Source organism: Epinephelus lanceolatus, chromosome 19 (genome assembly GCF_041903045.1).
Source record: "Epinephelus lanceolatus isolate andai-2023 chromosome 19, ASM4190304v1, whole genome shotgun sequence".
NCBI lineage: Eukaryota > Metazoa > Chordata > Actinopteri > Perciformes > Serranidae > Epinephelus > Epinephelus lanceolatus.
The window spans coordinates 5,961,946-6,086,208 of NC_135752.1; the positions used below are offsets into that span (position 1 = coordinate 5,961,946).

At 40.5% G+C, this 124,263-nt stretch overlaps 1 protein-coding gene and 1 long non-coding RNA gene across 8 annotated transcripts; both read right to left on the reverse strand.

Moving 5' to 3' along the window:
* Positions 1–256: 256 nt before the first annotated feature.
* On the reverse strand, positions 257–84,511 carry tnca (tenascin Ca). 7 transcript variants are annotated; one of them, XM_033646807.2, is made up of 30 exons: positions 84,389–84,511; positions 49,945–50,182; positions 36,952–37,516; positions 34,330–35,643; positions 33,683–33,946; positions 31,318–31,433; positions 29,536–29,689; positions 21,969–22,238; positions 20,721–20,906; positions 20,538–20,627; positions 20,069–20,332; positions 19,295–19,696; positions 17,230–17,652; positions 15,965–16,240; positions 14,264–14,536; positions 13,825–14,097; positions 13,449–13,721; positions 11,215–11,523; positions 9,914–10,186; positions 9,517–9,639; positions 8,253–8,396; positions 7,988–8,107; positions 6,302–6,445; positions 6,073–6,203; positions 4,866–4,998; positions 4,341–4,492; positions 4,084–4,180; positions 3,830–3,991; positions 2,739–2,902; positions 257–1,030 (listed from the first exon to the last, which is right to left on the reverse strand). In XM_033646807.2, exons 3-30 carry the CDS (start codon positions 37,430–37,432, stop codon positions 920–922), a joined length of 7,122 nt encoding a protein of 2,373 aa, XP_033502698.2. In that variant the 5' UTR covers positions 37,433–37,516; positions 49,945–50,182; positions 84,389–84,511; the 3' UTR covers positions 257–919. The 7 variants fall into 7 exon arrangements, with proteins under 7 accessions (XP_033502698.2, XP_033502697.2, XP_033502699.2 ...); XM_033646806.2 differs by lacking the exon at positions 84,389–84,511 and having other exon boundaries at positions 49,945–50,280; XM_033646808.2 differs by lacking the exons at positions 19,295–19,696; positions 84,389–84,511 and having other exon boundaries at positions 49,945–50,279.
* Positions 84,512–107,315: 22,804 nt separating this feature from the next.
* LOC144458776 (uncharacterized) lies at positions 107,316–117,237 on the reverse strand. The gene is made up of 2 exons (XR_013488160.1): positions 116,585–117,237; positions 107,316–110,858 (listed from the first exon to the last, which is right to left on the reverse strand). It is a non-coding gene; the product is annotated as an uncharacterized LOC144458776 (long non-coding RNA).
* Between the last annotated feature and the right edge of the window lie 7,026 nt (positions 117,238–124,263).

Sequence of the window (124,263 nt, forward strand, 5' to 3'; positions counted from 1 at the left end):
TAACATTCCTACTATAGCTCATCAATTAACATGACCTGGGGACAGATAAGTCTATAAATAGGGAACTGAATCTGATGCTTTTCAAGAACAAAAATAATGAATATTTTTTGATACTTAGAGTCATTTGCTCTGTAACAGCACACATACAGTACAGCATACATGCCTGAGCAGTACTGTATGGATTGTAAACACTCCCATCTGCTGGACTGGAGGTGGAAGTCATTTAAATGTCTTAAAAAAAAGAGCTCACACACACTTTTATCAAACTAATATTTTTATTTGTATTGAAGGTTACAGAGCATCTTTCTATCAAAATAAGCAAACCAAAATTTAAATATGAATTCAGTGGTTTTAGTGGTTTCCAAATGGTCTTTTGGTTGTACAGTAATTACATGACATTTCATAGAGTTCATTTTATTCATTAAGATTTATCACTTTCTTAATTTATCCTGCTCAGTAACTCAGTTGAAGATGAAGGAATTGAACTATTTCAAAACTGAATTAACTTCCCGTTGCTTGAGGGGATGTGACGCCTTCTGACTATGTGCCCATGACATGTTACTGATTCAGTGGATCCATCTACACACAATTCTTCATATGATGTTTACAGATGTTTGGTCCCAATAACACATGTACTGTATGTCTATTCACGTTCCTTAAACTCACCACTGCTTTCGAATATATATACTCACACATACACAACAGTGCCAACTTGGGATGGCTACACAAAAACTGTTTGATTCTTTGGTGTAAATGTTACCATGTTCATTTTTCTCACAACCAGAATTTGACTTAAATTCAGTGTGATTGTCTTTTGTTTGTGTGTTTTTTAAGAGAATGAAGTTCATGACTGCCGACAAGGCCCGGGGGTGGGAGGGTGGTGAATGTAGATGAGGTGATGAGGACGGGGTTCATGGATCTACGATCGCTTTTTCCTGCTCTCAAAATTTCTGAAGTTGGCCGGCCTGATCTTCATCTCTGCAAATTCAATTGAGTGTTCGTGGCCCTTCCAGTGGAACCAGTTGATTCCCTGCAGAAATACAGAAGACAAACCATGGGAAAGAGCCTCACAATAGAGAGATCTCTAACACATCATCATGTCTCTCTAAACCACACACCATACCATGTGTGGACATGGAGGGGATTCTCCAGGAAAAAAATCTGGTTTGTGTCTTTATTACAACAAAAGAATGAGATGTAAACAGTTGCTTACACATCAGAAACATTGGACAGTGTGGAACATTTAATGTAGAGCACTCATTTTTGCATGAAAATGTAAAAAAAAAGCTGTGTTTTGGGAAATAGTGTGTAAAATGTTAGAGCAAGTACTAAAATATATACTCCCATCAGTTGTGTGGCACTTTATTTGTGTTATTTGTAATGATTCTATTAAAATATTGTTAATAACAGTAAAAATGCTATAATGAGACACTGGGGGAAGAGAGCACCATGGCTAATATTACCGCACTGTAATTTAAAAATACTTGTTACACTGACATTGCACATACTGTACATACTCTCCGTGTATATACACACATAGGTTTGTATGAATGTTCTATGTCTGTCAAGGGGCAACACCTCACATTTAAAAGGGAACTCCCCCCATTTTCAAAACTCATAGATATCATTCCTGTGATCTAAGACAGTCCTAATATGTTAGTAAACATAAACAACTATTTCCCAAATCCAAAAATTAGATTGTTAAAACTTAAGTATGTGATGTCATCAAGTATAAAGTCTGGGCTCTCTCCATAGACAGTGAATTTGGAAAGATGGTCTAGATGGCACTTAGGGCACCCAGGGGAACATTCTGAGTATATGGATATGTTTTCTGTTTCAAAACTGAGAACACTACAACAGAAAAAAGCTCCTTTGGGTATAAAAAATAAAACACATATTCTGTGGGTCCACAAAATCAGGCTCCCATTCACTGTCTATGGAGAAGCTCCAGACTTGACAACCTACATCACAAGTTTGAGACCTGAGAAAGAGTAGGTCATGATCACAAATATCCATTAAATTTTTGGCCATAAAATAATAAAATGGAATTCTTAATTTAAGCATTTTAGACATTTATGACAGCTACATGCACTATTTTTCAGTGCCTAAAAATCTGTACATCTTTGGGAAAAACATGATAATTGCCAAGGAAAAAGGCTCCTTTAGTGCCTTCACCCTAATTTGTATCTAAATGTTTTCCATTGTGTCTTCATCATTCTGAAACCAAAACACAACAAATGCTGAAGACGGATAATTTTTACTCCTGCCACCTACAAAGAGGCAAAAGTTGTCTGATGTTACTTTTTTTTAAGTTACATAACATGGGTAGGGTAGGAATTTGCGTACACAGCATTAATAATATGAAACCTTTTTGTTATTCTGTGCTGGAGTAGAGTTCACAGAATGAAGGTTTATCTGACAAACCTGTTACAGTCCATGCCATAATAATCTGAGCTGCTCTGATTGCAAATCAAGGATCCCCAACAATGCCAGGTAAATGTGGTCTTCAATACTCTGAATTGAAAATTAGGCACTCAATTATATTAGACTTCTTTATGCAGTAGCATAGGTTTGGGGCTTTTGAGAAGCATTCAGGGCTGAAGTCCCAGAAGCCACCCTGCCCCCATCCACCCACTCTGCCCCTGAATTTATTTCCCAGAGTGTTTCTCTGTTTGTTTTCTTATTTGTGTTACTTTAATAATCAGAGAATTTATGAAACGTGTGTAAACTGTACGTACCTTACTGTGACTGTTGTCACCGTATTTGCCCATGAGGTTGACACGATGACAGTTTTTATACCAAAAAGCACCTTTGTAGGACAAGGCGCAGTTGGTGACAGCAATATCGTTATCATTGTCGTAGGTAGAGAAGGGTCGACCCTGGTGGTATGTCATGGAGTCACCTGGTGATGATATTGACAAATGAAGCTCAGAAAACAAAGCTCTTGTGAACGCATAAGTTCATTTAATTAAAGACAGTCAGATTAGAGTAAGTAATGTCACAGTGTTTTTTTCTTAAGGAACTGATCAAGGAATATGTTGATTCATCTTCTTGCAGAGAGCTGGACCAGAACACTGATACCACTTTCATATCTGACATCAGCTTGTCAGTTTGGCTTAGCATAAAGACTGTAAACAGAGGGAAACAGCTGGCCTTGCTCTGTCCAAAGGTAATTAAATCCATCTTCTAAGGCAATACAACATTATATCTCATTTATTTAATCTGTGCAAAAGTTGAGGTGTAAAAGAGTTCTGTGTCAGACTGTAGACTGAATCACAATGTTTAATTACACTAACTTCCACAAAAAAAATCCCCAGATCACAAACGTAAAATCGAACAGTGCTGAGCAAATGCTGCCTCAATTAGTTAGTTTATAGCCACCAGAAAAGGCCCACCAAAGAAAAAAAAATATTATTGAGTTTAAGAGTGCGCTATATTTAGAATATTTTCACCGCTTTGGATCCTCTGCTGGTTTGCTGGCAACCTCACAGCGACAACAACAGCCCTAAAAGTTACTGCGCCCAGCCAAGAAACTCCAACTTGCCGTTATCACACTCTGAGTCTTCGTACAGATTAAACAAACTAGATATTAAGTGTTAATCAGTGAGCTTTAAAGCTGTTATTAGGTGGATTTTCTTAGTTTTAGGTGGAGCCAGGCGAGCTGTTTCTCCCCATTTCTATTCTTAATGCTAAGCCAAGCTAACTGGCTCCTAATATTTACTCAACAGATGTGAGAGTGGTATCATTTTGCTCATCTTACTGTCAGCAAAAAAAAGTAAATAAGTGTTGTCCCCAAAATGTCAAACTGATCCTTTAAAGTATTACCTACCTGCTGTTCCACTATACGCTCCTATGTAGATTTTATAGCGTGTTCTTGGCTCTGCAATCGTGAGCTTGTCATACTGAGCGTAGGCTAATTCCCCGTTGTCCCTCAAGTCTACTCGCAACTCATAATGGCCCGAATTTGTGATTTTATGGAGGTTGGAGAGACCTGTAATAATTTAATATGTGTTAGTTGGGAAGGGACTGAGAAGGAGAGAGAGAGAGGTGAGGTGTATATGACGAGATGAAGAGAGCTCTTACCCAGCCAGAACTCATCATTCATGTTACCAAAGCCAGCAGTGTAGTTCTTCCAGTTCCTGAAGAATTCCAGCTTTCCATTCTGGCGTCTGAGGAAAACCTGGAGAGGGCAGAGTGTCACAACAGCTTAACAATAATCATAACAAACAGCAGAGGTCACCGTGGTTGCTGTCTATCATTAGAGAAACAATGTGAAATCAATGTGAATTACAGCTTCAAAACTGCCTTTAAATCTGACTTCAGCAGGTTAATTCACTCACCAGCCACCCTCCACCATCTGTGGTCATGTCACAGTAAACCTGGATGGGCTGGCTCTCCTCTCCGCCCACGTAGATGGTGTACAGACCAGAGGTTGTCTCTCCATTCAGTAAAATCTGAGCACAGTCCTTAGGGCGTCTGTACAACTGTCCGACTAGAAGCACATATTAAAAAGACATCACGTTAGAGACTTCAGCCGACACAGCTGCTTTATCTTCAAGACAGAATACAGTATCATGTGAGAGTAAGGACTTTGGAAAGAAAAGGGAAGAAAGGAAAAACAAAGGGTTTTTCCATCGGAGCAGCTCAGACGGAATGAAAAATAAGCACAGGTGGAGTATCAGATTAAAGGAAAGGAATGTGCTTTAAAAAAATATCTTTCTACTGTGCATCTGGACTGTTGCATAACAAGTCACCACCTCTTTAAATGCTTAAAAAAAGTACCAGCACTTCATTTCCAGGTAATACACACAGGATTAAAAAACAAAAAAAAAAAGGTGTGTGCTTGCACATGTGTCCGTCCTTACTGGTGGTGAAGACAGTGGTCACATGACGGCTCCTCTTGGCTCCAGCAATGGCCTGCAGTTTGACATTGTACTCTGTGGAGCCGGTTAACTGAGCCATGCTGTAAGAGGATGCTGTCGGGCTCAGCACCACTTCCTGAATCCATGCACACACACATATATAGATATAGACAACGAAGGATTTACAAAGAGCAAGGCCACACTGGGGATACAACTACAGAGTGTGCACATTTTGCATTACTGCGAATAGGGCTGTATGGAATGTCATGTCTTTTATACACTGCTACCTATTATTACCTAGGTTTACAAATGAAGCTTCAAGTGTCTGTCATAATTTTTATGATGTATTCACCCTAAAAAATGTACTTACAAATTCTTCCACTTAAATAAAGTGATTTATCCACTTAAATGAGTCAGTCAGGAGCAAGACACACAGACTTTGTTGTTTTGCATCTCTTTGTGGTTTTCATGCATCCTTTTGTGGGTTTTTTGTCTTTTGGGGACTTTTTTGGTTATTTTTTGTCTCTTTGCAGTGCCTTTGCATCTCTTTGTGGTCATTTTGAGTCTCTTCCTGGTCTGTTCGTGTTACAGTAATTTAAGGGACATTTTGCAGATGAAGGCCAGGGGGTCCCTGGCACTTTGGGTCCCTGGGCCTGTGCCTGGTAGGCCTGTTCAGTAATCCATCCGTGGTGACTGCACTGAAAATGTTGTTTCTGGTTCATATAAATTTCACTTTAGTATGGACAACAACCAGAAGAGACTCCAAAACATGCTTGACACAGGTCATTCATCACTGTAAAATATATTTTGCTTTTCTTTATGAATTTGGTAATAATATTAAGATATGAGATGGGGGTAAAAAAAAAAAAAAAAGACTGGATTCATGAGCTATGGTGACAGAAAATCAAACCTTTAAGACAAACAATAACATTAACAATGTAAGATTTATGATGTGATTTGGTAGTGTCTGGCATTGAAGAGTAACAGGTTGGATGCAAGAGAAATAAAGTTTATAATTGATTGTCATTCCCTCAAAATAAAAAACAATGGCTGCCAGGAAGTTAGGAAGTCAGTCCAAACCCTGATGGCATGCTTTGGAAAGTGGTCGTCAGTGATGATGAGCTTACGCATTCTGTGGTTTTTGGGTTTAAACAAAATAATAAAACATCAGTATTGTCAGTGATTGAACTAATGATGGGGATGTACATACCCTGATTACACCATCAGCAGAGGAGAAGGTGAGTGTGTAACCCGTCACAGCAGCCTGCGGAGGTTTCCATGTGAGAGTCGCACTCTCAGTTTGAATGTTCACAGCTGTCAGATCACGAGGAGGATCCACACCTGAAAATACAACATCACAGTGCAGATTTATCATTCATTAAAATAAACAATAGTCAGTATAAGATTTAGCTTCAGGTCTTCTCTCTCTACGAGCCTACCGGTGGTGAATTCAGTCACAGCAGAGTCACTCTTCTGAGAGTCTTTCACAGCATGTACTCCAACTGTGTAGTGGGTTCCTGGAACCAGGGAGCCCATCTCAAACTCCACCGTGTTCCCAGAAACAGTCTCCACCACTGGGGACACTGAAAGGCAGGACACATCAATAAATCAAACCACACAACCAAAGTAAAGCAAAATGTATCTTACACACACTTCAGTACTTTGTGGAAAGAAAGCAGGGAGGCTAAAAGAAATCCTACTTTTCTACTGGTGAGATTTTACTACATACAGCTACAGTAGGTAAACTTTATGTTAGAAAAAAAAATATTTTTGTTATATTGCTGAAACTGTAACCATATCCTCACAGTACTACATGAGACAGATCATCTATTAAAAAATCTGGTTTCTCTGGCTCCTCCTAGTGCTCCTAATGGCATTTGCAAGACTCCCGAGCTATGATTAGTCGTTTTCATTCGGCTGCTGTGGATTCTTGCAAATGCCATTAGGAGCACCAGGAGGAGACAGAGAAACAGGATTGTTTTTACAGCTTATCTGTCTCCAACGTATTCTCACTCCCACTTCCTCATATGTCACTGCTTGTTAATGCGCTAGGTATCCTGGGTACATCTGTTGTTGACGTTCTGGGAGGCCATGTCAATTTACGCCTGTTACATGCATTGTGTATTTTCAAAATACACTTCTATTTTCACAGGAAATGCACAGTTTCTGATCATTAAATGCCTACAGTCTGTTTCAAATAAACTAAGGTTGGTAAAACACCTCGTGTTTATGTTTATTTACTTGTGCAAAAAAAGCATGTGGTTAGGTTTGGGCAAAAAACATCATGGTTTGGCTCAACATTCATATGGGACGTCATCACAGGGCTCTTGGGTGAAAGTCTGGTGTTTGCTGGACCCATCCACCACCCCTCCCGCCTGCCCTATGGGGACTCTCCAGCTCCTTAAGTTACATTGTTTTGTTGCCATCCAGCAGCGTTATAAACTGATGTCGCTGAGTGGTGTAATCATATCGCTATGATAGGAGGGTTTTTTCTCATCAGTGTCTGACGATTTAGGAATGAGAACGGGTTGCTGTCTCCTGTACTACTGTCAGGATATCAAAAAAGTCAAAAAGTTGTTTTTATAAGAGTTAGTTACTGTAGCTTTAATGCTACTACAATACTTGTACTATGGTTTTGTACATACATATTCTACTGCATTGATTCCACCTGCGTACTTACTGTTTACAACCTGTTTACATCTCAGTATATTTATTTTTCACTACATGTTTTTAAGATATTTATCCATTCCAGCATATATGTTTATTGCTACCTGTCTATACCTGTACACATTACAATATATATATAATAGTTTTATCCATCACAGTATATATATTTAGATGTATACTTCTTTACAACCTGTTCTCATTAGGTATACATACTTCATTATTGCACCCAGTTTACATTACAGTTCATGTGTTTCACTATCTCTCACCAGGCTTCAACAGTATTATAATTTACTTTTGAATTTTATTTCCTATTACATTATATTCCTATATTTTAGCTGCTGTACTATTTTTAGATCGTAAATACACTCTGTTCAACTTGTGTGACTGATTTGATGAATTAAGTGCCTCAATGTAGGGCTTATGCAGGTAAATAAAATGAGAAATGAACAGAAGCACACCTGAATCACCACTGTAAGTAATGGTGTAGCCTTCTACAGTGGCCACAGATGGTTGCCACAGCAACAGGGCTGAAGTGTCAGTGACATTAACTGCAGTGAGACCCTGAGGCCTGTCCAGAGCTGGAGGACACAAAAAACAAGAACACAGTCTTCAAGAGAGGAACAGCCTCAATTCAATTTTCTACGAACTGAATCCAACGTCGGTACAAGTCAGGAGGACTGGCTCAGAGGGGCTGTATATGAGAAGAAGAATAAAAAAGCCAACCTGTGATCACAGTGTCAGTGCTGGGGTCACTTTCCTCCAGACCCTTCACAGCACTCACAGTCACTTGGTACAGTTTGCCAGGGAACATATTGGGAAGGATAGCCTCAAACATGCTGCCATCCACAGTCAGTGTCATTGGGCTTCCTGTGGAGGGAGAAAACATATTTTACAAATAAAACATGAGAAAGGTGCCTGTAGTGACAAGTTTCATCTACCAGTGCAATGTCCACACACAAAAGTGTTTATCCTTTAGTTTCTCTATTTATGTATTCTTGTTTCTGTCTTTGTGCTGCTGCAACAACCAAATTGGGGATCATTAAACAACTAGCCTGGACAAAATTTGACTTTGATGGTGGTGCTAGATGAATGTCAAAAAACTACAATTACCACCTCGCAGTGGTATGCCTCCGCCAGCCAGTCAAATTATAGTTTACACCCATGTCTGCCCAGACTCTTATGGATGTTTCTGCAAAGAAACTATGAATTCTAAAAAACTAAGCTAAACTAAACCAAGCAGCACAGAAGATCTATACAAACAGCAAAGTCTTAACATAGACACCCACCATGTGTGTCACTAAGTCAGTATCCGACCAAATGTCTTCCCCTCTGTTTCTGAAATACGTAGAATAATGGCAAGAAATGTGTTTTTGTAGAACATTATGATGTCACAGGGAAGCTGACCTTTGACCTTTTGGACATGAAAAGTCATCACCTCATCATTTTATTCTATTAGACATCTGATCAGCTGAAATGCTGTCTTAATTTGTGTAGAATTTTTTGCGTTATGGCCTAAAACATGTTTTGTGAGTCCAAGTGGATATTTGTGCCAAATTTAAAAAAAATTCCTCAAGGCTCTTTTTAGATATCACATTCATGGGAATGGGTGGGACGGACAGACAGACAACACGAAAACATAATGCTGCCAGCCATGGCTGCTGCCAGCAACGAGGCATAAAAATAAGAATGTCAACCTCATGGTGGTACTAGAGGGAATGTAAGAAGACCAACAAAGTCAGTAGGATTTATCCTCTGGGGATCATGAATGTTTGTACACAATTTCATGACAATCCATTTGATAGTTGTTGAGATTTTTTAGTCTGGATCAAAATGGCGGAATGACTGACCGCCATCCCTAGTCACAACTCTACGCTCAACTCAAGGTAAACCATGATTGAAATACTTATCAAATAATTAAAACTAAACTAAGCAACTGAATTCAGGTTGAAAATGATATTTAAACCTAACAAACCAATTTGCCACTCACCTCCTTCAAAGGGTACATAGGTGATTCGGTAGCCATCCACTGGAGAGCGAGGCATGGACCAGTGAACTATGGCTGAGGAGTCAGTCACGTCAGAGAAGCTGAGTCCTCTTGGAGTGCTCAGGCCTAGTAAAGCACACAAGGATATGCGCAGACAGGAAAGCAGAATAAAAGGTGAATTAAAGTGAAGAAAATGTGGCCCATAACATCACAAGAATACAAGAAATCTGTGAGTTTGGAGGATCCCAAAAGACCATTTCCCATTAGACACAGAGTTAAGCCTGAACCAGAGGAATAAAGATGATTAGTGGGATTGTGGATTCAGTTCTCAGACTGAACACCAAAAAGTTTAATAGTTAGTAAAATTGAACACTTGGCTGTATTTTTTTAATACATATACCTGTCTGAGCAACCCCAGTAACAGGCTGGGAGCGTTGGTCCAATGTGACACCATAAAGCTCAATTTCATACTCGCTGCCACTCATGAGTCCAGTGAAAACCTTGGTTCGTTCATCGCCACGGACGCTGTACTCCTGAGGGTGGGCTAATCTTTTGCTGTCTCTTATTTTGATCATATATCTATCAAACAAGTCTTCATCAGCCGTCCACGACAAACGGAAACCATCAGCTGTGATGTCCGAGACAAAGAGATGCTCCACCTCTGGCTCAGCCTCTGATTAGACAAGGAAACAGAACGTTGCTGTAGGTTTGGTGTTTTCCCAGAAATATTCATCAACTTCTGAAGAAGTATGGAAGAAGTCAGCCATCAGGCAAGAAGGTTCCCTGGTGGCAGGCAGGGTTATACTCCGGCCACCTCTGACCGGCCATGCTCAGGCGTCCGTTAGTGTACAGTAAATCAGTTAAGATCACAGCACACGGGCTACAAAGCTTTGGGTGAATTAAAAAGACAAGAGGCTTTTTGTAAATGTTTATTTATGCCAGTTAACAGGGTCACATTCCTTAAAACGGGTCTGTTGGGACGGATTCCAGCAGACACCGGTTGAGACGAGGTCCCCATGCGTCTTCAAGGCCAGCCTTGATGCAGTCAGTGCATTCAAAGAAAATGAAACAAATGAGATTAGGAGTTAAATCAACTGACATTTCATGCTCAGAATGTCTTGTTGATTCTTCAGTGTTTTCCCACGTCTGAGTATTGTTTTATTCAGTGCCCTTTCAGCCTGATTGATAAAGGTAGCAGCATGGTGAGAGTAACTTTAAAAAAGACGTCCACGGACATCTGTGTGATGCCAATCAGAAATCTGAAGGAAAACACATTTTAAAATATGAAAACAAACAAATATGCTTGCTCATATTTTGGAGGTACAGAAGAAACAGATGGGGAGTTCCACATCTCTTCCTCCCAGTGACGAAGCGAATGCTTAAAATGAAAAGAAAAGTGAGATCATTCTGGAAAAGAGTTGTGTTATAAATCTGAGTTAGGGTTAGGTAACTGAAGCTTCACCATCAAAACATGGCAGTAAATGTACAAATGCTCAAGTGAATTTTGTGAAATTATGTCTTGTATTATTTTAAATTTCCATACAAAAGCAAGAATATCAGATAATTATGCCATTTATAGAGCTGCCAGGTTGTGATGGTCAAACTACAGAGCTGAATCATGAAGTTTAATGTTCATCCATGTACAGTAGTTTATGCTCTTTAGTCAGACAAGGGGACCTTGCAGCGCACTGTAAGTGGTACCTGTCACAGCCACTGTAGTCAGAGGCCGAGAGAGAAGCCCTGACTCTGATACCCCGGTCAGCCTGACCTCATAGCCTATGCCGGTGATGAGGCCCCAGATGTCCAGGTGACTTTGGTTTCCTGGTACAGTGAACTCCTGAGGCTCCAGCAGCCAGCCAGAGTCTGTCACCACTATGTGGAAATATCTGAAGCCTCCACTAGAGGGGGCTAATGCCTCCTGCTGCTGCTGCCTCTTCACCTCCCACGACACACGGAAGCCATAGGGGGTTATGTTGGAAATGGTCAAGTTTTCCACTTTGGGCAAAGGAGCTGAAGGGGGAGTGGGTTTGGATTTGTGTGTGTGTGTGTGTGTGTGTGTGTGTGTGTGTGTGTGTGTGTGTGTGTGAGAGAAGGGAACACATGTGGGAGGGGGAACAAGATTCCATTAGATAATGTGTGCAATGGTTGCAAAACCAAATAGAAAATCTGTTCTTCCTGTGAGCTTATCAGTTTTAAATGTTTGAGAAGGGAACATCTGATCTGAACATCGCCTACATTTAAAGGCCAAAACACATTAAGGGCAAATTTTGCATGCATCACAGTGCATCACAGTGCAATCAATGCACTTGGACTTGAAGCTTGGATTTGGGCTGAGAATGAGCGATGACACGACAAACCATCTCCACCAGAAATCATGTCAGTAAGGCAAGGATGTTATCCAAGGCAATTAAGATGTACATCACAAGATGTGAAGACAAAGATCTTCTTAAAGAAAAATGATATGGCAAAAGTCAACAGACATCTAGCGGCCATTAGTGGTACTGCATCTTATTGTGGCTTTAGAGTTAAGCCCTGATTACTGCATGACTTGCTGATGTTTTTACAAGTGCACTATAAAATCAAAGTATAATCAATGCCAGCTCTTTATCCAGTGGTGGAAAGTACCTAAATACAGATTAAAGATAAAGATTATTAAGACAAAATATTATTATTATTAGTTACATTATTAAAATGATGTAATCATGACTACATATAAAATTATTATCCAGTAATGTAATATATACCGTATTGTTCTGGAATGGGCTATTCTGCATAATGATTAGTATTACTTTCGGTACTTAAAGTACAATTTTATGCCAATACTTTGATACATTTATTTTACTTGTAAGAGAGCACTTCCACACTCCAGTATTATCACTTTTACTTAAAGGTCTGGTGTATTTGATTTTGTGGCATCTATCGGTGAGGTTGCAGAGCTGAAACTTCTCCCACATGCCAAGTGTATAGGAGAATTACACTGGCCGATGCAATAACGTTGAAAACACGAATGGCCCTACCTAGAGCTAGTGTTTGATTTGTCCGTTTTGGGCTGCTGTAGAAACAACATGGCAGACTCCATTAAAGAGGACCTGCTCTGTATGTAGATATAAACTGCTTATTCAAAGTATCACTTCATTATTGTATTTTATAAGATATTCATGTGATTCCTTGTCACAATTTGCATATGCATTCTTGAGTTATGGCCAAAAACATGTTTTGTGAGGTCCCAGTGACCTTTGACCACCAAATCTTAATCAGTTCATCAATGAGTCCAAGTGGACATTTGTGCCAAATTTGAATAAACTACCTTGAGGTGCTTGAGATATCACATTCACAGGAATAAGACGGACACAAGGTCACAGTGACCATGACCTTTGACCACCAAAATCTGATCAGTTCATCAACAAGTCCAAGTGGACGTGTATGCCAACTTTGAAGAAATTCCCTCAAAGTATTCTAAGATATCGCCTTTCCAAGAACAAGACAAATAAGGTTACAGTGACCTTTGACTACGAAAATCTAATCAGTTTACTGTAAGTCCAAGTGGACATTTCTGCCAAATCTGAAGAAATTCCCTTGAGGCCTTCCTGAGATATCGTATTCACAAAAATGGGATGGGTGGATGTATGGATGGATAAACGGACAACCCGAATCTATAATTCCTCCAGCCACAGCTCTCATTGGCGAGGAGGCATAAAAATGCTACCAGACTATGAAAACAGAAGGTGCTAATGATGCGTGCCAAATTTGCTCTTAATGCATTTCAGGCTTAGACCTACAGATAACACATATTCTTTCAAGTTGCAACAAGAGAGAGAGACTACAGTAATCTAAAGGTACTTTAGTCCATTAAAAGTATTGATGCAAAACCTCTTTACAAACCATTTACAGCTACAAGTGATGAGAGTGTAAGATATGGGTAAAATGCGCAGTACCTGTAATGGCATGGGCTAACACAGAGGGAGTGTGGCGCCCATGAGAGATACCGTACAGTTCAATATCATAGCCTGTGGCATCCATCAGGTTAGAGACTGTAATGTTACGGGCTTCACCAGGCAGTGTGAACTCCAGCGTATCAGACTGCTGCTCAGGGTCACTGACCCGGATAACGAAGCCATCAAAGTGGCCTGACACAGTGCTCCAGGACAAGCTGAGGTTATGTGGGCTCACAGATGAAGCAGCTATGGGTCCCAACTGTGGGACATCCTCTGAACAAAAAAAGAAAACGACTTCTCAGTTATTGTTGTGCTGTTAAATATTACAATGTGTTTGCTACATGCAGTGTAAAAAGATGTGCATGTAATGTGATACCTGTTGTAGCTACATCAAACAGGGGCGGCGTGCTCTGGTCGCCAGTGCTGGCGTACAGCTTTATGTTGTAGCGTGTGCTCGCTTTAAGCCCAGCCATGACTGTGGAGCGCACATCTCCTGGCAGAGCGCGCCCCATTGCCTGCGAGGGCAAAGCAGACTCTCTGACTTCTACTATAAAGTTATCAAAAGCCTTCTTTCCTGTCCGCCATGACAGAGAAAATCTGTCTGAGGTAATGTTAGAAACAACTAGCCTGGACAAATCAGGCTCTTCAGCTACAGGGGGGGAGAGAAACATATAAAATATATTCATTTACCAAAATAGAAAGCATGTATTTGTCTCTATGTATACAGGTCCAAGGAAACTTGACAGTGCAGATAAGAAGATTTAAAAGCTCATAACAAAAATGCCTATTCTTTGTAATACACAAAATCAAAATACCTGTTGATGCAACAATGCTGAGAGCACTTGTTCGGGATCCCTTGTATGTCCCATATAAGTAGGCTACATAGTCAGTGCTGGGCCTGAGCCCTGTGACATCATGGGACTGTACAGTGTGGGATATGTTATATTCCTTTGGCTCCATCAGCCAATCAGAATCAATTATCTCCAGGATAAAACCATCAAATTCTCCTTCAGTGCCATTCCAGTAGATTGAAAAGCTCTCTGATGTTAAGTTTGAGATATACAGTTTGCCAAGCACTGGTTGATTCACTAGAGAAAGAAATCATTATTAGACTTTAATTTAAAAAAAAATGAAAAGAAAAAACATACTGATCGAGTTAATAAATTACTGGTAGCTGGTTGTTTTGATTTGTCGTGTAAAAACGTGTAAAGTGTTACAGGAAACTCACCACCACCAACTTGCAATTCCTGATAGTCTGAGTGACTTAAAAGATTAAATGCATGCATGTTTTTAACTTGGCAGCTTTAATTTTAAACCAATTATGCTTACCTAATAAAAAAATATGATAATAAATAGATAGAAAAAATGTAATGCCAAGGGGAAAAACACAAAAGCCCTCATAGTAAATAGCTGAAGAATTCTGGGCTGCAAGTTGAAATGGATGAAGTGCTGATTTTAATGTGAAAATGTGGCAGAGGAGGAAATGAAATAGGATTAAAAGTGTCTTTCATGCATGAGGAGAAAGATCTGATCATGCATTTGATGTGTTAATACTGAGGACAAGATCAACTCTGCATAATGTTGCACCAGAGCAATTCAAATCAGAACAGGACAGCTACAGAGAAAGCTTAACATATAAAACCTTTTCTTTTTTACATGAAATGAGAAATATGCATGCAAACATGCAGCAGATAAATTAGTCGTCATTCAGGTGTAAAACAAGGTGGCGATACTGTTAACCTCAGATTATATTATTAGCTTTTTACCTTGATAATGACAAGTAGATTTAATCATTTGCCACCTAGTAGTTCAAAAGGAAATGAGGATATTTACTTTGATGCTATGAATAAGAATCGACAAAACTATCTCACACAAACTCGCAGAGCTCAAATGTTGCTAAAACTCACATGTGAGCAGATCCATGAGCAAATGATCCCTCAAGGTTAATCAATTATACACTGAATGAGTGTTGATGGGATGAAATGAGATGGTCACGCTGTCATGGTGTGACAGGCGTGAGGATGAAAGTTATTGGTTTTGCTTTCGCAATCATTGCAGCACATCAGCATCAAACCTCACCACGATGCAGGGGATGGTAGAGAAGGGGGGAGGGGGGCTTCATGCACTTTGGTAACTGGGACGAAGGGAGCAGATCGAGGGGCATTTGAGGGGCGTTTGCTTTGCTCAGTGATGCGGCACAGGTCCCCATCACCCTGCCCTCTCTCAGCTAGACAGAAACAGTGGCTGGAGGGTAAAGAATGGTTCATGGCATGTTGGTTAAGATGAAGCAGTGCCCTGTAGTCAGGGGATTGGACAGTGATGACAAAACAGAAATCAGGTTATGCTGTTCTTGATTCATGCAGCGAGGTGTGGACACTCCACTGTGAGTGGGACAACAGAGGGTCTGTGTATGCTTCACAGACACCGACTGAAACAGAAAGTTAAAAATCAAAAGGAAGGAAAGAACATTAAGAGTTAGAGGACAAAAACGCTGCAACGCTGCAAGTTGCAGGTACCTGTGGTGGCGTCAGCATACACGGGTTCAAGGAAGGAGCCCTCATACATCCCAAACAGGCCAACCATGTAGCTGGTGTTGGGATTCAGCCCAGAGATGCCCAGGCTGAAAGCGTCTCCAGACAGACTGAGGTTTTGGCTCTCTTCGAAATTGTCCAAGTTTGTTACCTCTATGACAAAGCTGTCAAATTCCCCACCAGTGGGGCTCCAGGACGCAGTGAAGCCGTCCCATGTAATGTCAGAGATGGTGAGGTTCACCACCGTGGGCCTCAGCTCCTCTGGTAGATAGACAGATCAGAGTTGGGTCAACTGAATGGCAAGATGGATTGTAAAACTTACTCTCACATAGCTTTTTGATTTTTCACATAATTCATCACAAAAGTACGGTGGAGTATTTGGGCCAGGGTCAGTGAAAAAAAAAAAACAGATTTCAGGATAAACATAAAAAAACAACTACAAAAACTACATAAAAAAATTAGGAGGAAAAAAGGTAGATTTGGGAGGGAAAAAAAGATGACTTTAAATCCTTTTTTCAAAATTCACTATCCTGAAACTTAGAATACTACGACTTTATTCTCAAAATTGTCTTTAACTTATCTAATTAATTATTTAATTAAATTATTATGACTTCAATCTTGAAATAATGTCTGGTTTCTCATAAACTTACAACTTAATTCTTGAAATAATTTTTTCTTGAAATATTACGAGTTTTATCTTGAAAAAATATGACTTTAATTCTGAAATATTCAAACTTTTTCTGGAAAAATTATAACTTTAATCTTGAAACAACATGACTGTTTTCTCAAATTATGAGAATTTGAATCCTGAAATATTACGATGTCAATCTTCTCAAATTTAACCATGAAACATTGTGATTTTAATCTTAAAATAGTACCTCTTAAATCTTTCAGTGTTGTGAATTTAATCTTGAAATTTTACAATTTTAATTTTGAAATATTATGACTTTAATCTTCAAATAACATGACCACTTTTCTCAAATTATTAAGACCTTAATCTTGAAATAATACACTGTTTTTGAGCGTACAAGACTAATCTTGAAATGTTACGATTATCATCTTGAAATAATATTTCTAGAAATATAATTTAAATGTCTTTTCACAGTTTTGTGGTCCAAATACTCCACAGTAAATCAGAGTCACAGTCTGTGCTGCAATCCTGAGATATTTAGTGCTTAAAAAATAAGTGGGTGTGATGATGATTTGTTGTGATGAATGCCTACAAAAGAAGAAATATTTGCTCCATGTACCTGTAGTAGCAAACACTTTGAGAGGTAATGATCTCTTTCCTTCCACCAGCCCTTGCAATGTAATTTCATAGTGTGTGGAGGGGGACAAACCCTCTATTTCAGCCCTCCTCACACCTCCTGGTACTCTGGTCACATGAGTTTGTGTCACCCCTGACGGAGCACTGAGCTCCACCAAAAAGCTCTCAAATGCTTTGTCAGGCGCCGACCAAGCCAGGCTCACACCGGTGGAGGTGACATTAACCGTGAGGTCCCCCAGTACATCCAGACTCGAGGTTTCAGAGCTCACCGCACCAGTATCAGAAGTGTTTATATGACGGAAGGGATCTGGGGTTTGAACTACTTTAATATCCAGGGCAGTTGTTGGGGTAGTTGGGGCATCTTTGATGCTCAGTGAAAGAACATCTGGAGAGGTAGGCTTGGGTGCTACAATGAATAAAAGCAGGTTAAACAATGAATTTGTTACCGGCTCTGCTGATGACTGAAACATTACCTGTGAAGAAAAAACTGGGTTAAAATACAAGATACTGTATTCAGATCAAATCATTCTTTCCTTGATATACCTTACTCTCTTATTTTCTCGCCTCTTATCATCCCAGTTTTCCAGGACCGCGGTTCATGTCACCAAGCAACAGCTAACACATTAATGGCACTCGAGTCAGTGCCATTAATTTTTGAAGCATCCGAGTAGTCCACCAGAGTGGAAGTACACAGTTGTCTTCAAATAGATGATGAAGCCATGCACAGCCGTTTTTGTTGCTGCTGTCTTAAAGACAGATTGTTCTGAGTCACTTGTTTGACATGCCAGTGACATACGTTGTAATTTTCTACTGACTGCTGGAGAATCATTTAATTGTGTAAATAGGACTGAAGATGATGAAAATTGTGGATGAAATTAGTGGAGCAGGCTTTCAGGGAGCAGAATAGTTGCATTTAAAAGCTCAAATGCAGGAAGAAATCGTGACAGCCAGTGTACTGTAACCAGTTGTATCTGAACATATCAATGTATCCCTGTTGATTTTAAATGTCAGTGAAAAGCTGAAGGATGAAACATTTCTTTAGGTGCTGAGAAAATTCTCCTGTTTCTTAAGCTAAATACATTTTTAAAAACCCTCTTGGATCAGCTGGAGAGAAAATGGTTCCTTCATGAAACTGCTCACAACAAGGTCTGTGGATTATATTGAGTATATGGGTTATTACTTCTGGAAAGAGACATTGATGTTGAGTTTTTCAAATGTATTTTTTTGGTGCTCTGTGCAACACAACTGAGTGAGACAGCTCTACAGGTACAAACAATATATATAGTGCTATAGTGCTATGCTTATACTTAAGTAAAGGATCTAAATACTCGAATATTATGACTTTAATTTTGAAATAATATGACTGTTTTCTTAAAATATTATAAAACAATATAGACTTAAATCGAGAAACATTACAACTTTAATCTTTATATGTCACGACTGTAATCTTGAAGTTTTTTGACTTTACTTCTGGAAATATTACGACTTTAATCTTGAAATAATATTACTTTAATATTGAAATGTTATGACTTTAAACTTAGAATACTACAACTTTAATTTTAAAATAATGCATTTTTTTTCAAAATATTATTCCACCTTTTTTTCTTGGAATTTAAGGATCTGACAAATTCTCCCACCACTGGGGGGGATAGAGTTTCCACGTTAAATTTCTTCTTGTCTTTGAATTTTGTGAAGCAACATTCTGCCGCGATACTGAAGCCACATGAGATGACAAATGGGATGAGATGAAAATGAGAGTTTTTTGTTTTTCTTTGTTTGGTTCTTTATGAAAATATAATCATGTCTGATGGGGTCTGCCTTCACACTGTGTCATGCCAAAAGTTATGCAGATGACGGATGCAGTAAAAAAAAAAACAAAAAAACATTTCTTTGCTGGGGAATCTCAGTGAGTAAAACACCAGCATGCAAGTCATATTGTTTCTCTGATCTAACTCTATAAATCAGAACTTTTCCACTGAGGAGAGAAGCTGTTAAAAAAAAAACAACGGGATAAAGTGTCTCTAATAAACTAAAAGAGAATCTTATACCTGTGACTGCAACAGCTTCAAGTAGCGCAGATCTCTGGCTACCGGCAATTCCATAAAGTTTTATTTGATATTCTGTCGATGCATTCAGGCCCTGGATTCTAGAGCCATTGGCATCTCCAGGAAGTTGGAACTTTCTCACATCCCATAAACGCTGAGTGTCTTTACATTCTACTGCCAAACTATCATAGACACTGTGAGCGTTTAGCTTCCACGAGAGGTCAAATCCATCAGGCGTGATGCCTGAGATAGTCAGTTTCTCAAGCTCATCCTCGGGCTCCGTCCCAACTGGGAACTGGGACTCTAAGGGGTCTAAATACACAAAGCTAATGACATTGTCCTCCGAGCCTGTAGGAGTCGTTAGCTCACGGTCATCTGAGTCAGCTAAATAAAATGTGAAAGAGGCTACAAGAAAAACAAAAAGGCACAAATCAAGAAAGCATCATGTAGGTGTAAGTGCATCTCATTTTCTTGGTGTTTGTTGGCTGCAGATTTAATTCCCAAGTCATTACAGCTTTACAAGTAATTCTAAATTTAAGTTTAGTTGCATTCGTTTAAAATACACCAGCTGAATACTGATGGACTTTGATGTAGAACACAAACAACTGCTGAACTCTAAACTCCAAAATCTAAACAACTGAACAGAAAAAGGAACTGAAGAAGTTCTGAGAGACATAGCAGCATATTTTGCATGACAAATCAGTGTTCATCCTCCTTTAAAGGCATGTGTTATCATTATTCTACGATCATACTGTGGTAAAATTGTCCCCCACCCACCTGTAGATGCAGATAAGGTGACAGGTGTGCTCCTCTTGAGCCCCCTCTCCGCAGCCAAAGTGATGGTGTAGGTCATTCCAGGAGTCAGGTTGGACAGGACATAGCTAGTTGCTGTGGCTGGGACCTCCACCACTTCGGCCTGGCCATCTCTGGGGACGTACACCAGCTTGTAGGCGCCGACCTTGGCCCGAGGTTTCTGCCACCTCAGGGTGAGGGAGGTCTCTGTAGATTCCAGCTCTTCAAAATTTCTGGGAGGGTCGATATCTAAAAGAAATATTAAGCGTGTAAAATTGCCTGGCGGTAAATCTCTCTTCACCTCTACTGCATGCTCAACACACATCATAAATCAATCACTAACATTAGTTTCATTTCATCAACCAATTTGTATCAATAAACATGGTTGTCTATGTATTTATGAAGGGGTGTGAGGGACGACTGTTTGGACAGCTGCTCAGGCAGCGTCTCTCACCAGTTGCTGCATTTGTAGTAGCAGGAAGGCTCTCTCTCTCATTCTTCACAGCAGTCACACCGATCCCATACTCTGTCCCTGGCTTTAGCCCTGCCACACACAGGGATAGAGGGAAAATACACCACATAATATGACTAATACAAGTTGTGTGTGGTCATACTTTAATAAATGACTGACCCTTACCAGTGATGGTAGCTTCTGTGGTGTCTCCTGGTCCTCGTGGGAACACTTCCTCACCATGAGTCGCACCAGATATGGGACTGTATTTCACCCGATAGCTGCTAACATCAGCTTGACTGTTAGTCCACTCCAGAGTGATACTGTTGTCTGTCTGGGATACAGCTTGCAGGTTCGTGGGTGCATCCAGGGCTAATAAAGTTCAATAAATTTATTAAATGTCATGTCAGGAGAATTTTTTCTGCTCAAAACCTTAGACTGATACAAAGACATTTAATTTATTATTTTGGCCATTATTTGGAATATGGCCGCTCCAATTTGCAGTTTGCAAACACATGTATGCACAACAACAAGTGGAGTGGCAACAAAAAGCAGACACAATTTAATACACTAAATTCAAAATGACACAACATGTTTGTCAATCAACAAAAAAACCCCAAAAAAAACAGAATTAGCACCCCATGGTTATGTGCCTTCGCGAACCAGTCAAGTTGCAATTACAGTTTACATCTATATCTGTCCAGACTCATATGTAGCCATGACAGTTGACTTTGCTTTATGCTTTAAATAGGATATGGATGTTGCTGCACAGAAGCTACAAATTTGAAAACATGGATGCTTTAACCACATCTTCAACTGAGCAGAACAGAAGATCTACACAATCAGCACAGTTTCAAGGTGGACACCCGAGATTAGTGACACTAACTCAGTATCTGACCAGATGTCTCCCCTTCTGCGCCTGATGTTGAATGAAGGCCAAGTGTTTCTGCAGAACATTTTGATGAAATGTCATCACTTCATCATTTTATTCTATTAGACATTTTTGTGATATTTTTTCATAATTAGCATATGGATGCTTGAGTTTGTCAGCTTGTCAGGCGGGGATAAATGGTGCATTTGTTGACTATTTTCAGCAGTGGATTCATCCACATTTGGTGCTCTTTGTGGAAGCAGGGTGGTGTATGTGGGGTTAAGTCAAAATAAACTACAGTGTGTTTGTGGTAATAAAGGAACATGTCACCCCGTGCAACAGTGCAGCTCACTGACATGCTTTTGACAACAATGGAGCTGTAGGTCACAGAGGAGGCTTTGATTCACAGAAAATACTTGTAAGTTGATATATTTATGGTTTTGGTCTTTTCATGGGATTTGTCGACAATATGGGAAAACAGAATATGCAATACAAACATACACTACATGCACCTTTAAAATAAATAAAATATGAATTGGCAGTTCCTGCCATTGTAGGCCTACCTGTAGTGAATGTGGAGGTGGCAGGGTCACTGGTGAGCTCTCCGCTCCTGGAGATAAGCGACACCTTGTACTCAGTGTCTGGCCTCAGACCATCGATGCTGTACTGCTTGTCTTGGGGGGGAATCTCCACGCTGGTTTCATCCGAGGGGTCAGAGCTGGGCCCATAAATCATAGTGAGTCTGTCCATAGGAACCACGGGCTGAGACCAGCTAACCAAGGCTGAGGAGTCGGTCACGTCCTTCACCTCCGGCTGCCGAGGGCCATCAATCTCTGGGGTGATGTGAGAGAGGCAACAGTGAGGGAGGGAAAAGATGCATGAGAAATTACTTCCTCTTCACTGTGATCTAATTATTCAGACCAAAGGCCTGACTCTCTATAAGAACTAGAATTACCACGTAGCAGTTGTCTGCCTCCACAAACCAGTCAAGTTGCAGTTAAAGTTGCATCCATGTCTGTCCAGACTCAATGCTTCATGTATGGATGTTGTTGCAAAGAAGCTACAAATGCTAAAACATGGACGCTTCACACACATCTTTAACCTGGCAGCACGGGAGATCTATACAGTTTGCATAGTTTCAAGGTGGACACCCATGATAAGTTTCATCTATTGTATTTGACCAAATGTCTCCCCTTCTGTTCCTGAGTTATGGCAATGAATAATGGCCAGAAAAGTGTTTATGTAGGACATTATGACATCATCATGAAGTTGACCTTTGACCTTTTAAATATAAAAGGTCAACACTTCATCATTTTATCCTATTAGACATTTGTGTGAAATTGTCATAATTAACACATGAAATCTTGAATTATGGCCAAAAACATAGTTAGTGAGGTCACAGTGACCTTGACCTTTGACCAACAAAATCTAATCAGTTCATCATTGAGTCCAAATTGACATTTTTACCAAATTTGGGGAAATTCTCTCAAGGCGTTCTTGAGATATTGCGTTCACAAAAATGAAACGATAGTAAGGTCACAGTGATCTTGACCATTGACCTACAAAATCTGATCAGTTCGTTATTGAGTCCAACAGGATGATTGCGCCAAATCTGAAGAAACTCGTACTCATACTTGTCGTTCTCCGCTTATCCGGGTCGCAGGGGCAGCAGCTTCAGCAAAGAAGCCCAGACAGTCCTCTCCCCAGCCACTTCCGTCAGCTCTTCCAAGAGAACCCCGAGGCGTTCCCAGGCCAGCCAGGCGATGTAATCCCTCCAGCGTGTCCTGGGGCGGCCCCGAGGTCTCCTCCCGGTTGGACATGCCCGAAACACCTCCCAGGCGAGGCATCCGGAAGGCATCCTTACCAGATGCTCGAACCACCTTAACTGGCTCCTCTTGATGTGGAGGAGCAGCGGCTCTACTCCGAGTCCCTCCCGGATATCCGAGCTCCTCACCCTATCTCTAAGGCTGAGCCCAGCCACCCTGCGGAGGAAACTCATTTCGGCCGCTTGTACTCGCGCTCTCGTTCTTTTGGTCACTACCCAGAGCTCGTGACCATAGGTGAGGGTTGGAACGTAGATCGACCGGTAAATCGAGAGCTTCACTTTCTGGCTAAGCTCCCTTTTCACCACAATGGACCGGTTAAGCGCCTGCATCACTGCTGGCGCCGCCCCAATCCGCCTGTCAATCTCCCGCTCCATCCTACCCTCACTTGTGAACAAGATCCCGAGATACTTAAACTCCTCCACCTGAGGCAGGACCCCCCCCTCGACCTGGAGTGGGCAATCCACCCGTTTCCAGCTGAGGACCATGGCCTCAGACTTGGAGGTGCTGATTTTCATCCCAGCCGCTTCACACTCGGCTGCGAACCGTCCCAGCAAGAGTTGGAGGTCCCTGTTCGATGGGGCTAGGAGGACCATGTTATCCGCAAAAAGCAGGGACGAGATCCTCCCATCACCGAACCTGACACCCTCCACCACTCGGCTGCGCCTAGAAATTCTGTCCATGAAAGTTATGAACAGAACCGGTGACAAAGGGCAGCTCTGGTGGAGTCCAACTGTCACCGGGAACAGGTCCGACTTACTGCTGGCCACGTGAACCAGACTCGCGCTCCTTCAGTACAGGGACTGGATGGCCCTTAGCAAGGGGCCACCAACCCCATACTCCCAGAGCACCCCCCACAGGATGCCCCTGGGGACATGGTCATAAGCCTTCTCCAAATCCACAAAACACATGTGGACTGGTTGGGCGAACTCCCATGCCCCTTCCAGCACCCTGGTGAGGGTAAAGAGCTGGTCCACGGTTCCGCGTCCGGGATGAAAACCACATTGCTCCTCCTCAATCTGAGCTTCAACTATTGACCGGACCCTCTTCTCCAGCACCCTAGAGTAGACCTTACCGGGTAGACTGAGGAGTGTGTTCCCCCTGTAGTTGGAACACACCCTCTGGTCCCCTTTCTTGGAGATGGGGACCACTACCCCGGTCTGCCACTCCAGAGGCACTGCCCCCGATGTCCACGCAATGTTGCAGAGGCATGTCAACCAGGACAACCCTACAATATCCAGAGCCTTGAGATATCCAGGGCGAATCTCATCCACCCCCGGGGCTCCGCCGCCGCAGAGTTGCTTCACTACCTCGGTGACTTCTGCCCCAGAAATTGGATGACCCGCCCCCAAGACCTCCGGCTCTGTTTCCTCACTGGAATACGTGTTGGTGGGATTGAGGAGCTCCTCAAAGTATTCCTTCCACTGCCTGACAATGTCCCCAGTTGACGTCAGCAGGTCCCCACCCCCACTGTAAACAGTGTGAGCAAGTTGCCGCCTTCCCCCCCCTGAGGCACCGGACGGTTTGATCATTAGTCTTTCTCCATGGCCTAACCGAACTCCTTCCATGCCCCAGTTTTTGCCTCCGCGACTGCCGCTGCTGCACTCCGCTTGGCCCACTGGTACCCGCCAGCTGCTTCTGGAGACCCACAGACCAACCATGCCCTGTAGACCTCCTTCTTCAGCCTGACAGCTCCCCTAACCTCTGGTGTCCACCAGCGGGTTCGGGGATTACCGCCGTGACTGGCCCCAGCGGCCTTGCGGCCACAGCTCGCAACCGCCACCTCGACAATGGCAGAGCGGAACAAGGCCCATTCGGACTCAGTGTCCCCCTCTGCCCTCGGGACGTGGTCGAAGCTCTCCTGGAGGTGAGAGTTGAAGATCATCTTGACAGGTTCTTCCGCCAGGCGTTCCCAGCAGACCCTCACTGCTCGTTTGGGCCTGCCAGGTCTGCGCAGCGTCCTCCCCTGCCACCTGATCCAACTAACCACCAGGTGGTGATCAGTTGACAGCTCTGCTCCTCTCTTCACCCGAGTGTCCAGAACATATGGCCGCAGGTCGATACGACTACAAAGTCAATCATTGACCTGTGACCTAGGCTATCCTGGTGCCACGTGCACTGATGGACATCCTTATGTCCGAACATGGTGTTAGTTATGGCCAAACTGCGACCCGCACAAAAGTCCAATAACTGAACACCACTCGAGTTCAGATCAGGCAGGCTGTTCCTCCCAGTCACGCCCCTCCAGGTCCTGCTGTCATTGCCCATGTGAGTGTTGAAGTCCCCCAGCAGAACAATGGAGTCCCCGGTCGGGGCACTGTCCAGCACCTGTCCCAGGGACTCCAAAAAGGGCGGGTACTCTGAACTGCTGTTCGGCGCATAAGCGCAGACAATAGTCAGGACCTGTTCCCCGACCCGAAGGCGTAGGGAAGCAACCCCTTCGTCTACTGGGGTGAACCCCAACATACAGGCAGAGAGTCTGGGGGCTATCAGAAAGCCCACCCCAGCCCTCCGCCTCTCACCCCGAGCAACTCCAGCAAAGGAGAGAGTCCAACCCCTCTCAAGGACTTGGGTTCCAGAGCCGGAACTATGTGTCGAGGTGAGGCTGACTACATCTAGCTGGTAACGCTAAACCTCTTCCACAAGCTCCGGCTCCTTCCCCGCCAGAGAGGTGACATTCCATGTCCCAAGAGCCAACTTCCGTAGCCGAGGATCGGACCACCAAGGTCCCCGCCTTGGTCTGCTGCCCGATCCACAATGCACCACTCCCTTCTGGATCCCTCTGCGGGTGGTGGGCCTGCAGGGGGACGAGCCCATGTAGACCCCATGGGCAAAGGCCCGGCCACCAGGCGCTCGCCCACAGGCCCCAACCCCAGGCCTGGCTCCAGGGCGGGGCCCCGGTAACCTTCCGGGATGGGTACACGTTCTCCTGTTGTTTCTTCCATCATGAAGGGTCTTCTGAACCGTTCTTTATCTGACCCTTCGCCCAGAACCAATCTGCCATGGGAAACCCTACTGTTGGGATTCACAGGACCACAGATGTTTTGTCATTTGGTAAGACTCTAAACTGGAGATTTAAAGGCTTTTTCCTCTGCATGCTCTTTGTCTTCAAACAAAGAGAGCTAGGTGACACCCATCTCCACAGAAGGTCTCACCTCACACCTCAGTGAGACACAAGTCTCACAACTTGATTGGACAGGACTTTTACAGTGACATGTGACTCTGTGATGTCACAGGCCTGCAAAGATCTGCTCCCTTCCAACAGATCTCTCTCTCTTGCTCCAGCTGTTCAACAGCTGCACACCTCTTTCTGGCTGGGCCTGGAACAGCACAGAGGCCCAGACCCTTGCTCCATTGCCCCAAACCACTAAAGGGAGGGCAATGGATCATAGACTCTCTTGCAAACACAAGGTTTGCAACTAGCTTTCCAGCAACAAGGAACTAAGTGAATTAGCACCCAGTGTCTAACTCTGCTAAACCCTGAGCGACCAGCTTCCTCTGAGTTTCACCTTTGGAAAAAAGGACCCAACAAAGGACCCAGAAGAACCATCTTCCCAGCCTTCTTTTGCCGGCTAACAAAGCAGCACACCACCAAGTGACTCTCCCATCCAGTCAAGGATCGGTAATGTAACAACTGGGTATAGCTTATCACAGCTTTAAGGCTAAGCAAGACTGTTTAACTTGTTGTATGTGATTTGATGCTGTTTACTGAGTTATTGTTGTGATTGTTTGCAGTTAGGTCATTGATTAGTTGGCTTCGCCAAAGCTAAGTGTTTAGTTTGCTAATACTGCTCACAAACAGATTCTTGCACACAACTAAACAACCTCTGCACTAATCCAGACCGTTTGCAACACAAATCACAGTCACATAGACTCATTAACAAATAGGCTTTCAACAGAGCTACACCCAAACAGGCATCTCAAAGTTCCCGCTTCTTTTCCTTGGTCTTTGTCCTGACCACACAGTCAGACAAACACCTCCCCCGACCTAAAGCTAGCCTTGATTCGGCCATTTTGGTAGTTCTCTGTTGTCAGCCATCTTGTTTTGTAGACCAAACAGCTCCTTCATCACCACACCCGCCTTTGTCTTTCTCTTTTCTCTCTCTCTCTCTCACACACACACACACACACACACACACACACACACAGCAAGATTGTATATAGTTAGTTAGTTAGAATTTGTGTGTTTTGGTTTGCTTTGCTAGTTTGTGAATAAATATAATTCTTTGGAATCATACCTGCCGTCTGTTTAATGTTGCACAAGAGTGAATGTCAACCTCTGCTGCGTCGAGAACTCCGAAATCCTTCAGGCATTACCGTTAATTTTGGTTGTTGTCATTAATTTAATTATTAATCAAACTCCAAATTAATAGTTTAGCCTATTTTATGAGACTGATATCTTTAACTGGCTATCATTTTTCCCTTTACGGGAATGGTGCACCACGAGGTGATTTAATGTTAATTAAGTCACATTATTTAACATAATTATTAATTATTAATAATAATTATTAATTATTTCCGATAGCCAATTAAATCCCAACATTTTGGTGCCTCCGTGTGAAGCCCGAATTTATGTTCCCAACGTTTTTGGTGCCTCCGTGTGAAGCCTAATGTGTTGACCCCAACTCTACCAGGGGCAAAATGCCCCTGACAGCATAGCTCCTAGGGTCATTAGGGCACTCAAACTCCTCCACCACGATAAGGTGACGGTTGACGGTGACGGAAGAAACTCCTTCAAGGTATTCTTAAGATTTCTCCTTTAGGGGTGGCAGTAGCTCAGTCCATAGGGACCTGGGTTGGGAATCGGAGGGTCGCCTGTTCAAGTCCCCATCTGGACCAAAATATGGAGCGTGGACTGGTAGCTGGAGAGGTGCCAGTTCATCATCACCCCCCAACCACTCGGAGCGCCTCGGAGCCCCACTCTGACATCTCTCCACTTAGTGCATGTATAGGTCCTGTTTGTGCATGTGTGTGTTTGGACCTGTGTGTAATTGACAACAGAGTAAAAAAATTGAATTTCCCCTCGGGGATTAATAAAGTATATAAAATTAAAAAAATTAAATTAAAATTTACAAGAATAGGACGGACAGCCCATCTACAGCCTCACAGAGCTCTCAGTCTTATTCCTTAAAAATTATTCATGGAATGGAAACTGAATTAAAATGAATTGAATTTCCAAGCAAGCTGTTTCTCCCTGCTTCCAGTCTTTATGCTCTGCTAAGCTTATCTGCTCCTGGCGTCATATTTAGCCCACAGATATAAGTGAACCATCGATGCAATTCTCCTTATGCAATTAGTGTATTTCCTTAAATGTTGCACTATTCCTTTAAGTTTTTAAACAGCAAAGTTATTCTCAACTATATCAATGATTTAATGTGTCTCAGTAGGAATGATTTAGTTTCTAATACAACACATAGTCTGAGTCTACATTGGTTTGGGACCAATATGTTTTTTAGCCTTTCTACATAAAACAGCATGTAAGTTTCAACTTGGCTCTCTTATAAGACAAAGCAATACTTGGATCAACACAGGAAAGGCTTTTATTAAATGTAATGTGATTCCCTTTCACTCAGATGTTATGTTTACAATCTGATCATTCTCCTGTGTTTACATGTGGAGGAAATATCTCTTCTCCGTGTTTGGGAGCCGTGCTGAAAGGACCTCTGGGGGTAAAAAGGGTACGAAAGGTTTAACTTCTCTTCTATCATTCATGTCTGTGAGCTGCCTCTAGTTTCAGCCTACACAAATAAATGACATCAGGAATAAAACTGCGCAATACCCAGGGAAGCCATCGACACCCACTTGTAAACTAAATGGCTTTTCCATGCACAATGAAAGTTGTTTAGCCTGGCATTCCAGATCGATTGCATAAGCAACTGGACGTTTTTCAACAACATAATGTATGGAGTAAAACTGCAATAAAAGTTTCAGTAAGCAGAGGACAAGAGCTAAGAGTAAGATTTAGTGAAAGTTAAAAAAAACTATTACATGGCCATGCTAGGATGAGATGCCATGTGTTTGAGTTATTAGTCTTTAGGTTAAAATCTGTTAGATGGAACTATGGAGAGCCAGCAGGGATTTCCTGTTATTACTCTTCTTTTCATTATGGAATTTCACTCTTTGACATTAATGCATTTTTTTTTACTCTGTGCTCAAGTGAAGTAAAAATACCAAATTGCTAATAGCTGCCAGATGGAGCAGGAAATGACACAATCGTACCATCTGAACTCTTCTTTGGTACAAAGTGGATGATTTGAAACATCTGAGTTTACTCTAAATAAATGTTTGTTTACAGCCTGAGACTTACTGGTAGTGACTTTTTTGGTTGTTTGGGGTCCTCTGGTGTTGTTCTTGATGATGTTAAGAGAGACTTCATACTCCTGTCCTGGACCAAGGCCTGACTGGAGAAACTGGTGTTGAGATGGTGGAAGCATGCTCACGACTTTTCCATTTTCTTCTTTCTGTAAGGACACAAAACACACAATCTAATGTAGAATACCACTGTGAAAAATTCAGATTAACACACACTGACTGCAGTTGCCTTAATCACTCCACAAAGCCAAGTTTATATCCAACTGGTCAGTATTTAGATTCCTCTGGTGCCAGAATATTTTAACGAGTTCAAGCTAATTTTATTTGAACTTAAAGGGACAGTTGACCTCAAAATCAAAAATACATATTTTTCCTCTTACCTGTAGTGCTATTTATCAGTCTAGATTGTTTTGGTGTGAGTTGCCAAGTGTTGGAGATATCAGCTGTAGAGATGTCTGCCTTCTCTCCACTTTAATGGAACTAGATGGCACCCAGCTTGTGGTGCTCAAAGTGCCAAGTAAGTACATTTGAAAAACTTAACAGTAATGTCTCTTTTTCCAGAAATCATGATCTGGTTACTCAAGATAACTCTGACCTGGATGACCCAAGATCAACAGTAGGAACTTCTTTCTAACAAACTACACCCACCAGTCATATCACACCAAACTCCAAGAAAAAAACTAAATTGATAAATAGCACTTACAGGTAAGAGAGAAAATATGTATTTTTGATTTTGTGGTAAACTTTCCCTTTCAAGAAATAGTTCAACATTTTGGGAAAAACACTTATTTGCTTGCTTGTCAAGAGTTAGAGGAGAAGATCAATACCACTGACATATCCATATGTAAATAATCATTAATTCAATCATTCAAACCAACTGCAGCATGACTACAGTGAAAAGCAGTCGGCTAGCCAGCAGGATACACACATGTACTCATGTACATGCAGCCGGACCGGCTTACCAAAACAAAGTACAGAGTAGCTCATTTTACAACACACACAGATGGAGCCTGACTTCATTCTCTGTTCAGGATGCCATTATTCCACTATCTTTTCATAGCAAATAGTGTTTTGCTGCTATATTAATGCGCTAAATGTCACACACAGCTCTTTCAAAGTTACATAAAAATATTGTTTTATTAGAGTAAAGGCTTGGTAATGGGAATAAAGACAGTATCTTCTCACTGTGTTGGCATATGGTTGAATTTTAGATGATCTCTCCAGCTGTGAGATGTGTAACATTTCAGTTAAAAACAGGAAAATAATTACAGTTTCATTCAGTGCTGCATACAATAAAGTGAGCACTGACGTTGATCTGATCTATGTATGCAAGACACAGCTGCTGTCAGTTTACACAGCATAGGGAAATGTTAAGAGATGCAGTAAACTAAATCACACAGCCAAATATCAAAACTAACATGATGGTCAGGAAATGACATTCATATTTAGAAATGGGTCAAAACTTTGCAGAAAGTGCAAAATTTAAAAGAGGCCTCCCCTCCGACTTATCAGCTGGCACAGTTATTTCTTCTGAAAGACTTACTGGCTGGGATTGGAAGCAGCAGATTTACCCGCAGTTCTATGACATCCAGACTTGCCCTCACTGAGGTTTTTTTTTCCATATGTCAAAGCAATTTTAATGGTGAGCACTAAAATAAATCCATGTTTTGCTGAGACTCCCAATAAGCTGGCATAGCTTTTATCACCTCTCACTTTTTCCCCGTCACTTATATAATAAAATCCTGGGCAAGCCTTCAAAAGCGATGGGCAGACTGACCGTGTTGCGGAAATAGATCTCCCAGCCATCAAAGGCGATGTCCAGCTGGTCCCACACCACCTCCACTGAGGTCTCTCTCACTGATTTGAACCTTAAACCCTCTGGCTGTGGAAGCTCTGCAGGGATGGAAACAAAAATAATCACTGACAGCATGGCCACATAAACTTTTTTCTTTGGGCATTCAGAGTGGTGGCATGTAACTAAGTACATTCCCTCAGGTACTTCACTAAAGTACAATTTTGAGGTAGTCTAGGCACTCCAAAATATAAGGCACACTATCAACGGGGAAGGAAATGTCACAAAGGCCTTTATTGTAGTGGCTAAATCATTAAAAAAGCCAGCATGTTACGACCACTTTAGGTCTTCTTTAGGGACCTTTTAAATATTTCCATCCTCATTGATATTTTATTTTCGAGTGCTTGGATTGAATTCCGGTTCATCCTGTTTTTTTCCCCATTTTCCAAGAGCACCTGACACAGTTTTGATCTACATATGAATATACAGAGCAACTAGTCATCTCTTTTTCCTACAATTTTGAGTATCTTGGACTTCAGTATTTCAATTTTCTGCAAGGCTAAACTTCACTCCACTACATTTTGGGAAATTTTAGGGAAATACTGCATTTTTGCATTTATTTGACAACTTTAGTTACAAGTTACTTTGCAGATTCAGATTAAAGTTGTAGTTGGTAACTTATATTTATATTTACTGAAACTGTCACTACTTTCATATGTCTCTGCCTACTCTGTTGCCTTGTAGTGATTGTAATGGCCTTACTGCACATGGCCAAAAACAACCAAACAGGGCCGAGGAGTCTTGTTGAGCGGCTGTCAATCACGTCAGTCACTGCTCATGAACTGGGAATCATGAATCAGGATTGTGTCATTGCACTGCCTATATCTGACCTCAGATGTTCTCAGAAATATTTTAGTGCACTGTTTAGCTGTAAAATGAGAAATTTGTGATCCGACTGCCGTTTTGGAAAGAGTTGACCAAAGTAACAAACACGGCTCTCCATCCAGGGCAAACTTTCTCATTTTACAGCAAAACAGTGCACTAAAATATAAAAACATTTAAGGCAAGAAATAGGCAATGCAGTAACACAATCTTGATTCATATTTGATCAGCGCTGCCCAGTTTGACAGCGGTTCATTAGAAACCCCTTCACTGTGATTGGTTGTTTTCTGTGTGTGCTGCAGTCTGATTCTAGCGAATGCCATTAGAAGTGGTAGGAAAAAGAAGGACATGATTTTTTTATAAGCCTTTTTTGCACAAAAATTGCACCATAGGGCCACTACGAAGTCCCCCCGTATGCCGTGTTTGCATTTTTACACACAGCCAAATGATGTCGCCATTATTTCACTCCATTGTGTGATTTTAGACAGCTGCCAGCATCACTGAAGCAAAAGAGACATGAAAGGTGTCACATGTAAAACAACAGCATCAGCCTTTAATGTTACATATAATATACACGTCAGCAGCACTTTCTAAACAATACCAATGGCAATAACAATCATTTACTGTCTCAGTTACACAGTGGTTGATCTTGTCCTCTGCTCAGAAGGTAAGGAGCGCCTGGACCTCATTGTTTTCCCAATTTGCGGACATTTTCAGACGCTGTACTTCTTATTTGAATTAGCTGCTAACTGCTATCAGCTACTTTATAAATCTCTGTGTGATGAGTGGCACACATAACACATTGTCAAAACGTCACACCAGTCCTGTCCATGGTGCCATCCTGGCCACTGTCCCTTTTACATGAAGATTGTTTTGGTACTGTTATTACCTCCTCTGTTGGCTTAAAGGTGAGACAACTCTGTCCCCTCGTTCTGTGATTGTACCTTTTATACAGGATGTCGAGGCGGAAAAATAGCGTGAATTTCCTACCTTAAACAGGCCATGTGAAGGGAGCAACAGACTATCGGTCAAATGTATTTCATTAAGAATATAGTGACAATTTTACCAAATATGACAAGATTATGTTTAGAGAAGTTACCAACTTTAGCTTCAATAATACAAAAATAATGCGCAAATAAATGATGACGAATACCAAGCAGTATAAAAAGTACTTGAAATGAGCTCTACCTTGATAAGCTGCAAAATTAAAGTGATAAACACATTAAAGCATCAATAATTATAATCCAATAATATAATGAACACTGTAAGAAAATGGGACATTCTGCAAAATGAATACTTTTGCATTTGGTACATTTTAGTTTATCTGGAAGCCAATACTTTTGTCTTTTTACTTGTAAAAGAGTATTTTCACACTGGTATTGTTACATTTACTCAAGTAAAAGTTTTGAGCACTTTTTCCATCACTGGGTATTCACAACAAAATAGCAAGCAGATGTCTGTATTGTACCTGTAGCCACCCTTGCGCTGACAGGGACACTCCTCTTGTTGCTCAGAACAGCGTAGACATTGATGAAGTACTCAATGCCAGGCTCAAGCTCTTTGACGGTAGCTGAAGTTTTGTCTCCTGTCACTGTGAACTCCATCTGAAGACCACCTGGTTTGGTGGGTACGTACGTCACAAGGTACTCTGTCACCAACATCTCATTGTTCCAGCTCAGGTCCACCGTGTCACCAGTGACTTCGCCAACGGTAAGGTCCTTTGGAGGAGACACTGGGGAAAAAACGGATGCAAAAAAGCAGTTCTGAGGATGCTGTCTTAAAGAGTTTCTCATTCCCTCAATCACAGAGAATCCACCACACAGACAGAGCTAATGCAAACTCCAGAGCCACATCTGGCTGTGGTGTGAAGAAGTGCCAAAAAAAGTGCAAACACAGTGCAGACAACGGCAACACACAAACCTAAAACCTCTTTTATATTCACTGAAATATTTTCTCTCAAGATGGTGGTGAGTGAATTTTGAGAATAGGAGGAAATTACATCATCCTGGATTTGATTTCACAGTACAGCTAGTTAACACATGGAAAATTTCAGGATGTGTGAACTGCCAAATCCTTCTTTTGTGTGTTTCTACCCTGAACTGAGCAGCTACTTACCTTCTGAGCAGTCTTCTCCAATGTATCCCTCATCACAGACGCACTGACCGTTCACACAGCGGCCTTTCTCCTGGCAGTTGTTGAGGCAGCTTAGCTCTGCACAGCTTTCCCCTTCATATCCACTCTCACATGAGCACCTTCCATTGATGCAGCGCCCCCTGTTGTTGCAGTTACCTGGACAGGCGTGCACAGAGCAGTCATCTCCTGAGTAGCCTTCCTGACAGATGCACTTGCCGTTGACACAGTAACCACGGGCCAAGCAATCATTTGGACACGCTTTCTGACTGCAGTCCTCCCCAGAGAAGCCTTCGTCACAAACACACTGCCCATCAATGCACCGGCCACGGTTTCTGCAGTTGTTGGGGCAGCTCAGTTGGGCGCAGTCCTCACCGGTGAAGCCTGCATGACACACACAACGTCCCTCAATGCACTCGCCGCGGCCATAGCAGTTTGAGGGGCAGGTCCTGATGCTACAGTCCTCACCAGCGAAGCCTTCCTCACACACACACTGGCCGTTAACACAGCGCCCTCTGTGCTGGCAGCTGTTTGGACAGGAAAGCTCAGAGCAATCATCTCCTTGGAAACCAACATCGCAGTCACACTGTCCATTTATGCACTGGCCTCTGTTGTTACAGTTGTTCAGACAAGCTAACTGGCTGCAGTCTGCGCCTTGGTAGCCTGGATCGCAGATACACATCCCATTGAAGCACGTCCCTCTGCCGTTACAGTCGTTGAGGCAGGTGAGCCGTGAGCAGTCTTCTCCACTGAAGCCGGCAGCGCAGACACACTTGCCATCCACGCAGAAACCATTACCATGGCAGTTGTTGGTGCAGGTGCGTTGTCCACAGTCCTCTCCGGTGTAGCCCTCATCGCAATAGCAGGTGCCATTCATGCAGCGTCCACGGTCGTAGCAGTCTTTGGGGCAGATGAGTTCAGAGCAGTCTGAGCCAGTCCAGGGTTCATCACACACACAGTCTCCATCATCACAGTGACCGCGGCCTTGGCAGTTGTTGAGGCACTTGGTTTGAGAGCAGTCTTCGCCGAAGAAACCATCTGAGCAGATGCAAACACCACCCACACACTGGCCGTACGCTCCGCAGTCCACAGGGCAGACCTCGAGTGTGCAGTCTTCTCCGGTGAAGCCTTTGAAGCACACACACTTTCCGTCAACGCAGCGGCCCCGGTTCTGGCACTTATTGGGACACTCAGGTTCAGAGCAGTTGGGTCCCTTCCAGCCAGGCTCGCACACGCAGCCACAGGTTTCAGTGCTGTAGTTTCCATGACCATTGCAGTAAGGTTTGGTTCCCACCGCACCTTTAATAAGAAAGTAAAGACACTGTTTTACCAATTTAATTAGAAAGTTTTGTTGAATATGATCTATGTGGTATTAAATTATTTTTGTAATACAGTAATGTCAGTTTTGGTTTTTTTCAAATACGTCATCTTGAAAATTTCCGCCACTAAAGCAACAGCTTATTCGTGGTATTGGGAGTTAACAGAGAAAATTGATATTACTTTCAAGTCTTGAGAGTGATATCAAAATAAGCGAAAAAGCTTATTTCCCTTAATGTCAGTCTCTTCCTTTGAAGGTCCAGTGTGTAAGATTTAGGGGAATTTAGAGGAATCTAGCAGTCAGGATTACAGATTGCGACTAGAATTCCTTCAGCGTTCATTGTTTAGGAGGTTTTCACCAGGACCTGAAGTATGCACAGAGGTCTCTTCCTCTCTAAAACAAATGCGCCCAGTGATTAAAACCCATAAAACACTTAACAGAGGCAGTTTCACATTGTAAATCAGCGTTTCTCCTTCCCTGTTTGGCACATTGCAGATGGCCCAATGCTGTTTGGCATGCAGAACACAGGCCGCTAACCTAGCACCTGCTAATCTGTGCTCACCTTTTTACACTGATAACTTAAGATCCAGATGTTCAGGATGGTATTTACTGGGAGCCAAATTATTTGCAGAGGCCTCTCCCTCTCCAAAAGAAATGGACCAGCTGATGAAAAAAAGCATTTTTTTTCGTCAAATAAATTAGTGTTTTTTTGATGCTGCTCGTCACTGATTGGCGGCTAACTATGCTGACCAATGCAAAAATGCAAATGGAATCTAGAGTCAGTATTTGGTTTGTCCAATCTAGGCTACTGTGGAAACAGTGCCATATGGCCATCTCCGTAGATGACAACCCGCTCCCTGTGTAGATATAAATGGTGCATTTTAAGGTAACAAAAACACTTCAGGTAATATTACACTAAAGAAAACATACGTATTATATTATATCCCATTTCTGTCAATATATCCCCCTAAATCCTACACACTGGAGCTTTAAGAGTGCATCATTCAGCTTATTTTAGCAACTACTAGAGAAAAAGACTTCCTACGTTCATTGATATTCAGCGACTATATGTCATGGCATTTGAGCCATATAAAGCCCCATTCAAACTGGAGAGTTGTTGGGAGTATTACACACCCACACTGAATTCCTTCACTCCTCAACAGATGAATGGAACAGATGTGCTATGTGATATTCTTAGTGCAACACTTCACAATGCAATTTTAGAGAAATATTTAACTGTACTGGCTGTAATCTACATACCAGACACAGCATGACAAAAAGACGCCTACCTGTGACCTGTGCACTGCAGCAGGGTCCGTCACCATTGCACTGATCTCTCAATGCTGAAACTTCTCCCTCAAGCATCTCCAGCCGGCTCATGAGGTCTTTCAGGCCGGGCAGGTTGTCACTACACCCACAGGCCTGCCGAGGTATGTTGATGCGGTGGGTAAAGAGGATCTGGTTCTCCCCATCCAGGGTGTGCTCGGTGGTGTGATGGCCTGAAGAGACTGCTGTATCTTTAGGATGGAGCTGCGTGCTATCTGGAGCATCCAGGTCCACCGAGCACAGGGAACTGGCAGGAACATTGATGTTATAGACGTGGTTGAAAACTACAGGACGGTCCGCGCTCGGGAAGGTGATGTTATTTTCTTTAGGAGACTCCAGAGTCTGTCGCCGATGCCGTAGGATTTCCTTCACAAAGCCAGCATTTGATAAGCTGAGCAAAGCAGTCAGGAGGAGGCAGCAGCTCAGAACCCCTCGTCTACCCATGCTAGATGTGGAATGTGGATATAGTGAAATAAATATTTGTTTGAACCTCTGATTACAGGCCAATCCTCAGTAATGGTGAAGGTTCTGGAAAACAGAAAGAAAATGTTTTATCACACAAATGCAGTTTTGTTGTAAGAGATGAAATGAGCAGTCAAATTATTAGTCAATTGAGAGAAAAATAGCAACTATCTGGACCATTGATTAACTGTGTAAGGCATTCATCAATAAAAAATGGCAAACATTTAAGGGTCAAGGTTCTCAAATGTCAGTATGTGTTGCTTTGCTGACATGATAGTAAGCTGAATATTGTAGGGGTTTTGGACTGCAGGTCAGAGAAAAAAACATTCATTTTTTAAAAAGACATTTATTGGTGTAACCCTGTGCTCTAGGATATCAGATATCAACCGGCATATTTCCCTACTTTCTGATGTTTTATAGACCAAATTATTAATCGGCTAAAGCTGATATCATATATGATATCATTGAGCAAAATCACTTTGAGCATATTGTAAGTTGACTGAAAGAAATCTAGACCTTTACACCTCCTTGGTGTAAAGGTCTAGAATGTAACCTGTGACCGGAGACTTTGGCCAATCACAGGTCATTTCAGAGAGAGGGTGTTCCTATTGGCCTTTCCACAAATAAAGATGCACATCCCTTTGGTGAAAGTCTGATTCAGTAGTGGACAAAGTTGCTATTCCTTGAAAACAACTGCCGAACTGCAAAGCAACCCAAAAAAAGGAAGACGGACTTATCAAAAAGAGAATCTGACAATAAACAAAATGTGTCATTATCGGTGAAGCATTTCAGAGATGAAGAGAAAATGTTGCTAACAGTTTAGCCTTCTGCTAACCGGAGTTAAAGGCTCATAGCTGCTGATTCTTGTTCTTGTTTTTGGTTATGTAGCTAATGTTAAAAGAGTTTCAAATCACAGTTTGTCCTCTGCCTCACTCCCCACTGCTACAAACCACCTACTGAGAGGACAGCAGGCAGCAGCTCTGGAGATGGACCCTTCCAGAAGAATTGGGGAAGAATTGGGGCAGAAGGACCTTGGGGTGGCTAGCAACTAATTCTTGTCTTATTTGTGGTCTAAAACACAGATTTTTGCATAGCCCAGCTTTAATGGCTCATCACAATCCAGAAAGGTTGTGAAATGTTGTAGACAACAAACCAACTACAGCTTTAACACCAGTTATTTGGTGAATAGCTAAGGCAGAATTAATCTTAGTGGCTGAAATGTATCTTTTTCTTTTGGTGTGACAAGAAACTCACAAAAACATATGAAGAGTCTGAGAATCATTTACCTGCAGTGCACCTTACTGAACAATGGGCTACTATGAAGCTATGAAGGTTTTTCCCCCCACACTTTTTGGAAATTTTACTTCATTTTTCCAACTCCCAGTGCAACACTGCAACAATAACATTCAAATGTGTTCAATGGAACAAACAGCAGAGATCAGTCAGAGGTACCAGGATCCCTTCACACAAGTCTTTCTTATGAGTCACACTGATTATTTACTGTCTGTGCCACATTAGTACCTGAGTCACTGACTACCACAAACCACTGTGGGTACTGGGATCCAAACATGTAGTTAGTGTGGCGATGTAATTCATCTCTATGTGATATAGCTACAGTAAACAAACCACTGCTACTTTGCTAACTGTCTTTACATTTACAGAACTTTTAAAAGGTCAACAAAGGGAAAAAAAAGCCAGTCTTAAAAGCCCAGACTGATCACCACATCAGATTGAATTTACACTTGCTTCCTGTAGAGTTAACCAAATAAGAAGAGTGTAACAGGTATTTGAAAGAAATTATACAGTTTTACATGAAACAGAAATAATTGTCAGAGTATATCAATATACAAGGGTATACAGGGGGAAAACCCACGTCTTTTTCTGGCCATTTACAGTATACCCACCTATCAGCCAAAAAACCATTGGAATATTATATATGACAGTATACCCAGTTCTTCCTCAGTAACTTACCCATCTACCTAGAAGTACACCCACCTCATCAACTACCACTACACCACTGCACACACAAGACTCCTTTTCACCCACGATGACTTCATCAGCTGGACACTATGAACACTATAATTTGTGGGAACTAAACTAGAACTAATGACAAGCTTCTTCCTCTGCGTGGGAAAGCCTACTTGGATTGCACTGTGTTGAGTTTCCAAAGGAGCTGAGTAAGCAGCATACTGAAAATCAATAGAAAGACCCACAGAATAACTGACATACTGTATGTGTGCAATGGTCTGTTCCTCGCAGGGTGTTCATCCTCAGTTTCATGTGCACATCTGCTGCTATGTCTGGGAGGCCTGCAAACTTCTATAAAAGAGGGCTGCATCTCTGTAAGTGATGCAGGATTTTGTCCAGACTTTTTGATTGGTAGCAGCTGGCAGAAGCTTGCACATGCAAACCAATGAAAAATTATTTCCAGAGGGGCATCGTTCATGTAGTGATAGCTATGATAAACATGTGGTGCACCTGGATTCAGGTTCTCATGAAGACTTCTGGTAAGTTTTTATTGAGACAATGCTGTTACTTGGCTATCAGGTAATGAAAGTAGATGTTCAACAACGGTTCAGCTTTAGTGTTTGTTGCATCTTAATATAACCATGACTGCATCCACTTGATTTATGAATAAGACATTTAATACTCCAGATGTTCCACTCTCCACTCCACTCTGCACATAAATTAAAATTTACATTGCAGTCCACACCTATTAAAATGCAAAAAAAAAAGTGTGAGACACAAAGAAGCCTACATACTACTAGCTCCAGAACAAGACAAGAAGCACAAAGAAAAGAGCAGTAATGAAAAACAAGAATAAACAAAAACATGGAGAGAAACAGAGAAAAAATATATTAGGGTTGTGACATGAAGAAAGAAAAAAAAACATTCTTTATCCTAAAACAAAATCTGCTCAATCATTCAGCAACCAATCCAGATTTAGACCAATGTTTGCAAAGGGAAATGTTCCAAATATAAAAGGAAATTTCTCAATAGTATACCCACAGCTTTGCCTCATATTGCATTCCCAATATTAAAACTCTTCCTTGACCCCATACCACATGACTAATGTGGCGTTCATGGCATATCAGAGTTATCGTAATTATGTGTTACTGACTCGTAAATAGCATTTACGTCAACATCCCAGCTGTAATTACAACTGGGAAACTCTTACATAGTTGATTTGACACTCACTAAAGACGTGCCGGGAAAATAAACAAATATGATCACCTCACATGAGCCATACAGTGACGTACAATGTTATTAAACCCAAATTTAATATATTGTCAATCCACAGTATTTCACAGCAATCACGCTTCTGTTTTTAAACCTGGTATTAACATGTAACAGTGATCTGATCACAAGTGGACAGCTGAGACATATCGTTGTCCACACCTGTATCTATCATGCATCTTCAGTTGACCACTTATGTTCAGATTTGTTACCTCTAGGCTGGATTACTGTAACTCTCTATTATCAGGTAGCTCTAGTAAGTCCTTAAAAACTCTCCAGTTAATTCAGAATGCAGCAGCACGTGTACTAACAGGAACTAAGAAACGAGATCATATTTCCTGTTTTAGCTTCGCTGCACTGGCTCCCTGTAAAATCCAGCATTCAATTTAAAATCCTACTGTTAACTTATAAAGCTCTAAATGGTCAAGCTCCGTCATATCTTAGAGAGCTCATAGTGCCATATTATCCCACCAGAACACTGCGCTCTGAGAACGCAGGGTTACTCGTGGTCCCTAAAGTCTCCAAAAGTAGAACAGGAGCCAGAGCCTTCAGCTATCAGGCTCCTCTCCTGTGGAATCATCTTTCTGTTACGGTCCAGGAGGCAGACACCGTCTCCACATTTAAGACTAGACTTAAGACTTTCCTCTTTGATAAAGCTTATAGTTAGGGCTGGCTCAGGCTTGCCCTGTACCAGCCCCTAGTTAGGCTGACTTAGGCCTAGTCTGCCGGAGAACCCCCCTATAATACACCGGGCACCTTCTCTCCTTCTCTCTCTCTCTCTCTCGTATTCTATTACTGCATCTTGCTAACTCGGCCATTCTGGATGTCACTAACTTGGCTTCTTCTCCAGAGCCTTTGTGCTCCACTGTCTCTCAGATTAACTCATATCGCAGCGGTGCCTGGATAGTGTGACGTGTGTGGTTGTGCTGCTGCCGTGGTCCTGCCAGATGCCTCCTGCTGCTGCTGCCATCATTAGTCATTAGTCATACTTCTACTGTTATTATACACATAGGACTATTGTCACACATGTATACTGCCAGATATTAATACATACTTTCAACATATTGTACCACAGTAGCCAGAACTATAACTATAATATTATTACTTTCAATAATGTTGTTGTAAGCTACTGTCATTACCTGCATCTCTCTCTCTCTCTCTCTCTCTCTCTCTCTCTCTCTCTCTCTGTCTCATTGTGTCATGCGGATTACTGTTAATTTATTATGCTGATCTGTTCTGTACGACATCTATTGCACGTCTGTCCGTCCTGGAAGAGGGATCCCTCCTCAGTTGCTCTTCCTGAGGTTTCTACCGTTTTTTTTCCCCGTTAAAGGGTTTTTTTTGGGGAGTTTTTCCTTATCCGCTGCGAGGGTCCTAAGGACAGAGGGATGTTGTATGCTGTAAAGCCCTGTGAGGCAAATTGTGATTTGTGATATTGGGCTTTATAAATAAAATTGATTGACTGATTGATTGATCACTGCCTATGTCACTTAAACTAGTAGTTCAAAGGGCCCTACGCATAGCTATTATGTCCACACTTTCTGTACTTGCTCACCAAGTGTCACCCAAAGAACCACCATGTCCTTCATTAATGGCATATTTTTCTGTTACAAGCTTGTATTGTATTGGAAATATCATTACCTGGCTCTCCTCCTATTTAACTGGCAGGACATTCTCCGTCTCCCTTGGCAACCACAAATCTGGCAATTTTGACATCTATTGTGGGGTCCCACAAGGCTCAGTCCTGGGTCCATTACTATTTAACATCTATATGCTGCCACTTGGTTCCATCATACAGAAACACAATGTATCTTACCATTCATATGCAGATGATACAGAATTATATATTTCACTTTCTCATAATAACGTCGGCCCAATAAATGACCTGGTTAACTGCATCAGTGACATTAACATCATTAACATGGATGACCAAAAACTTTCTAAAATGAAACAAAGACAAAACTGAGATTCTTGTGGTGGGCGCAAAACATCAGAGGGAAGAGATCAGTCCTAAACTGATATCACTGTCTCTAAAACCCAAAGAGCAGGTCAGAAATCTAGGTGTTGTCATGGATCCAGACCTCAACTTCGTTCATTCTAACCGCTTCATCCTCTTGAGGGTCGCGGGGGCCTATCCCAGCTGACATTGGACAGGTCGCCAGACTATCGCAGGGCTGACACATAGAGACAGACAACCATTCACACTCACATTCACACGTACGGACAATTTAGAGTTATCAATTAACCTAGTCCCCAATCCGCATGTCTTTGGACTGTGGGAGGAAGCCGGAGTGCCTGGAGAGAACCCACGCTGACACGGGGAGAACATGCAAACTCCGCACAGAAGGGCTCCCACACCCGGGATTGAACCAGCAACCCTCTTGCTGTGAGGCAACAGTGCTAACCACTACACCACCGTGGCGCCCGACCTCAACTTTACAAGCCATATTACAAGTATAACAAGGACAGCATTTTACCACCTATAAAACATTTCCAAATGATCCATCCTGTCTCAGTCAGATGCTGAAAAACTGGTTCATGCTCTCATCTCCAGACTAGATTACTGTAACGCCCTTCTTACTGGACTCTCCAAAAAGGCTGTGGGACGGCTCCAACTTAATCAAAATGCTGCTGCCAGAGTACTCACTGGGACTAGAAAAACAGAACATATTACTCCCATACTCAAAACACTACACTGGCTTCGGATAAAATACAGAATTGATTTCAAAATACTCCTCACTATTTACAAAGCACTTAATGGTCTGGCTCCTCGATACATCTACATCTACACCTGCTCACAGCCTACATACCCCCCAGAACCTTCAGATCATCAGACACTGGTCTCCTGGTGCCCATGATCCAAAATAAATTTGTTGAAGGTGCATTCAGTCATTATGGCCCCACTCTCAGGAACAAAATGCCTGATGATCTGAGATTCTCTGCAACTGTGTCATCCTTTAGAGTCAAGCTTAGGACCTACCTGTTCTCCCAGGCCTATGAATAATGTGTGCCTCTGTCTGTCAACTTTATTATCTTGGTTAGTGGCAAAGACCAGCAGAACTGCAGTAAACATGTGTTAATGTGCGTCAACTCACTGTAGGAGAGATGAGAGAGCAAGTAATAGAATTGATAGTATCAATAGTGAGTAAAATGAGTATTGAAATCAAATATTCAGAAACGATATGTATAAATAAATCGATATTTTTGGCAATTTGCCTTTATGTACACTTCATAAGATATGTAGATAAATGCATCCAAGACCACCTCAGCAAGTGGTTAGAGTGATCACATCACAGTGCATCTTGGTGGTGGTTTACACCTGTATTTAGGCGTTGTGCATCTGTGATCAGATCACCCAAGACTCATGTTAATACCAGGTATAAAAAGGCTCTGAATATCATCCAGAATATCAGAGTCTCAGTAGACTTTTAAGTGACAAATTACAGTCACTTGTCCACTGTTCCACATGACTTGTTTTTGCTGTAAAGCTTATAGACAGGCAGGTTTGGGATTAATGGGCAGGTTGAGCCTGTGTGTATTCATCTTTGGTCCAAAATATGAGGGAGCTCTACACAGGTTGTGATGAATTTTCCTGTGAGGAATGCTTAAGATTTATATTTGAGGAAAAATCACTAAAACAGAAGCAGGAATCAAGAGACCACAGTGTGACAAGTCGCAGGCGTTTGGCCAACAGTCTTTGAATACAGCAAGTAAAATCAGATCAGAGGAGGTCTCTATGACGACTGGATGTTGTCCTCCACTTTTATTATATCCCCCTTTTTTGTTATCTCCGCCAGGCCTAAGCCTGGAGTGGATGATGTATTGACAGTGTGTTTGTGTGTGTATGCATGTGCATCTGTCTTCCTGTCTGCAGCTAATCTTACATAGTACCGGACCAATCAGCCTGATATTTCTCAAGCCCATTTATGACTGTATGCTCAACGATCTCTTGTGGTTTTGGTGATTCGCAATTTAGTGACAGTTCTATACCGTCATTGACTGCAGACTCCTCACTCCATTCAACTGGCTGTTAGAGGCTGAAAATGATCAAATCACATAGCAAACAACGACACATAACATCTATAGAAAAGTTTGGTCTCATTTTGAAATAGAGCATCTGCAGATTAATTCCATACCTAATAGGTATTGGGCGGTATCACAGTATTATGGTATACCAGGGTATTAAGAAATACAGACGGTGTGATTTTCAATACCGTTAAGTACAATTTAAGACCCTCCTCTTTCTATGAAACTCATACACAGATGCTGTATTAATGATGTATTATGTAGTGTAGCCTACATTATGTGCCACCAGAGGTCAGTCTCTGCTGGTGGAACAGGCAGCTAAGCTGGGCAACATAGCAGCTGCGAGAGGTGGGGATAACGTTAAACTGCTGGCTAGCAACGGCAGAGAGAGAGAGACAGCAGGGAAAAGCATCATATTTTCAAATCTACCTCAGTGAACTATGGGATTATTTCTACCAAACCAGAGCTGGTGATTGTTGGAACAGTGGACTAACTAACTAGATGACTAAAAAGGCTAAATAAGGCAGCTTTGGAGAGTTTTATTTTATTTCTGTCAAGTCTGAATGAAGTGTGTTTTACGATGAGTTAACAAGGCAATTAAGCTAACGTTAGTCTTAGTTCAGTGAAAGAAATAAACTTGAACTTAGAGGGTGTTCAGTTGTATTTCTCTGTTTAATAAGGACAATAAGTGTAGGAACATTACCTTAGCAAAGAGAGCTTGCAGAACATGCATGTAGCAATCTTGCTAACCTTTATTGTTTCCTTATCAAGTTTAAACAGTTAGGCGAACCCAGGACAATTGGTTACCATTACACTATTGCATGCATATTAAGTGGAAATCTGCCCTTTACTAGTTTGTTCTTGATTTAGTTATATTTGGATAACAAGCTACATGATGTGTTCTCTTAGTTGAATTGATGGGTATGGCACATATTTTCCATTACTGTCACCACAGTGCCTTTAAACCCCTCTCATCAATCCTCTTTTCTTTCCTCTACTGTCCTGACCTCTGATCCGACCTCTCTCTTTCTTCATGTCGCCCCCACACCAGCATTTTTTGCACCCCTTCACCTTCACATAGATATAAAACTGAGTTTGAGTTCCACAAGTCCTTGCACATCTGGTGTGTGGTAGGATAAAGGCAGGTTATGAGTGCTGTTGTAAATCTGAAAACTAGGTCTGTCAATATGTTTTTTTTTACCTCCTTCTAGAAGACTTTACAAGACACAAAGACTGATAATTTGCAGTCTCTGAGGTGAAGAATGAATCTATTAAAAATCCTAGGCACATGTTTCAGGTGAAGATTCTCGCGGTAGCTTCAAAAAGTGGTGCAATGTTGCTAGTCTGTATTTCCAAAATACCTCAAATATGATTTTTATACAAAATGTGATATTGTAGATGTGTGTTTAGTAAAAAGCCATAAATATATCATTCAAAGCAGACCAGGGGTTGACCAAGGACATCTAATTTGACTAGGGGACATGGGAAGACAATTTGGAGAGAAAATTTAAATAAATATAACCTGTTCACTAAGCTATAATCCAGAATTGCTGTAGCTTTAGTTCACTTCCCCCATGTTGGCAGCAAGAAGGGAACTTTCCCGCGTGGAAAAGAGAAACTGGGAATGTTGGCCCTGGACTGAGGACATCTGTTTTGCCTAGTCAAAGAAAGAAAAAAGGCACTGAGGCACTTGTCCTTTACCTTTAACAAAACTGAAAGTACCACTGCATGCATTATTTAATGTTTAATTTGTTGTCCCTGATCATCTCTGTGTGTGTAATCAGTCAGCTTCTGCTGATGAGACACAGACAGCAATGTCCTCATTTCACACTCATGAGAACAATACAAGTGCAGCATGTCTGCACACTTCTCTTATGGAAAACACTCGTGGCTGACAGCAACGTGTCAGAACTCTGGTCAGCATGAATCTGCTTGTTTGTTCGTCTGGGATATTTTTGCATTTTTTATTTGGCAAAGTCTGATTCTAATAGCATCTGGAACAGCTGGAAATCATCTCAAGAAAAAAGTACGCGTAATTTGACTAGTTACTGTAGCTGATACAATAACAGAAACTGCAACACCCCATTAGCAGATTTTAAATTTCCCCACTGTGGCACAGATATCCTGAAGTGGTCCTTTAAGAATAATAAACCTGAGCTTTATGTGTTCCCGCGTGAGTCTCAACAGGATGCAGACTTCAGTTTCAATTTGCAATTATGGGGTCTCTCCTCAATCAAGGAGAAAAAGCTTGAATATTTGTAATAAGATACTTTTTAGATTTTTTTGGAGCAGAAACAATTAATGGATCTATAGAAAATTAAACTATTTTGATAATTGGTGACTCGTTTCAGTCAGTTTTCAAGCAAAACATCTCCTGATTCCAGCTTCTCAGATGTCATGGTCTGCTGCTTGTCTCTGTCATATGTGTTAGTGAACTGAATATCCTCCAGTTTTGACAAATCATTCTACCTAAATATGCCACCTTGGCCTCTGGGAAATTATGAAGTACATTTTTTCAGAAATTATCACATTTCATTGACAGAATGGTTGATTAATAGGTCCCCTGTGGAGTTTTCCTACAAACAAACAAAAGTGTAAAGTGTATTTCCTTCTTCATTAAACATTTGTGAAGCTGGTATTTAAATTACCTAACATTCAGCATCGTTTACAACCATGTTCAGTAGCTTCCAGTCTTCTTTCCTGCTTTTGTCGGCACATTGCAGCACCTCTTGGCGTGTTACTGCCACCTATTGATCAGTAGAATAAAGTGACACCACTGGTGGGACTGTGTATCGCGTTACCTACATGAGATTAACAAAACAAGGACCCCCTCATAGAAATAGTTCCATTATACCACCAGAGGTCTAAACCTCCACAGGGAGCCTCTAACGTGCTGAGAAAATAATCTAATAAATTATGGATACTGACAATAGTTGTTACTTGCAGCCCTTGTCCACAGCTTTGATACTCATTGTAAAGCAGCTAGTTTTTGCTCATCATACATATGTGCATTTAATGCTGTGTAGGATATCAGAAGATAGCCCTCGACTGGTTAATGACCAAGCAAATAAGAGCAGATTTTAATTAGCTGAGAATTCCACTACTTACAAAACAGCCATCTGTGTTCAGTCCCCTTCATAACCGACACACCTGATTCTAGACACTCTGGCAGATTTACAATGTTAAAGAGCAAACGCTGACCCAGTTAGAGCTGACACAGAACCTGCACCCTTACATAACCATATACATATATTCATTTGAGTATTCTGTACAGTACATGATGTAAACAGTGACTTAATTTAGTTTGTCTGATTTAGGAAAAAGAGAGATGAGACACTCAAATGAACGTTGTTTTTTTTTAACAAAGCCACATGAGCTCTCAGTGTCACTCTGGTTACACAAGCTACACCTCTGCAGCTCAAATGACCCTGAAATCTAACACATTTTACATAAAATGCAAAGGCGTGTGATGAGTTATGATCAACCCCTGGCTCTTTGTGTAGAGGTCACACAGAGGAAAACAGTGTGGGATGAGCCCTGGGGGAGCTCCAACCACTAAATCAGCTGTCCCCACGACAGAGGTTTGTTTCACTGGGTTCATCCACATGCACATTAATATTCCACTATTATTCAGAATATGACAATTTTCTGAATTTGATACAGATCTTGTGAACAGAATATTCCGTTTGCATATTTAAAATTAGGCCTTATTCTGAATGTAGCATTGAGATATGTTGGATATGCTGATATTATCCAGGTTTAAGGGGCATTCTTTGGACATGAATAAGGCAGCAGAATATGCGTTTCAACTGGAGTCAGCTAGCCAACACTTTGCAATGCTGGGGTAGAGATGCGTGCCCAAAAGAAAAGCCAACATTTCTGGTCAGAGGGAGAAACATGCCTCCTTCTAAACATTATGAAAGTCTTGTATATCAGCAGGTTTTTGGATATGTGCAAATATCGCAACGCCAACCCTTTCAGGAAGCTGTTTAAAGGAATGAAAGACAGAGGCTCTGTTTGCATGGTCATACAAGTTCCCCACTGGTGAATAAGTTTTAAAAAATCGGATTTGATGCAAAAAAAGCAAAATGACACAAGCGACTCCAACTGTTCCACTTCACCATATTTTGACTTGATACACAACATGTTGGGGCATTGGCCACTGTCAAACACATCCGAGAATGGCGTCAACTTAAGTTATATGCAGCTGCATGGAAAGAGGAATATTAGTAGAATATTAATTTCCATTCGTTGTGTAAACAGTTTAGTAGGCATATCATCTTTTTCAGAATAATGGCAAAAAACTAAATATTTTGTGAGACACCCCTGTCACTCTGCTGCACAGACACATCCCAAGATTCCCAGCACATAAAAAGAGAGGCTGTAAAACATCCTGCACTGAATAGCTGTCGATGGGAAATGATGTGCATTTAGATTCCAGTTGTAAAATAAAACAAAAGGTTTGAGTTCTACAGTACATCAGAGGAACTGAATGATTATAATCTTCATGAGTTGAAACATCCAGAAGTTAAAACAACCGTAAGCCAGACGTTGATTTCAATTAAGCAGAGCTAATGGACTGAATGGATGAGGTAGTTTTCTTTCTCCTTGCCCACACTGGCAAATCCTGCCACTCACTTTTCCCTTTAATTTAATCTCCATGATGGAAAAATGACACACAATGAAAACTGAATTGCATTGCCGAAGGTAACGTGATGAATCATCAGGCTGCAAAGCCTCACCAGACTGAAGGATACTTACACTAACCCTTCATGCACAAACACACACACAGATGGACAGTTTTTATTTTTGGAGTATTGATGTACAACCTGACAAAAAATTGAGAGACTCTTTTTTGGCAAGAAGCATGCTGGCTGCTGGCGCCTTCTCTACTAAGATGATCAAAGCTTCCACATGTTAACTCCCTCAGCCCTCATCACCATCTCTGATCCTGCATTGGCTGCTATGTGTGTCTGACTGAGGAAGAAGTTGCAGCATACACCAAGAATGTAGTTCCAATGAGCTATAATCAATGTCTTCTGGTGTTGGAGTAACCTGCGCTAGAAAGAAATCTGCAGCTAAAGAAAGGCAAAAGAAGAGAAAGCTAACTAATGCTGTAAATGCCTTTATTTTGAAGAAAATTATTCAAAAAAAGCCATAGAAAAGAGAATTGTTTTTTTGTCACAAGATCTAAATTTCTCTCAGAGATACACATGAATAAATCATCTTACCTGTACAGATGCTATCTACTTGTCACAAGCCCATGCAGGTAAGATGAGGCACTCCTCCAAGTCTCCACACTTCATTGAAGCAAAGAAAAATGATGCTTTGCTCTGTTGTGTCACTGTTCCGTCTTGCAGCCTCTCCAGCAAGGTGGCAGCTCTGTCTGTCTGTCTGTCAGCCCTCCCTCAGCCAGCTTCCTTATCTTCCCTCACCGTTCACAGCTCAGGCTGGAGTTCAGCTCCTTCACTGACAGAGAGAGAGTGAGTCAAAATCACACAGAGAGAGGGAGAGAGTGGGAGTAAATGTCTTTTAAAGTGTTGAGGAGTAGTTTAGGTCAGACCCCCATTGCTTAAACTCCAACCCTTAAATAGCCGTCATTTTCCCTCCCTCCACAGCCCTTCTTCCCTCCCTCTGCTGAAACTAATAGATGCAGAGCTGGGCTGCTGCCTTTAAATGAGATGCCAGTGTTACTGGGAGTCATGACAGAGCAAGCGGTGCTTGTGGTTGTGCAGGAAAATTAGAGGGGAAAGCCGGGAATGAGAGGAAAGTGAAGTCACAATGTAGACAGCAGACAGACGCTTCCCCTTCAACCATATTAACTTCGCAATAATGATTTATGATTGTCTCCTAAAGAAATAAAGAATAATCTTTTTGCAATTTACTCAATATAGTATATCTACGGAAATCCCCTTCTCGATCATTCATCATTACCATGCCTTTTTTCCATACTTATTACTTATTTCCCACTCTAATCCCTCACAGTGTGAATGTTTCTGTAGCCCTGTCACAGTGATGGATACCTACAGCAGCTGAAACACATTTTATAATGCATGCAAAGCGCTCTTCATTGAATAAATCTGTGGCATATTTCCTGATTGAAGAGTTCCAGTAATTATCCAGTTGATGATGCATAAATAAAAATGACTAAAAAGTGGATGGTTAACAGTGAAGCCAATCTGTAATTCCTGCAGGAAATGTTTCCTTGCTCAGACACAGTTATTTCTTCTGCAGACACGGTTACATTCTCATACATTTAACAGACGGGATGAGCAGGAAACAGATTTTTAACTGTTAGCGTCCAGCCAGCTTGGATTAAAATGAAAGCAAGCTGCAAAGGAGTACGTGATTTCAGTCATTCCCAAACCTGAATGTTAAACTACAAGACTACTGGGGAAGCAGGCAGCATGTCACCATACGGACGCAGTCGCCACACAGTTTGATCCTATTAATATGATTAGATGAGGATAAGGCTTAAATCTTTAAAGTGAGTCTGTGAGGCTGCTTAAGATGTTTACAACATGCTTGTTTACTGTTTGTTGTGAATGCAAAGTGTCAAACACCTTTAGATTGAGCCAGGATCATGCAGATTTTTATTACTGATTAATTAGCAGATGTTTTTTGTTAAATTGATAAATCATTTGGTTTATAAAATGTCAGAGACTTGTTGAGAATTGTCCATCTCAATTTCGTAAAATACAAAATAGCATTTTCAATCGTTTGTTTTGTCCAACTAACAGTCCCACACCAAAAGATAATCAATGTATTATCACATAAGATAAAAAAAGTAGGAAAAAAATTAGCTTAAAAAAAAAAAGACTTCATCAATTAATCAACCAACTGCTGACCTGGCGACATTTGCAGCGTCAGTTCTTAGATGTGTGATTTGAAGTGTATCCATTCAACTTTTTTGCATTTAAGGAAGTTCAAATAATATCAAAACATGACATATATTAAATGCACCATATGGAGGCTACTGTACATTTACACTTCACTGTTTCATACAACAAATACAAGACTGCTGGAGGTTTTTCCTTCAGCATGGTGGACAGGACAAGCATGGGGAAAAAAATGATAAAAATAAGTACAGGGAAAATAAGCTTAAAAGGGGCCCATGAATTAGGACTGGACAAGATATCATCTTAGATTTTGGATATCCTATTATAAGTGTTGTCTTTTCCTGGTTTTAAAAGCTGCATTACAATAAAGTGATGCAATTTTCTGAACTTACCAGACTGTTCTAGCTGTTCTATTATTTGTCTTTACCCAGTATTGTATCCACCTATTATCCACATCACTGATAATAAAATATCAAAAATCTCATTACATAAATATTTTGTGAAAGCACAAACAGTCAACCATATACAATTGTTGTAATATTGATATCGAGGTATTTGGTTAAAAATGTTGTGATATTTGATTTTCTCCTTATTGCCCTGCCCTACACTGAAAAAGAGATACCCACTCACAACCACCATTCGGAAAGTTAGGGCTGTTTCTTCATTCCTTTCATTTTGATGATTGTCTATTCATAGTTTGGTCCGCTGGCACAGAGGCAACTGGATTGCTTTCAGTTTTCCTCAGAGCCTTGCTACAACCACAGTAGTGGTAGAAGGAGTGGTGGATACTTCCATTATTACACTATCTGGCATTACTGCTACTGGTGATAGTAACCACAAAGAACTAACACTGATACTCCTTATTACTGGGGATAGCTACCGATAGCTATCAGAGAAAACAGAAAGGGCTATCCTCTTCCTGTTTTGGCTGTGCAATGACTGAAGTACTTCCTCTATGCCGTAAATTGAGCCCTCATTTTCCCAGGAAATCATTCCTGGTGGGAACAGTACAGAATTGCAATATAAAAGTGAGGCTTACAGGGAACCAATCTAAATGAAGATGCCATTATTCTATAGCCAATAGTGCAATCAACATTTACTTCATAATGACAAGTTAAAGCAAAAAACGTGTCCATTGCCCCTTTAAAATTTCAGAAATAACTGAGAAAGCATTAAAAGATAAGCTGATTTGACAAATTGCCTGATCTTTCCAACCAACACTCTAAATTAGGGTTGAGCGTTTTGATAATAGATACTGTGTGACAGTAGAAATGTGTTCACTGGTAGAGATTTAGTAATACCATTTCTACTGCTGGAGCTATTCAGGACAGGACAGGCCCCCAGGAAGACCGCCAGACTTTGAAGCCAATTTGATATAGTGGCTTCAAAGTCAAGCGATGTGTAACTACTCTTTCCAGGTCTGTCCCGTGATGCCAAGGGGCCTAACAAGAGTTTTTCCCCATACACTTAAACTGTAAATCAGTGGATACATTTTTTCGAGCTCACAACTCCCACGAAATGACTTGTTTCACTATTAGAATTTGATCCACTCAGTCCGATAATATTTGGAAAGTCTAAAGGAGCTGCACGAATACATCATTTTATTTCCATTCAAGTCAAGAGAGGGCTACCCAGAAGAAGTCAGACTGTCCGGCAGAAGTTAGCCAATGGAATGAATGAATGAATGAATGAATGAATGAATGAATGAATGAATGAATATTTATTTTCGTGTCTGGACATTTACATGACCCATCCCACATGGGATTATACAGACACATTAAATACAACAAAACAAACATTCTGGCTCATTGGACAGCACAACATCTATACATAAGCCTCACACAAATAAATCATACTCCAGGATATATACCAACTTATCAACACAGCCACCTAACCATAAAACAAAACACAGATCCAAAGATACAAAACAAAACAAAAGAAAAGCAGAGTTCTATTAGTACCAGACATAAATAAATACATAATTCTTCCAATTCATAAACTAATAATATATATCCTGTATCCAGACAAATAAACAAAATTTAAATAAATCAAGATAAGATTTGAGACATTTATCTGTTATAGGTTATTTTCTTCTCCTCTCCCATGCTTTGAAAATAAATTCAGCAAAGGCAAAGACATTATCAAAAAGATATTCAATTAAATCTCCATCCTCCATACTAGATGAATCAAAATCAGGAGCAGAAACACTTCTAAACAAAACTTGTTGTAAATCATGGTATAAAGGACAATATAGGATAAAATGAATTTCATTCTCCACCTCACTCAATTCACAATATTAACAGATTCTGTCCTCTTCAGTTACACCTCTGTATCTTCCAGTTTCAATATGTAGTGGTAATATACCACATCTTAACTGTGCACACAGTGACCTCTTACTTTTAGACAAATTATACTTAACATATTTTTCATATTTATAATCTTTTTTAAGTTCTCAGTTTTGGTTTTGCAGGATTTCTACTGCCCATGACTGCGTGTGTTTAGTCCTGATTTGTTTTTTCAACTCCTCTACCTTTACAGCTCCCATTTTAAAGTAATCAACTTCAAGTCCACATTCACCTAGTACATCAAATATTTCTGAGACCCATTCTCCTCCAACAGAAAAATCCTAGAGAAACATTTTACTGGCAACCCTGTTGGTTGGTAAATCCAATAACCTGTTCCATAATCTCACCATACTAACTTTCCATCTCATTTCACAAGAATCCCACCCCATATCTCCATTAAATGCCAAAACAGGTGCATATTTATGAAGACCTAGAAAGAATCGAATTGCTCGATAATGAACGTGTATGTTCTTTTGAAACCCTTTGAACCCCCAAATACCTGACATATAATCTAGAACAGGACACACACATGTTTGATACAGTTTTGAATATGTAGAGTAACCCATATCTTTCAGCATTTTGGTTTTACCTATAATACCTCCCAACGCTCTACTTGCTGAGTCTGCTAGAACTGACGAACCTAGTAAAAAAGACATACTTTCATCTAAAAAGAAACCAAGATACTTACAAGCTACAAGAGACAGTGGAAGTCTCTAGTGGGCTTGCCCTATATGGGCCTAACGACACAGAAGAGCTGGATAATTCAGTCAAACTTTTTTGGCCTCATGCACTGCTGTGCAACCTTCATATAAATGAATACTGTATCCAGTTCTCCTTATACATCCATGGGGCAGGCTATGTAACAAATCAAGGATGGAGTCTCATATCTTGTGATTATTGCATAATTCTTGGTGATCTCATGAATCCATCTGCCTCATATGTGATTTGGGCAGACACAGAAGAGGAAAGTAAAGGTGTAAATGCAGAAACTTGTAAAAGTTATTGTTCTCAAGAACCCTAAAGCTTCCACTTTGAAAGAATTCTTTTTAAGTCAAATGTTGTCTCAGATGAGGCAGGTGTTTTTTGTTTGTATGTTAGTTCCAAATAAAAGATGACAATCATTGAATGTGACAAAGTACGGTATGGTTATCACAATATATACCATTGCTGTGATATACAATCACAAATACCCTGACAGAAGATTCTGACCATATCATCCATCCCTACTCCAGATCCCAAATATTTTTGATTTACTATCAAATGGGACAAAAAATGGCAGCAAACCCTCATGTTCACTTGAAAATAACAATTAATTGACTTTCAAGACCGACCAGTTAATTCATTGCTTAATTGTTTCAGGTCTGATGAAAATCAGTGTTTGATAATAAATAACCACTGATTTGTTTTGCCATTTGTAATTATTTTTCTGAATATACAAATGCATTATTATTATGGCCTCAGTTTGTCAACAAAATGTTAAATGTGTATCTAAAGATATTACCTGCATTTCTGCATTCTTAAAGAAAAACAAATTCCAATCAAAAATGTTAGATCTGGCCTTGTTTTTAGGAACTGACAGGAAAGAGTAACATCAAACTAAAACAACAAATCCTGACTAATCTAACGGCACAAAACAGCTAAGTAGATTTGTCACCTTTCATTGGTCGTGTGGTCGGTTAGGTAAACCAGGCAACAAAGACAATAACTGTCTGTGCCTCAAGATCTTGTATTACAGGACAGGAAATATATGCATGTCTGAAACAGAGTTCAAGTACGTGGTGAGGAGGGTCCACTCACAGAGGCAGAGGATAAACTCATAAAATCTGTCACCATTCTTTAAATCAAATCTTTCCCTCAGTCTCAGAAGACCCCAGGGTTCAGCTCTGAAGAATGAGACAATGTGTGTGGAACCAAGTAAATAGGTCACACTGTGGCCCCCTTTTAATTTAAGACTCCACATGTGTTTCACATGAACTACACACACTGCAATATAGCTCATGGGGCTCAGGCACACACCATAGAACATTTGCAAGTTATTGCTACTGCAGCTATAAACAAAATGGAAGTTATGATTACAAGGCAATCTGAAGAATGTGTAACACCGCTGGAACAAAAGCACTTATGTAACAATGTCTGCTACTTAACAACACTAATAGTCTACAGCTGCTCACACTGACAATGTAATCATGCTGATGTTTAGCAGGTAGCCTATAATGTTAACCATATTCACCATCTTAGCTTAGCCTGTTAGCATGCTGACATCCGTACGAAACACAAGTACAGCTGAGACTGATTGAAATGTCACTTTCGCAGGTCAAAGTGTTGGAAAGATTAAAATTTTGACCTAACAATGGCACTGTCTAAACAGTTATTGGCTGTCAAGACATTTTACTCCAAACCACAAATGTCAACCAGCTGGTGGCGCTCAGGGCCTGAATTTCAGTGTGGGACTGCTGGTATTGCGCATAATTTCATCAATTCATGCATATCTAGTACTTTTTTGCCAGTGATGTCAACTTTAACAACGTTAATCCTCAGGTTCCTCAAACGTAAAAAGTAACGGTTAGTGAGGAAAAGCTGCAGTCTAAAGACATGTTTTAGGATAACTGGACCAGAATATATCTGTGGCTCCAACTTAACAATGCTGAGATGAGGTGCTCAATTCGTAAAATGTGCAGTGACGTGCTTTTTACCAGCCAATGTTACAAGTGTCAACTTTAAGTGGCCATTCAGATGGCGTTTCTCATACAACAGGGAAATGGAAAGAGTCGAGCATGGAGACAAGAGAGAGGGGGCCACATAGAGACAGACTAAGGACACTAATGGGTTTATTTATACTCAACATTAGATACAGAGACGGATGGAGCCTTCTGTCTGTACTTGTGCACATTTTCTGAAAGCTTACGGATGAAAAGGAGTAGTACCACTGGAGATCTTGGATGCAGTGTAGTGTAGTTCAAGCAAGATGCAACCATCAGAGACAACAAAGAAATTTAAATAATGGAGAGGACCAGAGCTAATATAGTGAAAAGAATTCCCGAGCTGCATGTCGGGATGTATGGCTGCACAGACCACTGCCATCTACAATGCTGCCTTTATTTTAAAGGTATAATTTTCTAACCCTTTCCACTGTTGTTACGTTTGTTGTTGTGTGAAACTTTTGGCCATGCCCACTAGTGCCACCTATTGGCTGTATCTATGCTATTTAAAGGATGCATGTAAGTATGACGGCAGTGACATTTACATTGTAACAGATGTTGATGATTTTCATACGTAAAAGGAGTATAAATAAGCATTGATGCAGCTCAAAGAGATGAGCACTAGAGAGGAGGAGAAAGAGACAAAAAAAAATTACAGCAATGTGAAGATTAGTATAGTATAGTGCAGCATAGTTTAGAGAATCCCAAGAAAGCAACAAAATACAATCTGAGGTACGAATAGGACAAGCTAGTAGTAAGTGTAGAACTCCCCAAAAATAGTGTTTAAATATCCCCCCCCCCCTCCCCCCCCAAGTCAGGGGAACACCAGTGTCAATACAATTGATCCTCTGGGGAACATAAATGTCTAAATAATAGTTGCACCCAGAAAATAGTTGAGGTATTTCAGTCTTGCAATCATTACAGCCTCACTGCCTGCATGGCTAAAATGTGAGGTAATAAAGGTAAAAACATATAAAAGTCAAACACATTTGTGAGTAAAATCTGCCAAACAGATGGCTCATACCAAAACCATCCTCTAATCTCAAACACAAGAGCACCTGTGTTGGTTTAACAAAGTAGGTGTTACAGATACAGATCTTCCCCAACTTAAAGCCCCAGTTCTTTATTTTGAGCTTTGATTCATAACCAGATACAGACATATGCAAGTCCAGTGAAATAATAATGTGGATTTCAGTCTGAACATGGTTAAAGCTTCAGCACAGCAGAAAGAAATGAAAGGTTTAAGAACACTTCAAATAAACAGAAACTAGAATTACTGCCTCACGGTTATATGCCTCTGTGAACCAGTCAAGTTGCAGTTACAGTTTACATCCATGTCTGTCCGGGGTCATTTGTGGCCATGATAGTTCACAATGCTTAAAGTGTTGCTGTAAAGAAGCTGCATATTCTAAAATGGGGATTCTTCACACATATCCTCAACGTGGCAGCTTAGAATATCACTACAATAAGCACAGCTTCAAGGTGGACATCCAATTGTCACCACTTCAGTATCTGACCAAATGTCTTCCCTTCTGTTATAACATTGAATAATGGCCAGAAAAGTGCTTTTGCAGAACATTATGATGTCACAGCGAAGCTGACTTTTGACATTTTGGATGTAAAATGTCACCATTTCATTATCCTTTGACACTGATGTGAAATTCTGTCATAATTAACGTATGAATTCTAGAGTTATGGCCAAAACATGTTTGGTGAGGTCACAGTCACCTTTGACCACAAAATTCGAATCAGTACATCTTTGAGTCCAGGGGATGCTTGAGCCAAATTTGAAGAAATCTCCTCAAGGTGTCCTTGAGATATTGCGTACTCGAGAATGAGATGGATGCGAGGTCACAGTGACCTTTGACAACCATAATCTTATCGGTTCGTCGTTGAGTCCAAGTGAACTTTTATTTCCCCAAATTAAAAAAAAAAAAAATCCTCTCAAGGCGTTCTTGAGATATCACCTTCACAAGACTGGGACGGACAGACGAACATACATACATACATAAGCATGGACCGACAACCCGTTAACATACAGTACAACAAACAACCCGAGACCATGAAATGGTAAGAAACAGTTATAACTTTATACTTGAAAGACATTCGCTCACAAGTTATTCAGTTCATTAAAATGTTTTTTGAAAAGACTGCATGGGATTCTTTTTAAAAAATGAAAAGATTAAGTTTTCTTTTTACATGCACTACAATAAATGTGTCCCCTTGCTTTGACAGCTTGTCTAAGACTACACATTTATTGGTAGTTTACACAGTTTATACACCTTGGTAGAAATTACAGCCGTGTCTTCCAGTCCATACAGTTGTGCTGACATGCTCCTTGGTCCAGTCCTCTGTAATCTCAACAGGCTGAAACTGGTATTAAGAAAAGCAAAGTGTCTCCAGTCTGACCTTTGGACAGGGTTGTAATCATAGAGCTCAATAGCTCATGGTTATTTTGGTCTCAACTGTTTACCTAAAATGAACCGTAAGGTCAGCAAATGTTTAACTTTTTCAAACATGAATAAAAAGTGAGAAAACTTGACCATTAAACATTTTTTTTATTAATAAACAATTTATCAGTTTATATGTACAAAATACTATGTTTATATGTAACAACGTGGAAAATGTTGAAGTATTAAATTGCCATATGACTAATTACATTGCCAAAAATAAAGACTTGTACAATGAAATAGTCATTTTTATATAGACATGGATTAAGGTGAAACATTTACATGGTTACTAACAGAATGTTTAATTATGAAGCTCTAGGATTACTGGGTGGCTTTAAAGTAGGAGGTAAATGTACCGTCTGATCTTTTCAAGTTAAAGAGTACAAAACTAAGGTGAAGAAAGAATGGAAACCAGTCTGACTTGCAAATAAACTTTCAGTGTTTTGTGTTGTAAAAGCAGCTGAAAATATTGAATAGTCTTTAGTTTCTATATTAGTTTTGATAAGTGGGGAAGGTTTTTGTTTCACGTTTCTTCTAAAAATGAATCGATAGAATTGCACATGCAGTTCCTATAATTAAAATGTGTTATCACCCTTTAGTGAAAGATGCCACCAAGGACTCCCAGTCTTTCCAGATTTCCAGAACATTCAATTACCTCACTGTGAAAGAAACTATTTACTTTAACTTCATACAGTTAATGTCTGCGCTGTGTTAAAATTTTAAGTTGACCGAATTTGAGAAGACTAGTTAAGGTAATTTTGTACGGATTCAATTTGTCTTTTTGTTAAAGTTAAAACAAATTCTTTTGGGGTTGCTTTGGGTGTCCCTCATGCTGTGTTCACACTATAAGCAACACAGCAACAGACTATAAGTCATTTTCAATAGATGCCACTGACATGAAGCTACAAACTGATGCCACACACTTGTCACTGCAGACGGTCATGACATGCTACAAATCAAAAAAATTTCAGCACTCCAATGACTGGTAAAGCATCAACAAGTCATATGTTTGTTTCTAGCTGTATTAATGTATTATTTAGCTAAGTTCGCTGGTGTTGTGCTAGCTTTCTGTGCATGGCGGTGCAACAGGGTCAATTCAATTCAATTTTATTTATAAAGCCCAATATCACAAATTACAATTTGCCTCAGAGGAATTTACAGCATACGACATCCCTCTGTCCTTGGACCCTTGGAAATGTCATTAAAATATGGCTCGGACATTGATCATAGTACAGATATTTTTTAGGGATGCACCGAATACATTCGGCCGAACATTGCAAAAAAACACACATTCGGTATTCGGTGGAATAAGTGAAAAGCAAGGCCAAATAATAGCAGCGTGTTTTGATAACGCAATCAAACAGCATGTGGTGATGGACGGAGTAAAATGTCGGCAGTGTGGCGATATTTTACTCCGTCCGTCACCGCACTCGCATTTGCAACTAAAAATAGTTTTGTGCGAGCAAAATAAATCATTCAGCACGCTGTGTGAGTACAGATTTCAACCAGCAGCAGAAACGAAAGGCGAATCCCGCCGGTTGTGGGTTGAACGGGGGTCACAGACACAGACAGGAATACGTATTCCTGTCAAATACGGCGGCCATAGTGCTCCGCGGCGCAAGATAACGGCTTACCGGTGACGGAGAAGTCCGGCTCCAATAATGTCCTCTTCTTGGCGTCATGACTGCCCAAAAGTACCTGGACAGCCGAGCCATGGCAGCACACAGGTACGTGACGTGTCAGAAGAGAAACGAGCTGTTCACATTTCTCTCTTTGTGGCAGGTAACGGCCCACAAACCTCACCGCACTTTAGGGACTGTTCTTTACTTATGAAGAGACTGTTCTTTACTTGTCAGGGGAGGAGGGTGGCTGGTTGATTCTTATTTTATTTATTTATTTTATTTTGATCCCCCCTATGTTAATCACTTATTGATGCTGTTTTTGAAGTATGAATAAGTCAATAAGTAATTTATTCCATTGAAATATCATTGATGTACTATAGAAAAGTGATTTATCTTTTTATAAATGACAAAAGGCACATCTGCCTCATTTTCGCTGTGGTATCATGATACTACTCAGAACCCTTTCATTGGTATCACACAGTGGGATCCAATTTTGGTACCGTGACAACACTAATCTGGAGGGGGTTCATCTGCAAAAACTAATGAAAAACTAAACAACGGTATTCGGTATTCGGTACTCGGTACTCGGTTTTCGGCCAAGTGTTAAATTTTATTCGGCTTCTGCCACACATTTTCATTTCGGTGCATCCCTAATATTTTTTGACAAGATAAAAACTTTAGATGATGTTCAGTCAAGGTGCTTCATGGCAAGTAGGAGACACATACAAACCCATGACTACATACTACATTGACGAGCACTTAGCAACACTTCAATGGCAATCAGACGATAATATAGCTAGTCACGCTGTTGTGTTGTCGTTGGTAGTTTGAACACAGCATTAGGACTCATTCATACTCCATTGTTGTACAAAAATAGATACATTTGTTTCAAATGTTGTAAACGTCATTGTCCTCACACCTCCATGTGTCCTTTGTGATGAAATAGATACAGCCAATAGATGGCACCAGGGGACAGAGTCAAGAGTTCCAGAACAAAAAAGGCCTCGTGGAGGAGGTGGCAATATTGTACGTTTTAATAGAGGCAGCATTGTAGATAGCACCCTGTAACGCTATTGAATACATGCGTCATGTAAACAAAAAATTATTTTTACTGTATTACTCAATTCTGTCATTTTTTGAATGACATTGTCATGTCCAATGGTTGTGTCCTGTCCCCATGATTTCCGGTGGTAGGCTGCTGCTCCGTTTCGTCTATATATGTAAGCATTCAGAAAATGTGCAAAAATATATATAATATATATATATTCAATGTAAAACAATAAAAATGAAAACTTCCAAGGGGGAGTTGGATACTTTTGATACTTTTGGCTAATCTGATGGCTTAAACCCAAACAGAATCACAGTCTGAGATCATATTGTTTCATAACTGTTTCCCTCTGACTTTTAGATTGTGTGTTTTATTTTCCAGTGTGGGGTCACCAGATTTATTACCAACAAACTGTCAGTATCTCATAAACACAGCAGCAACACAGCAAGAAGCTACTTCTTAAATGACCTCATCAGTTTTAATGATCCACTATAAACCCGTGACACTTGCAAGACACTTGTTAGAAACTATATCTGCCAACAATTTGTTTCATGATCACAGCTGGTTGTGAAATAATGACAGTGAGCTACAAGCTTACAAGTTGTACACGTACATGACTTAACATAAAGTACAATTCTGAGGTACTTTGGTGCTACTTTGTATTTCTACTCCGATACATTTCAGAGACAAATATTGTACTTTTTACTCCACTACATTTATCTAATGGCTTAACTTACTTTGCAGATTCATAGTGACATTATAGATTAAGATAAAACTTTATTGATCCCTGGGCGGGAATTCTCTACCCAGCAGTGTATACAGCAAATAAAATGAGTAAAAAATAAATAAACAATAATAACAAATAAATTAAAGTGATGAACACATAATGCATCAATAATTATGATCCAGGAATTTAATATATAATGGCCTGTTTTGCATAGTGAGTACTTTTACTCTTGGAACTTTAAGTATATTACTTATGTATTTTCACTTAAGTAAGATTTTGAGTGCTTGACTTGTATTTCTACACTGTGGTACTACTACCTTCTCTGAACTAGAAGATCTGAGTACATCTTCCACCACAGAAACCTCAAAATACTGTACTGTACTATAACATCTAATCATGTTGAAAATATCAACGACAATAAAACAACTGTGGTACAGGCAAAAAAGACAGAAAGATGGAGAGCCATGCATCCTCATATGCGGTGTTACATCCTCATCAGTCTGACTGAGTCAGCTACAGGCCATGTGCTGACACTGAGCAGACCAGAGATGTCACAGCTCACACAAACATGAACTAATATGGCTCTGAAGGCCTCGCAAAATCCTCTCAGGTCGCTCCCGGTTCTCGCCAGCACATCTGCTGAGAGCCTCTGATTGCATTCACAGTTAAGAGCGGCTTCAACCAAAATCACAGACGGCAAACTCTGCATGGGGATCGCTCCCCTTTGTTGTCTCAGTGTGGTAGCTCTAATGAGCTTGTGCGCTTTACAGATTAGAGGATCTGCGCTTGCAGGCATTAGTTTAGGGATTACAGTGACACTAGTGAATGATCCGTACTGAATGTGACCCTCTGTTAACAGCTGTGTTTGGCTGGGTTGAGTTAGAGCTTCATCAACCACAGGGTGCGATATCCTTAATAAGATCAGTGATCAGTCATTCCCCACTGCAGTTAATGTCAGAGTGATGAGAAGGATTACAGAGCTGCTTTCATCTTTCATAAAGCAGACACATATAATTTGTATTTCAAATGCATTACATAAGGCCAGTAGTCAGCTGCATTCAGTGGGGCTTGACTCACTAATATGTACCCACTTTTGTGAAGTTAGCTGATACTTTCTGTGGAGATGACATCAATTCAAAGTTTTTGTGAAGTTTAAAGTTACATGTTCATTGATGCAAGACAACGGTTCTGTTCACAACTGCATAATAACATATTCATAATAAGCATGGGGTAAAATTAAGCATGTAATGTGTTTCATCTGCATAGTATGTGGATTTTGTGTACGTGGAAAATGCCCAGAACACCAGATTAGCTAGAACTTCTAAGAATAACATGTGAGCCTACTGAATGTCAAATTATTTTTCCAATGATGGCAATACCATGACCTGCCCTTCTCTCCCTCTGACTGGCTAGTACCCATAGCCTTTGTTGGCTGGGTTGACTGGGTCTAACAAGAGTCAGATTGGTTAGGGTTAGGGTAACAATTTCAGTGTAAGCCAATCAGAAGCAGAGTAAGTCAAAGTACGGCGGGACATGCCATTGCCATCATAGGAAAAAAACACTTGCTTACTGGACATACACAGCCACCCCAAAATGCATTGCAGCTCATCAGATTGTCCAGTGGCCAAAGAAATGAAATGATGGTGAGAGCTGTCAAGGTACACTTAAGGAGAAAGCATGGAGAGTTCACATATATATATAAGTTCTGTAAAAAACACATTAACAGTAAATGTTTATATAATACAAGAAATATTAAATTAAGTGGAAGATGTAATGCTGATTTACATTTCTCATTAACTATTTTCATTCAAACCTAGCTTGGACCGAAAAACTTGTGATGTCATGTCATACAGTGATGTAATTGATGCAGTCATGTGATGCAGAGAGGACGTATACTTCAGTGGAAAAAGTGGGATAATGGCATATTTTCATTAATTTAGTACGCAGAATGCATTACACATTGATGAAGTATATAGTATGTGGCACATCAGCATGCAATTTCTATGCTCACATCCTGGCTTTAGGGATGGCATGTATATTTACCTGCGGAAAAATTAGCTTGAACTTATCAGTGAATCATTTGTGAGGGTTTTTTCCAAAAATGACCAAAACTTCACTTACTTTCATCTTCTCAAATCTGAATATTGTTCACCTTTCTAGGTGTCATCATATCTTACTAAGTAGACTATCTTTGGATTTGGACCAGAGAAGCAAATTGGAAAAGTAATTTCGGGCATTTTTCAACACTTTATAATATTTTTATTGACTGATAAATGTTCTAATGGAAAAAAGTAATTGTCAAATTAATTGTTAATTACAATATTGTGAAGCAATACTTCCAACAAAGGATAAAAATCCATTCAGTTTGCAGGTTATTTAATTCAATGAACTTCTTTTGGGATGGCATGTTTACATGTGCTACACATTAGCATGTTTAGCAAGTATAAAATTTACCAAGTTCACCATCTTAGTTTAGCATTTTACCATGCCAGTATTGGCAAATACACAATAAACAAGAAGTACAGCTGAGGCTGATGGGAATGTCTTTAGTTAAGCAGGTATTTGGTCACAAACCAAAGTGTTGGAAAAAGTGAAAATTGACCTAATGATGGCTCTAAAAAAAAGTTACTGTAAGGAATCGGGATGGTTTTTACAGTTCATCCTGAGGGAAACATGAATTTGTGTACGAAAATATCATGGCAATCCATCCAATAGTTTATGTGACACTTCACTTATAGGAACTGCATGAAATTCAGAGTATGAGTTGTCTGGACATGGTTCTCAACATGGAGGTGGTTACTCCATTACAATGGAGTGTGGCATACATGCATTAACAATCACACATATCCTGACCATCTCACCCCTACAAATCACAGAGAGATGATAACTGAGATAACAACAAACACATGACATGGATAGACTTCATTCTCAGGTCAGGATGCTATTACTCCACAGTATCTTATATTAAATAGTGGATTGCTGTTATATAATGCTGTGAATGTTGCATACAAAGCCTTTAAAAATAACAAATGTCAACCTCATGGGGGCGCAAGAGGAAAAGCCAGGGGATCACCAAAGTCAGTTGATTCATCCTCTGGGTAGCATGAATTTTCAACCTGGTCTCACTCCAAAGTTGTCAGTTAACGGCGCTTAGGCAGTGACTTTTGGCATCAGACACAGACAAAAAAAGCTGCCCTTTGACATTGGCGTGATATGCAGCCTGTCGCCCTTATTGTGTAACACTGCCCGGCAGTGTCAGGGGAAACGTGGCAGGATGACAGTGTAAGTTAAGGGGGGCGAAAGTCTGAGTAGGAGGGATTGTGGATGGGTCCAACATACACCGACTTTCAACTGGGAGGCTAGTGTTCACTTCCTGTATGACTGTAAAGCCAAACCCTGTTCTTTTTTCTAAACCTAACCATGTGCTTTTGTTGCCTAAGCCCAACTACATGTGTGTGTTGGCCAAACGTAACCACATGTGTTTGTTGTTAGAGGGGAAAAAACATCATTTGGCGTTGTTGTGCCAACATAGTGCATTTATTTTGAAAGAGACTGTATGGAAACTGTACACTTCCTGTGAAAAGAGAAGTGTATTTTGAAAGCAGACAATGCATATAACAGCCTGAAGTTGACACAGCGTACCAGAAATGCAACTGACACACCCAGGGTACCTTGCACGTCATATGTTGACATGGAAAGTCCATAACCAAACATCAATATGTGACAATGTTGGAGTGAGAATGTGTTGGAATGTTTGTACAAAATTTAATGTCTATAAATGTAATAATTGTTGAGCTATTTCAGTTTGGACCAAAGTGATGGCTAACAAATATATTATCTTAATTCATACTAGATAAGGACTCCACATAAAAATGTTCCAATAACATCATGACTACTTTTTTGAACAGCTCAACAGATTCAGAACATTGCCCCGACATTCAAACTACAAAAGGAACATGTGTCTCCTGTTGTAGTCGACACAATCCAATTTGTTGAGTTAATGGTCTTACTGAGTTGGAGGGGAAATTATCAGTGTCAATTAAAACAGACAAAGAAAAATAAAAGACATGCATCGACTACATTAGGAGAGTCTTTTGTTCAGGCTGCATGCTCCAGTGAACTCAGTGTTGTAAAATGAAGATGCTCAGAGGTTATTAAGCACACAAAGAGTGTCCTGAAATGAAGAGAGACAACTGAGCAGTAGATCTAATCTGCCTCAGACAGAAGTTTTACATAAACCCATTACCTCTGACTCCATTTGCTGTGATATCTTAATGAAAAATAACTTGATAATCTTTACAGAAAACAATGATGGATTTAATAGTTCCTTTTTTTCAATCTCAAGTCTACAGTATCCCAAATATTGCCACAATTACACAGAAGCTTGCCAACCCAAAAAGACAGTGGAAACATGCATTTTCCCCTCAACAAATCTTCTTAGCTGTTTAGAACAAGTGATGCACAGTGTCCAAAAATACATCAACAGAGTCCTGATAGACAAAAAAAATCCAGCAGAATAAAGCTGTGAATGTTTCAACTCAGATATCGCGTTTATGCCAACGTCTCTTTTGGTGTTTACATCACTGCATTAAACTGTAATCCTCTCTCGGGTGTTGATGACATTCATGCCAACTGCAATCCTGCTGCGTCTCTGTTTCTGTTTGGAATATTGCTATGTAACAACTCAGCTTCTAACTGTTAAGTAACAGCAATATTATAATATTGAGCAATATTTCAATATCTCTGAATGAATTAAACAAGTGTTTCAAAATTTTTTGGTGTGTGACCCTTTAAAGCAAAGTGATTTATAATGCAAGCCTTTGGGAGATCCTTATAAACTTAGGGTATACCTGAATTTTGTTGTGTTACAACAGGAAATACCCCAATAGCCTTATAATTTGATAATAATAATAACAACAACAACAGCAAGTGAGCTTTGGAAGTAGCCTTATATACATAATGAGGAGAACATTTACAATAAATGTGTCTGTCAAGTCATAAAATGCTCACATACAGGGCATATACTTGCAAATATTTAGTTTCAGTTTCTACAATATGCACACAGCTGCAAAAGAAGGTAATACATGCAAGAATTATACTTCCTTTTGCAAAACAGTACTATCCATGTAGAAGACAGGCTTGAATAGTAGTAGAGGACTAGATCTTTACAGCAAAATGCATCTACATTTAAACTTGTAAAGCTTCTGTATTTTCAGAATGGGTGTGATCTTGCTAGAAGTTACAGTAGATACAAATTTGCAGATCATATAATGATGTAAAGCTGGAGGGATAACATCCACTAACATCTGGCTTTTGTATTTAATGGAAAATGTTACAATCCCATGACAAAAAAATGACAATCAGCTAAGGCTCCAATTGGCTTTTATCAGCTGTGATGGAAATACGACACCCGCGTAGGGATATATATATATATATACATATACACATATATATATATATATATATATATACATATGGGTTATATATATATATATATATATATATATATATATATATATATACAGTACAGGCCAAAAGTTTGGACACACCTTCTCATTCAATGCGTTTTCTTTATTTTCATGACTATTTACATTGTAGATTCTCACTGAAGGCATCAAAACTATGAATGAACACATGTGGAGTTATGTACTTAACAAAAAAAGGTGAAATAACTGAAAACATGTTTTATATTCTAGTTTCTTCAAAATAGCCACCCTTTGCTCTGATTACTGCTTTGCACACTCTTGGCATTCTCTCGATGAGCTTCAAGAGGTAGTCACCTGAAATGGTTTCCACTTCACAAGTGTGCCTTATCAGGGTTAATTAGTGGAATTTCTTGCTTTATCAATGGGGTTGGGACCATCAGTTGTGTTGTGCAGAAGTCAGGTTAATACACAGCCGACAGCCCTATTGGACAACTGTTAAAATTCATATTATGGCAAGAACCAATCAGCTAACTAAAGAAAAACGAGTGGCCATCATTACTTTAAGAAATGAAGGTCAGTCAGTCCGGAAAATTGCAAAAACTTTAAATGTGTCCCCAAGTGGAGTCGCAAAAACCATCAAGCGCTACAACGAAACTGGCACACATGAGGACCGACCCAGGAAAGGAAGACCAAGAGTCACCTCTGCTTCTGAGGATAAGTTCATCCGAGTCACCAGCCTCAGAAATGGCAAGTTAACAGCAGCTCAGATCAGAGACCAGATGAATGCCACATAGAGTTCTAGCAGCAGACCCATCTCTAAAACAACTGTTAAGAGGAGACTGCGTGAATCAGGCCTTCATGGTCAAATAGCTGCTAGGAAACCACTGCTAAGGAGAGGCAACAAGCAGAAGAGATTTGTTTGGGCCAAGAAACACAAGGAATGGACATTAGACCAGTGGAAATCTGTGCTTTGGTCTGATGAGTCCAAATTTGAGATCTTTGGTTCCAACTGCCGTGTCTTTGTGAGACGCAGAAAAGGTGAACGGATGGATTCCACATGCCTGGTTCCCACTGTGAAGCATGGAGGAGGAGGTGTGATGGTGTGGGGGTGTTTTGCTGGTGACACTGTTGGGGATTTATTCAAAATTGAAGGCACACTGAACCAGCATGACTACCACAGCATCCTGTAGCGACATGCCATCCCATCCGGTTTGCGTTTAGTTGGACGATCATTTATTTTTCAACAGGACAATGACCCCAAACACACCTCCAGGCTGTGTAAGGGCTATTTGACCAAGAAGGAGAGTGATGGAGTGCTGCGGCAGATGACCTGGCCACCACAGTCACCGGACCTGAACCCAATCGAGATGGTTTGGGACCGCAGAGTGAAGGCAAAGGGGCCAACAAGTGCTAAACACCTCTGGGAACTCCTTCAAGACTGTTGGAAAACCATTTCAGGTGACTACCTCTTGAAGCTCATGGAGAGAATGCCAAGAGTGTGCAAAGCAGTAATCAGAGCAAAGGGTGGCTATTTTGAAGAAACTAGAATATAAAACATGTTTTCAGTTATTTCACCTTTTTTTGTTAAGTACATAACTCCACATGTGTTCATTCATAGTTTTGATGCCTTCAGTGAGAATCTACAATGTAAATAGTCATGAAAATAAAGAAAACGCATTGAATGAGAAGGTGTGTCCAAACTTTTGGCCTGTACTGTGTATATATATATATATATATATATATATATATATATATATATATATATATATATAAAAAGAAGAACCCACCACCATTTTCCCTGGCCTACATGTTGCTTTCTACTGTTCACTAAGCTGTTTTCCAGTCTGTCTGTGACATGGAGTGTGACACACCAGAAAAAAACACAACAAAACTGTAGAGCCATGTAGGTCTACTGGCAATGGGAATTTGTAACGGTTCTCCTGCACACAGATGATAATTACAGTGGACAAGGGATATAGTAGTATTTATCTATTCCAGCACCCTTGCTCTCTGCACCATTTCACTACCGGATTACTGTTTTCAATCTCCTGTGGTGTTGTTTTAAATACAATGTATGAATATACAGATAATTTTTATATAAATTTATATCTTTACAAAGTGGTTCAATAATAGTTCTACCTTTGTTCAACTATGTTCTTTTTGTTTAAGCTATGCATCTGTTTCCATGTATGTACACAGAGCAGCAAAAACCAGAGTCAAATTCTTTGTATGTGCACACACTTACTTGGCCATTAGAGCTAACTCTGACCTGTATCACAATTCAAAAAATAATAATAATAATACTAAAAAAGTATCAAGATCAAAAATTACTACCAGCCAATATATCATTATCAGCCAAATATTAATACTACTATCAGCCTTAAAACCCAGCATGGAACAGGCCGTAATATGATGTACTCTATCTTTTGTATCTAAAGACACGAATAACTAAAATTACAGGGTGGACATCTTCCTGGCAGCCAACAGAAATCCTCCTCTTCACTTCATTCATGCACTGCTGATTCTACTGTGTAGGCAGCTTAATATTGTGGCTTCAAACATGTCATTTGTGCCTTCAAAAGTTATGGCATACAGCCGAAATCAGTCCTGGATAAGTTATAACACTGGTACTCTCTGCTGAGCTGCAGGGCCTCCCCGATTTCCAGGCCTGCCTCATTCCATCCAGCTGACATTTCCCCCACTGTGGGAGATGGCTGCTCTTCACAGAGGCCACTCAGTCTGGCCTGAGTTAGCAGCTACTCAGCGCTTTCATGCACACAGCTGCAGGAACTCTGCGGTCTCCTCTTGGACAAGAACATATGGAAAATGTGTGGGAGCATGAAGTGATCGTTCTCACTCCTGTGACGTCTTTTACTGTGAGGTCCGTGCTTTTTTACCATGTGAGAAATAGTCTAATAAAAATCCCTGCGGCCAATCTATATAGAAATTTCCTTATCTGGGGCTGACTTCTAAGATTTACCAAGACAAACTCAATTTTTGAGTAAATACTAACAGTAAATATGGCTAAGTGGAGTGAAATACTGCAGCACTAACACACACCAACTGCACCACATTCAACTGAGAACAGTTGGAAGTAAATTATTTCGTCTGATGTGCAGATGAGCCGTCCAGCCATCAATACCTGTCAACACTGGCTCTGCTGTATTGAGGGCATAAAGTGTACACCCAGCCTAAAATAAATATATCATGTACATACTGCGTATTTCAAACTAGCTGTCAGGTCACATTGAGGCAGCACAGCCAACCATTTCTCTGACAGGAAGGACAGGGGTGTCTGCAACTGATCATTATCTTTTGGAGATCCTTTTATGTCCGATAAAAGAAAGTTGGGGACACATAAATGAGATGTTCTGTCAGATGAGATGAATGAAATTTGGCTCATCTGTGTGATTAACAATGGAAACTAAACCCTTTATGTAATGTGGCAAACATTACATGGCGATGATATTTTGCAGTTGCTGTCCATCTGCAGGAAAGACATCGACTTCACACATCATCTGCATCACCATCACAACATCACTCAAAGTTACTAATGTACTACAAATTCATACACTAAAGTCACTGGAGCCAAACTGAGCCACGCATTTATGACGACTTGGAAACATGACAGCATGTCTGGCCTCTGCACTGTACTATACTTTAGTGCCAAGGAAACAATTACTGGGAACTTCTGACTGAGAAAAGCCATTGTTATAATCCATAATGCTGTACAGGCGCAGGTGGAGTTCAGCACTCCACTTTACTAATGTTAGCCTGGGTCTCTGGATGATGGGTACAAAGTAACCACAGGATCTTTCACTGTTGTCATGCAAAGCTAATTACAGTAGATTCTCAAATAGAGCAGTTATTTACCTCAACTGCAGAGGGTTACAGCAAGGCTGTGTGTTAACTTTGTTTTGCACATAGCACTGATGCTACAGAAGCTGAACGTGTAATTAGGTTCATTTTGTCTACTCAAAATAGATTGAGCGTGTAAAGTTTCCTGGAGGCGTGACCAGCCTGGCAATCCAACAAATTTGCCAGGCTGGTCACGGGGTGGGGGTGGGGGGCTTTCATGCTGTCACACACCTGGGACACTCTCCTCCAAAGAACACCGGGCAGCGGGGGGCGTGACCAGCCTGGCAAATTTGTCAGATTGCCAGGCTGGTCACGCCTCCGGGATACTACCAGCTGATAAAGACACGTCATGATACACGTCAGATGACGTTTCTGAAGAAGACTGAAGTGACAGTCGAAACATGTCAAGGTAAAATTACATCTCCTTAAAAACTCATTGTCTGGTAAAAAGAAACTTTCTACGCTCAGAAGCTGAACGTTTTGTACAGTGTCTTGTACAGTTTAACACACAAGTTTAAAAGTATTAAGTCAGTCCACTGCAGTTTATTATTCAAATTCTGTGTTGGGGGGAGTTTAAAAAGTCATGCTGGGATATAGGCTACATGTGAAGAACACAAGTTATGAGAGAGAGAGAGAGAGAGAGAGAGTACATTCTGCATTCTATAAACACATCAGTCGCCTGCATCCAGGTGCTGTTTCACCCTCACACAATAATGATCAAGAACAACAGCGATGTGCTATCAATCACCTCATACGCAAGCACACAAACCCTCACTGCAAACAAACCAGCCCATTCTCATTCCAAACTTGCCAAATACTGCCACTTTGTCAGTGATTTTGGCGTCAGACACAGATGCAAAAAGGCGCCTTCCGTGGTGTTATACTATACTGCCGGGTAGCATCAGTTTAAATAACTCAGCCCTGTGGCGTATCATACGGTACAATAGCTGCCTGCGTGAGTTTATGACACCATCAAATGGCGTCAGTTTGTAATACCACTGCTGACAACGTAAAAGTCCCTATAGGGCGAGCAGGAGGGGAGGCGGATGATCCAACAAACCCAGACTTTCACCTGGGAGCTGGGTGTTTGCTTCCCCTGTGAATGTAGAGCCAAACCATTATGTTTTTTTCTAAACATAACTACATGCTCTTGTTGTACAAGGAATTAAATGTAAATACAAGGTGGAGGAGGATACCTAGCAATTCACATGTAGACATAAAAGTACATTGACAAAGTGGCGATATATGACAAGTTGGAATGAGAACATGTTGAACAAAAAAGCAGCTGTCTCATACACATGCTGCGTAAAGCTGTTTAGTGGGGCTGTCTGTGAGGCGTTGCTACAGTCTATGAATCAGATCCACCCCTTGCCCATCCAGAGCTCCACCTTCTCGTCCAAGTATGGTTCCTTCTGGCCCTAAAAAGCCAAGGTGCTGACAGCTGAAATCCCAAACTTGAGGCTTCAAAACAGCAATCCGCAAACCAACGGGTGACTATGTTCCCATATGGTATTTAAATACTGTAGCTACTGCCAACTTGTGGCACCTGTATGGTAATACAAAAATCATGTACATCGTCCAGGCGTCCACTGTGCTCTAAAGGCTAGGGTCTGCCTTTTCAAATGCCATCAACATAACTTAAATAGGAAAGTGCAAAAGTTGATCCTTCTCTTCAGTTTATTCATCTGCTGTCGATTCTACTGTGTTGGCAGCTTCAGACATGTTATTTTGTTCCTTCAAAAGTTATGGCATACATGCAGTGTGAGTTGGTCAGCTGGTCTCCTTGGATCAATGCATTAGCTTCTTGGGCCCTGACACACCAAGCCTACGGTCAGCCATCGGTCCGCTTCTGGCCATCTGTGAGTGCTGTCACCCTAGATTTTGCAGTGTGTCCCGCGGTGTTGGCAGTAGTCCGCCCTTGTCAGAGGTTTTTTTTTTTTTTTTTCAGTTGATTCAGCTTGTTGAATTGGAAACAGCAGAGCCTGTGTGTGAATAACATCACTCTGATTGGCAGTTCAACTCAGTGCATGAGAAGAAAAATGGAAGTGAGAAAAGCAATAAACAGCTAAAGCAAAGAGGGCTTGAGACCAAATCAAACTTCTTGTATGACATTTTTTCTTTTTTTTTGCCATTGAGCTCTTTAGGAGAAAAGGTTTGTAATTGTTTGTGTTCTTGTTTGCTAGCGCACAATAACTTTGCTTTGTTCTTTTTAGCAATGGGTTGTGTTGTTACTGTTCTAACTGGCTAACTGGCATCTTAAAATGGTCCTTCTGGTTTCCCTTTTTTAATGCTGATTCAGAATACTGCCTTCTGCTGCTATGGAGTTATTTCCTCTCACACAGGCACAGAATGGACATACGGTTTTGCCATTGGCTGAAGTCTGCAGTGTGTCCAGGTGCAACTTTCTGGCTGAAACACAGGGAAAACAGCAGTCAGTCTTTGTCGCCACTAGTTCTTTGATGCCAGTTAGGGTTAGTCAGTTTAGGTGTCTGGGCCCTAAAGGCAGAGGAGGCTGCAGCCTGAATGAGTCAAAGTCACGACAGGAGGAAACTTCAGCACCCTAGATGCGTCAATGCCATGAACATTTTTTGCTCATGATTCTCTTTGTATAAAAAGTGGTAGGAAACAACAACAGACCAAGGTACAACTAAATATTTACAACATGAGGTCATGTCATTAACAAGACAAATTTAGCAGAGAAAGAGAAAGAAAACTGGGTGCCAATCAGCAGAGGGTATTTCCCCCACAACAACATGCAACTCTCCAGAAAGCCTCTCCAACTCCACATATTTTCACCAAAAGATTAACACTTCAATAATGCTCAGTCACCATCATTTGTAGGAAAACTGGAGCAATAAAACATATTCAGCTTTGGATTTATAAACAATATTTTTTACCTCTTTGAGTAATTCTAAATTTGGAAACTAGACAAAAGACTTCAGTGTTATTGTTTCAAACAGTTGATTGACATTTTACTGTTTACAGGAGAGATCCTTGTCTTAAAGAGATTTTTCATGTACTTAATACCAAATACGAAAGAGACAACTCTAATAATTTCAATTAGAATGTTACCAACTATCAGAGTGAGACATGTGAGCTAAGATAAAGATGGATTTTTGTTGATGGGATGGCTCAAACAGTGAGGTCAGCGAGTTATCAAGACACAGCTGCTTTGTGATCTAAACACAATAGCCGGGAAGAGGAGAGGTGATGTCATGCTTATCAAGCTACTGGAAACATTAGATCAGGTCAAACTACTGGATAAACATGTCTACTTTAAGTTAAACATCGCTGTGCCAAGTGTCCATTAATCAGATTGATTACTGGAGAGCAAATGGAATGTAATCAAAACTTTATAAACAGCTATTATCACTTGGCTCTCACTCAGAACGATAATAAAGCAAAGAGCTTAAAGAATAGATTCACATTTTTATTTTACATTAAAAGAGTTATTGGTGGCTCCTGTCTATTGGCAGTGAAGAGATCCTTTCTGCTGCTGTGAGATGAATGCCACAGCCCTAAAAATCCAATCCAAGTTTAACCAGTGCTAATAAAGTATGTATTTTTAGCCATGCCAGCAGGCTGGAAAAAGAAATGGCAGTGTCAGCTGGTCCAAAGTGAAATATTTTAACAACCACTGGAGAAATTGCCATGAAAATTTGTATGGTCCCAAGATGACAAAGCTTACTAATTTTGGCAATCCCCTGAGTTTTCCTCTGGTACCCACATTAGCTCTACATTTATTTTTAGTAAAATTTCAACAACTGTTAGATGGATTGCCACAAAATTTGGTGCACTCATTATTGTTCCCCTTCAGGAAGAAATGTAATAACTTTGGTAGACCTTTGACTTTTCATCTAGTGCCACAAGCAGCATGTCAACATTACATTTTCTTATACTTTGTTCTGGGACCAAGTATCTGCAAAACTAATCCCATTTACTAAGACAGATCATTAACATGCTATGAGTCAGCATGTTAATATTAACATTGTGAGCATCATAGCATGCTGATGTTAGCATTTAGCACAAAGCATTGCTATGCCTAAGTACAGTGTTGCCGAGCTTTATGGTGCCTTCTCTGTGGCTCATCCGGAAACAAGACACACTTTACAGGGATACAGAAAGAGGGAAATGGACGTTATTTTGGAAGGCACCCATGTGATTCGGTTTGGTCATTACAAATTTTTATTATTATTATTTCTTTTGCAGGGCGTTTTTTGTTTTTGCCTTCACTGATAATACAGCGTATGACTGACAGGAAAGGTGGATGAGCGGCTGGAGGTGACACACAACAAAGGGCCATGAGTTGGAGTCGAACCCGGCCCGCCGCAAAGGACTCAGCTTACAATATGTGGGGTACACAATCTACCAGGTGAGCTAGAGGCTGCCCAATGATGTGTTTAAACTTGCTAACTTATAGTACTGTCTGGGGTGAGCTTTGCACGCCAGAAAATTCCATATAACCATTTTTGCGTCAAATGTGAAGGCTCCAAAAGTTGTTCCAGCTCTTCGACTCTTGGTCTTACACCTCTGAATTTTATTATCTAGGCATTCACTGTGCACACTGTGCTTTTTAGTTCAACCCGGAGAGAAGACTAGCCTAGCAAGTTCACCTGTACAGACATCTCTATGACTCTTCATTGAGAGACAACAGGGACAGTTAAATTGCCTTAAATTATTAGAGAGAAACATCCCACCACACTGGGGAAAGAAGAGGCTTTTTGCCACAGGGTGTGTTACAGACCACTGTAAAAAGTAAAAAATAAAAAAAAACACCCTCAAGGAAACAGTGGTGACCTGGGGTAAGTTAAGCAGCAGTTAGAATTACTGATGCAGTACTTTTCCGGTAACGACCCTGTGGTAACACTTGTTGACCTCTTGATTACCCACAGAATATTTTGTTTGTACGCTGCCTTGCATTTCCGAGAATATTACAACGAACACTAGGTTGAGCTCAGACACCTCTGTGCATGCCTCACAGCTCACATGCTATCTATGGAGGGCCAATCCACGGTGTCTCATGCTGATACAAACCAAGGAAGCGAAAGCAAGAGAGTGACCATCGCCTGCTCATGCAATATTCTTCTGAATGTGGGCAGTGCCAGATGTGAAGCACACAGAAAGCTAGCTTGGTAGCTAATATTAGCCAGCTTGCTAATAAATACCACAAAATATGATGATGAAATATGATGTTATCAAACTCACTGCCTACCAGGCAGCATCTCTCATGTGGGGCAGGTTGTATTTTAATGGCCAGTATCATATAATGTCAGCTGGTTAGACAAGACAGCAACCTATGCCTTCTTCACACTTCTTTGCCAATTGGTTGAGGCTGCAACTTTGCTAGTCAAAGTTCACCAAAGTTGAACTCCAGATGATGCAAGGATGCAAATTTGCTTTGCGACTGGAAATAAATGTTTTATTTCCTCCCTCACTTGCACTGAATGGAAGCAAACGGGAGTGGATTATTCACCAATGTCAGTTTCATGCATGTGTGAGCATACGTTAAGGCCCCTTGTGTGCTTTAGCTGAACTTTAGACAGCATTTTTACATGACATGATGTCAGGGAAGGCCTCACAAGAGCGTAGACATGAGGGAAATATTACAGCAACCAATAAGTCTTTCAGTGTACATGAGGGCAGATGATTTTGTAATAAAATAGACTTCAAAAGATGTGAATCTATTCTTTAAAGTTTCAAATACCTTTAAGTTCCAATTCATACATTTCTCAGGGCCAAATCAAGCCTCGTTGCAAGGAGGGAAACGCAACAGTGAACATGCCATAGACTGTGGCAGGCACCAAACCACCGAGTCTTCCTGCTGTACACGAGTGAAGTTCTTCCAGAGATGAAGTCAGACGTTTAGTAGTTTAAAGTCCTTGTGGAAGAGATCTGTACCTCAGATCAAGAAACTGTAATCCTCTTCAAAACTGTCAGAATCATGAGATGTGGCGTTTACCACAACCCAGGGGCCCAATATGTGTGGTGAAGTTAATTTCTGTTTGACAAACCTCTCGTCAAACTCTTTCTCTGGCTTACTTCACTCATGCTTCATGCTAATCAACCCACAACAAACTGAAGCCAACAAACATTTTTGATCAATCTAACCCACTAAAAAGAGTCTGCTATTCAGCAATGGCCATTTCAAGTCTTTTGTTTCCATTGTTCCACTGTTTTACTCACTGAGTGTTGCCAGGAAAATGCTTTACTTGTCACAATTCACAGTTCAGAGAAGGACCCAAATGCAGAGCATGAGGCAGGCAGGATGACAGAACAAAAAGCAAGCTTTACTGGCAGGCTGATTCCAGAAAAACAGAAACAGACAGACAACAAAAACTGAAGGAAAAGGTTAAACAAAATCCACGTACAAGGAAAAAAATACTAAAACTAAACTGGAACAAATCAGGCTGACGTGAATCAACCCTGTAATTCCAGTAGCAGAGACAAAACAACTCAAATCCTGGGGAAATGCAGATGAGAATGAGCTGGTATAGATAAAGATGCCATGTTGGTCATATAGGCACAATACAGGACACAACAAAGTTAAATGTTAACACTGTCGGGAATAAGTAATAATAAATTATTTTTATCCTTATTATCTGTATCTTTATCTTAATTCTCATTACGCTTTTCTGTATTGTAAATCAGTGTGCAGCACTTTGATAAACTTTTATGTTTTTAAAATGTGCCATATAAATAAAGTGGATTGGATTGGATTTGATAAGTGTATTGTATTGACACTGCTACAGAAGCGTTCTGTGTGGTGTGTGTGACGAGCAAGGAGATAGCGACAGTGTGTCTGCACTCCGGAGGGGCAGGTGAGCTGGACTTTAGATCAGCAGTAAACTATGAATGGTCAAGTGAATGATAAGCATGAGCTACAGTTTGTCAGAGCCACCAGGCCAAGCTATTTTAGCAACACATAGAGAAAGATTTTTTTTTTCACTCAGTATAAATGTGTTATTTTCACTTATGGTATTTGAATATTTCTGCATACGGGGTCTCTAAACCATCTTGGAATTACATAAATTGGGTATGACTGGAAAGATGAGACTCTGGTGGATTCAGTGAGGCCATTTTTATCCATGTGTAATGATGTTAGTCCCCTATAGTAGCTAGTTCATTGTAGTGAGACAATTTCTTTGAAACTGACATCACTGACCTATAAAATGACCTATTGTGGCCTCTAGGATAATCACAGCCTCATGAAACTTTACAACCACGAACTACAGACCTTGGGCATTCAGAGGATGAATCGCTTTCATAGGTATATGGACAATAAAGTCGTTTCTCAGCATCCAATTGCCAAAAAAAAAGCTATTCTTACAGAAACTTACAAATGTCAAAAGTGTTTAAATCACAGCATGGATTTTTCAAGGTCTTGATGTCTTAATGTGATATTTTGGAAGGATCTTTGACCATCTGTATGGATTCTTAAGTGGTAAACCATGCTTAAATGTAGCACCCAAACTGTGTAACAAATGGTATCAGCCCAAATAATGCTGCAACAACGTATGAGGCATAAATTAGCATGGCACTGGCCATCATGTACTTCCATCATAATGTTCTAAGCCCTTTCAAAATTTTAGTTGGTGTCTGACCAAAACATGTTAAAGACAGTTTTATGACTAGAAAATCTTAACACACAGTGCTGAGCCGCATCCAAATTGAATCTCCAGGTTCCTAGCTTTCAGATGATATATATTACATCTATAAGGCATATATTGGGGCGGCAGTAGCTCAGTCCATAGGGACTTGGGTTGGGAACTGGAGGGTCGCCTGTTCGAGTCCCCGTCCGGACCAAATATGGAGTGTGGACTGGTAGCTGGAGAGGTGCCAGTTCACCTCCTGGGCACTGCCAAGGTGCCCTTGAGCAAGGCACTGAACTCCCCAACCGCCCGGGGCGCCCGACCAAGGCAGCCCCACCACCCCGACATCCCTCCACCCTGTGCATGTATAGGTCCTGTTTGTGCATGTGTGTCTTTTGGACCTGTGTGTTAATGACCAAAGAGTGAAAAAATTGAATTTCCCCTCAGGGGGATTAATAAAAGTATATAAAATTTAAAAAAAAAAAAAAAAAGTATACTTTGGGGGATAAATAACCACCGTATTATTAATGTATTAAGTGTTTTATGACACTATTTGAATTAACGGTTTTCTGTGGTGACACTGACATCAGGTCAGTGTGTCCTATTTCTTCTAGAAGAGACATTTCTGATGACAAAGTGGACTCATAAAAATGTCTCCCTCATTAAAAGCCTCAACCTCACCCACCCAAACCAACCAAAACAATCTGCTGCTGCCATGACAACTAACTGTACTGCTGCCTTTAGATGTGGGTGGCTGTGGGAAGTGGAACATTTCCATGTTACTCATAGATGATCTTCACTCAGTCATCCTGTTACAACCTGAACTTAAGGGAGACTCAGTGGTAAACATAATGCCTCTAATAGACATTCAGTGATGAGTTGCTGAGGTTGTAGCTGCTGCAATGGATGATTAAAGAGGTGATAGTGACTCATCTGGCATTTTTGCACAATAAGTAGAACTAACTGAATAAAACCATGTCAAGTCATTTGAAATTTAATATAGCCTACAGTAGTGTTTAGAATGTTGGCCAGACAAAACAAGATGTCATCTTGAGCTCTAACAAAAAGTGACTGGCATTTTTCCCGGTCTCCCGTATCCGATAAATACTCATGTTGGGATGCTAATACGCTCACAATAACAATGCTAACATACTGATGTTTAGCAGGTATAATGTTTTAAATGTTTACCATATTAGTTTAGCATGCTAGCATGCTAACATAAACATAAAGCACAGCTTAGGCTGACAGGAATGTCATTAATTTTGCAGGTATTTGGTCAACATATTTGACTAGTTATTTTTGAACCTCATAGTGGTGCTAGAGGAAGTGTCAGGGCATCACCAAAGTAGGTAAGATTTACATGAATGCCTGTGCAAGATTTCACGGCAATCCATCAAGTAGTTGTTTAGATATTTTAGTCTATTTTAGTGGCTGACCAGGCTTAAAAAAAATTACCAAAATTCTTCACATGAAAATTATCTTTGATTGGAGACCTGAAAGCAACTTTAACAATTTCACATCACTTTTTTCTACGTTGTTGTGCTGTAGCCTACAGACAAAGTTACTACCATTAAAAGTCCAATTATGAATGACATGGATGAAAGATTTGTGGCTGTGTTTTACATATTAAAAATACATTCATCCTCATAATAAAATTGTATCTATACTTCACAAACAGTGCATGTTAGCAGGAGACCGTGCAATGTGCCGGGGCTCCATCAAAAATAGATGAGGCGTGTATTTTCATTAGCTTCTGGGACTATTGAGCCGCTGACTTGTGGAGATCTGCACTTTACTGAGTGCACTTTTCTTGTCAAGAGCTGGAGCAGTTAGTTGATTAATTAATCAGTTGACTGTCATGTTTTCAAACTCTCAAATATAAGGGTTTCCTGCTTTTATTGTACATGGGAACATGGGTTTTGAAGTGTTAGTCAGACTGACCATCTACTCTGAGGAACTGAGGGTGACATTTTATACAGTTTTCTGTCATTTATAGACCACACACTGACAAAATAATCAGCAGCTTAATCAAAAATGAAAATAATGCAGCCCTAGTTATCATCTTTCTTATAAAAGCCCACTATTGACAATTTCTTGGTATGCTGGTAGAATACTATTTCTACCAGTTCTCATTCTCATTCTGTAAAAGTGTCACAGTCACAAACTGGTTTCTGGTACCCTGCGAATACTGAGATTTGACCCCTACAGTTTGCACTCTAACATACTTTTGGGGTGACATATAGCATCTTTTTCTGTTTGCGTCAAGCCACCGTTCATCTCCAGGAGAACGACTGCTGACTCTAAAACCATGGTGAGGAAACACAAACATCTCAAACAGAGAGAGGGATTGGGGGAAAGCTCAGCGAGGCAGGGAGCCTGAACAGAGGATGTCGTTGGTCTAAACCAGATGTTCCGAACACATCAGCCAGCTGCTGTTTTCAACAACTCCTAAACAATAGACAAAGTTACAGTACAGCTGTGGGCTATACTTTCCCCTGTTCTTGTATAATGCTATTAACTAGAAAACATCAAGTGTTGTAAAACTTTGTTTTCTATAATTCTGCTCTCTAAAAGTATAGGATATTTTAAGTCATTAGACATTGGATAATGACAGATGTACTGGTGTTTGTCTTGACAATAAAACTAAGTACTTCGTATGAAATAATACATTTTGCAACTTAAGATCTAAGATAAAAACCTCTTTGAAGGGGGCCCTCTAAACACTCTAATTTGTATTTCTAGCCATCCAAGGCAAACTGTGGTGTGCAAATACTTCACTTGAATACAGTAGACAGCTCAAAAAAGCAGTGTTGTCACACCTGTTTTGATTATTAGCACTATTAAATATTGTTAGTAGTGATTATCAGCGTTATATAGTCCCTCAAGGGTGTTGGCATGTTGCGAATTAACGCCCGCTGCAAAATCTGTGCGAACTTTGTCCAATCACTGCAACTTTAATGCAAATTTGACTATTTAAAATGGGTAGAATGTCATGTCAGTGTAGAGCTGCACACACTGTATAGCTTGTTTGCAATCACATGACTCTTATGACGCACAAAATTCTGATGGAGGGCAGGAAGTGATAAATCCATATAATGTGTGGATTGGAAATACGGGAGCATGACTACGTAACAACTGCTTAAAAGGTTGCATGAACCTGCAGGCAGCAGGTATAATCAGAAAATTGAAACTCATATTGGATTTGGTATACAAAATGAAGAAAAGTGATTTTCCCACAGCTTGACTGATTTGCCCAATGTGGACACGATTGTCGTTACAAATTACCTTGACCTACAGACTTCCTGATGTTACTAACGTTATACAATAAGCAGATGAAAACGTACAAGACTCTACTGAACTCTAAGTACTTTGTGTGCGGTTTGGTCCACAACTGAAATGACTACAGTCTTGTTGTCGGGTGAGCAAATGTGCTTGAGTAGCTTTAATATTTACTCTGTATATGGATGCCCTGCATCAGGGTGGTGGTAGTCTTCGCTTTCAGTTGCCTGCCCTACCACTCTCTCCATTTTTCTTTATCATGAAACTTCTGCTACAGTACCGTAGATCTGTGCCTGGGACACAGTCACACAGACACAGTGGTGGGGCTAACTATTAGCATCACATAACTAATGTTAGCAAACTGTTAGGGACAGGTTGAACATCAAAGTTAAACTATTTTGGTGACAGTGTAAGATTAATGGCCCAGCATCAGATGTTAACCACTTCTGCGGGGTTCTGGCCAAGTGGAAAAATATGATTATGAGTACGGACGAGATCACGTTGTGCTTTGCTAGCTCATGCTAACGGGTCAGAGAGAGAAGGTGTAGAGCAGCTTACAAAGACGGTCCTTTAACAACAGCTGCTTGTCGGCAATCTGTTTCTGCTGGCCGCTATCATAATAGAATGCCGTTATCTGCTTATTAACGGTCATGTGTCTTGTAATGGAAGAAGGCAGTCAATGTTACGTTAGCATAAACATGTTAACATGAAGAAATGATATTATTAGCAAAGATAAATCAACCTATTCATAAAATGTAAATACATTTAATTTACAGTACACAACATTAATGACAGGCTAACTGTTACCCATAATCCTTATGCAACCATGTGAGCCAGCTAACGCTAAATCACTGCGCAGCACATATCTATAACGCAAAGGGGAACAAGTAAGCAACAGTTACTATTGCAACATATACCAATTAGCTGTATTATTATTCCAAGTGTACAGACATTCTTGTGAGTCACAATAGGTCATTTTGGAACTTTACCAGCAAAAGACCATAAACCTCAGACACCACCAGTGAATGTGCAGAGGGTGATGTTAACACATCTAGCCATTCTACAATTGCTGCTGACTTAACAGTTACAGGCGGGCAAAAACAAGAGAACCAAAATTATTCGGATAATTATCTCAACTGCAACTTATTTTTTTTACAATATATGTAGTAGGGGATCCTTGCTTTGTCTCTTTGAGCTATAGGGGTCCCTGGCCTGAAAAAACACTGAGACCTCTGATAAACAGTATATATCAATGCATTGTAATTAGTGATGAATTAACATGTAACTATGGTGCAGCTTATTTAATCTACTTTATACAGGCTACTTTGGATAGCTTAACCCATAACAATACATCATCATTTATTAGTTGATTTCTATTTTGTATTAATAATCTTATTTTATCAAGTAACTAATGATGTCAAATTAATTTAGTGTAGTAAAAAGTACAATATTAGCTACCAAACTGTGGTGGAGTACAGGTACAAAGTTGCATAAAATGGAAATGCTCTTTACTATAGCACTTGGGTAAATGTACTTAATTTCATTCAACAACTGAGGATAACCATACACTTACTCATCTTTAAATATTCTTTGTACAATTTTTTGACACAGCACTGAACAAATGTATCCTTTATTTTAATCTTTTTCTTTTCCTTTTCAGATTTATTCAACAATGGCATTAATACATCATCAGCTGAGTAAGACCAAAGAATTATGATAAACAATAAATTTTGTCCATTTACCCAAAATATTGCAGAAAAAAACAAGTCAGCCAGTCATTTCTTAGCACTTACAGTAGAAGACGTTTTGTCCGCTTCAGCTCAGATTCAACTGGGGCAGATGAAACTGTGTCCTCCAGAAGACAAAGCCAAAAACATATGCAGAATTAAATCCAAGAGCATCACACATGATCCAGTAACACAACATTTTATCCATCAATGGAGTTCTCATTCTGTTGTTAAAAGCAAAACTAAAAGCCAAAACAATGACTTAATCTTGAGCAGAAGAAATTAGTACCGTTTGTTGGTGTAGCCAACAGTAGCTGATATGTGCTTGGGTCATCTGCCTCCCTGCAGGAAGTCTGTAAAATAAAGGAGCCAAAATCAATACCGGTAATAAGCCATCAACTGAACAAAAGAGGTCAGTGCTTCCAGACAGAGAGGGATTAGAGCTGGCACGCTTGTCTGGGTACAGCAGTCTGAACGCTGCTGTCCTGCACTTGGATGGAAGTTTTAATACCAAACATCTCTACTTTTATTGCACGTTCTGTATAATCTACTGTCTCCACCAGTTAACTGGGATGGCTTGTAAAAGATGACTGATTTATTTTATTTGTTCATAGATTTTTGCACTTTGTCAAATAGACTTCAGGGCTAGTCAATGAACAAGATCATTTAAAATGGATTTGATGAAATCTTTTAATTAATCTGAAATGTTTCACATGAACAGATGCACATGTCAGGTTTCTTTTAAATGACATTTATGAGATCAATATTTCTCATGGGCATGTAATTACATTTTGAACTCAAATATTGCAGCAATATTGCCACCATGACAAAAACATATTTGCAATTTTTCTTTTTTTCCTTTACACATAACCACCATCTTTTATATTTTAATGATTTTTTCTAAACTTTCCCATTATTCCACAAAATCAACAAATCTGTTCAGCCTCTTGTTTCCAATCTAATCTGACATAAAATACACACAATAATTACTCAGAGGCACACAAATAATATGAGTAACATATGAAACAGCCTATATCAAGATTAATAATATGTAAATTTTTAGACATAATATAGAAGCTTTTTGGTGAAACAACATTCCAATTTATCAGATTATAAAGGATTACATCCCTGTGAAATGGAAGTTAGAGTGTCTTTAGATTCTGCTTTGTGATGTTTTTCCTAATGAAACAGAATATTTGAGCGGCGTACACTTACATGAAGGATTTAAATCCTTTGCATTTGATTGGACCGTTTAAAAGTGGGCAGGCTTAGAGTTTAGTACCATATAGAGCTGCAGTGGACTGTTGGCTCCATTCACACTTCCCTGGCCTGGAGGGAGAGGTTGAGGGAGAGATTGTTTTGACAGTTAGAACAAAGGTTTTGCCCACAGATACCCAAACATACATCTCTTCCTATCTCTCTCCATATTGCTCTGTTAGCTAGCCACTACAACCATTTGATTGGATGAACTTTTGTAAACGCCACTGTGGGCACGATCAGTCATCAAACATTTAAAACTGTTTTACAGAAAGAGAAAACAGGCATATTAATGTAAAAATACTCTGATACTGGTTTATGACATATGTTTGACATATTCAATCACACAGGGACTAGATATGCACCGATTTATCAGCAACATATCATATCAGTATCGGCCTATCGATAAATAGGATAACATTCACGGATGGCAGTGGCCGATGTTTTTCCATTTTGTCACAGCAACTTTTCGCAGGCTAAAAAGCAGGGCAGAAGACCAATGGCATCCCTCCACCCTGGGGATAACAGAGTGCATGTCTGGGACAGATAGAGATCTTCCCTGGGACACCATCTGGACAAAAGGACATAGCTCATGCCACTACATCAACCATCAACATTTCAGAGGACACACCCCATTTTTTCCCTGATAATACTACATTGTGAACAACAAATTAGTGTTGAAATCAGCAGGGGGAGGCTTTTGAAGCAGTAATTTTTCTAAAGGTTTTTCGTGTGAAGTTATTTTGAAGGTTGTTTCATAACTACGTACAACTGAAGTTGCGCTTATTCAAAGGTAGTGTAATGAAGGGCTGATTGACTTTAAAACAGTTAAGTTTTTTTATATACTGATGACTTCTTTGTTTCCCTGGCACAAAAGGGGGACTAAATAACAAGAAAAATAAAGTTAACAACAACAACAATAAAACAGATCAGTATTGGTATCGGATATTGGTCAAATTGTTATTTTAAATATTGGTATTGGTAGTTCAGTACATCCCTAACTTTAAGTGTTGATAAGATTAAAATAGGGAAAAAGTTTTTTCTCATTAAAATTTGGACTTAAAGAGTCTTTTGCTTTAATGATAAAATTCAGTATGTTTTTCAAACAGATGTTTTTTGTTTTAATGAGCAACACTGATTTTGTTAAAGACGACAGTTTCATGATATATACACAAGATAAAGTGATGATGTAGTAATACTCAGAAAAATCTCATTATGACATTGAAAATATTGTGCATAACATGAAAAGATCTAGTCTCTACATTCACTGAATGTAGAGTCTGTATATAGAGTCTGTAGGCAAACCCCGGAGATCTTGCCTCCAGAAGAAGAGCAGAAGAACCTTGGTTTCCAGTTGTAGGCTGTTTGTAGTCCGCGTGATATTGACCAATCACGTTTGAGCTGGCTGCAGTTTAAACAGTCCGTGCGGTGAACTAACGAGGCGGAACATAATTGGCGTCACTGAAAACTCTGAATCCATCGCAAGTGTAGGAGCTATTTCTATGTGAATGTATGTAAGCAACAAATTGAGTCCTCATTGTGTTGGGTGTAACTTCCTACATAGGTAGGAACTTTCTGACAGGTGTCAGGTGTTGCTAGATGGAGGAGCACACAGTTTTTCGACCGCTCCACTCCGTCACGTTTTCTTGTTTGTTTGGTGAAATAAATATGGACTTTATCTGCACTAAATGAATTCTTGCACGTTATTGAAGATCCTGGAGACAGTGAGAAATAAAGAAAGCATCCAATGAAGACGCGTAACTAGACACTGGTCGTTTCATTAGACACAAGTTAGAGTCGTACGGTAGCAAGCGCGTTGATTAAGTTTTTAGCCTGTCTATGCAGCCCCTCAGTGGCTTTAAGTGTTAGGCTTAGCTGCTACAGCAATGGTTCAGCATATTTACTTATATATAAACGGAAGTCGGAAACGGAAATTCGCCTCCTCCGCCCAAATCAAACCAGAATGCCAAAGAATCGGGGGTCTGCCCCCAGAGGCTGCATTGCCATCTGCCCGAAGTCAGACGCCGAATACAGCCGATGGGTCCCGAGAATGGAAAAGATCATGGTGGAACACAACTTTTTTGCCATTTTGACCGTAATACCGTGCCATACAAGAGACTTTATGACATGAAGGGTATTATTTCATTTGGAAATGAATATTCTCCTATTTATTATTTGCAATGACATCACATTGTCATGCCTAAAATAAATTTAGGCCATTAATGTCAATTTATTTCTGATTGAACATAAAATACTGCGAGCTAAAAAGACTGAATGAAGACGAGTTAAAGGTCAGCCAATAAGAGGGTTTTAGTTTAAAAAAGATTTAGGGCCAGAGGGAAGAAAAAAATGTTTTGACCTTTGGTTTGACTTGCCACCTGTCTAACATCAAAACACATAACTTCTGTGTTGCTGAAGAGAAATTAAAGCGTTGAATGTATGAGTTAAACTGTCCGTGTTTGAGATGTTAGCAGGTCAGGGGTAAGGCTGACATGGATACCCTCATGGCACCTTTGATCTGTTTCCTTAGCTTTTCCCCAAAGGAGTTCTTTGAAATCTAATATTTGGCCCACTGAGTTATGTCTCTGGTCAAGACAAACAAAAAAAGCTTGGGGAAATCCTCTATGCTTGTTTGCCAGTGTTTAACACTTGTAATTTCCAGGACCAAAGTAGGAATTCCCCTCTTCTCTCAGTGTAAATGTTGGATGTCATTCCACCTCAGGGGTTATCTGGAGACAGGGAGGTGATGAGTAAATCACGTCTTTTTCACCAGTTTTCCTTTCTCTCTTGAAATCTGAGGATGTTAAATGTTACCTCAGAGTATCATCAGTTGACTTCATGTTCCTAAAAGGAACACATGGACAAATTTCAAGTCTATTTCCATGCATGAGTCATGTGTCTACAGCATGACACCCACCATACCTCCCAGTGATTTCTCTATCAGTGTAGCTGACACTGGAGAGGCCTAGAATGGCACCAACAATCATCAGCACAGTTTTGTTAATTAATCAGCATTAACTGAAGTTATTTATTTAGGCAAAACATGCTGGTTCCAGCCTTTCAAATGACAGAATTTGTCACTTTTCTCTTATTACTAACAATTCAATGGTATCTGATCAGTAGCCAGGATGAACAGTAACCATGCTGTTTAGACCCTGAGTGTAGGTATCAGGAAAAAAACAGAATTATCACCTCACCGTTTGTTGCCTCCACTAACCAGTCAAGCTGCAGGTTACATCCATGTCTGTCCAGACTCATATATAGCTGTGGCAGTAAGAAATAGTTGGATTTCCATCTGAACGTAGCACATATTTTAACAAAATTTTCAGAAAATCTGCAAAATGCAGATTTATGTGTTTTACCATCCACTACTGTTATGCAAATACTGGGAGTTGGTTTGTGGAGATAAGCAGTAGATGTGCTACTTCTCCAGTCATGTGCCACTGCAGAAGAGGGTGCAACGAGGTGACGCAATTGAAAAAGCGCTAGTCAAACCTCAAACAAAGGAAGACAATAAATGTATAATTACGAAATGCACACTGGACAATCAAAAGAGAGTTATTACGACTATGTTGTCTCGGGAGAGTTTTGGCAACAGTGCTGTGTGCATACACAAGCATGTTAAATTCCAATCAGAGACAATGACTAGAGCTTGTAGTGGCATGTGCAATGACGGTAATGATAATTCATTATTTATTTGCTGAATGTGATTCCATTGCACTCTGTCGCATCTACCTTTTATTGATACACAAACTTTTCCACTTCCCCCAAGCAGAAAAACTTTTTTGCGATATTTTCAAGATTTTTTCAAAATGTTGGCATTACATTTAGTGTTTTGTTTTGTATGGGCAGACTGAAAATGTGGATTAAAAAAAGAAATAGAATAGAAAGCCTTTATTGTCAAAGTACTGAATGCAACAAAAATAGGAGTGCTGCTCCACTTTGTGGTGCAAAAATAATCAAAATTCGCACACAAAAAATAAAAAACATAAATAATATTTTTTTTAAAACGTGGAAAGTAATGCACCTAGTAATCTAAATATAGATGTTGCTGCAAAGAAGCAACATATTCTAAAACATGGATGCTTCACACACATCTTCCACCCGGCAGCACAGAAGATCTATACAATCAGCACAGTTTCAAGGTGGACACCCAAAATCAGTATAACCAATTCAGTATCTAACCAAATGTCTCTCCTTCTTTTACAGAGTCATAACTTTGAATAATGGCCAGAAATGTGTTTTTGCAGAACTTTATGATGTCACAGTGAAGCTGACCTTCGACCTTTTTTGGACATAAAAGGTCATCACTTCATCTTTAAAGGGATTTGTGTGAAGTTCTGTAATGTATAAATTATTGAGTTATGACCAAAAAAGTGTTTTTGAAGTCAGTGACCTTGAGCTTTGACCTCTAAAAATCTAATCAGTGCATCAACGAGTACAAGTGGATGTTTTTTCCAAATTTGGAGAAATTCCCTCAAGGCGTTCTTGAGATATTTTGTTCATGAGAATGGGACAGACATGAGGACCATTGACCTTTTACCACCAAAATCTTATCAGTTCATTTTGAGTTCAAGTGACATTTGTGCCAAATTTGAGGAAAATCCCTCAATGTGTTCTTGAGGTATCACATTCACGAATATAGAACAAACAACCCTTAATCATAGCCTAATGCCTCTGGCCACAACTGTCACCGGCAGAGGCATAAAAAAGAGGGATCGGTGCATTTTTATTGGTAAACACATGTGACCATTGATAGGTTTCCTTACTGCAGCTATGGACATATTTTGCAAAAGCGAGAGATGCGGTTTGATTTGATGTAAAAGCATTTATGTAGGAAATACATTTTACGCTGAGGTAGTAAACTATTTTATGCTTTTGAATTTCTTTTTTCACACTGGAAAGGCAGCATGCATGTTGATCCATTAGTATTATGTAACTTCAGCAGTGGTCACAGTCAAACAAGAAAACAGGCCTGCATGTAATGTCGCTGCCAAAGGCTTCAAGGTTCCCCCCTCTGAGAGCAAAATCATGGAAAAGCCTGAACTGGTTGTGTTGGATCTGTTTCATTTGAGGGATGTTGTCATTTGCTAAGCCTGGATACTGGGAACAACTGGAGACTGAATGCACAATTTATGCTTAAAGTGTTGTACATTTTTGAATTCTGTTTCACAGACAAAACAACTGGCAAGCTGGTTTTAACTTGTTTGACATAATCCAGATAGTAACTTCTCACCAGTGCCTCTATGTGAACTTGATTCAAGCTAAAATCCCTAAAGGCTGATGTTTCCATTTTCTTTAAATATTTGGTTTCCAGGGAAACCTCTGACAGAGCTTCAGTGCAAATGTTTTAAAACTTGCTGACAAGAGTCCCCCTACCCTCCATTTTTGGCTAATCAGTAAACTTTTAGACTAAGAATAATACTGCTGCATGTTTTGGATGATAGTAAAAATATTGTACCGGATGATGCTGAGCTCTTTGTGCTGTTCAAATAAGTCATCTATGGCTGGACTCCAGCAGTAGCAGAGTTTATTCTCTAAGATTTCTTATCCCACCAGCAGGAATCATTGGTATTGTATTGCAGATGTGCCGTTTGGCACTGAAATCAGTGACTGTAATTTATAACTTCTGATGCAACACCAGACTTTTACTTTTAGAGGTAATAAATTAGAGCTGACAAACCTAAAGTGTAAGCAAGTTTTTAAAAGGAAACTAAGGCCAGAATAAACCTCATGATAAAAACAATCTGATGAATCAGTCGTTGTGAGATTAGATCATCACTACAGAAAGCCTAGACACAACAGTTTAGATCAAGCATGAAACAACTCTGATTGATGACTGGATAATTCCTCTGGATTTCACGACTTTGCACAACAAATGTCCAGACCATGACAGGAGACAATGCTTCAAATATGGATGTTGCTGCAAAGAAGCTACAAATTCTGAAACATGGATGCTTCACACACATTTTCAACCCGGCAGCATAGAAGATCTATACAATCAGCACAGTTTTGAGGTGGACACCCAAGATTAGAGTCACCAATTCAGTATCAGACCAAATGTCTCCCATCTGTTGCTGAGATATGACGTTTGGCAATGGACAGAAATGTGTTTTTGCAGAACATAAAGATGTCACAGTGAAGTTGACCTTTGACCTTTTGGATATGAAATGTTATTACTTTGTTATTTTATCCTGTTAGGTATTTGTGTGAATTTGTGTCCTAATTAGCCTCTGAATTCTTGAGTTATGGCAAAAATGTGTGGCCTCTAAAATCAAATCTGTTCAACCGTGAGTGCAAGTGGAGGTTTGTGCCAAAATTAAGGAGAATCCCTCCTGGATTTCCAGAGTTATCCTGTCACAAACATGATATAGACGCAAGGTTACTGTGATCTTGACCACCGAATTGGAATCAGTTTATCCTTGAGTTGACACAGATGTTTGTGCCAAATTTGAGGAAATTCCATTGAGGTATTCTTGAAATATCGGATAACAAGAGCAGGATGGACAACCTGAACACATTAGGGCCATGGCTGTCCCCTGTGCAGAAGCAAAAAAAAAAAAAAAAAAAACATAAGATGGTACTACTGTCTAATAAAGGCAGTCTTTATAAAAGGTTTTAAGTTCATATCCAGTGGCACTTTTAAAGATTCCAGTCTTAGTTGATCTGGCAACTCCTGTAGTTACTGTGGTAACAGAAAATGAGATTTAACTAGAGCTGTCAGCATTAATGTGTTAATTGTGATTCGATTAAGGTCTGAACATAACGCATTTTTTATATATTTTTTAATAACGCTAATTACGTGCTATTTGTCCCTTCAACGCACTGTAGTCAAGTTGCCGAAGTGGCTCCCTGCTTCCTGCTGCAGCAGTGATGGAAAATAACAACATCATGTGCTTTTGAATGGTTCATTTCACTTTTAAAAACTCCCAGATGGCTAGTTTGACACGTAAAAAGTAATATGCACCTTGTGTCAAACGGACTTGAATATCACTAAGTAAGTACTTCGATTTTGAGTTACCACCTACGAGCTGAGCACACAGGTGCAGCTAATCAGACTGATGTCAGTGGGCAACCATATCGCCAAAGCTGGTAAAGCACTATTTCGTAGTGCAGGAAGCACCACAGACATGTGGATTAAACTAAACAGAATGACTTAACTACAGAACTTGCTAAAATGGGTAGCCACTGAGAGCAGACCAGTCAACACCGTGGAAAACTTGAGTCTAAGAGACTCTTCTTCTTCTTCAGGATGGCATGTTGTGACCAGTCATATGCAAAATCGTCATGAAGAACAATAGTCTCACACATACAGGACCTGTATGAATCAGAGAAAACAACTAACTGGAAGTCCTGAAAATCAGTGAGTAATCACAATTATCTCAGGGTAAGTGCACGCCATACTGACATTGATTGTACATTGCACTCCTTTGCATTAAAGGTTCAACATACAGAAGAACGACACTAAAATGTGCCCAGCACTTCTCTGAAGTTGCAGAGAAATGGGACATTGCGAGGAAGGTGAAGACAATTGGCACAGACAGTGCCAGTGTAATCCTTTCAAGAGTGAAAAAGTGAAAGGAAACACTATTTGACAGAATAAGCACTTTAAAGTTGTCCCTTACCTCTAGATTATAGTTTCAAGATCACACTGTTGTAGCAGTGCAGCACTGATTTGAAAGAAACAAATCTACAAGTCTAGATCATAATGCAAAGTTAGTTGCAGTTGTAAGATTCTCTATCAAGACACTGGTAGGAATTGCTTTAAATATGGATTTGAAAACCGTTTTGAAATGCAAAACAATGGAGTTTTAACATGGGATTAAAAACGCGATTAATTGCAATCAACTATTGAAATTCAGCAGTTTTCATGATTTTAAAAATTAATCATTAACAGCCCTAGATTTAACACTAAATGCCACAGAGTTTTGGCGGCAGCACAACAAATTACTATGGTTTAAATAAAGAAGTCAGACAAGAATTGACCTTTTTCCATCATTCTATGAGCAACTGGGATCTGACTTTATGCTGCACACAGCATGAGTTTGCTGACAGTGGGGCACAGTCAAAGGTTAAGTTGGAGGTGTGCAGCCTGTCACTTGACTATTTCATTACTCTTCAAAATAGTTCAAACTGATCAACTGTCAAAAAATGCCAAGACGCCAATTTGATTTAAGATCAAGTGCCAGGTTCACTAACAAAAAATAAAGACACATTGCATTTCCTGTAACTATTTCATAATGAAAGTCAACTCCTGTTGTTGCCGGTTGATGATGCTTTTAATTTGAACAGCTGCAGCAGCAGGAAATGTTCAGTTTGCACCAGTAGTAACTTAATAATGCATTTTCTCCATGATTGTTGCCCTCGACATCCCGTTTGTAATACTGCAAGTTACAGATGCTAGATGATATGAGCACATCAAATATCAGCTGATACTGGCCTTAAAATGAACGGTGAATGATCAGAATTGGCCAACATGCTAATAATATCAGTAAATCATCGGTATTGGCCACTATTGGCTTTATGACTATCAAAAGTGAATATATATCGATATGGGTATTGGTTATCTGTCAAATAACTTGTTATATATCAGCATATTAGATTAAAAAAAAAAAAAAAATCCAATATGGTGTGTCCCTACTGCAAATACATAAATATTAAAATATTTTCATCAGTGGGCCATAATTTCAGTCATTACTATGTTACCTTATTCTGCAATAGATTGTAACTTATTTAAAATGACAATCTTTGAGATTACCATCGATGCTTATTAGATTACTTTTAAGCCATTAATTAGAGCAACATCTTAATTGCTTAACAGGTTGTTAAAAATCCCTATGGCCTTTCAAATATTTACAACCTAAATACTCACCTTCTAATAGAGCCATCAAGCCTGCAGTTTTAAATATTAAAGGTAGGATCTGGAGGATTTTCAAACAAAACAAAATATAGACATATACAAATGAAATCCTGCTTAATCATCACCTATGGGCTTCTACTCATGTGTGGTGGTGACTCTGTTTGCAGAGCTCCTGCCCTTTAACTGTATTTTGATGGTTTTGTGAGCTTGACCGCTTCTGGGCGGAGATTTCCCCAGCCAATGAGAGAGCGCAGGTGCCGTGCCCGAGCGTGTCTGAGCGTGCACCAGCGCGAGCCTTGCCTGAACCTCTTCTGTGAAGCCTTCTTCCGTACCTCCAGGCTCCGTACACCTGGGAGAGTTGAGCCTGATAGGAGGGGCCAAATTTGAATGTGTGTTTACAAACAGCAACTGGAAAATCCTCCAGACCCTACCTTTAAAGTCCATTGTAACTATCTTCCTGATTAATCTAAAAAAAAATAATAATAATAATAAAAAAAAATAGAATACACAAATGTTATGTTGGAGAAGGATAAGCACCAGCCAGAGAGATTTTTCACTGGCTGGCAGCCTAAAAGCTGTTCTTATTAATGGTGGATAACTGATCTATAAAGCATTAGTAAATCATTTGACATTGCAACTTTCATAAGGTGCCTTATTTAAAAGGAGGATGGAGGTAAAATTTAAGATATAATTAATATCTAATTTAGTGATTTTTTTGCAGCATCTTTAGTAGAAATACATTGCAGTCAAAAAGTGTGCACGTTAGCGGACATGATTCAGTAGGTGACGGCTTGTAACTTAAGTTGTAGCAGCAGTTTTACAAGGTTGTTTTACAGTCTTTAAAACACTTCCAGAGGTTGTAAGAAATTAAATGGTATACATGTACTAATTTGTATCGTTGTCTACTGCAAGACCTGGACAGATGGTTTTCCAGCCCACTGTGGACGTTTATCAGGCTACCAATATCTCTCTCTGTCTCTCTCTCTCTCTTGCTCTCTGGATGTCCTGTGGCAACCTCATTAATTGTGTGATAAAAGCTCAAACTATAAACATTCTCCTCTTTTCTCCAGGAGTCTTTCCAAAAAGAACACGGAGGCCCCAAGGGGCCCCTGGAAGATCTCAGACTTTGACAGGAAGTTGTTGAACAAAGCTACTTGATCCAAGAACACCAATAAAAAAACACTCCAGTCCCAGACGCTCAGTTATTTCAGTAGAAGGTAGACGGCTATTTTAAAGATAAAAATATGGTTGATAAAGGTGAATTCTTCATTACTCAGGTTTATTCAGCAACTGTTTGAGATAAAACGTAAATTCTTATAAAGCCAATCATATTTAAATTCCTCCAGTTACTTGATTCCAGCACATTATGACACTATTGATCAGAGGCTCATCTGATTCAGAGTAGCAGTTACCACATTAGTTGCCAGATGACTGCTAACAGAATGGAAAAAGGAAACAAGCACAGTGTCAATAGCTTCACTGGGGCCTGGGCAGATGAGTCATGTGGTAGAGGTACATGTCATTGGACTCAATTAAACTTCATTGGCATACTTAAAAAAAAAAACAAACCTCAACAAACTACATGGCATTGTTGAGTTGTTCAGTCAACCATCATTTCCAACTGATGGCTGTTTCCACTGGTTAGAGAAATAGTCAACCAATCAGAACTTGGCTACAAATTAACCCAATCAATGCCAGTGGAATGCCATCGTCCTGTTCACTGTTTCAATTAGGCTTAAAACCTAAGTGTAAACTACTTCAAGTAAAGCTTTGTCAATTTTTGCCTGGGTTATTTATTAGATTGAGACTGTGTGTGTAAACTCATAGTTGCAGCCATTATCACCAAAAAATCTTATTGATTACACTGGTGAGCTCTCATACTCAACACCATCATTATTCTAGTAGAGTGCATTTGTGGATCTTTTTTTGTTACCTTCAATTTTACATATATAATTGATCATACATTTTGACTGTAACCTAAAATTATGCTCCTCAACTGACAATGACATCAACAGGGTGGATATAGACTCAGAAGTCAGTCTTTAGACGCTTTGCTTAACTAAAGACTGATGTCTTTCTCCCTGATTTTGTGTTTAGATGGGTGGATACAATTTCAGAGTTTTAAAAAAACTCCCTACGTTGCAGAACCAATAGTAAATCCGCAGGGCGGCCCTTCGGTGGGTCGCTGAACTCTTGTGTTCGTAAACATAGTCTGACTGCGTTAAAAGTTTTAAACAAAGTCACTGTAACTCCTTCATTTCCACAATCTTGTGGACTGAGCACATGTTTGATAAAACAGAGTTAAATCTCTCGGCATCCATTTTCAAGCTCTGTGTATTTGTTTCCTTGCGGACGAGAAAAGGGGGAGCGCACATTTCTGGGAGGGCGTGTCCTTTTAAAAAATGCAAGAGGCGTTGCTTTGTTGCCGGCCGTTTTCTCCGGTGTGTTAAACACACTTTAGAAAGGAGCGTCCCCAGACTATCAGAAGGCGGAGATCTCTGATTGTCTGGTGGCGAGACTGGGGTGGTTATGCCTCTTGCTACAGACATTATATATAGAAATATATATATATATATAATGTCTCAGTAAGAAGTTGTGTCCCTTTTACTAGCCCAATGTGGCTACACATTCTTGTTCCTATCCTTTTAAAACAATACTCACAAGTTGGATTAATTTTTAGGAAAAACCCTTTTGATTCTTTTGATCTAAGGACTCTTACAGACTAAAGGAATATGGATAACTCACAGGGTAGTCAAGGAATGGACACATAATTTGAGTTCAACAACCCAGATTTATACATTGGAAGGACTTCTACTGAAAAAAAAAACAAAAAAAAAACTGCTTGGCAACCAGACTAGGCGTTTAATTGAGACAGTGGTTTGTTGTCAAAATGTGTAGCCACACCAAGCTAGTGAAAGGGACTGGCCATTTAATTGGGTCATTAATTGGGAAATAAAAAAGAATCATAATGGTATTTAATACGTGTTATCAATACATGGTGTTAAATACCCAAAGTCAAGCTTAACAAGCAAATACATTTTAAAGTAAGACAGGATTAATTTATCCCCACAGTCGTGCAGCAGGTGTAAGTTGTACAAAGTTGGAAAGAGTGCAAATATATAGAACGTAAACAAGATACATTTTAAACAATAAAGATTACAGACAAGGCACAATAACCAAAAGTACAAAATGCCAGAGGTGTAAACAGGTTGATGGGAAGATAAATGGGTTAACGGTAAGTTGGTTTTATGAGTTATATTTCACAGCAAGAGACAGAGTATCTAGTGAATGAGCTCACTGTTGTCCAGGTGGAGGATGAATCAGCTGCAGATAAGTTACCCACTGGTCTCAACAGTGGAGCCACTGACATCAGACTGTCTGTGAAACACTAGCAGGCTTTTCATTATTCAGCCTTTAGACTTAAGATTTGACGGGTAACAGTTTTTTGATTAACTGAATGTCTCAACTACTGTAGAGGAAAAAAATGTATATAGTTTAAGTAAGTTTAAGTATTTTTTTATAATTACACTACTGGTACATATGTGCCAAAAATAAATGTACTGTTTTCAACTTAAGATTCATTAGCCTGTAGCCCGCCAGCACACCAGTGGTTCATTCATTGCAGAGAGAGCAATAGGAGCCTGTCTGTGTCCTGTCTTTTTAATTATGTATTGACAAGACCCCAGGGAGTGACCTAATTTCAATGCTAACCAGCATTTAGTCAGCCAATGTGGGACATGGTAATACACAGGGACATGATACTGCTTAAAGAATAAATAAACCTCTCTCTAAAATGTTCTTGATGTTCTGTGTTTGTGTCATTAGTACTCCACTCCTCAAACAACAATTCATCTTCTATGATGATAAACACAGAGGAACAGTGGGCAAAGAAGTACTCAGATCTGTTTTTTTAAAGCTACAGTGTGTAGAAATTTCTCCCATCTAACAATGAAATCATATATTGCATTCAAACGGATAGCGCACTCTAGCGCCTCACTGTTTCAATTGCATATTTCAACAATGGTAGCCGCTGTATACCAAAAAGCTATGATAACATTGATGTCATCCTTATGTCTCAGCGCCAGCAGGCTCCTACACAGACGCAAGCGACACGAGTTGACAAACCCCCTCCTCACCATGAAAAACAAACCAATCACGTCTTGTCTTTTGACAACTGACAAGTGGCTCAACCTCACACCCCTCATCCTTCTCCTCACATCACTGCGCCGCTGTTAGCTAACTGTGCATTCCCACCAAAAGCTTCTGACATTGCTCACACTGCCAGCACCAGCAGGTGCTTGCAGCGGCCAAAGGGGCCGGGCTGGGCGCTGCAGATGTGTCCATCTAGGCTGACCGGCTGTGCACTTTACAAGGATGAACTAATATACTATCATTTATGTCTTCACTATGTATTATTCATGACTTTCATTACACAATTAAAATAACGCTAATAAACACAGTCATATAACCTTCATGAGTCTTTTATTATTATTATGATTTTACCCTCCTGTTGGCACGTAGGACCATTGAGAAATGTAATTGGTGGTAAATAAGTGGGAGCTCATGGATCGCACTTTCGGAAGCCTCCTCTGTATTGCATCGGCAGATGTGCTGAGCAAATGCAGGGCCCGGAGCCGTCGGTCCGACTGGGTACACAGAGTCCTTCAAACCCGGCAACTCCACAGGGAATTTCACCGGCTGGTACAGCTCCGGGAGAGCCCAGACTGTACTGATAAGTTTCTCCAACATATTCGTCTTCTCTTTCAATTTTGCCCAGCCTCGCCTTGCCTCTGTAATTGGCTGCTGCTTCGTCGGCCGCACTGCTCATTTGCATAAAGTTCAGCTTCTCTCAACTTCTACTTGATGCTCTGGTTGCTGGCATCGCGCCACTCGCTGCAGCCGACGCCCCTGACGCCCTTTGTAGCCAGCATGCATTGAAAATGAATGGCTGCCGGCCGCTTATGACACTCATGAATTATTGGTGGAGGTAATAATACACTAATGATGACATACAGTATAGGCCAAAAGTTTGGACACACCTTCTCATTCAATGCGTTTTCTTTATTTTCATGACTATTTACATTGTAGATTCTCACTGAAGGCATCAAAACTATGAATGAACACATGTGGAGTTATGTACTTAACAAAAAAAGGTGAAATAACTGAAAACATGTTTTATATTCTAGTTTCTTCAAAATAGCCACCCTTTGCTCTGATTACTGCTTTGCACACTCTTGGCATTCTCTCCATGAGCTTCAAGAGGTAGTCACCTGAAATGGTTTTCCAACAGTCTTGAAGGAGTTCCCAGAGGTGTTTAGCACTTGTTGGCCCCTTTGCCTTCACTCTGCGGTCCAGCTCACCCCAAACCATCTCGATTGGGTTCAGGTCCGGTGACTGTGGAGGCCAGGTCATCTGCCGCAGCACTCCATCACTCTCCTTCTTGGTCAGATAGCCCTTACACACGCTGGAGGTGTGTTTGGGGTCATTGTCCTGTTGAAAAATAAATGATCGTCCAACTAAACGCAAACCGGATGGGATGGCATGTCGCTGCAGGATGCTGTGGTAGCCATGCTGGTTCAGTGTGCCTTCAATTTTGAATAAATCCCCAACAGTGTCACCAGCAAAACACCCCCACACCATCACACCTCCTCCTCCATGCTTCAAAGTGGGAACCAGGCATGTGGAATCCATCCGTTCACCTTTTCTGCGTCTCACAAAGACACGGCGGTTGGAACCAAAGATCTCAAATTTGGACTCATCAGACCAAAGCACAGATTTCCACTGGTCTAATGTTCATTCCTTGTGTTTCTTGGCCCAAACAAATCTCTTCTGCTTGTTGCCTCTCCTTAGCAGTGGTTTCCTAGCAGCTATTTGACCATGAAGGCCTGATTCGCACAGTCTCCTCTTAACAGTTGTTTTAGAGATGGGTCTGCTGCTAGAACTCTGTGTGGCATTCATCTGGTCTCTGATCTGAGCTGCTGTTAACTTGCGATTTCTGAGGCTGGTGACTCGGATGAACTTATCCTCAGAAGCAGAGGTGACTCTTGGTCTTCCTTTCCTGGGTCGGTCCTCATGTGTGCCAGTTTCGTTGTAGCGCTTGATGGTTTTTGCGACTCCACTTGGGGACACATTTAAAGTTTTTGCAACTTTCCGGACTGACTGACCTTCATTTCTTAAAGTAATGATGGCCACTCGTTTTTCTTTAGTTAGCTGATTGGTTCTTGCCATAATATGAATTTTAACAGTTGTCCAATAGGGCTGTCGGCTGTGTATTAACCTGACTTCTGCACAACACAACTGATGGTCCCAACCCCATTGATAAAGCAAGAAATTCCACTAATTAACCCTGATGAGGCACACCTGTGAAGTGGAAACCATTTCAGGTGACTACCTCTTGAAGCTCATGGAGAGAATGCCAAGAGTGTGCAAAGCAGTAATCAGAGCAAAGGGTGGCTATTTTGAAGAAACTAGAATATAAAACATGTTTTCAGTTATTTCACCTTTTTTTGTTAAGTACATAACTCCACATGTGTTCATTCATAGTTTTGATGCCTTCAGTGAGAATCTACAATGTAAATAGTCATGAAAATAAAGAAAACGCATTGAATGAGAAGGTGTGTCCAAACTTTTGGCCTGTACTGTATTTATGAATACAGAAATCGGTTTTTGCTAATAAACAACTGAAAATGTTACACAATGTCCCTTTAAGTAAAAGTACAAATACCACAGTGTAGAAAAAATTTACATTTACTCAAAAGTAAATGTACAAACAAATGAGCATCAAAATGAACTTTATGTGCAAAACATAAAAATACCAACTATGCAAAATGGCCTATAATGCAATAAGAATTATGTATTATTATATTATATTATACTATATTATATTATATTATATTATATTATATTATATTATATTATAATACTAGATTACTGGATAAATTCTGATGCATTATGTGTAAGCATCACTTTCATGTTACTGCTGGTAAAGATGGAGTTGGTTACAATTACACTGAACAAAAATATAAACACAACACTTTTGTTTTTGCTCCCATTTTTCATGAGCTGAACTCAAAGATCTAAAACATTTTCTATACACACAAAAGACCACTTCTCACAAATATTGTTCACAAATCTGTCTAAATTTGTGTTAGTGAGCACTTCTCCTTTGCCGAGATAATCCATCCCACCTCACAGGTGTGGCATATCAAGATGCTGATTAGACAGCATGAAATGCACAGGTGTGCCTTAGGCTGGCCACAATAAAAGGCCACTCTGAAATGTGCAGTTTTGCTTTACTGGGGAGGTCTGGGGGGGTCAGAAAACCAGTCAGTATCTGGTGTGACCACCATTTGCCTCACGCAGTGCAACACATCTCCTTCGCATAGAGTTGATCAGGTTGTTGATTGTGGCCTGTGGAATGTTGGTCCACTCTTCTTCAATGGCTGTGCGAAGTTACTGGATATTGGCAGGAACTGGAACACGATGTCGTACACGCCGATCCAGAGCATCCCAAACATGCTCAAAGGGTGACATGTCCGCTGAGTATGCTGGCCATGCAAGAACTGGGATGTTTTCAGCTTCCAGGAATTGTGTACAGATCCTTGCAACATGGGGCTGTGCATTATCATGCTGCAACATGAGGTGATGGTCGTGGATGAATGGCACAACAATGGGCCTCAGGATCTTGTCACGATATCTCTGTGCATTCAAAATGCCATCAATGAAATGCACCTGTGTTCGTTGTCCATAACATACGCCTGCCCATACCATAACCCCACGGCCACCATGGGCCACTCGATCCACAACGTTGACAGCAGCAAACCGCTCACCCACACGACGCCACACACGCTGTCTGCCATCTGCCCTGAACAGTGAAAACCGGGATTCATCTGTGAAGAGAACACCTCTCCAACGTGCCAGACGCCATCGAATGTGAGCTTTTGCCCACTCAAGTCGGTTATGACGACGAACTGCAGTCAGGTCGAGACCCTGATGAGGACGACGAGCATGCAGATGAGCTTCCCTGAGACGGTTTCTGACAGTTTGTGCAGAAATTCTTTGGTTATGCAAACCAATTGTTGCAGCAGCTGTCCAGGTGGCTGGTCTCAGACGATCTTGGAGGTGAACATGCTTGGTTGGTGGTTACACGTGGTCTGCGGTTGTGAGGCCGGTTGGATGTGCTGCCAAATTGTCTAAAACGCCTTTGGAGACAGCTTATGGTAGAGAAATGAACATTCAATTCACGGGCAACAGTTCTGGTGGACATTCCTGCAGTCAGCATGCCAATTGCTCGCTCCCTCAAAACTTGCGACATCTGTGGCATTGTGCTGTGTGATAAAACTGAACATTTCAGAGTGGCCTTTTATTGTGGCCAGCCTAAGGCACACCTGTGCAATATTCATGCTGTCTAATCAGCATCTTGATATGCCACACTTGTGAGGTGGGATGGATTATCTCAGCAAAGGAGAAGTGCTCACTAACACAGATTTAGACAGATTTGTTAACAACATTTGTGAGAAATGGTCTTTTGTGTGTATAGAAAATGTTTTAGATCTTTGAGTTCAGCTCATGAAAAATGGGAGCAAAAACAAAAGTGTTGCGTTTATATTTTTGTTCAGTGTAATTTATATACTGCTGGGCAGCTTAATGTAATCTATGCCTCAATTTATTAGTTCATCATATTTTGTTAAGGCTTTCAGGTTGGTGAATGAATTTTTAGATAATTTGGCATGTTATGTATATTGAATAAAATGCAAGATTTAGAAAGAGCAAACTTTGCACTTATCCCAGCAATCTTTTTACAGTCAGCTCGGCGATGAGTGGAAGGTGAAGCCGGAAGTGCAGGAGCAGCTGGAGGGCTTCACATGCATGATGTACAGTCAAGCACGTGAGACATCAGTTAACCTGGTCAGGAGCAAGATGCTCAAGAAGATTGTGGGAGAAGACGAGACCCTCAGCAGCAAGTTGAGAGTCGATTTTGCTCGCCTGCCCCCCTGCCAAGACTCACTCATCCCCCACATTCAGAGAGTAAACTATAGAGTGGCCTGTTACAAACGGGCAGTTGAGCCAATCTTTTGGAGGCCTAAGCCATATGATGAGGTTCAGGGGTGGGAGAAGAAAGAGGGAGGGTTTTTGGAGCCTGTCTGGTCTTGTGGACCAATCCTGCCCCCATCTGTCATTGACCTGTTGGTGTCCTGGTGTCGTCAGTGATGATGATGATGAGGGGGAAGAGGATGAGGTGGAGATTGATGATGAGACTGACGACGACGATTATCAGTGAAACAGGGTTTTGATTACTTTTGCCTTCAATTAGCTAGTATTATCAGATTTCAATATACGTCAGTTAGAGTGATTGCCATCCATTTGATGACCTTACAGTGGATAAGAGGATTTTGCAGGAAACTATTGCGAAACAAAAAAGCTAAAGTTATATTGTTATTAGCCTAAAATGTGTTATTTTCCTGTTTTTCACCAATAAAGAGGGGTTGTACCATGTCAATGACCTTTTCATTGATTCCTGCTGTCAAAATTATATGAAAAAGTGGGTTAATTTTTCTTTGTATGTTGTCTGGTTCAGAAGTTATGAAAATCGGTGTCTTTCGCCACTGGTGCGGACATCAATTCAAGATGACAGCCAAATGAACCCTATGGGCCATTAGTTGACCTTGGCAACATGAAAAATTCATACCTAGACACCATTAGGGTCCTAAAAAAAAAACAGGTTACAAAAAATGCCATGCGGGTGCATGGGAATCTATTTCTCCTGCCTGACTAAAACCTTCCTTGCTCTCCCAGCAATGTCCGCATTGCTTGAGGATGCAGTCAAATGTTCCATGTGGAAGTGGACTGCTGTGAACTGCCCTGGGCAGTCTCAGTAGGGTTTGCAGCGCCTGGTTTACATGTGGGAGCCAGCGTGTCCCACTGACACCACCTGGGACGTTGACAAACACACCCATCTCCTCTCCAAAGGCTCTCAGCTCTCTCGTAGATTTGCAGCTTAAGTGTTATGTCTTCCACACCATGTTAAGGATATTGTAGACTTGGTCCACTATGAAGATTATTCTTTGCACAGACAGCACTGTCAGCTCCAGTCTATCATTAAAATTAATTAAACTTTTTTTTTTTTTTAAAGTTTGGAAACGTTATTTCTTTTAATTATTTCTCCTCTTTAATAATACTAATTGGTGTTGTATTAGATATTGTTGGAAAGCCTGATTAGTCTCCTTTACAACAAGGTATAACTTGTAAGGATCGTGCTTCTGTGGAATGAGCAACACAGCTAAACGTGTGGGTAGTGCCCCAAAACAAATTGCTAAAATCAAAATATTTGTTGACTTCTGTTTTTTCAGGATCCTTGACTATTTCACATTCTTCAGCTGAAACCGTCGATCCATCCATCCATCGATTATGGATGAGAAATAAGTGGCACCCTTAATCTTCTCATGGGTCCTTCGCTTGAGAGAATCTGCAATAACGCAAATGAACTGTGCACATGCAGTGTCGTTGCTATATGTAGGGTTAACATTTACGCCGTTCTTTTTCAAAAGTTAAATTTGTCCCGGTTGCTTTTGCAAACTTTGCTCTCGGTGCATATTTGTGGCCATATCTGCACATAACACACAGTTCACTGTACTATTTGTTTGGTTGTACCTGAGACATGCAAATTCATTAAACCATTCCTGTGTAATGTGTAGATTTCTGTATGGTTTCTTCTGAGTCTGTATCCAAGTTTTCCTCAGCAACTTTTCGCTGTGCAGGGCCTGGCTCTGACACAGGGGTGAAAAATGTGTCTATAGCTATTTCGCCAGCCTTGAACATGATGTTGGACACGACCACAGCTTAAAACAATGATGAGTGTAGATGACATGATCCTTAATGAAGCCCTCAGTGGTTTGTGTGAACCAGGACTACACTGGCTGTAAATGATGTGGGCATTGACCACGCTGATGCTAATAACCGCATTAAAAATGGGGTTGTACCATTTCCTGGATCGGTGTGGAAAGAGGTACGTTTTCAGCTGTACCTACTCCTCACTAAAGGAGTCATACGTGGACACACCCTGGTTTCTTGAGGTTATGAAACACATTTTGGTTCAAATTCATTTCTGAATGCATATGTGCCCATGAATGGATGACAGCATAGTGAGACGCTTCGTGTCATGCCATGCACAACAGTTTATCATGTCGCATGAATACTGGGTCATCTCCCCTTCTCAAAAGGCAACTGGGCTGGTCTCAGGCCCCTTGGCATCCCTCGCCTGTTGCAGTTCACTGTCCAATGCATTCCAGTTTTGTTAGCTGCTAACTCATTAGCTATGGCTGATGATGTGTAATAGCAATCCATATACACCTCATGCCCTTTCGCTGTGTATGGAGCCATCAGCTGACAAGACAATAAGATGGGTTGCACCTAAATTATCAGCCTCATCTGCACTGTGTCCAGTGTATACCACTGTAAAACATAGCCTGAGCTGGCTTCACTCAAGACAAATGCTCTGTAGCTGTATTTATCAAGTTTTTTGGGATTGTGCAGTTTCAAAGTTGACCTTCCCTTGAACACAATGGTCATTTCATCCAGGGAAAGTTCCTTTAGTGTAGGGTGACCATATTTTGATTTCCAAAAAGGAGGACACTCGGCCGGCCATGACATAGCCTACTTAAATGATACTCGCAGTTTACTCAAAGATGCCTTATAATTTTAATATATTTAAAATTTATATGTATGGATAGAAAATTCAGTTATATTACAAAATAATATCTCTCATAGACAGAAATTCAGATAGGCCCCAATAGGGGACACATACACACACTAGAGTGTGGCGATCCGACCCCGACGGTACCCGACAGGTCGGGCTGGGTTTGGTCAAAAATGTAGCTATAAACTGTATTCGGGCTTGGGTCAGATTCGGTCAGCTTTCAGTGAAAATGTAGTGTAAAAATCAATAAAATCCTATTGTCTGTCCTGTTTATTGCTTGAGCACTGTTATTTACGTGACAACACCTGAACATAACACACACAGACACACATTGGCTGTTTGTTTCTACCTCTCCCCTCGCTGGAAGTCTCGGACCTCCAGCCGCCCGCCTCCGCCTTGATTAAACGCTGAATATAAAATTAAAGAGGGAGACAGGTTTTTCCTATTTTATCTTATTTTGTTTTATTTCTCCCTCTCCTCTGAAAGCGTCGTACATCCCGCCTCCCTCTCCCGTCTCAAACACGGAGGTCTCCCTCTATGCTGAGCACCCACGCCGCACGCCCGGCCTGTTAAATAGCCTGTAACCGTAACAACTGTGTGACACAAACTGAGTGCTTTGGTCATTAAATAATGTCGGGCTCGGTTCGGGTTCGGACAGAAATATGCGGCCCGTGCTGCACTCTAAGACACACACAAACACACAGAACACCGGACATTATCATCAGTTTATAAAAACCCCCCGGATGCCCCGGATGGGACGTTAAAAGTGGACATGTCCAGGCAAAAGAGGACGTTTGGTCAGCCTACTTTAGTGGACCATTGACAGCTGAAAAATGAGGAATTATGAAATCAATTATTGGACGCACTTTGAACAATCTATCATGGCCTGGCTGACCCCTCTCAACACGTTCTGCATTATTTGCAACGTAGAGGAAAGAAAGGATTATTTCAAATCTGTTCAATGCCATCACTTTGCCAAAGCCAGGTGTATAAATTGGCCAAAATCCTACCCAGTAGTCCTCAATCAGGGGCAGTAACATCATACCAGTCATTGAATCTGGATTTTGGTTTTATCTGTTCTCTGGATAAGAAATGATTAGCATATCTGTTGGTTTCATTTGTGATAAGTCCCTGAGCTACTTGTGATCCTCATTTCTCAAGGCAAGGCAAGGCAAGGCAAGGCAAGGCAAGGCAAGTTTATTTGTAGAGCACAATTCGTACACAAAGTAATTCAAAGTGCTTTACAGAACAAGAAAATGCATTAAAATCACAATACAAAATAAAAACATAAATAATCATTATAAAATGAACTTTAAAAGAGAAGAGTGCAGATAAGATCCTTTCAGTCATATGCTCAGTGAAATAGAGCTGTTTTGAGCCTAGATTTGAACATTGTCAGAGTAGAGGCCTGTCTCACATCTTCAGAAAGACTGTTCCAGATTTTAGCTGCATAAAACTGGAATCCTGATTCCCCATGTTTAGTCTTGACTCTGGGCACCAGCAGGAGGCCGGTCCCTGAGGTCCTCAGAGTCCGAGATGGTTCATATGGCACTAACATGTCAGAGATGTACTTTGGTGCTAGGCCGTGGAGAGACTTGCACACAAGCAGAGCTGTTTTAAAGTCTATTCTCTGAGCCACAGGAAGCCAGTGTAGAGACCTGAGCACAGGACTAATGTGCTCGTACTTCCTGGTTCTGGTCAGGACCCGAGCAGCAGCATTCTGGATGTACTGCAGCTGTCTTACAGCCCGTTTGGAGAGGCCAGTGAGTAGGCCGTTACAGTAGTCTAACCTACTAGAGACAAATGCATGGATAAGTCTCTCCAAGTCAGGTTTAGACACTATACCTTTGATTTTGGCAATGTTTTTTAGATGGTAAAAAGCTGCTGATGTTATTGATTTGATGTGGCTGTTAAAGTTCAAGTCTGAGTCCATTATTACCCCGAGATTTCTAACCTGATTTGTAGGTTTTTCGAGAGAGAGACTGGAGGTGACTGCTGACACTTTCTCTTTTTTTCTGTGGACCAAATATGATGACTTCAGTCTTGTCTGAATTTAGCTGGAGAAAGTTGTTTTGCATCCACACACTGACCTGTTGGATGCAGTGACGGAGTGAATCCACTGGCCCATATTCACCCGCTGTCAGTGAGACATAGATCTGAGTGTTGTCTGCATAATTGTTGTAGGACACATTATTACTTTGTATTAACTGGCCTAAAGGCAGCATGTAGAGATTGAACAGAAGGGGTCCCAGGACCCAGCGATCATCATCGCTGTTTACAGCCATGCTTTGACCACCCCTGCTACCTCCAACATGTCCCCTTCTTGGCTGATTTCTGCCATACCGACCATGGTGGGGCAAAGTCTGGGTATGATCGATGTCATGTGCTGCTTTGTGAGGATTGACCATGGCATGCTTTGTACAGACGCACCGTCACTTTCACTTTGGTCAATTGACGACCGACCGTCATCAGAGGGCAAATATTTCCAAGTAGAATCGACAAGTAACTGACTAGTACTTCATCAACGGCAAAAAATCCTTTCAGCATTTTGTGTGGTCTCTATCCTTCTCTGTCTGCTGTCTTTTACTCTGCTTTCTCTGACTTGATTTGGCAATATATTCGGAGATATGGTCTGTTTTATACAGCAATGTTGCTTGTCGCAAGTTTGCAAGTTTGGCACTTAGAGGGTTAACTAATCACTCACCCCCAGACCCTCCCCCTCTTAGACATATTTGCCTACACTGATGGACTTGCTCCCTCATTTTTCAATATATATACAAAAAAAAAAAAGGACATCTGCAAATTTGCGGGTCGCACTCGAGCAAGTAGTTGGAAAAAGGTACTACACTGACACCTAAAGTGGTCGCCAAATGCGACCATCTGGGAATCTGATCCCATTTGAATTGGCGGTGGGAGCCTCTTGCGACCGCATGCCTTTGCTGATGTTGACCCCAGCAGGATTCAAACCCTGGGAAAAAAAATTTGCATGGAAGGCAAGTGCTCTAACCACTACACTAGGGAGGCCCCAGAGCAAACATTGCAGACCTCCTGCAAAATGCAGCACAAAGATTGCTGACAAAAACCTTGTCATTGTAACAGACAATGCTTCTAATATGGCTGTTGCCATTAAGTTAGCGGGATACCCGCATGTTAAGTGTTTCACTCACATGCTTAACCTGGCCTCAAAGAAAGTGTTAAATCTGCCAACAGTTCGGTTTGTCAGGTATTTCTGACAGGTTTTATGACGGTGTTGGTCAGTATGTCTGCTTTGCATCACATTTTGCTGCAATAAAATTGATTAAAGTCAGATGAACAGACAGAAAACTTTATCTCATGGGGTAAAACAGATGTTGATAAAGTTTTCCTTTAGGGAAATAATTTGCAGTTGGAAAAAAGGAAATTTAAATCACAATATATTGTATCGCAATACTCTGCATATCACAAAATCACAAAAACATCGTATCATGACCTAAGTATTGAAAATATTGTATCGTGGGTCCACTGGCGATTCCCACCCCTACAACATTAAAGCACATAATTTCATTTTTATTTGGGTAAAATTTAAACCGCATTGTCAATTTTCTTCATTTGGTGGCAAGTTCCTCATAATCACTTAAGTACAGTACTTGTAAGTACTGTAAGTGTATGTAGTTACATTCCATCCCTGCAGAGGAAAGCGCAACTGCGTATCAGCTTCAAAGTTGCATAATTCACAACACAAAATGATAATCTCCTACAGTGAAAGCTGACATTGGCAGGAGGTGAGCTGCCTTATTTAGAGGACAAACAATGCCAAACAGTAGCAGGTTTGATTCAGTAAACTTGTTGCCATGACCTACAGAGTTACAAGAGTGTAAACACTGCTGAGGTTAAAAGTGACATAATGTGCAAAAGCATCCTGAAATGTGCAGGATCATCAAAGTAATAGAAACAGTAAGCCAATAAATAGTATTATGAGCTGTGATGGTCAGTAGGTGGTCTTGATCATTAGGATATGACACCAACTATCCTTTGGTAGCAGACCAGAAAATTACTTTTTGGAAAATGTCATTGCCTGGTTGAGTGCTCATGAGTGTTTCTTTCCAGCGTAGTCTTTTCTTAGAGTTTCAGGTTAAACACAGAGGAGAACCGCACTGTTATGATTTGTGTGTGGATGCTCCTACTGACTGACCAATGAAATTATACAGAACTCTTTATACTTCTGGGAACTTCATGTAGAACATGAGTGTTATTTAAAAGGTTAAAAACACTTTGACTATGTTACTGCAACTAAGAAAAGTATATGTTCTATTGGGCTATAACTAACAATTATTTTCAATAACTATTTTCTTATAGGAACTATATGTAAGAAATCTAAAGCAAATAGTCGTAAAATCCTCCTAATATGTCACAGAGACTAAGGAATAATGGTCATATAACATACTGATCTCACCGACAACAACAGTACAGCCAGAATATTCTCATTTTAAAAAAAAAATTTACGGTCCGCAAATCATGTTTATGTTTTGAATTTGTGTTTTGGCCTGTTGCGCCACCCACGCCGTCTACCAGTCACACAGTCAGTAGAGTCTCAGCATCAGTTACAGTTACGACTGAGCTACAGCAGCACGGCAAGCAGCATTAGCAGTGTCCCAGTACGTAGCATTAGCAGTCTCCTCAGCTGTATCCCGGCAGCAGCGTTAGCAGCAGAGAAGCCGGATTTGCTCGAACGGTCCGCTGGAAAACTGAAGAGAATGAGAATAGTCTCATATTAGTGAAAAATGTTCATCAAGTTCTCAAAGTCCAATGTGACATCCTTAAATTGCTTGTTGTCTTATTAAAAGTCCAGAATCCAAAGATATTCAGTTTACAATGACATAAAACTGAAAAAAAAGAAGCACATTTTCACATTCAGTGAAGCTGGAAGTGTAGAGAGTTTGGTATCCTTGCTTAAAAAATACTTAAATGATCATTATCAAAATAGTTCCTGATTCACTTTGTCAGTCAGGCAATTAACTGACTAATTGTTTCAGCTCAAATTTCCATTGCATCTAATGGTTAAGAGGACCAGTACTTGCGATTTATGAATATTTATCCAACTATGGCACAATGCAGTGTATATATATATATGCCATGATTCTGCCAGTAGGTCATGAATATCGCTCGTATTTTCTTTTTACACAAAGAGCATAACAGATGAGGCGTTTTCATTGTCTTAGATCATGCTACAAAACTTAAGCCACAGCTCACTTGGCTGAAGCTCAAGCAATAAAACAGCATCCAGGACACGGAAATGGAAACTGCAGCTCCTGTAAAATCCACTTGGAATTGTTTGCAGCTTGATCTCCCACCCCGAACTCCCACCATATTGTCATACAACTTGGTTGTGCATTTGTTGACTCAGCTACTGTAGTTGCTGGGTTTCTCCAGACACATTAATGGCCAGTGGGCTCTACAATAATCTGATTGTGAGGCCGTTTTCATCTGACGGCAGTGCTTCCTGGCAACTGCAGAGTGTCCTGTGTTTTAAAGACAAGATCTTGGAATATGACTTTCAAAACTATGATGACTAAATAAACAGAGGAACTGCAGGTGTTCCTTCTAATCCCCTTTGACTAACTGCCAACAAACATTCGAGAGCAGGCGCGCCATCACGATTGTCATTATGAAAATACGTCTTCATCTCAGGGGGGATGAGGGCAGCATACGTCAGCCATGACAGCACAAGTAAATGTTTAGATTACAGAGGATACTTAATACTGTCAACAGGAATGGAGTCTTTTTCAAAAGTTCAAAGTTTGCCAACTAGCAGGCCACTGGTGAAGATATTCTTTCAACATGACGCACCTCTTGGACGGTAAAGCACCACTGGATCATTATCAACATGATTAAATACAGCATCTGCTGTCATGGCAGACATTGTAACATAAGATTACAGGAATGTCCAACAAATTTGTGAATTCCGGTACATTTAATAAACCTAAAAATATGACATTTTGGGCCACCAGCAGCCCTCTGACTTGTGCCGTGACATCAGGTGAAGTTTTAGAGTCCTCACAACACTTGCGGAGATCCAAGGGGAGAGGGGGTAGCAACACATTTCCACCTAATGGAGGCTGACGGCGCCCCAGATTCAAACGCCCAAAAACACATATTTGAAACCACAAAATATCTCCATAGTGCTCGTCCATAGTGATCAAAGTGTCCTGAAGCCCCAACATAAAAAGTTGTTTGGAAAAACGTCATTTGAACTCTGTTTTTAGCCTCATTGTAGCCTGTAGCTTCCTTGTGCACCATGTTCACGTGTGCTCACGAGACCAGCGAAAGCACGTAAACACACATGAACGCAGTGCCCATGTCTCACTGTCTCATGTGAGCTCGGTGCCCAGAGAGGCAGTTAGAGCTACAGGCTACAATGAGTTCAAGTGACATTTTTCCAAACAACTTCTTATGTCAAGGCTTCAGGACACTTTGATCACTACGGACGAGCAGTATGGAGATATTTTGTGGTTTCAATTATGTGTTTTTGGGCGTTTGAATCTGGGGCGCCGTAAGCCTCCATTAGGTGGAGTTGTGTTGCTACCCCCTCTCCCCTTGGACCTCCGCAAGTGATGTGAGGACTCTAAAATTTCACCTGAGCCTCCCTAGATGAGTAGATAATGGCTGAATTTTCATTTTTGGGTGCACTATCCCTTTAAGTCAGTAAACTCATCCTCTAAGCACCATTGGTATTGGTACAAAAATTTCTGTCAATCCAACCAATTTCAGTCTGAACCAAACTGGGGGACAGACACCCAACACATCACCACATTCCTCTCCATAAAAACCTGTTCCCTCCTGCAGACCAACTCATTTTAAATAAATGCCCGTCATTAACTTTACCAGCACTCTCCAACCACAGTCTTTCAAACAGCTACATATCTGGGAAATGAGGCGAGTGTCCAGGCTTCTCGTCTGCTTAAAGTTGCATTACCCAGTCTTTAAAATGGTGACATCATCAGACATCAGCTGTTACTCTACAGTGACTGTGAGTAGGGCCACTCCTGCTACTCCCTCTGTCTGACCTGAATCTCTGGGAAGACAAAAGAAGTACAGGGAAAGACGAGGAGGCCAAAACCTTGCCTGCTCTTTATCATACAGGAAAACATCAAAATGCTTCCACATAAAATCAACAAACTCTGGCCACCAAATACACATAATATGGAGTTAAAATCCCACAGTGCCACTTTGTGAAATACATTCTTGACTGGGTTTTGAGAAAATAAACATTAAAAAATATTTTATGCCATCAAAGAAAATTTAAAAACAGTGGCTTCAATTTCAATCATGTGCAAATAACAAAATTTAAATGCAGGTGTTTCAAGATTAAATGTGAGCTAAAGATTACATACTGGCATAACTACTAGGTAACCTTACAAGATCAGTAAATTCTACTGTAATTTTCACTCATTTGGATATCCTGTGTCCAAATGTTAGTATAATTATTCAGAATACAACTCTTGAATTTATTTCAGTTTATCCAAAAGTGAATTTGATGTCTGTGTTGAGCAGTGTAAATAGAAGTTGAAATCACCAGAGGCCCCATATTAGAATATCATCACAATACTTAAAAGGATAACTTCGGTACTTTTCAACCTGGGCCCTATTTCCCCATGTGTATGTGTGCGTATGATTCATAGGTACAACTCGTTTTAAAATTGGTTCAGTATTGAGGGAGGCGGACGCAGCTGGCAGCTGTGAGGTAGATATGGGGGCAAACATGTCCCGTAGAAGTTTGCGCATTAAAAGTGCTTTTTGTCGCCACTGACCGGTTCAGATCGCCAGTGCTATCTCTGTAGATAGCATACTAAGCGTTTCCCTTACCCTTCACTTCCTCTGGGCTGTGTGTGACGTCATCTCGCGAGAGCATACATCACAATACATACATCACAATACTATGTATGATTTTTCCCCCACACCTATAAACTAATAATTGATGATATATATACACACGATACTAAATTAATCAGCAACCTTTAGAAGAAAATGTAATTCAAGACATGTCAGAAGAATATCAGATTTCAGTAGCTGGGAATAAAACAAATTACTGCTGAACAATTCTCAATCATCAAAATGCTATTATTGATAATTACTTCACCGAGTAAGTTACATATCAAGCAAAAATGCCAAACTTTCTCTGGTTCCAACCAGATAACGCAATAATTTACTGCCTTCATAAAAGCTTTTATCTGACGCTCAACTGATTAGTTGATTAACTAAATAATCGATCGACAGACAATTAATCCGCAACAACTGTGATAAGGGTTTTCTTAGTTCCATATCACTGTATACTTGATATTATCTGGTTTTGGACTGTTACCTACAAAAGCAATCTGATAACTTGTGAAGGACAATTTTACTATGAAAATTTTTTTTTTTGTTGCAGCCCTAAACCAAATGTTTAGTTCATTTTAAAGAAGCAACAGACAGCATTTTTGCCTATATATATCATTATGAAAATAATGTGGGTTGCACAGGGTAGTATACACAGTAAAATCAGACTATCAGCGTTTACATAGGTTTCTTAATGGCTTTGCAATCTTTGCAATAAGCTTCTGCCACCAGGGACGAATTTTCGCGGAAAAAAATCTGCTTTACGGCAGGAAATGCGTCATGTATTGCCAAACTGGTTGGTCAGCCAATCAGGGACTGGAGCTGGTCCTTCTGAGGAACTGGCCGGGGCATGAGATAGTTGAATCAGGAGCACAATGGCAGACGGACAAAGTTTAGAGACAAGTGAAAAACGGCCTCCCAAAAGAAAACGAGCTAATCTGTCTGAGGAGGCGAGGATGCACAAAAAGGAGAGTGATAAATGGGAGGGAGCTCCATGACCAAAGAGGCTTCAAAGCCGATGTCCAGCTAGCTTTCTTTCTAATGGATCAGTAAGTAACACGGCTAAATGTTAGCTAGACGAGAGAGGACTGTACTGTACTGGCTGCTAGTTCATTCCTAGCTGGCCATAATCGCAAATCGCTGTAACCAGGGACCGGGTAGCGAGTGTTGGTCGCTACGCCGCCGCCGCAGCTACTGGGCACCCAGCCTCTCCGACCGAGAGAAGTGGAGTAAGATCCTCTTCTCCGCTCCCGTTTGTCTGGTGAACGCCTCTCCTCTGTCAATACACTCTGCCAGCAGTTTAATAATATTGACGCCAGTTGTAACATTGGAATCTTTCAGTAGTAAGCCATGTTCTAAGCGTGATAATGTATAGTGAGCCAATGACAGTTGCAAAATAACTCGGCTGTGCATCGGGGTTCCATTCCCGTCAGGAGTTATTTTTCAACAGTCACCGGCTCACTATATGTTATCCCTTACGTGTCTACTGTTGTTTGTACTGATACTGTACATATTGGTATAATTTACTGTAAGTTGTTTGTACTGGTACAGTGCATTCTGCTATAATTATTTGCATTACTATTTGTTTTTTTTCTTCAGTTAAATCTGATAATTGTTGCTCGGCCTCTTTACTCATTTATTTAGTATAGTGTCCACACACCTTCTCATTCTACATACACAAAGAGGTATACTGGTGGCTTTACAGCCTACATTTTATTGATTATCTCTGAACCCCACGGTCAATTTGGTCTTTGCGACAGTGCGAGCAACACTGCTGACGCTAGGTGGTGCCAAGCTAAAAAAAAAACAACAAATCCTATCTGTTGCCTCTTTAAATTAGAGAGAACATAACCCAAAAACTTCAGAAATCATAAATCCAACAAGACCCATGAAACATCTATGAACGATTCAAATATGTGAGTAACAGCTGACCTCTACCCTCTACAGAGATAAAAAATGCACTATGTAAGTCTGACGTAAATATCTGCAAATAAAGTCTAACTGTCTGTGCAGACTGTGGATCAAAATGACTAACCCCACATGGAGTCAAAGCTGCAGCATGTTCTAGTGAAACCAAACAATACATTCATTACTGTGGCTGTTTAGTCTGAGTGACGCTGTTGGCATCAGTGCTTAATGCCTGACTTAAAGAGAGCAATCCAAAAGTGGTGAGGTGTTCAGGCTTTTTGAATATGCTGCTGTCACTCTCAGTGTCTGGCCTATGTATACTGTTTTTGTAATTCTTTTTTGTTACTGAGCAATCTTTATGCACAAATATACATTATGCCACTGATCTAAAGGTGGTGGTAAGAAACACAGCAATGTACCAGTAAAAGTAAGTGGTAGAAAACTGTCTGCTAGGTAACATATACAACACACCCCTACAAATCACGCCCACCAGTAGGGTTGGGTCAGTATGAGAAAAAAAAAAACGGTCCGGTTTTTGTGAAAAAACGCATCAAATCGGTAATGCCGGATTTTCGCCACTTGGGGGCGCAATTGACTCATTTAAAATAAAAAAACGACCATAGGACAACAGAGTGACAGTAACACATTGTTTCTTTTATTCCTTACAAATAAATTTGCAGGTTTAGCTTACTCAATCAGTGCAAACAAGGGTTGTCTCCTTCGTCTGGCTCAAAGCCAAAGTGTTGCCATATTGGAGCATTCTTTGATTTCTTCGAGACTAAATTGTCCGCCATTGTCGTCTCCCCATCACTGTTAAACAAGCTCCAGGCTACAGTAGAGGCCTCGGCGCATGCGCACTCGCACCGCCTAGCTCTGTCCCCGCCCCACCCCCACCCCTCTCTCTCTCTCTCCTGCTCACTGTGCGCTTGGCGAAGAGGTGCTCACAGACTCAGGCATACTATAAGCGGAGGAATGTCCGCAGCCATTCGGGCTTCCATAGTCAAGCGCACTTCCGCGTTGTAGTTTCCTGTTAAAATGTCCGTGAAAAATCCCCGCGATCTAAAAAATACATGCCGAGCAGTCTTCTGTGTGACACTAGTGTGCGGAGTGGAGTCCGCGCGGTCGTAAAATCTGAGCTTTGTGCGCAGAGGGCTTGCGGATGTCCGCTTTTAGTCCTGGTGCACCTCCGCGGAGTCCGCTCCGTGTATGTTCCGCCAAAGTATGTTTGTAAAATGACGTATGCGGTCCAGTCAGTCTCAAAAAAAAAACAAACAAACAAACAAACAAAAAAAAACCCTGGTCCAAGACGGAATACCGAACTGAATTGGTATTACCGAGAACCGACCCAACCCTATCCACCACTAGTACAAGACAAACCCAGCTGGCACTGGATGTCAAAATGACATCAGAAAGATGTTGAACACTTACATCAGACAGATGTTAAATTTTGGTTGGAGTGAAAATTGGGTTGACGACATTTTAAATGTCAAACGATGTTAGAATTTCACACTGTGTGGACTTTAACATTAATGATGTTTAGCAGACACTGGGTTTTGTTCTTCATATCTTACCACTAAATGTTGGTATTCTACATGAAGACGATGTTGGCATGAAAATATCAACGTCATCTGTTGTCAGTACTTTAGATCAAATGATGCTGGTGTTAGACATTGTCCAGACATTGAATTTTGGTCCCTAAATGTCACCACCTAAATTCAACCAAATATAATCGTCAAAGACATTGATGGCCAGCTGGGAACCCGTCATTGCGATTGTTATCGGAACCCTGCACTGGAGTGAATAAATATAAGGCCAAACATAGCAATAATCCACTTTATAAACCATGGTACATGAGGATGACATTCACAAGATGTAACCCTTACCATTACCCTGAACCTAATCTCAAACACCTCTCTTTTAAATTGATACTTCATAGCTAGCTAATCGTTAGCTTGGAAATTTCATCGGGTCTTCCACTTCCTGGCCTAGGGGCAAAAGGGGGTTGATGTGGACTGATGTGTAGGTATGGTTGGTGGTCACAGCTATACCTACTAGAGTAAACATGATGTAAACCACCGGTTCCCAACCTGAGGGTCCCGACCCCCACTAGGGGTTCCACAGGCCTTCTTCATTTTAAGAGGTGTAAGGCCCCAATTACACAGCAGTTAAACCAACCACAGAGCTACAAGCAATAGAGCAATGGCCAAGTGTATGGGAGAAGACAACACTGAATTTGTCAAAAAAGCAGCCTATTAACAATGATTGTTGAAAATTTTAAAAAATACATAATACACACAGGAAATTGTATGAAAAAGTGTAAAAAATATCAGGCTCATCTCTGAAGCAATAGTCACAGGGAATAATCTTCTAAAATGCATCCAAATGGCTCATTTTAAACAAACTTCCTGCAGTTTCCGTGTTCAATATTTGAGTTAATTGTACAGTTTGTTACTGCTATGCATTGAATATAATGTGAAATATCCATAAAATGTGTCACTTAGTCAGGGGCTGTTGAGTTTACAATCCTGGACTTGGGAAAAAAAAAAAAATCAGCTTTGCAAATGTTTCATAAGAAATGGAATGCATTCAACACTGGAGCTAAAGGATACAACATGTTTTGGTGATAATTGCTGAATGTTAACGTAACTTGTCTGTTTACAAGAAAACTCCACAAGGCACTTTAATCTTGATTTACTTTTAGTTTAAGAACGCTTTCACATGATGTCTTTTTAACACGTTATCACATTAACATAACACATTACACATTATCTTTAAAGAAATCATCTTTAGGTCTCCATCAGGTCCACACATTTTGTGTGTATTCCTGGAGGACATGCAGTACTGTTTCACCTGTCAGAGGAAAGCAGAAGGGCAGGTGGAATTTTTCGGTCAGAAGCTCATTAATTTTCCATCTGCTTTCCTGTCAGCAGTCACCCCCTGAGAAGCACACAAGGACAACTTATATCACAGGTTCTCATGACTACTGAAGAGAAATTTCCACTCTGTGTTCTTGTTAGTAGTCCCAGCTCCACAGGTGCCAGAACCCCATCTTCTCTACCACGTCTATCCATCTGCAGGTGTCAACTAAACTGTAAGATTCAGCCAAATACATGTATGGACCAGGTGCTCCAAAAAGTAGAGTTAGTATATGTGATGTATGTACAATGAGCTTTGCAGTTATCTGAAAAGATTTCACACAAGAACTGAGTGAGCCAGACAACAGTCAATCTCCCCCAACAGAGCAGACAACACTGGACCATCTCTGTGGAGATTCATTCAGCAGCAGAGGAGCTGAAACAGAGAGAGATGTGCAAGACTGTGTCATTTATTCCACTCAGCAGTAGTCCATATTTGAGTGTTGGAAAGAGGATGCAAATGTTTATCCCATTCCTGCGGCACTGTGAAAGGATAAACATCTACAGATCAGCATAACAAGTGCTTCAAATTGAACAACACTTTGCTTGCTTGTCCATGTCCTCCAGAAAGACACACATCAGCATTTTCTCTTAAATCACTGTTTCTAATACTTTTCTGATGGGACATCTCTATGGTTATGGCAAAAAACAACAACAACAGGATAACACAACAGCATTCCATATCCAATATTCAAAAAGACCATAAAGTTGACACCTCTTTGACACAGTCAAATGAATATCCCAAGCAGAATTTGTTCTTCAACCTTCATTCATTATCACAGACAACATTTCACATTTACATTCAAACCTGTGGGCAATTTAAATTCACCAGTTAACCTAACCTATATGTCTTTGAACTGTGGAAGGAAGTCAGAGAACCTGAAAACAAAAAAAAAAAAAAAAAAAAAAAACACGTTTCTGAGAGAACATGCAAACTCCAAGGAAGGGCCCCAGGTGGCCAGTAGGTTCGAACCCTCTTGCTTTGAAGCGACAGTGATAACCACTGCACCACTTTGCAGCTACAAACTTTTATACAAATTTCTTCATACTATGTGAACAAATTCAGGACTGCCTCAGAACATGTGGATGCACAAATGATGAAGGCCAAGCTTTCTTAGAAAATGAAAACTTTCACCTTTTACCCATTATAAAGGGGCTTTAATAAACATTAGTAATACTAATGCATACTAATTGACTAGTGCATTAAAGATTATATTTTACCTCTAAACAGGTGTTATGGTGGCATATCTAACTTTGCTGGAAGATACTGAAACCCGTGCCACACCTACATACCATGTTTTAAGAGAGTGACCAACAGTTTATCAGTCTGCCAAGACATCCACTAATATGTGCGTAAAAACAATTCCACCACTTCTCTCTCCGTGATACAGTTCTGGGTGTACATATTTCATACAGGGCAGTAGTCACCATATTGAGGGGACACGTCCCCCCCAATGTTCAGATATGCCCAAAATGCCCCCCCCCCCCCCCCCCAAATATATAACTGAAACTGAAAAACAACAAAATTTGTTTTTTCATTGCTATTCTACGATAAGCAACCACACACCACCATCCGAAATAATATAATCATCATAATTATAACTTGATTTTGTAAAGTGTTATGAAATTTTGATGTCGTGAATGGTTATTGTTTTGCAATATTGCACCGAATGTAACCACATTATAATAGCTAGCTGGCTAGCTAGATAACTAGCTAGCTAACAAGCCTCAGTGTCTCTCATAACGTTAGCACTGCATGTGTAATTTCACAGTGAAGTCGTCATGAGCTAGAGGAAAGGTGGCAGAGACATTCGGCTTTTTTTTGGCTAGTCTCAGAAAAGAAGCAAAGTAAGTTAAGAGCAGTAAGAAAATGAGTAGCGTTACCCTATCAGTCGGATTACAGAAGTAAGGTTAGTTATACGGCACGGTTAGGCTGACCAAACATCCTCTTTTGCCCGGACATGTCCACTTTTCACGTCCCGTCCAGGGCGTCTGGGGGGTTTTTATAAACTGATGATAATGTCCGGTTTTCCGTGTGTTTGTGTGTGTGTGCGTTAGAGTGCGGCACGGGCAGCATATTTCTGTCCGAACCCGAACCGAGCCCGACATTATTTAATGACCAAAGTACTCAGTTTGTGTCACACAGTGGTTACAGGCTATTTAACAGGCCGGGCGTGCGCCATGGGTGCTCAGCTGCGGAGAGGGAGACCTCCATGTTTGAGATGGGAGCGGGAGGTGGAGGTCCGACGCTTCTAGCGAGAGGAGAGGGAGAAATAAAACAAAATAAGATAAAATAGGAAAAACCTGTCTCCCTCTTTTATTTTATTTTCAGCATTTAATCAAGGCGGAGGTGGGCGGCGGGAGGTCCGAGACTTCCAGAGTAGAAACAAACAGCACACACACAAACAGTGTGTGTGTTATGTTCAGGTGTTGTCACGTAAATAACAGTGTCCAAGCAATAAACAGGACAGACAATAGGATTTTATTGATTTTTACACTACATTTTCACTGAAAGCTGACCGAATCCGACCCGAGCCCGAATACAATTTATAGCTACATTTTTGACCAAACCCGCCTGACCCGTCAGGTACCATCGGGCTCAGATCGCCACACTCTAGTGTGTGTATGTGTCTCCTATTGAGGCCTATCTGAATTTCTGTCTTTGAGAGATATTATTTTGTAATATAACTGAATTTTCTATCCATACATATAAATTTTAAATATATTAAAATTTAAGGCATCTTTGAGTAAACTGCGAGTATCATTTAAGTAGGCTATGTCGTGGCTGGCCGAGTGTCCTCTTTTTTGGAAATCAAAATATGGTCACCCTAGGCACGGTAGCTTTACTACAAAAAATGAGTCAGTGTTTCTTGATATAAGAATAATTGTCATTCAGATCAGAAATGGCTTGAAGGCTATCTGAGCAAGAGACACCACTTGTTATCTGATAATATTTCTTCCATGTTCACTGTGTTAGACATTCAACAAAAAAAGAAACATATATGTATTAGTGAATTTGTAATGTTACATATTTTACCCCCCCCCCCCCCAATGTTGACTACATGGCTACAGCCTTGATTTCATATAAAGACAAGACAGATGCGGCAGTGGCAGTATGCTGATTGATGACTAACTAGTGCACAGTAAAAACAAAATTGGCGTGCGCACGTCATGATTCTGACGGTCATTTTGGGTGCACACTTATTGTGTGCACTGAGTAAGAACAATTTCTACAAACATATCAGTGTATGAGGCCCAAAATCCTGAAAAAATACTTACCTCGGTGAAGTATATCATTGGTTTCCATCTCAGCGAAGAATAGTCCTCGAGTCGAGCCTAGCCTTCAACGATGGGTGCAGGAAAAGTCAGGTGTTTGCCGCTGCAGCTAAGCTAACGTTAGCCTAACTATGCTAACGGCCGACCAGCTGAGTCACGAACACGGTTATTTCCTCTTCCCGGCTGTCCTTGAAGGATGTTGAACTGCTGGCAGGTATTTGGGCTGTCTTATTTAAGGTAGCGGCAGTTACACGCTCCTCAGGTGAGTGTCACGTCCAAGATAGGTAAGGGACCACGCCACTGAGAAGGGTGTGTACGATTTATGTGTCTGGTGTGTGTGGAGGAGTCATGTGAGTGAATGAAGCGCTGCACTGAGTTGACTAACATCAGCTAGTAAGAAGCCTAACACCATTACCACTGCATTTGCTAAGATATTCACTGTATGATGATAATGATAATAATAATAATAAGAAGAAGAATAGTTGAAGACAATTCTTCATCAAAGTCCCCCCTTAGTAAAGGTATATACAGTATGTATCATCAGAAGAGATGTAAGATGAGGTATCTAAAGTAAATGTGCATGTTATACAGAAAATTGTCCCCTGTGATATGTTATGTTATGGAATTATTAATTATGTTGCATTGCTATCAATATGTGCAGTACATGCAGTGGACCAGGTGATCATTGTATTCACATAAGGGACTGTTCTTTATCAGATGAGGGGGGGCTGGGCTTCCCTGAAGCTATAAATATTTTTCCTTGAGCTTCCCTGAGTGACTTGCAGAAAATGCATGACCCTCCCTCCACCATAAATTAGTTGTTAGATTTTTCAGGCTTAGTCTTTGATGTTTGAAAGTTAAAAGTTGAAGACAAAATCCTTAAGCTGAAAAAAAACCCTGGTTTTCACTCTGTCGTGCAGGCTACATCCATGTGCTATACATACGCCTGCATTTAAACATAGTGGTAAGCAGGTTGGGCAGCATTTTAATGTAGTAGCAGGTCAACGTAGAGCTGATTTTAGCTATATTGTGTTCCCTTGGTCAGTTTAATGTAACAAACTGTTGCTTTTTTTATAAGATTATCATATGTTTTAATGTCTGAATCGACAGACTAACTAGTAATAAATGAGGAGCTTTAGGCTGCACATGGTTGCACAAAAGAGAGATTTGTCTTTGTTTTTTTCCATTTTCAGAAGAAAGGGTTCATGAGAAAAAAATATTTTGAATCACTGTCCCCATCTCCTCACCCGACCACATCCTGTGAAGGTAACCACTGTTTGGGCAGCTCACTTCCTCAACACTCCTCTGCACTGTTTGTGACTCACCAAGATTCAAATCCGGTAAAATGGAACAGAACTGTTCTCTTTACCCCAAAAAGGTTCTGTTCATGTATTGTACAGCACATCCTGGATGCAGCATTTAAGAAGTGGAAAAAAAACAAATTAATCTTTATTTTTAAATGAGCATCCGCACAACACTCGGCAGAGTACAATGCACAGCGTTGTTTTGAGGGTCACTGTCTTCTTTCTATGAAGATGTCACAGCAGTTCACTTCTAGTAATTGAAGGTCTTTATTTTAATTGTCTAAAAATGCACATTACTCTAAATTACACTGCCCGTAAATGTATAATCATCCCTGTCTTCTTGGTTTTTATTTTTAGTGTATCCATTCATTAGGACAGGCTATTCATTAAGGGGATCCATAGCGCCCTCTAGTGAGCAGTAGTAGGAAGTAATACATTCACTCAACTACTTTAGGCTAGATAATTGTTCTTTACTCAGGTTTATTCAGAGGTCAAATAATCCAATATTTCAAAAAACAGCAAAGATTAGGGGAATAAATGAATACACATTTGTTCAGCAAAACTTTTTTCCCTTATTTCCTACTAATATTAATCATCCCAGATATATTTTGTGACCCTCAGGAGGGGCCTGACCCCTAGGTTGGGAACCACTATCTACCTAACTGTATATAAAGTAGTTAAACTTACCCCACTGCAAGCAGCTACAATAGTAAAATGGTGCTTAAACATTGATGAATCAGTATTAATTCATCCCCCAACTCAAACCCCAGGGTGTGGGAGCCCTTCTGTGCGGACTTTGCATGTTCTCCTCGTGTCAGTGTGGGTTTTCTCTAGGTGCTTGGGCTTCCTCCCACAGTCCAAAGACATGCAGGTTT

What these genes read in the sequence shown, in the direction of transcription:
- tnca (XM_033646807.2), bottom strand. Translation starts at nt 37,432, where the DNA reads ATGGGTAGACGAGGGGTTCTGAGCTGCTGCCTCCTCCTGACTGCTTTG. An exon ending in TACTACAAATGCAGCAACTG is followed by an intron (nt 20,333 to 20,537) that starts GTGAGAGACGCT and finishes TATTTCTTTTAG; the next exon opens with ATATCGACCCTCCCAGAAAT. An exon ending in GACTACAGTGGCTGTGACAG is followed by an intron (nt 10,187 to 11,214) that starts GTACCACTTACA and finishes TTGTCTAATCAG; the next exon opens with AGGCTGAGCCAGAGGTGGAG.